General features: G+C 37.5%; 9 protein-coding genes and 1 long non-coding RNA gene across 11 annotated transcripts in view; 3 read left to right on the top strand and 7 right to left on the bottom strand.

Moving 5' to 3' along the window:
• The first annotated feature begins 29,321 nt into the window (after positions 1–29,321).
• Positions 29,322–35,966, top strand: LOC141907303 (degenerin-like protein del-10). Its single transcript, XM_074796908.1, has 10 exons — positions 29,322–29,461; positions 32,102–32,272; positions 32,374–32,604; positions 32,689–32,807; positions 32,895–33,076; positions 33,268–33,460; positions 33,604–34,043; positions 34,527–35,068; positions 35,192–35,283; positions 35,737–35,966. The coding sequence occupies exons 1-10, from the start codon at positions 29,322–29,324 to the stop codon at positions 35,964–35,966; spliced, it is 2,340 nt and encodes a 779-aa protein (XP_074653009.1).
• Positions 35,967–49,444: 13,478 nt separating this feature from the next.
• LOC141906655 (acid-sensing ion channel 4-A-like) lies at positions 49,445–50,216 on the bottom strand. Its single transcript, XM_074795933.1, has 3 exons — positions 50,113–50,216; positions 49,934–50,025; positions 49,445–49,672 (listed from the first exon to the last, which is right to left on the bottom strand). The coding sequence occupies exons 1-3, from the start codon at positions 50,190–50,192 to the stop codon at positions 49,542–49,544; spliced, it is 303 nt and encodes a 100-aa protein (XP_074652034.1). The 5' UTR covers positions 50,193–50,216; the 3' UTR covers positions 49,445–49,541.
• A 12,995-nt stretch (positions 50,217–63,211) lies between these two features.
• Positions 63,212–67,294, bottom strand: LOC141907430 (sperm microtubule associated protein 1-like). The gene is made up of 3 exons (XM_074797068.1): positions 66,795–67,294; positions 64,352–64,451; positions 63,212–64,274 (listed from the first exon to the last, which is right to left on the bottom strand). Exons 1-3 carry the CDS (start codon positions 67,086–67,088, stop codon positions 64,117–64,119), a joined length of 552 nt encoding a protein of 183 aa, XP_074653169.1. The 5' UTR covers positions 67,089–67,294; the 3' UTR covers positions 63,212–64,116.
• Positions 67,295–69,508: 2,214 nt separating this feature from the next.
• Positions 69,509–74,808, top strand: LOC141906913 (retinoic acid receptor RXR-alpha-B-like). The gene is made up of 7 exons (XM_074796391.1): positions 69,509–69,543; positions 70,623–71,220; positions 71,971–72,129; positions 72,608–72,718; positions 73,118–73,202; positions 73,335–73,522; positions 73,824–74,808. The coding sequence occupies exons 2-7, from the start codon at positions 70,632–70,634 to the stop codon at positions 74,057–74,059; spliced, it is 1,368 nt and encodes a 455-aa protein (XP_074652492.1). The 5' UTR covers positions 69,509–69,543; positions 70,623–70,631; the 3' UTR covers positions 74,060–74,808.
• A 302-nt stretch (positions 74,809–75,110) lies between these two features.
• Positions 75,111–80,808, bottom strand: LOC141907018 (histone H4 transcription factor-like). 2 transcript variants are annotated; one of them, XM_074796556.1, is made up of 11 exons: positions 80,703–80,808; positions 80,049–80,270; positions 79,212–79,435; positions 78,773–78,872; positions 78,188–78,340; positions 77,984–78,061; positions 77,542–77,662; positions 77,229–77,364; positions 77,021–77,145; positions 76,668–76,809; positions 75,111–76,300 (listed from the first exon to the last, which is right to left on the bottom strand). In XM_074796556.1, the coding sequence occupies exons 2-11, from the start codon at positions 80,212–80,214 to the stop codon at positions 75,476–75,478; spliced, it is 2,070 nt and encodes a 689-aa protein (XP_074652657.1). In that variant the 5' UTR covers positions 80,215–80,270; positions 80,703–80,808; the 3' UTR covers positions 75,111–75,475. The 2 variants fall into 2 exon arrangements, with proteins under 2 accessions (XP_074652657.1, XP_074652656.1); XM_074796555.1 differs by lacking the exon at positions 80,703–80,808 and having other exon boundaries at positions 80,049–80,604.
• A 704-nt stretch (positions 80,809–81,512) lies between these two features.
• On the top strand, positions 81,513–87,028 carry LOC141907011 (ammonium transporter Rh type B-B-like). Its single transcript, XM_074796548.1, has 9 exons — positions 81,513–81,748; positions 83,380–83,563; positions 83,936–84,086; positions 84,304–84,448; positions 84,705–84,865; positions 85,144–85,281; positions 85,394–85,527; positions 85,669–85,847; positions 86,242–87,028. Exons 1-9 carry the CDS (start codon positions 81,583–81,585, stop codon positions 86,493–86,495), a joined length of 1,512 nt encoding a protein of 503 aa, XP_074652649.1. The 5' UTR covers positions 81,513–81,582; the 3' UTR covers positions 86,496–87,028.
• A 432-nt stretch (positions 87,029–87,460) lies between these two features.
• Positions 87,461–93,512, bottom strand: LOC141907301 (neuronal acetylcholine receptor subunit alpha-10-like). Its single transcript, XM_074796906.1, has 7 exons — positions 93,434–93,512; positions 92,846–92,932; positions 91,690–91,841; positions 91,160–91,314; positions 89,288–89,826; positions 88,716–88,909; positions 87,461–88,463 (listed from the first exon to the last, which is right to left on the bottom strand). The coding sequence occupies exons 1-7, from the start codon at positions 93,510–93,512 to the stop codon at positions 87,843–87,845; spliced, it is 1,827 nt and encodes a 608-aa protein (XP_074653007.1). The 3' UTR covers positions 87,461–87,842.
• Positions 93,513–103,455: 9,943 nt separating this feature from the next.
• LOC141906742 (unconventional myosin-Ia-like) lies at positions 103,456–119,008 on the bottom strand. Its single transcript, XM_074796053.1, has 29 exons — positions 118,897–119,008; positions 118,090–118,349; positions 116,484–116,599; positions 116,036–116,130; positions 115,683–115,787; positions 115,541–115,587; positions 115,294–115,357; positions 114,348–114,361; positions 112,719–112,907; positions 112,136–112,289; positions 111,889–112,007; positions 111,362–111,514; positions 110,979–111,083; positions 110,792–110,854; positions 110,323–110,370; positions 109,660–109,854; positions 109,382–109,496; positions 109,096–109,214; positions 108,939–109,006; positions 108,363–108,579; positions 108,122–108,271; positions 107,878–107,946; positions 107,589–107,750; positions 107,292–107,423; positions 107,061–107,167; positions 106,840–106,978; positions 106,578–106,730; positions 106,339–106,481; positions 103,456–105,819 (listed from the first exon to the last, which is right to left on the bottom strand). Exons 2-29 carry the CDS (start codon positions 118,216–118,218, stop codon positions 105,690–105,692), a joined length of 3,300 nt encoding a protein of 1,099 aa, XP_074652154.1. The 5' UTR covers positions 118,219–118,349; positions 118,897–119,008; the 3' UTR covers positions 103,456–105,689.
• A 19,063-nt stretch (positions 119,009–138,071) lies between these two features.
• Positions 138,072–138,674, bottom strand: LOC141907700 (uncharacterized). The gene is made up of 3 exons (XR_012619541.1): positions 138,591–138,674; positions 138,216–138,501; positions 138,072–138,136 (listed from the first exon to the last, which is right to left on the bottom strand). It is a non-coding gene; the product is annotated as an uncharacterized LOC141907700 (long non-coding RNA).
• Positions 138,675–139,567: 893 nt separating this feature from the next.
• The window catches only part of LOC141907300 (IgGFc-binding protein-like), a 6,486-nt gene continuing 1,874 nt past the window's right edge, over positions 139,568–144,179 (bottom strand). The window contains exon 4 of the mRNA XM_074796905.1: positions 139,568–139,629. Coding sequence (XP_074653006.1) covers positions 139,568–139,629 — 62 coding nt within the window. The remainder of the gene's footprint in view (positions 139,630–144,179) is intronic.

Here is a 144,179-nt window from a genome sequence, read left to right as displayed (position 1 = left end):
TCTAGATATAAGAGATCGCTACTGGCTCAAATCAGAAGCGGCACCCTGGGTCTACAGATCGAAATTGGACGATACCGTTATATGAGGCTCGAGGATAGAATCTGTCCTTTTTGTAGTGAAAACAAGCTAGAAAGCGAATTTCATTTTGTCATGGATTGCCCTAAATTTGAATCCCATAGATCTGTTTTATTGAATGAATTTAAAGATATTGACTCTTGTTTTGAAAATCTGGACAAACAGTTTAAATTCATACAAATTATGTCTAGTCATCAAATTTTACTCTCCAACTTTCTCCTTGCTGCATGGTCAAAAAGAAATTTGCTTTTGAACCCAATTTTGTAACCATTTATTTTTTGTAGAAATATCTTTATACATGTGTGTGTATGTGTATGTGTATGTATGCATGTGTACGTATGTATATATGCATGTTTATATGCATATACATGTGCAGATGTGTATATTTGTAATATTATGTCATGCGTTAGTATAAAGTGACTTATAAGTCTAAATTAGGGCTGGGTACCAAACCTTTATATTCTGTTTATTTTCATATATAATGTACATGTACATGTACATGAAAAATAAAGTAAATTTAAAAAAATAGAAATAAAAGAAATAACAAAATAACTACACATTATTCCAATCCTGAAGTACGCATCGTTTTTATCATTATTACACATTTGCGTAATGTAGCTTAGAAAGTCTAAGAGCCAAATATGGGTAAAAATCCTGACCGTTCAAAAAACTATTGGAAACTGGGCAATAAATCACTGCAGCGGACATTGGACTCATGAGCCTTGTAGTAATACATTAATCATTGATTTCTTCTTAGTTAATTCTAAATTATTCCGGTCTTTATTTTTCCAGAAACAAAATTTTATGCACAGAATATTCATTTTACAACAGTCGGTATTGAGTACAAGTGCAAATACGACGAAGTACATCGTTTGTAAACATTTCAACTCTTACAAAATACGTCCGCACGTACATTGTCTATATATAGCTACATCAAATTTATTCCATACAGCCATCCGCAAGTAGACAACCTCGTGGTATACTATATACAAAGTCGAGAGCGGATGTGGACGCAGAATCCACTGCTCCCTGTTTTCTGGGGTTCTGGTTTCTTTTAGAGCGCGTTGAAAGTGAAATTCTTCCCCTTTACATTGATATCATAACTGTACACACACAGAAGAACATTTTTTCTTTTCAATTTGTTAAGGTTTCTTTTCAATCTACGTGTTTCATATGATTTATAGTTTCCACGACTGCCGGGGTGCGTAATATCCATAATATTGTACGCAAATGCATTGTTGGGTCATAGAACTGAAATCATCATTTTATTTGAGTTCTATGGTTGGGTATACTCGACTTCATGACGAGAGCTTCTCGCTCGCGAATGTGAAATGATGAAGTGTTTGATTCACATGAATGCGCATACTAAATTCCAATGTAGGCCCATATACAAATAAAAGCAGTAACAAGATGTAAAACGTTTATTGTTTTTTATTTTCATAATCAGTGTCTAGTTTATAGGAGATAATGAATAAATAAATAGTTTTTTTTTCTAAATCGGAGATGTACGGAAGCATCCTGGGGACGCAGGCAAAAATGTTTTTTTTCTGTCAAATTTATGAATTATAAGAAAAAAATTTCAGGCAATTTTTGCCAAAATTTGATAAGGTATATAACTCGCCAGAAAATCGGTTTAGTAATGAGAACAATTTTTTCCCATTAACTGACGAGATATGTCTCTAACACAAAATAAATCTAATTCTTTTTCATTAAAAATCATAAATACATCTCAAAGCATGAAAAACTGCCGTCCTGGGCCCATCTTTTCGAATTGGAAAAATTCTTTGAAAAATACCGGTTTAGTAATGAGAATAATTTTTTTCCCATTAACATACGAGATATGTCTCTAACACAAAATAAATCTTATTCTTTTTCATTAAAAATCATAAATACATCTCAAAGCATGAAAAACTGCCGTCCTGGGCCCATCTTTTCGAATTGGAAAAATTCTTTAAAAGATACCCGCGTGTTGGTACAAATAGTCCACTAACACGATATCGACCTAGAAACCTTCGTAGCCTTGAATCTAGTTTCGATGTTCGAAAGCTTCGAAAAGTAATTTCAACGGTCTATTTTCGAATTGTTTGGTAACCATGACAGTAAAAACCTGCAGCTGAAAAGAGTGTGTCAGTCAATCATCATTTTACCATAATCAATGGCAGCGCCTCTTTGTCACGGACTGTTGTGAGAAGTTGTTTAAATTTAAGTACGGATTTTAACGATGGCGGATTCGAAAAAGACATCGGTAAAAACCGAAGATAAGCAAACATTTAAAGAAGCGCTTTCCGACTTCTCCAATGATACGGCATTTCACGGAGTCAGACACATAGGACACTCTCCGACTATCACCATCAGGTAAGCGTAGCATATCCACTTAGAAGAAAATTCCACTTTTTTAGTTCAATTTTTCATGTACGTACATATTCTTCTATAACTTGTTTGGAAATTATGTTCAAATATATCATAATGGTATTTATATAAATAAGGAAATTACTCGAATTGTTTTATTTGATAAACTCAATAAATTGTGTTTCTAAATTCATAGTTTTGCTCGAAAACGAATATTCCACATGAACATTTCGAGAAGGATCCGTCTCATAAATCACTATACACTTATTCGTATTTCGACGAAACTTGGTGATTTTGTATATAAACGTTTTCTAAATTGATGATGATCAAAAGTAATCCCCAGAGGCGGTGCCAATAACGATTTAATAAACAAAGTCAACTCAAAATTGCAATATTAATGAATCTACCAGTAAACCACATTGGCCCTTGTGACACCGTGCGACAACTATTAATAACAGGGACGTCATAGCAGCAAAAATGATATGATATACCAGAAGAGCGTTTATTTGTCGATCTATCTAATCTAACATGTATAGAGTTCTGGTTCCAATTATATACAGATGTATTCGGATCGTGATATTAAGATCTATTTTACTTTTTTGTCGTCTTAAACTTAATAAAATAGAATGATAGAGGAAATGAGTGGAGATATGTTTTTTGCGTTTTAGATGCATTTGGTTGTTGTTGTTTTTGAGTATGACGAGCGCGTTTATCTACCAGGTGCACGACCGAGTCAAATATTACATTTCATGGCCGGTTACCGTGGATATATCTCTCGAAAACAATCGAGGTCAGATACCATTCCCGGCAGTTACCATCTGTAACACCAACACTTTCAGGTATTTCAGCGAAACACCGCCCATACCTAGATATACCATTTATACCCGGACACATACAACAAACAATTTTCCTCAGTCAAAATTAATTTTTCTACCGTTTAGATTATCTGATACATATGAAGACGGGTTGTATAAGTATATTGTTGATTTCTACCGTCAGAACGAGAGACCAATAACGCCGAAAACTGGAAATATGTCAACGACTCGAAATATTTCGATTACTGAAAATGTTTCGATGGAAGACGCTTTCGAAAGCATTGATATGCGGACATTGATATTGCAATATGGCCATCGTTTGAACGATACCGTGAAATCGTAAGTTAAAATCGATAGAGTTATTAAGAGCAACAAATCCATTGATACTGATGATAGATTTCGTGAAATTCCATATAATTTCATAAAGAGTGAATTTCCAATCCGAGAAACTGACAACTGCTAATCTGACAACTGTTTTGACCGACTACGGCAAATGCTTGGGGTTCAATCACGACAAGACAAAACTTCTCTACAGCCAAGGGACTGGTAAGAATGAATGAACCTCGTATCCAATGATGAATTAAGGAAAGTCTTACTTCTCTATCGATATCGATATCGATATCTATATCTGTATCTACAGGAGTAGCATATGGTTTGAACTTGTTGATCAACTTAGAACAGTATCAGAACATGGAAGGAGAACACAAATCTGCCGGACTAAAAGTTTTAGTTCACGATAAATATCAAGGAATTCGTATGCAAGATTTGTCGTTATCTGTACCACCGTCGATGAGTGCGCTTATCGATGTTCAAGCTAAAAAGGTAAAAGTGTTGAAAAGTTTTTTGCTAGATTTAGAATATCAGTGCTAAAGAAAAACAAAATCGAAAAATATCGATTATTGATTCGGGACTTCAACTGACACTAAATCCATTTCAAAAGAGTTTCAGAAGAAAAATGTGTTGCAATCAGTTTAATCTCAATACTTTCATTGCGATAGCTTTACTTTGCACCCGAGTGTACGAATGAACTAAGACTATTATCGAAAGCTATTTTGTCTATTTCGTCTAATTTCAGACGACAGAATTGCAAGATCCGTACGGAAACTGCATGAAATACGCCCAAAGACAAAGTATGTGTGAACATAACTGTTATATACGGGTGACGTCATCAATATGTAGATGCATGCCGTTTTATGCTGAAGATAGTCCCGCAGGTCTGCCGTATTGTACTTTAAAACAACACAGAGATTGCTACCAACTAGAACTCGGTAATGAAAATGGAGACGTGGTGTGCTGTGAGGGTGTAGTCTCAAGCCCAGCACGCTAGCGTTGTGTCAACGTTATGTGGCAATACGTCAGTCAATTCAATTTAATGCTATATCAATCAATTCAATTTAATGCTATTTTTTCTAGCGAAAATGCGACAAAATCAGACCGTTTGCGGCACTTATGAATGTCCACCGCAATGTCAACATTTGACGTACGATTCACGAATCAGTTACGCGGCTCTCTCGGAGAGTATGGCACGAAAAATGGCACGAAAAGAGAAAAACAACCTAGAAATGTTAACAGATTACAAAATGGCTAGAGAAGCTCTTTACAATACTGACCCTCGTCTGGTGGAAATGAATTTTGAGGCCGTTGCATTTTTCATCAAATCAATAAAAGAATTAGAAATTGCCGTGAAAAACGTAGGAGTGTTTGTGATGAATCAAGTTAGAATAACTTCGGATATGAAATACGTCGATGCAAATTTGCTAAATATTTCACATTCTGTACGAATGGTGAAGGAAATGTTTTTACGCCATACCAACATGGAAGAAATTTCCACGATAGTTATTCCAGGTTTGAAAAGATTCAAATTGGCACTGGATCGTACCATCGATTCTGATTTCAAAGTTATCAACGATTTCCTAGCGAACTCGTCGGTTGTATCACAAACGGATTTTCAAGTAGCGTCTTTAAAGATTGCTGGGATACTCCAAAATATGCTTGACACAGCGTTATTGACTCGGTCAGTTTTTCAGAATCTAATCATCAACCTGGTGCAAGATCAAACTGTCGCGAGGTATATGGTCGATTTGCCTAAAATCAAAGATAACCACAAATCGTTTCTCGAATCATGCGATACAATGATTACTGCCTGCAATGATTCCAAAACAAAGTTACATGATATTAGCATGAGCCAATCAAAGTATGATTGGGATGATTTCTACAATCGAACCGTTCGGTTTTACACCATTATCGGCGAATTCGAGAGGTCTGCGATTGGTCTGAAATCCGTACTGAAAGATATGGTTTATAAATTCGACGAGTTCGAGAATACTTTCAAAACTCACCAACTAGATATAAGTAACGCATATTTGAAATATTTTCTAATCATATACGAAAACGTCATCGATGCACCGACATTCTACGACGCAGCTGGGCGATGGATTTCCCCTATGCCAATTAATGTAGTAACTTTGAGCAAAAACGTTGACGACATAAACGCGAATGTCACTCGACGGCTTGAAGCAATGATTGCAAAGCCAACGATTTCCATGACGGAATGGAATTCTCTGATGCTTAACAATAAAGACCTACTGGAGCGGTTCAGGCGAAATCTTCAAGTGTTCATGGACTATTCGTTGACAGGGTTGTACGCAGTTGTTAAAGATATGGGACAAGTTTTCCAGCCTATCAAAGACCTTTTCGGCTACATCATTATCTCCAATTCAGCTGTCGATGGGAAAGCACTGACTGAAATTAATAAGAGACTGCAGTTCGTTATACAAGAAAAGGATGAATTTGCCAAAGTCATAAACAGTTATAGCGATGTACAAAGTAAATTGTCAGTTGTGAACTCATTCTTAGGTGATTATATGAAAAATTACCGGGATAGGATTGCCATTGATGAAGACTTCTTAGCGTTAGTATTCTTGATAATCAAAGTCGATGATGATTATTTTCTACGAAGGCGTTTTCCGATTTTTTTTCCGTTCGTTACGCTTCACCCCTGACTTTTATTTCCAGAAATAATTACGTATACGTTTCGGTTTACTTTCGAACGCTGAGTTTGGAGACGTTGAAAAAGTCTAAAGGATATTTGTGGTTTTCGTTAATTTGTAAGTACATTAAAGTTGATTAACAAGTGCAAATATCTTGTTACAATACCGATATAACATAAAATGTAAAAACATCGATACAGATTTAGATACTAAGAATTAAAATGGATTCATTAAAAGAATCTAAAAAAAGAATTAGAATGAATCTATTAATCGTCATTTTTATTCGATGGATAGCTTCAATTAGGATACGTTAGCTTATAGAACGAAATCTTGTTTCTGAATTCTCGTATTTTAGGTGATATAGGTGGCTCTGCCGGGCTTTATCTAGGCGCATCTTTATTGGCTATTGCCGAGGTTATCTGGTTTTTCGGATCTCAACTGATGTACCGCTTGAAGCGGCTGCGACGAGTGCACGCTGATAAGCAGGAACAACAAAATGAATTCAACGAGATGAGTGTGCGCCGATGAATTCGCAGGAACAAATCTTGACGACGCCACCAAGGTAGAGAATGGATCTTGAGTGAATCCTTTTTGAACAAAGCAGGACCATACTAGTGTCAGTTTATTATGAATCACTTATTTATGTAAAAATGTACTGATTAAGATACATGTCATCATCTCCCGTTAAATAAGCTACGATTTCCAATCACAATACGTATATCTCGATATACTTTGAAATTATCTTTGTGATTAAATTTTGCACTTCTTCGCTTTTGTGTACAACCGAATGAAAGAAGGGTGTTATGTCATTTATCAGATTCGTTACCGTTATCTATACTAGAATAGGACGCATTCTAGTAAGCTAATGATGATCAAGATGTCATCGCTTTTTGGAGGATTGATTAAAATGCTTGAGGAATGCACGTACCAGGCAAACAGCGTAAAGCCGGGCCGTGGCTAGGGGAACATTCATAATCTCTTGTCGGTTAATAAGCGGTCAGCGGGTTTCTGAAGGCGCTAATGGGAAAAGTGGGCTACGTATTACGATTTATATTTTATTCTGTTTAGGCGAATTAGAGGACCACGGCTCTCTGCGAAAAATATAATACAATTCAATTCAATCTTTATTCAGCGATAAACATTTTAAAAAACATTGTTTGCAACTGATACAGTTTCGGTAAAATCAAGTATATACATAATAGGAGATGAACAAGTAATAAAATGAGGCATAATTAACACTAATTACAGGTGAAGAAAAACAATATTGAAAATATAAAAAAATGTTAATCCAAGAAATATCAGGACAATGGCAAACCGAGTTTAATATATTTGGCTATGCTGAAAAATACTGGTTGTAGGATTTAGGTTGTCGAAAATGGAGATTTAACTATTTACGTCTAAGATAGATATATCTCAGGTTCCAGTTTTGTTAGGATTTGCGTGGTGTGAAAATATCTGAGTGTCGATTGAATTAAACAAATTAAGTAAATTGGTGTTGTTTGTAAGATGTACGCGCATACTACAGTGGGCGTACGATTCGTGTGAAATCTAAACCGTCAAGTGCTGCCTCTACACATATCGTTGACGTTGAATGTGTGAACTTGCCTATTACTTGCATGCCACAGTAGGAATTTGCGCAATTCAGTTAGTTAATGCTTTCGGCGCTTATGAAATATATAGCGGCAGCACATGGCGGTCAAAATCTTACATTCGTGTGGCGGGCCGGACCCTGCAGAAAAATGATGATAATCACGTAGGATTATGTAGTACATTCTTTCCGATTGTGAATTCTTCATCCATTGCTTATTATTTTGAATCAACCGTGGCAGCCGACGTCATCGGTGTCCAACAACTCTCCGTACCTACCGAAATCATCTTTGTAGTGTTTGATCTTCTTTGAGAGTAACCCGACAGCTTCTTGATGTAATAAGATGATGCCAGTCTATATGTACATCACTCTAAAACGCAGTGGAGAGCGGTGTAGAAATAAATGTTATTATCATTATTATTATTGTTATTATTAAATGATCTGAAACGGTTTCATATAACATGCATTTCGGATCGTTTGGTAACCATGACAGTATAGCCGGCTACATCGGAGAGGATGTGTCAGTCGATCATTGTTTTGGCATCATCTTTTGTTACGGATTTCAACGATGGCGGATTCGAACATGCAATCGGTCAGAGTTGAAAATAAACAAACATTTAAAGAAGCGCTTTCCGACTTTTCCAATGACACGGCATTTCATGGGGTTAGATACATAGGACACTCTCCAACTGTCACCATCAGGTAAGCTTAATATATTGCTATGACAATTTGTTTTTACGAATGAAAAATGTATCTTGTTTCCTTGTAATTTTTTGGTTGTGTATAACCTTGAGAACACGTTTAAGGCTTTTCTCGAAAATCAAAAGGCATTTCAGCTGAAAACTAAGCCTTTGCGCATGTCTCTCAAAAGAATTCACAATTATTTGATCTTGTGCCAAATGAACATTTAACAACTTAACTGATCTAGAACCTATCTAGATTTTGTTTCCACCAAAAAAACCTAGCATGGACGGCCCTTGTATAAAGTCAGCAAAGGGGTATTGCAAAAATATCTTAAAATCCGAAATTTGCAAAAAAACACAGATTGCATATGGTCCAATACGTGCTTACATAAAACGTCAATGCGTGAAATGTCAAATTGCCACCACAAGCATGGCCCCGTTATGCGGTTGATTTTGGTTGTGTTTTACAATCGCCAAAAGATTTTCAAGCTATTTCGATTTTATCACAACATTTCAATTGTAATAATCATTAGTAGAGCGTTTTGTTCGATATTGAATGTAGCGCATGAATATTTAACGCGTGATCTATCTCAGTAAATTATCACGACGAATTTTAGTTGCTGCTTTAATGAACGTTTTTCCATCATTAAATTCATGATGATTCATAATGAATCTGTACCGCAGAGATGATTGAAAGTGCTATTTGTTTTTATTCCAATTTCTACAATTTACTCAATTGATTTATCCGTAATTGCAATATGCGATGTTAATGAATTTGTTAGATTATGTACATATATATTCCATTACGCAGCAGGAGGGTATGAAGTCCCAGAAGAGAGACAAAACAATACATTTTCTATTCATCACGTGTACGAGTTGTCATTTGAAAATCATGGAAACGAATATTGAACGACCGGTTTTATAGATACATACTTAAACAGATATATAAATATGTTACAGAAGTTATAATATCAAGTTTGAGGGTGTGGACTTTACTTTCAATGAATATAAACCCTCTTGATTTGAAAGTCATACCAAAATACATGATAATCAAAGAATGAAATAGATTATAAATATGTAATTCTCTAAAAACCGCTTTTGGGGAGGATGATGGTCATTCTACTAATACTCCAGACATGTTTTATGAATAGCATGTATAAGTAGAAACTCTGCCTCATCTTTGCATCTTTGCTTCAAAGCAGCCGCATGAAACGATGAATAATATCTATTTCTTGTTCAATTCTAGATGTATTTGGTTGTTGTTATTTTTGAGTATGACGGGCGCCTTTATCTACCAGGTGCACGACCGAGTCAAATATTACATTTCATGGCCGGTTACGGTGGATGTATCTCTCGACGACAATCGAGATCAGATACCATTCCCGGCAGTTACCATCTGCAACACCAACACTTTCAGGTATTTTAGCCAAGCGACATTGAGAATAAAACTAACTCACGTCAAAACAAATTTTGATCAGCATGTATTTCTATCATATAGATTATCTGATACTTATGAAGACAGGTTGTACAAGCTTATTGTTGATTTCTACCGCCAGAACGAGAAACCAACAACGCAGATAACTGGAAATATGTCAACTACTCAAAACATTTCGATAACTGGGAATTCCACGGCTTTCGATGATATTGATATGCGGGCATTGATATTGAAATATGGCCATCGTTTGAACGATACCATGAAATCGTAAGTTAAATCGATGCAGTTTAAGATGAGTATCGATAGATTTCGTTTACATTCGTTGTCATTTCTTAAGTGCGAACTTCCAATCAGAGACACTGGCAACGACTAATCTGACAACTATTTTGACTGACTACGGAAAATGCCTGGGGTTTAATCACGACAAGAAAAAGCAAATGTACAGCCAAGGGACTGGTAAGAAAAGTAAAAAATCTACATCCCTAAATGAATGAACCTCGTGTTCTGTGGTTTAAGGAAACTCTCTAAACATAGGAGTGGCATTTGGCTTGAACCTGTTGATCAACTTAGAACAGTACCAGAATATGGAAGGAGAACACAAATCCGCCGGACTTAAGGTTTTAGTTCATGATAAACATCAAGGAATTCGTATGAAAGATTTGTCGTTATCTGTACCACCGTCGATGAGTGCATTTATCGATGTTCAAGCTAAAAAGGTAAAAGTGATGATCAGCATATTACTCGATTAAAAATATCAGTTAAGTAAGACGCGTTTTATCGAAGGTAAATATAGATTACGGATTTTATAAAAGATGGAGGTGCTTTATATTTCTCATTGAAATTGTATCCAGTGAATGTGTTCGATACAATAAATCGACCCGAGTTTACATGAATATAGATTAGATTTGATTTTATAAACTATTTTGTCTATGTGGTGTAATTTCAGACGACCGAATTGCAAGATCCGTACGGACTTTGCATGAAAGACGCCCAAAGACAAAGTATGTGTCAGCACTACTGTTATATAAGAGTTACGTCATCAATATGTAGATGCATGCCGTTTTATGCCGAAGATAGTCCCGCAGGTCTACCATATTGTACTTTAAAACAGCACAGAGATTGCTACCAACTAGAACTCGGTAAGGAAAAGCACAGATGGGGTGTCATCGTCGGTTCAAACTACCATGCAATGTTTATGCCTAAATCTATCGATTCAGTAAATCAGTATAAGTGGGTTTTTTTTCTAGCAAAAATGCGTCAAAATCCGAATGTGTGCGGCACTAATGAATGTCCACCACCGTGTGAACATCTGACGTACGATTCACGAATCAGTTACGCGGCTCTGTCGAAGAGTATGGCAAGGAAAATGGCACGAATAGAGAAAAATAACCTGAACATGCTAGCAGATTACAGAAAAGCCAGGGAAACACTATATATTACTGACCCTCATCTGGCGGCGACGAGCTTCAATACAGTTTCGAATTTTGTTACAACACTAGAAAAATGCGAAGTTGCCATAAAAAAAGTTAGAGGATTTCTAAAAAATCATGATAGGGTTATTCTATCGGATTTGAACTACAACAACAATAACCTTCAAAGCGTCGAACGTTCTGTGCGACAGGCGAAACAGATGTATTTACGCTATACCGACATGGAAAAAATCTCCACGATAGTTATTCCGGGTTTGACAAATTTTGAATCTGCACTTAACGATACCCTTGATTCAGATTTCAAAGTTATCAATGATTTTCTAGCGAACTCGTCGGTTGTATCGCAAATGGATTTCCAAGCATCGATTTCCAACGTTGGTGGCGTATTTCAAAATATGCTTAATACAGCAATATCGACACGGTCAGTTTTTCAAAATCTAGTTGTTAACCTGCGGGAAGATGCAACAGTCGCTAAGTCTTTCATCGATTTGCCCAAAAGCGCAGATCACCATAGAATATTTCTCGAATCATGTGATACAATGATTACTGCCTGCAATGAATCCAAAACAGAGTTACGCGATATTCGCAACAGTCAACTAAAACGGGATTGGGATATTTTCTACAATCGAACCGGTCAGTTTGACACCATCATCGGCGAATTCGAAATATCGGCGATTGATCTGCAAACGGAATTGAAAAATGTTGTTTATAAATTGGACCAGCTCGAGAGTTCCATCAAAACTAACAGATTAGATTTGACCAACGCGTATATGAAATATCTTCTGATCTTATACGAAAACCTCATCCGCGCACCTACATTCTATAAACCAGTTGGACGCTGGCTTTATCCGACACCAATTAACATCATAACCTTGAGTGAATTCATTGACGAAATTAACGCGAATGTCACTCGTCGGCTTAAAACAATGATCGCGCAGAAAAAGATTTCCATGGTGGAATTAAATTCACTGATGCTTGATAATAAAGACCTACTGGATAAGTTCACGCGAGACCTTCAAATGTTCGTGGATAATTCGTTAACGGGGATATACTCACTCATTAATGACTTGGACCAACTTTGCCAGCCTGCCATAGACTTCTTCGCATCCATGATCACATTACCTACCGTCGGTGGAAAAGCATTGGCGGAAATAAAGAAAAAACTGCAGTACATCGTCCATGAAAAGAATGAACTAGCTAAAGCCATCAAGAAATATCGCAATGCGCAAATTGAATTGATTGTTATAAATGCATTCGTAAACGAACATATGACAAAATATCGGAACAGCATTGTCATCGATGAAGACTTTTTAGCGTAAGTATTCTCGTTAGGAATTTCTGTATGGTGATTTCCGGTAGAGGCATATGTATTTATGTTGAACTGTTGTTTGATTTCAGAAATAATTACGTATACGTTTCTATCTACTTTCGAACGCTGAGTTTAGAGACGTTGAAAAAGTCTAAAGGATATTTGTGGTTTTCGTTAATTTGTGAGTAAATGTTATTAATGAAAACTCGCGTCTATAATTTGAAATGTAAAAATCAATTTCAATGAAAAAAGTCTAAAACAATTATTTGGTTGCCCTTCTTTTTTATGGATACGACCAGATTAAAAATAAGTAGTTTGTATATAATTGTAAATGAAAACGGTTTGTAAATAAATTAGAACGGGATTATCTGGAATGCAAACGGCATCGTAAGCATATCAACACATTTATTTTAGATTCCATGGTTTCATTTGATTTGATTTGATTTGAACACTTTATTTCCTAGAGTATCCATCTAAAAGAAACCTATTCCCAACTGTTCACAGCATTGTTGTACATCTATTCTCATTCTCATATTCTAGGTGATATAGGTGGCTCTGCCGGGCTTTATTTAGGCGCATCTTTATTGGCTATTGCCGAGGTCTTCTGGTTTTTCGGATCTCAACTCGTGTACCGCTTGAGGCGGCTGCGACGAGTGCGCGCTGATAAGGAGGAACAACATTATGACGTCACCGAGACAAAAGTTAACCAAAATGGTATCAATTTTAACACATCTCCAGTCTGAAAAGGAAAGCGAAACGCCACCAATTATTTTATATCAATCACCGAAATATGAAACAATTTACTCATTCAAATAACTCATTGTCTCGCTTATTATTAAACCCGATACCGAATTTTTAAACTCAAATCAAGAGAACTTTTTGTATTTTGTTATTGCACTTCTACTTGATAGTCAACCTTCGTAAAAATCCGAGGAACATTTTTATACATTTTATAAATACACGTAATCAAATTGTAATTTCATTTGTTTTATTCTGGAGAAGGGATGAAGTTTCGGATAAGGCCGGACTTAAGAGATAAAGTCTCGGATAAACTCGGATAAAGCCTCGATGAGAAGGGTTGGATTTCCTGGACAAAGCTATGAACTGCACTCAACACTTCATATGAAATGTTATGCATTATGCTTTAAAAAAGGAAAACAATTGTTACCTTTGCTGTTTAGAAATTAATGTAGTAATTTTTAAAGTGAAAAATGCCTTTCAAAATCCTGAGTACGGACATGTATGTGTTTGACGACCTATCGCTATCGCATTGTCGTTAAGGACAATATTTGGATACTGTAATGGGTTACATTCCCCGGTATATTAGATACATCGGCGCTATTGCAGTTATATTACGACATTGAAGAACGTGGGGTTACACTGCGTCTTCGGTCAGTATCATGGAAATGCCTGGTTTTAATAATCTCCATATCCAACAACAACTTGAACTATTTAATGCGTTAATTAAGCCTATACTTGTATATGGTTCAGAGGTCTGGGGTATATTTTCTCTCTTAGAAAGCACGAAAAAGGGTGTTAATCCGAACTACCTATGTGCTCATTACAATAAACTCATTTGTCAAAAAGTACAGTCAAGATTCTGTAGATTAATCCTTGGGTTACACAATAAATCACTTCTATTACCTGTTTTTGGTGATCTGGGGGTTTTCCCAGTCTTCAATGATGTACTTCTGTCAGCAATTAAATTCTGGATGTCTATTATGACGAATAATCCTAATAGTTTAGTCTATCAGAGTCTCCTTGATATGTATAGGGACGACAGCAATAATAACTGTAATTTTATAACGGGCATTAAGACTCTACTCACTCATTTGAACTTTAATAACCTGCTGGAAAATCTAGGTGCCCTTTATTTTTAATAGCATCAAATGCAAACTACAAGAAAATTTCGTCTATTCTTGGAGGGAACAATCTGCAAGTCATAACAAATTATCTTTTTATAATACGATTAAACAGTCCTACCAACTAGAAAACTACTTATTGGTTGTAAAGAATTTTAATATTAGGAGTGCAATTGCCAAACTACGTACCTCATCCAATCGACTGATGATAGAAAAAGGCAGACACCTGGGATTGAGTAGAGAAAACAGACTTTGTGATATATGTAACTGTGTGGAAGACGAGCAGCATTTCATCTTATCGTGTAGCAAATTCGACTGTCTCAGGACGAAATTTGATTTGGAAATTGGTGATGTAAATGATATAAATAGAATTTTTAATGATATAGGTAGTCAATCAGAATTGGTAAATTTGGGAAAGTATATCCAATCGGGATTTGAATATTATATTTAATTTTATGCTTGACTTATATTGTACAGTACGCTATGTCCTATGCACTCTTTCCTGTAAATATTTTTGTAATCCTAGTATTGTATATATGTATTATATTGTTTTCTTCTAATCCGCTGTTCATTGACGATCATGTCATGTGATTATAATGAATAAACAAACTTGAAACTTGAAACTTGAAACTTGGTATGTAGAATGCCTGGCATGGCCCAATCTCACAGAAAATACAATACTCATCAATCGATTTAGAAATTTGTGTGGACTCATTTCCATAGTTCTGAAATAAGATTTGATTCTAGTCAACTAACTAGCCATGTTTTCTTCTGAAACCCAAGTTTTATATTACAACATTATGTATTGATAGTCACATAGTACATACACAGTGTAGCGATTTATTTCTGAAATAAATAAATAAGTGAATAAATGAATAATTGAGTATGAACTAATCCTAGCTCGGAGTAAACTGCGGAACTGAATCCTGGTGTAGTGGTTTTTGTGTTAGACTTGCATAGTAACCATGGCATTAACCACCTGCAGCTAAGAGAATTTGCCAGCCAATCATTATTTACCATCATCTGTGGCAGCACCTCTTTGTCCGGGTCTGTAGTCAAAAATCGTTATCTTTCAATACGGATTTTGACAATGGCAGCGGTGAAAATCGAGGATAAACAAACATTTAAAGAAGCGCTTTCCGACTTCTCCAATGACACGGCATTTCACGGGGTAAGATACATAGGACACTCTCCAACTATGACCATCAGGTAAGCATAGTTTATCCCTTTGGATTATCAAATTACAAAAAAGATATTCACTGTTGTCAAACGACGGTAGTTCACAATGACTAATTCTTTCTATTCTAGTTTATTAAAGCTTTTATTTTAACCCGTTTTAGTTTTCTATGTTCTCTTTGTTTTCACTGATACGAAAATATATCCAAATGTTTCCTCGCACAACCTGCAAATAAGTTTTCGACCATTTGTCCGTGCGTTCGAAGATTTTGAGGGTTTATCTTGTCAAGAGCCAACTCTGCTTAACTCGTATCTTTGGTAACTGGTGGTGTTCATACGAATTAAGTGAAATACGAGTAAGGTGACTTTCAATTTCCCACATCCCCAAAGTCATCAAAACCAGTAAGCCAACTATTTTCGAGCCATAAAAGGTAGCTTAGAAACGAACTAAACACTTAGAAATCTGATATCATTTCGGCTCTGGATGGGTTTACAAATTCCTGGATTCTATCAAAACTACCAGTTATAAACTTGGGGCCGGTTGCATAGTCATGGCTTAGACTTAAGACCAGACTAAGACCAACTTAGTTCTATGACCAATATCTAAGATAACCAGTCTTAAGATTTAAGACCACTTTTGGTCTGAAGTCATGACTGTGCAACTGGCCCCCACCCTGAAAAATCCTGCAAACAAATCTCAAATTGACTAGTTAAAATTAAGCATGGCGTATACCTTCTCATTTCTACGTATCAGTGTTGTATCACAATTGCGTAAGGCACGAATGCTAACGTATCAACATCAAGTCATGAAATTGCGTCCGGGCAAATATCAAATATATACGTATCTCCGTTACATGAAACGTTTACAATGTTAAAAAGTGACTTATTCCGTTATATTCTAGATGTATCTGGTTGTTGTTGTTTTTGAGTATGACAGGGGCGCTAATCTACCAGGTACACGACCGAGTCAAATATTACATTTCATGGCCGGTTACCGTGGATATATCTCTCGAAAACAATCGAGGTCAGATACCATTCCCGGCAGTTACCATCTGCAACACAAACACTTTCAGGTATTTCAGTCAAGCAACATTGAAAATAAGCTAAAATAGTCTAAATATTAAGCAGGTATTCTATTTAGGATAACTTTCCGTTAAAATGATTTTGAGTCTAACCTTTTACTCTTTAGATTATCTGATGTATATAGAGATGGATTGTTCAAGTACATCGATGATTTCTACCACCAGAACGAGAGACCAACAACACAGACAACTGGAAATATGTCAACAAACACAAGTATCTCAACTCAGAACAATTCGATTACTGGAAATAATTCGATAGGAGACGCTTTCGAAAATATTGATATGCGGACACTGATATTGAAATATGGCCATCGTTTGAACGACACCGTGAAATCGTAAGTAAAATCGATGAAGTGTGAAATAGTTATATTGATAGATTTCGACTTGAAAATTCTATATCATTTCTCAAGCGCGGAGTTCCAATCCAAGGAACTTACATTGACTAACCTGACAACTGTGTTGACTGACTACGGACAATGCTTCGGGTTTAACCACGGCAAGACGGAACATCTATACAGCCAAGGGACTGGTAAAAGATGAAAAGTTGATTTTTTTCAAATGTCGATTCCTTGAATGCAACTCGTATTCAGTAATTCATCTTTACTTCAATAAAGGAGCAGCATATGGTTTAAACTTGTTGATTAACTTAGAAGAGTACCAAGACATGGAAGGAGAACACAAATCTGCCGGACTTAAAGTTCTAGTACATGATAAATATCAAGGAATATGCATACAAGAATTGGCATTATCTGTTCCTCCGTCGATGAGTGCGCGTATCGATGTTCAAGCTAAAAAGGTTAGAAATAGATAGAATCATGTTTCAAAAAGTTGTCGTTTATGAATGAGTGAATAACTCAAAAAGGAAATGCTAGCGATTTCTCATTTAAAAGCATTGGATCCCTTTCAAAATACGTTTATTTTTAAGACAAAGGTGTCGTTGCCAGTTTCCTGTAAATGTGTTCTTTCCACTCAAAGATTAAATTATGATATAATTTCAGACGACCGAATTGGAAGAACCGTACGGAAAATGCATAAAAAACGCCCAAAGACAAAGTATGTGTCAACACGACTGCTATGTACGCGTGACGTCATCAATATGTAAATGCCTGCCGTTTTATGCTGAAGAAAGTCCTGCAGGTCTGCCATATTGTACTTTAAAACAGCACAGGGATTGCTACCAATTACAACTCGGTAAGGGAAATTAACGAATGCTGTGCAGGGTAGTAACAAGAACTCACCAGATCTTATGTTCAAGCTCCGCACACTAGCGTCGTGTCCCTGGGGACATCAGCTTTAAAACTACTTATTCACTCGATATACGTATTTGATATTTTTTTTCGTAGCGAAAATGCGTCGAAATCGAACAGTTTGCGGCACTAGTGAATGTCCACCACCATGTAAACAACTGACGTACGATTCACGAATCAGTTACGCGGCTCTGTCGAAGAGTATGGCGAGGATAATGGCACGAAAAGAAAAAATCAACCTGGGAATGTTAGCAGATTACAAAATGGCCAGAGAAGCTCTATATAACGCTGACCCTCATCTGGCGGATGCGAGCTTTACGGCGGTTTTCAATTTTGTTTTATCACTGGATAAATCAGAAATGGCCATAAAAAACGTAAGCAAATTTCTTAAAAATCAAGATGAAAACATCTATTCGCATAAGCACTACGTCACGAAAAAGCTGGGAGAAATGTCACGTTCTGTACGAGTGGAGAAACAAAATTATCTACGCTATACCGACATGGGAAAAATCTCCACGCTAGTTATTCCAGGTTTGATGAATTTTAAAACGGCCCTTAACAAGACCCTTATTTCAGATTTCAAAGCGATAAATGATTTCCTAACAAACTCGTCGGTTGTATCACGAATGAATTTTCAAGCAGCGTTTTCAAACGTTGGTTTTGTATACAAAAATATACTCAACACAGCCATATCGATTCGGTTAGCTTTTAATGATCTATATGCCAACTTCATGGAATATACAACTTTCGTCAAGTCATTGATCGATTTTCCAACAATAATTAGTCACATTAAACGGTTTCAAGAATCATGTGACATGATGATCACTGCCTGCATTGATTCTAAGGCAAAGTTATACGATGTTGGCAATAATCAATCTAGATGGGATTGGCATCGTTTCTACAATCTAACCGGTCTGTTTCCTGGTATTATCGATGAATTCGAAAGATCTGCGATCAATCTGAAAACCAAATTGAATAATGTTGTTTACAAATTTTATGATTTTGAAAATTCATTTAAGACCTTCAGAATACAGTTGTCCGACTTATATTTGAAATATGTAACGATCTTATATGAAAACAGTATCAGCGCACCTATGAAATATGATGCAACTAAACGCATGATTTTTCCGACACCTATTAACATAGTATCATTGATCGAAGACATTGACGTAATAAATGCGAATGTTACTCGATGGCTTCAAACAATGATCGCGCAGAAACAGATTTCTATGGCGGAATTAAATTCTCTGATGCTGGAAAATAAAGACCTTTTTGAAAAGTTCCAGCTAGATCTACAAACGTTCATGGAAAACTCGTTGAAAGTGATATCCTCAGTCATAAAAGACATGGACCGGCGTAGCCAACCTGCAAGAGACTTCATCGGGAAGATGCTTAGTTATGATATTCCTGTTGAGGCTAGGAGATTATTGGCGAGAATTAAGAAAAAACTACATTATGTCGTCGAAGAGAATGATGAACTGACCGAAACTATGAAAAAATATCGCGATGCGCAAGCTGAATTGACTCTTGCAACCTCACTCTTAAACGATCATATGACAAAGTATCGGAACAGCATTGTCATTGGGGAAGAATTTATAATGTTAGTATTCTTGTTAGGAAATGCTACAATGTGTTTTCCGGTGGCGATCCCATACGCTTATTATGTTTAACCTCTGACTTTTTACTGTTTATTTCCAGAAATAATTACGTATACGTTTCAGTCTACTTTCGAACGCTGAGTTTGGAGACGTTGAAAAAGTCTAAAGGATATTTGTGGTTTTCCTTAGTTTGTAAGTTTCGCAATTAATTGAATATCAAATAATTTTGTAGCTTGCTCGCATTGCTTGGTATTTTACTGATTTTATCTAAGTACAACAACTAAGTACTCGATAATCGTTCATCTTTGTGATGAATAAGTTTCGATTATAATTCATAGTGGATATGCGGTATGCAAACGGCGTTGTGGGATTTTACAAGCATTAATTTCACACTTAGTTAAAACCCAGTATATACAAAGTTAAATATAAGATCAAAAGCGAATTTTATTCATTTTTTATTATTCATTATTATATTATCATTTCAATTTTATTCTATTCATCAAAAATTGAAATCAAAAGACACGACGTGGTACGAAACATTTGTTAAAATGTTGAAAAAACGTTGCTAATACAAATAATTTTCTATTACCCAAGGTACTCGTATTAGCGAGGTTCCACTCAAATCTAAACAGATTTACAACTGTTGATAACTGTCTAGATTGTAAAATTGTAAGACGATCAGATCGTAAATCCTGTGTGACTTTCGTTTCTCATTCTCATTATTTTCTCATTATTTTAGGTGATTTAGGTGGTTCTGCCGGGCTTTACCTAGGCGCATCTTTATTGGCTATTGCCGAGGTTTTCTGGTTTTTTGGATCTCAACTCGTGTACCGCTTGAAGCGGCTGCGACGAAAGCGCACTGATAAATTTGAAGAACAAGATGGCGTCACCGAGACGAGGAACGGATGTGAAGCGAATCGATGATTTGGTAAAAAAGAGAACTACATCAATGCCGTCACATCTCCGACTTAGAAAAAGTGCGAAACGCCGCCAATCTCTCATTCTTTCATATGTATCACTAAATAATCATACATTTTACTTTACTGATTCATTGTGTATGGTGGCTGATTCTAAAAAATTTTTCTGTACGGCTAAAGCCACAATAAGAAATTTTTCACATTAGCCCGTTTTTTGGTTTTCTCGCGCGAGAATTCAAAACATTTTGGTTTTCTCGCGCGGGAATTCAAAACATTTTGGTTTTCTCGCGCGAGAATTCAAAACTTTCGGTTTTCTCGCGCCAGAAAACTAAACATTTTGGTTTGAAAAATCTTTCTGACGGGCTAGAAGCTGGATAAAAGTTTTTTACAATGGCCCATTTTTTTTTGTTTTCTCGCGCGAGAATTCAAAACTTTTGAATTCTCGCACGAGAAAACCAAAAAAAGGCCACTGTAAAAATATTTTTATCGCTGCTCTAGCCGTACAGAAATTGTTTTAGTATGGCCCGAATCAGCCACCATAATTATCTCCTATAAACTAGACACGATACCGATTATAAAAATCCAGAACAAAAACCTGCTTACACTTCGTTATTGCTTTTATTTGTAAATAAACCTTCATTGGAATTTAATATCCACATTCATATACGTGTTGTGATTTTATTCATTTTGTTCGAGTGAGGGGATGAAGTTTCGGATAACGCCGGACGCAAGCAGACCGCGGTGAGGATTCTTTTATTTTCATTGGAATATATACTTACACAAATAATGTAGTTCTTCCAATTCTTACGGAGCACGATGTTTCGAAACGCATATTTCATTCACCTGTTCTCGACAATGGTTATGGTGGCTGATTCGTAATTTCCGATATGCAAATGAGGGAGCCAGAACACCAGAGTCAAGTTTTACGAAAAAGTTCAACTAGAATTTTTGTGGTTCCCTCATGTTTCATGGAAAGTTTCCAATTAACAGACGACATTTGGTGGCGGTCCCACAAGACCCGCATTGTTGGGCAAGTAATGTATCGTTAGAAAGGTGACAATTCATATCATTTTATGGCGTTTGTTTGATTTTTTCGACTGCAACAATCGGACGCATCAAAATGTAAGAATAGGGTGCCAGAAATATGACGACTGAGTTTCAAGTCGTCATAAATATTTCGGCGAGAAAAATGGTCGAGAAAACGAAATATGTCGTAAAAACGGCACGAAATGTCGACATATTCATGTCGACGTGATGGGATATGTCGACAATGATATGGCGACTCGAGTTGGAACACGACGGCAGGAGGCCATTTATCGCTTCCGTATTTCTAAAAATGTGTAACTGTATGAAATGTCTCCATGAAATGATATGTAATTATCAATACGTAGAATATATGACTATACATTATTCTTTATTTCATACACTGTTTTGTAATAAAATTGAATGAATTGTAATAAGTTATCCTTTATTTCTAAATCAGAGTGAAATATTATTCAAAACTTTGGAAATGAATTATGGGGTTGGTGGTTTTGTATTGGACTTGCTCGCTTGGTAACCATAACAGTAACCAACCGCAGCTGAGAGTATGTATCAGCCAATCATTATTCTACCATTATCGGAGGCAGCACCTCTTTTTCTCCTAGACTGCCGTAAAAATTGGAATCTTGCCATTCTGATAATGACAAGGGCAGATTCGAAAATGGCAGCGGTTAAATACGAAGATAAACAAACATTTAAACAAGCGCTTTCCGACTTCTCCAATGACACGGCATTTCACGGGGTTAGATACATAGGACACTCTCCAACTATCACCATCAGGTAAGCGTAGTCTATTTCCATGAGATTATCAAACTACGAAACAGATATTCACTCTTCAAAACTTCAAAATGGCTGACTATGTAAGAAAATATATTCTTCCTCTTACGACCAACATACTAACACGTTTAAGACAGTTTTTCTGAAATCCATAAGAAATATACATTTGGAGCTTGTTCTAAAAATGAGTGTCCAGGATAAAAAGATTAACTCCCACACTAAAGATTTACTAGAAATATGTATATTCTCTTGGATACTTTTCGAATTATACCAAAGACTTAATTTTTTTAGTCCGATTCAAATCATCATGCTCGATATGGTTGAAATATCTATGGGAGTCCGCTGCTCCCGTTTTGGCTGGTTTATTATTGTAGCACGTTGAAAGTCAAAGTCTCCCCCTTTACGCTAATATTATAGATATACACATATTATCAACACATTTCAAATTTGATAAAGTGTCTCTTCATCCCATACGTAATTCATAAATCGTTGTTCCTCTGACTCCCATGGTTAGTAATATCCATGAAACGTTAGCGCGTGCATTGTTTGGATCTACTCAAAACTGTGACGAGAGCTCCCCGCTCGCTACTGTGAAATGAATAAGTCATATCTACTGTATTTCCCAATATTTTGTCATCTAATTGATTGAGTAGAACTTGAATTTATTCTATTTACATGGAATAAGATCTTAAAATAGCTTGATACGAGGAAGTGAATATTCTAGCAAATTCTGCCAGGAGCACTCCTCTCCGTATTTTACCCTGAGATAAGGCCAAGAATAGATACCTTGTTTCTCATTTCAGGCCAGGTGTAGAAATCATAAGCTTAGAGACCCGGTAAAATAACAATAACAACCTTCGTTTATGAAAAATGAAATGAAAACCGTTCGGGTTGGTGTCGGAATGTCTTCTTGTCGTTCTTTTTTCATTTTATTGGGGTTCGAACTTACCGGTGCTAGGGGTCACGAGTTAAGTTACACAGTTGAAATGTTATCTCAGGGTCGTTGAGCAGTGACAACTTTTGACAAAATACATCAAATATGGTGTGGACACGCACCCAAGACCTGTCTGCCTTGGTCCCTCGTGTCAATCAAAATATTCAAAACATGTTGAAGACTGTAATAGATATCTTTGACAATGTTTTAATACAGTGGGGGTAAATGTAGTGATTTCCGGTTCTGGTGTGAGTGAAAAATACCCGCAATATGACATATTTCACATATTTTTTACATATTTGTCACGGGGGATCATTACGAAGAATGCCCTCGGTGTGCACGTACCCGAATCACTCGGCTCGAATTTATGACGACAGTATTCAAACCAATTCCAAATTTATTGCTTCCAAATAATAAAAAAACATACATAGTATATACTGTTGTGGAGTTGCCTTCAGTTCTCCAACAATGTTGTGGGGGCCACGTTGCCTTCTCCCCTCGTGTTGTCGTTGTTGGTTCCGATTAATCCGATAAGTGATATCCCTCTGACTCCGGAATAATAACAACTCTTCTCGTGGGTCTACGTTCTTTCTTTATTTTCCCGCACAATTCTTATTCCTTCCTACAGCTCGTATTTTTAGGCTTCTCCGCCACTCTAGCATCTCTCTCCCCCTTACTGTGCTGACCCTCCCTTTTTATCTTATTTCATGTTATTCGTGACGTATACTTCTACATATGTTATACGTCACGAGTTTATTATACTTGTTTACTTCCTAGCCATACCAGAGCTCAAGGCTGCCGCTATAACCAGCAACCCTACGCAGATACTCACGTCACTTTCACCTATCTTCTATTCAGTGTCTTATGTGCGACGTAAGCATCTACTAGGTTATTTACTAACTTCAGCCACTGCCCTGAACTCTGGCTTCCCTCCCTCTATGCAAACTACTAATTTATCACCCCAATAATACAAGGTAGGCTTAATACGAATCAACCAGCATACAATACAAAATACAAAAAGTCAAGAAGCGAGAGCAGAAGGTTGACTACTGATATAAACACCTGTACAAACGCGTTTAATGATCAAATATATGAAGCACGAATAAGTAAACACCACCTGAATGCAATAAATATTCAAACACATATGGGATACACTTTCTCCAGAGGCCAACGTGCATCATCGCTACTAATTACCTGCGATCAATTGGTTCTAACTGCTTATAAGTTAGAAGTCCTGCTATTTCCAAGCCAAATTAGTAATTTGACGTCCGGCAGAAATAGGATACGTATCATCGTCACACGAAGCGGTTAGTGACATCTTCTGTTATATTCTAGATGTATTTGGTTGATGTTGTTTTTGAGTATGACTGGGGCGTTTATCTACCAGGTGCACGACCGAGTCACATATTACATTTCATGGCCGGTTACCGTGGATATATCTCTGGACAACAATCGAGGACAATTACCATTCCCAGCAGTTACCATCTGTAACACCAACACGTTCAGGTATTTCAGCAGAGCAACATTTGGTAAAAGTCAAATTAAACATTAAGCAGGTATTTTGGTCAGCATGTCTTTCCGTTGAAATGATTTCGAGTCTACTCGATATTCTTCTCTATAATCTTTAGATTATCTGATGTATATAAAGACAGGTTGTACAAGTCAATCGATGATTTCTACGGCCATAACGAGATACCAATAACGCCGACAACTGGAAATATGTCGACAAACATAAGTATGTCAACTTCTCAAAACATTTCGATTACTGGAAATTATTCGATGGAAGACGCTGTAAAGAATATTGATATGCGGACACTGATATTGAAATATGGCCATCGTTTAAACGATACCGTGAAATCGTAAGTTAAACCGATGTAGTTTGAAATGATTATCTTATAGCAAAATATGATAGATTTTATGTGCAAGTATACTATCATTTCTCAAGCGCGAACTTCCAATCCGAGAATGTTATGATGGCTAACCTGACAACTGTTTTGACTGACTACGGAAAATGCCTGGGGTTTAATCACGACAAAACAAAGCATCTGTACAGCCAAGGGACTGGTAAGAGATGACAAGTTAATTGTCGTAAATTTCCATTTTTTTATGAAACTCGTGTTCAGTATTCTAAGGAAATCTCTAATTCAATATAGGAGCGGCATATGGATTGAACATGTTGATCAATTTAGAACAGTACCAGGACATGGAAGGAGAACACAAATCTGCCGGACTAAAAGTTTTAGTTCAGGATAAACATCAAGGAATTCGTATGACAGATTTGTCGTTATCTGTACCGCCGTCGATGAGTGCGCTTATCGATGTTCAAGCTAAAAAGGTAAAACGTTCATCTAGAAAGTTGGTGTACATTATAATCATTTTTGTTGAAGAATTATTTATTTTGAATGAACGAATGATTAAATAAGGAAATGCTAGCGAATTCTCACTTGCAAAAGATTGAATGCCTTTCAAAATACGTTTACTTTTAAGACAAAGTGTCGTTCCGAGTTTGCTGTAAATGTGTCCTCCCCGCCCAACGATAAAATTAGTTTAGATCTGTCTATTCAGTGGCGTCATTTCAGACGACTGAATTGGAAGATCCGTACGGAAAATGCATAAAAAACGCCCAAAGACAAAGTATGTGTGAACACTATTGCTATATACGGGTGACATCTTCGATATGTAAATGCGTGCCGTTTTATGCTGAAGATAGTCCCGCAGGTCTGCCATATTGTACTTTAAAACAACACAGAGATTGCTACCAACTACAACTCGGTAAGGAAAAGGCAGGCGTGGTGAGCGGTGCACTAGCAAGAACTCACAAAATCTAAGGTTCGAGCCCCGCACACAATGTCGCGAACTGAGTGACTCTTGCAACTACATTTTCATTCCGTATACGTAATTGTTTTTTTAGCGAAAATGCGTCGAAATGGAACAGTTTGCGGTATTGATGAATGTCCACCACCTTGTCAACAACTGACGTACAATTCACGAATCAGTTACGCGGCTCTGTCGAAGAGTATGGCCCGAAAAATGGCACAAAAAGAGAAAAATAATCTGGAAATGTTAGAAGATTACAAAATGGCCAGAGAAGCTCTATATAATGCGGACCCTCATCTGGCGGATGCGAGCTTTACTACGGCTTTCAATTTTGTTTCATCACTAGAAAAATCTGAAATGGCAATAAAAAACGTAAGCAAATTTCTGAAAAATCAAGACAAAGTCATCCATTCGGATAAGCTCTACATTGCAAAAAAGCTGAGCGAAATGTCTCGTTCTGTGCGAGTGCAGAAAGGAAATTATTTACGCTATACCGACATGGAAAAAATCTCCACGATAGTTATTCCGGGTTTGATAAACTTTAAAACGGCCCTTAACGAGACCCTTGTTTCAGATTTCAAAGTGATAAATGATTTCCTAACAAACTCGTCGGTTGTATCGCAGATGAATTTTCAAGCAGCGTTTTCAAACGTTGATTTCGTATACAAAAATGTGCTTAACACAGCGATATCAACTCGGCTAGCTTTTCAGGATCTATATGCCAGCTTCAAGGAATATACAACTTTCGTGAAGTCATTGATCGATTTTCCAATAATGATTGGTCACATTATAAAGTTTCAAGAATCATGTGACACATTGATTACTGCCTGCAATGATTCTAAGGCAAGATTACGCGATTTTGGCAATAGTCAATCAAGACGGGATTGGGCTAGTTTCTACAATCTAACCGGTCTGATTCCTGGTATCATCTATGAATTCGAAAAATCTGCGATTTATCTGAAAACCAAATTGAATAAAGTTGTTTATAAATTTGATGATCATGAGCATTCATTAAAGACATCCAAAAAAGAGCTATTCTTCTTATATTTGAAGTTTGATACGATCTTATATGAAAACAGTATCAGCGCACCTATGAAATATGGTGCAGCTAAACGAATTCTTTTCCCTACACCAATCAACATAGTAACATTGAGTGACGACATTGAAGAAATAAACGCGAATGTCACTCGACCGCTTAAAACAATGATCGCGCAGAAACAGATATCGATGGCGGAATTAGATTCTCTGATGCAGGAAAATAAAGACCTACTGGAGAAGTTCCCGCGAGATCTACAAACGTTCATGGATAATTCGTTGAAAGCGATATCCTCAGTCGTTAAAGATATAGACCGGCGTAGCCAACCCACAAGGGACTTCATCGGAAAGATGCTTAGTTATGATATTCCTGTTGAGGCTAGGAGATTATTGGCGAGAATTAAGAAAAAACTGCAGTACATTGTCGACGAAAATGGTGAACTGACCGAAACTATAAAAAAGTATCGCGATGCGCAAGCTGAATTGGCGCTTGCAACCTCACTCTTAAACGATCATATGACAAAGTATCGGAACAGCATTGTCATTGGTGAAGACTTTATTATGTAAGTATTCTTAAATGCTGCGATGTGTTTTCCGGTGGCGATCGATACGCTTATTATGCTTAACCCTTGACATATTTTCAGAAATAATTACGTATACGTGTCCGTGTACTTTCAAACGCTGAGTCTGGAAACGTTGAAAAAGTCTGAAGGATATTTGTGGTTTTCCCTAGTTTGTAAGTTATTTATTTGTACTGATTGACTATCAAATCATGTAATACAAGCTCAAATAGCTTGGTCTTTTGCTGATATAATCTAAGTACGGCAACTAAAAGAAAATCATTTGCTTATCGTTTATCTTTTTGATGAAGACCCGATAAGAATTCATCACTATGTAGATATTTCCCTTGGAATGTATGGAATACAAACGAGTTTTTGCAGACATTTTAAATGCCTTACTTTCATACGCCAACTTGAGTGGTTGGATCCTTTCGAATGTTGATTATATACTTAACATGATATCATGAATCGTATGTCACATTCCCTTCTCATCCTCGTATTCTAGGTGATATAGGTGGTTCTGCCGGGCTTTATTTAGGCGCATCTTTATTGGCTATCGCCGAGGTCGTCTGGTTTTTCGGATCTCAACTGCTGTACCGCTTGAAGCGGCTGCGACGGATGCGCGCTGAAATAGAAGCATAATTCCGCAAAATAAATCATATTAATCACTTAAATATTATACGATTTACTGATTCATTATCTCTCCCATTCAACTAGACACGTTGTCGAATTTACAAATTCAAAACAAAATACCTCTTGCACTTTGTTATAATTGTAAATATTTGTAATGTGTAATGTTTATTTTGAATCCATGCAATTATATTGTTAATCTACTTGTTTTGGGGAAGGGTGAAATATCGGATAAAGCCAGCAGCAAGCGGGCCTCGGTGAGAAGGGTTTTCGAATTCTCTGAACGGATCTAAATACACATTTCTAGAGTCGCGACGTTCTTATCTAAGAGGATATATACTAACACAAATAAAATAGCTCATCCAATTCTTACGGAACATGATCTTTCTAAACTCACCGCATTGAATTCGCCTGTAAATGGAATTAAAAGGTAATGCGGTAAAAACAATCTAAATGATTTCCGTTATATCCTATAGAAATGCATCTTGCCTGTATGATAAAGCAAGATGCTAATTCAATTTATTCAACGTTTATATTCATATATGTTTGGTTATGAGTACAAATGCATCGATAGATGTGGCTGATTCGGGCTAGAACGTAAAATTCCCTGATATTCAAATGCGGGCGCCAGTATTCATTTTGGTAGCTTTTTATCGAACGTCTAATACCTAATAAATCAATCAAATACATAGAATACGTAACAATGCATTAATCCTTATTTCACAGACAATATGCTACAAAATTATACTTTATTTTTAACTGAGATTTGAATCTATAATTCAAATCTCTGAACTTAAAACTGTAAAAATGAATCCTGGGTTGGTGGTTTTTGTATTGGACTTGCTTGGCAACCATGGCAGTAACCACCTGCAGCTGAGAGAATGTGCCAGCCAATCATTATTCTACCACCATCGGTGGCAGCGCTCTTTGTCTTGGGCTGCTGTCAGAAAAGTTTTCTTTTAATACGGATTATGACGAAGGCAGATTCGAAAATGGCAGCGGTTAAAACCGAAGATAAACAAACTTTCAAAGAAGCGCTTTCCGACTTTTCTAATGACACGGCATTTCACGGGGTTAGATACATAGGACACTCTCCAACTATCACCATCAGGTAAGCGTTTTTCATTTCCATCAGATGATTGAATTACAAAAACAATGATATTCACTATTGTCAACCAACGGCACTTCAAATTGAATAATTCTTGCCAGTAAAAACTTGTTTTCATCGATATGAAAACTTATTCAGTTGTTTCATCGCACAACCTTCAAAACGCCATTTTAAGACAATTTTTCCGAAATCCATTCTCACAAGTTCCCATCCTGGAGATTTACCATTAATTTTTGTATAAGTTTATTACACTTTCTAAGCTTTTTAGGTTGTTTTAAGAATGACTTTGCTGGATCAGAAAGTTTCTAATGTCCCTAAGAACCTATTTCACATTTCATCCGGAGGAAATTACTAACTGCGGATCTATATACACCCCTAATATTATAGGCCATAAGTTATCGTTTTATTTCGCCGGTCTTCCAGTCTCTTTTTTTACAATATCCACCTTCCGGATATTTTCTAGTTATGCCAAAACCTACTATTTCCAGTTCGATTATAATCATTGTGTCCGAGCATGTTGGCATGGATACAGGGAATCCACTGCTCCCTGCTTTCTGTTTTTTTTTTAGAGCAGGTTGAAAGAGAAATTTTTCCCCTTTACATTGATATCATAACCGTAAACATAGTAAAGAATATTTTGTTTTTCAATTCGATAGAGTTTCTTTTTATCTTACGTATATCCTTTTTCGTGATATCGTATTTCCTCTGACTGCCAGAGTGAATTATATCCATAGCCTAATATTGCACGCTTGTCCATTGTTGGATACACTCGACACCGTGATGAGAGCTCCCCGCTCGCGAATGTTAGATGAATAAGTTATCTACTATTTTGCTCCTTCATTTTCCCAATATTTTGTTATTTAATTGATTGAGTAGAACTTGAATTATTTCCTATGTACATGGGTTTTCATATAAATAAATGAATTATAATTACATTTCGACATGACTTACTCGCCCGTTATTTTACCTTTTGACACCTGAGATAAAATGGATGCTGAAATAAACCATACTCTGAGAGTTATATTCTGAAACGAAGAAGAGCAAGCAAATGTGCAAAACTTTTGAATCAAAATCAACATTATCAGATAATGTTGAAAGCTTGTGGTTGAAATACATGGCCGGTTTGATTTATATAAAAAATATGGGACACCCAGGCCACCAGGCCCAGGTTCTAACTGATTCTTTGGACAGAAAATGTCCATTCATCAAACGTGAAACCCAGATTCATTGACCATTTCACGGTTCAAGGCTTCATAAGAAAAAAGCACTCCCAGTCGTCAGGTTGGTTAAGCGTTCAACCTCACTTTAAGCGCAATATTTCAACCAAGATTTTATGCCTAGACGTTTAGACTCGTTGGCCAAAACGTCGTTGCTATCACAAAAAGTCAAAATAACCCCAGATAGCCTTATTATTTGTTCGTCTCTATGAATGATAATTCTACCGACGAAACACAATAGATATGTGTCGAGCTAAAGGAACCTTATTCAAATTGTGGTAATATATTTTGGGTATGTCCACGTGGTATAGCCACGCAAATGTAGACGTGTAAGTACCTAGGATCTGCATTGGTACCCACGATTCGTCACACGAATCGTGATTTGAACTTGATCATTCGAACGTTATGACATCATCGAATTCAAAAGAGAACAAGATGATTTAAAATGGATCCCTCCGCAGAGAGCACTATGTGGGTCTATGTCATTTTACAGACCTTATACTCGACTCAAAATAAGCATTATTCGTACACTGGAAAATTCGATAGTAGGCCTTATTAATTTGTTATGAGGTAAAACCAATACAGAAATTAATCATAGGGACGTACGCTCACACTTACCCGAAGTACTTGGCTTGAATTTATGATGACGACATATATTGACATCCGTTAATATTCAGACTAGGTCCAAATTTATTGTTTTCAAATAATTACAACATTACTACATTACGGAGCCCGGAGGTGACATGGTTATTTCGTTCGAACGAAAAAAATATATTTATTTCTCACCATGTCACCTCCGGGGCTCCGTACTATTTAGTGTATACAGGTAATACGAATCAGCCACCACGCAATACAGAATATAGGAAAAGTCAAAAAGAAAGAATGTAAGGACGCGACCTGGGGACATGAGATAAAGAAAATATTTTCAGAATTAATTTTGACATAACAACTCGGAATAAAGTCCCCAAAATTGTTTGATGTAATCGAAATTATTTTTCTCTGAGATAATCTACCCGTGGTCTACGGGACATTTCCATTGAATAAAACGTTTTCTGAATTTATCCCGAAATAATATCTCGGAATAGATTTCTTTTTTACATTGAATTAATAACTGGTCAATAAATACATCTTTTTAAATGTCAGGATATTTCCGTGTCGAATCCCTTTATCAGTTTTGAATAGCGGTGATGTAGACAAGTAATTTATTTTGGAAACAGAGTCGAATAAAAGCAACTATAAAGCAGGTCTATAAAGCAACTGAATAAAATCTAATTAGCTAACGGCTTCTTTTCTATCGATTAACCGTTTTTATTTAGTATAAAGTAATGGTCTGTAGCTATCTACATTTCGGCATGAAGCCTATTTGATTTTTGGCAATGGTGTCTTTTTTTACGTGACACGGTTGGCATCTTCTGTTATATTCTAGATGTATTTGGTTGATGTTGTTTTTCGGTATGACTGGGGCGTTAATCTACCAGGTGCACGACCGAGTCAAATATTACATTTCAAGGCCGGTTACCGTGGATATATCTCTGGACAACAATCGAGGTCAGATACCATTCCCGGCAGTTACCATCTGTAACACCAACACTTTCAGGTATATTTCAGCAGAGCAGCATTCAGTATAAGTCAAATTAAACATTAAGCATGTCTTTCCGTTCAAATGATTTTGAGTCTACTCATTATTCTTCTCTTTAGATTATCTGATGTATATAATGATGGATTGTTCAAGTCGATCGATAGGTTCTACCGCCAGAACGTGAGACCAATAACACCAAAAACTGAAAATATATCGACAAACACAAATTTGTCAACTACTGAAAACATTTCGATTACTGGAAATTATTCGACGGAAGACGCTCTAAAGAATGTTGATATGCGGTCACTGATATTGAAATACGGCCATCGTTTGAACGATACCGTGAAGTCGTAAGTTAAATCAATGTAGTTTGAGATCATTATCTCGTAGCCAAATGTGATGGATTACGTGTAAATTCTATTTAATTGCTAAAGCGCGAACTTCCAATCAGAGGCACTGACAATGGCTAACCTGACAACTATGTTGACTGACTACGGACAATGCTTCGGGTTTAATCACGACAAGAAAAAACATCTCTACAGCCAAGGGACCGGTAAAAATGAAGTTGATTTTCTTGTATATCCATTCCTTAAATGAAACTCGTGTTCAGTAATCTAAAGAAATCGTTACTTCAATACAGGAGCGGCATATGGCTTGAACCTGTTGATCAACTTAGAACAGTACCAGGATATGGAAGGAGACCACAAATCCGCCGGACTCAAGGTTCTAGTTCATGATAAACATCAAGGAATTCGTATGAAAGATTTGTCGTTATCTGTACCGCCCTCAATGAGTGCGCTTATCGATGTTCAAGCTAAAAAGGTAAACTGTAGAGTTAGAACGTTGGTGTACATAAGTGAATTGGCGAATGCAGTAAAATATGCTGGCAATTTATCATTTGCATTCATTGAATCCCTTTCAAGATACTTTTTTTAAGAAAGATGAGCTGTTATTAGTTTCCTGTATCATTCAACCCAAAAATAAAAACGTCTGTCTATTCGGTTTCATTTCAGACGACCGAATTGCAAGATCCGTACGGAAACTGCATGAAATACGCCCAAAGACAAAGTATGTGCGAACATAACTGTTATATACGGGTGACGTCATCAATATGTAAATGCCTGCCGTTTTATGCCGAAGACAGTACCGCAGGTCTGCCGTATTGTACTTTAGAACAGCACAGATATTGCTACCAACTAGAACTCGGTAAGGGAAAGGGAAGTGGTTATCGGTGCACTAGCACTCACTCACCAGATCTTAGATCGATGCCTCGCACATACCGGCAACCGTCTTGTCCCTTCACTTATTCTGTATACGTTATATAATTGTCATTTCTTTTAATTTTAAAGCGAGAATGCGTCGAAATCAAACAGTTTGCGGCACTAGGGAATGTCCACCACCTTGTCAACAACTGACGTACGATTCACGAATCAGTTACGCGGCTCTGTCGAAAAGCATGGCGCGGAAAATGGCACAAAAAGAGAAAAACAATCTGAACATGTTAGCAGATTACAAAATGGCAAGAGAAGCTCTATATAACGCTGACCCTCGTCTGGCGAATGCGAGCTTTTCTACGGTTTTCAATTTTGTTTCATCACTAGAAAAATCTGAAATGGTCATAAAAAACGTAAGCGATTTTCTGGAGGATCAAGATAAAATCATCTATTCCGATAAGCTCTACGTCGCAAAAAAACTTAGAGAAATGTCAATATCTGTACGAGCGGAGAAAGTGAATTATTTACGCTATACCGAATTGGAAAAAATCTCCACGATAGTTATTCCGGGCTTGGTAAACTTCAAAACAGCCCTTAACGAGACCCTTGTTTCAGATTTCAAAGTGATAAATGATTTCCTAACGAACTCGTCGGCTGTATCGCAAATAAATTTTCAAGAAGCGTTTTCAAATGTCGGTTTCGTAAACAAACATATGCTTAACACAGCGATATCGACTCGGCTAGCTTTTCAGGATCTATATACCAACTTCAGAGAATATACAACTTTCGTGAAGTCATTGATCAATTATCCAACAATTATTGGTAGTATTAAAAGCTTTCAAGAATCATGTGACGCATTGATTACTGCCTGTAATGATTCTAAGGTAAAGTTATACGATGTTGGTAAAAATCAATCAAGACGGTATTGGGACAATTTCTACAATCTAACCGGTCAGTTTCCTGGCATTATCGATGAATTCGAAAAATCTGCGATTGATCTGAAAACCAAATTGAATACTGTTGTTTATATATTTGATGATCTTGTGAATTCATTAAAGACCTCCAGAATAGATTTGTCCGACTTATATCTGAAATATGTTACAATCTTATATGAAAACAGTATCAGCGCACCTATGAAGTATGGCGCAGCTAAACGGATACTTTTCCCTACACCTATCAACATAGTAACATTGAGCGACGACATTGAAGTAATAAACGCGAATGTCACTCGACGGCTTAAAACAATGATCGCGCAGAAACAGATTTCCATGGTGGACTTAAATTCTTTGATGTTTGATAATAAAGAGCTACTGGAGAAGTTCCCGCTAGATCTACAAACGTTCATGGATAATTCGTTGAAAGTGATATCCTCGGTCGTTAAAGATATGGACCGGCGTAGCCAACCTGCAAGAGACTTCATCGGAAAGATGCTCAGTTATATGATTCCTGCTGATGCTAGAACATCATTGGCGAAAATGAAGAAAAAACTTCAGTACATCGTCGAAGAAAATAATGAATTAACAGAAACTATGAAAAAATATCTCGAGGCGCAAACTGAATTGACGCTTGCAAACTCGCTCTTAAACAATCATGTGACAAAGTATCGGAACAGCATTGTCATTGGTGAAAACTTTGTAGTGTTAGTATTCTTGTTAGGAAGTTCTACAAGCTGTTTCCGGTGGTAATTTAGTTATTACGTTCGATTTCTGACTTATATTTCCAGAAATAATTACGTATACGTCTCAGTCTACTTTCAAACGCTGAGTTTGGAGACGTTGAAAAAGTCTGAAGGATATTTGTGGTTTTCGTTGGTTTGTAAGTACACGAAATTGATAAAATGTTTAATCATTCAATAGAAACTTGGTGTTTTACTTATACAATCTAAATGAAAAAAAACTAAGAGAATTAAGAATTATCAGATTGTCGTATATTTTCTTTTATGAATAAGTCTCGATTAGAATTCATTAGTATATATGATATATGCTTGGTAGATCCGGAATGCAAACGGCGTTGTGGGTTTTTACAGTGACTTAAGTTACGCTTCAGAGACAATGCATTGATTCTCGATTCTATAATATCGGGCTGTAGAGTCCTTATTTGCTACCTGTAGAGTCCTTATTTTTACTACGGCAAAATGAGCATACATCGTTTAAGAATATCCATCCAAAGAGATTATGCCTGATGTTGATAAAATGTGTTACATACCTATAAGGAGATCGTTATATCGTGAATTCTGTGTTACATTCGTGTCTCATTCTCGTATTTTAGGTGATATAGGTGGTTCTGCCGGGCTTTATTTAGGCGGATCACTACTGGCGATTGCCGAGGTCGTCTGGTTTTTCGGATCTCAACTCGTGTACCTCTTGAAGCGGCTGCGACGAAAGCGCACTGATAAACAGGACGAACAAGATGGCGTCACCGAGACGAAGAACGGATGTGAAGCGAATCGATTTGGTAGAAATGAGAACCATATCAATGCGATCACGTCTCCGATTTAGAAACGGGACGAAACGCCGCCAGTCTTTCATTTTGATCACTTGATAATCATACATATTACTGATTCATTATCTCTCATTAAACTAGACACGATACCGAAATTCAGAACAAAAACCTGTTTACACTTTATTACTATCATTTGTAAATAAACCTACATTTGTAATAACCACATTCATATACGTTTAAATACATGCAATATGTGATTTTACTCATTTTATTCTGGAGAAAGGGATGCAGTTTCGGTAAAAGCCGGACGTAAAAGATAAAGCCTCAGATAAATTTTCGGATAAAGCCTCGACGAGATGGGTTTTAGGATACACTGGATGGAGCCACGTACGAGGTTAAGATTCGTGCCTTATTTAGTAGAATATATACTCATACACATAGTATAGTTCATTTAATTCTTACGGAGCATGATCTTTCTAAACTAACAATATAACTCACCTGTAAATTATATAGTAATGCAGTAAATACAATTTAGCTAAATGTAAAAAGTCCATTATCTGATATAGATAATACGTCTTGCCCGTAAGATAGAGAAAGATGCTGATTTAATTTGTCCAATGTTTATATACATGTATGTTCGATAATGGGTGCGGAAGCGATGATAAAAGGTTATTCTTCGGATACACACAATACCAGCACGAGGAAGATATCATCTCCGCCATGCTACCGATTCGTTTGATGCGTCTTTACGTGTTATTCTCAACCGCAGCTGCGGCTAAAGGTGAGTGAAAATCGTCGCCCGACTCTATCATAGATCTGCACAGAACGTGACATGAACATCAGCCAGCTTTTGACGTCTTGTTGTCTAATGTTATCTCTTTACATTTTTGGCTTTCTTCGGTTTTAAAATCTTATCATTCACTGCGATTCTCTCACATCTAATGTAACGCTCTACGATACTAAAAATCTCCGAAAAACGAGTTTTGTCGTTGTTGTTGCTTGTCATGGATTTTGCAAAAGAACTAAATGAATTTCAGTAACAGAAGTTTTTTCACGTTGATATCACAAAGGTATGCATGCGCAAAAATACTGGTGATTCGATTTGATACATTAAGACCGCTGTACAAGGATTATACATCTATTCAATTTTCTCGCGAGATTTTTCTTTTGGTGATAGCACTACGTGTGCACTGGGCCCAAGAAGGATAATGAGACCTCTCGTATGAAGACTTCTATAAATTCGTAAACTAAATCCAAAAATGAATTGCTATTTAACTTTGCTTTTCAGGAATGAGTGAAAATGATCATCAGCCAGCTTTTGACGTTGTGTTGTCTGATGTTATATCCTACATTTTCACCTTTCTTCGGCTCTTATCACTACTGCGATTCTCTCACATTATATGTTACGTATATAACGTTGTACGATTTTAACAATTGCCGAAAAACGTGTTTTGTCGTTGTTTTTGCTTGTTATGGATTTAGCAATAGAACTACTAAAATTTCAGTGATACAAGTTTTTTTACGTTGATTTCACAAGCTATGCATGCGTAAAATTCTATATACTGGTGACTCAGTTGAATACATGAAGCCCACTGTACCAAAGGCATTCATTCATCTTCAAGAGTGATATTTTCTCGCGATGTTCTTCTTATGGTGATAGCTATATGCGTGCACTGGGCCTAAAAATGATGATAAGGCCTCCCGTGTGAATGCTTCTATAAATACGTAATTTACCTTCGAAAATAAATTGCTATCATAATTTGCTTTTCAGGAATGAGTGAAAATCGCACAGCGATCACGAGTCCGCAGTGCGCGAGGTCCGACTGTGAATGTGGAAGAAAAACGACAGTTTGTTCGTGTGAAGAAACGTGCGTCATGATGGGAATTTGTTGCAAAAGTTATGCCACGAGTTGTGCCACTAACACGACCACGGCAACACCATTTCCGTCGTCCATCGTAAATTATGTCTTATGCAGCTCATTTCAAGTCTCCTATTTCAGTTACAATAATCTTGGGAACTATTGGTCAGTTTCGCGGTGTCCACCCGCAAGTAATCGGTTTGATTCATCGATCAAACGACGGTGTGAACACCCGATCGATATCGGCTGGAATTCATCGATCAACGATTTAGTCGAGTATACGCCAGTTTTCTACGACGATCTTCTCTTTCGTAATTATTTTTGCCTTCGCTGCCACGTGGAAGACATCGACTCTAGCGCCTTGACACCGGTCCATATACGCTTTCATTCTCCGGGCCCTAAAGCTAAGTCGGTGTCTTTTCGCGACGATGGTCGCCTTTTCGAGAGGTTACGCGCTGGTTACTACGTGCCACAGATTGAGTGGAAATACTCTCCGAACCACGAAATGCAATGTTTTGATTCTAAGAATAAGAAACAGATCGTAGAATGCCTCGATTCGAAGAACCCTTGGTACACGACGTGTCAAAGCTACGTGGAGCCCATTTACATTAAAAACAAAAATAATCTGGTCTTTAGAAACATACACTGCGCTATCTGTAACGGCTACGAACGAAGTGATTTCGAATGCGCCTTCCCGACGGATGTTATGAAAAATTATGAAAGGCCTGTTTTATCCGTTCTATTCGATTTATCCCGACCGATGTTGATAGAGACTCAACTGATTGATTCGAACACCAATCGTCTCGTTCAAAAGTTACCGAATTGCCAAACGCCGGGAACACTCTTTAATGCACTGAATGGCCAGTGTTCGGACGTTGAAGAATATAAAGAGCAATTTCCCTCGGTGGAGCCTAGACGCCTGATTCATGTCGAATCATCCGTTTCGTTTAATTGCGCATCTGATGTCACTGCAATCATTTCCTTGACGGACAAGATGAAGGATTTCTTTTTCGAGTCGTTTAAAGCGAATTTAAAAAACCTGTCGATATCATTTCGGATCGATGATAATTGCTGTTCATTTTCGATTGACCTGTCATCGGCCTTTTATACCGAAACGACTGAGAAAAATCTGCTCGACAGAATGACCGGTGCCGTCAATGCATCGAACGCTCGCTGTAAATTTGACGATTCAAAGTTTGAACTACGAGTTAGGAATCATCGTTACGCGGACCTGAAAGAATGTCTACCAGAGAAAATAATCGAGCTCGTTGATGATACTAGTTACACGATCTTAGATCAACAAGGCATCGAATACGTGTCATTCGTTTCAGCTACTAACGCCACCAAGCGGCGTACCCAGTGGCTACCCCTACGTAAAACATCGGGCGTATTTCTGGAATACGTCGTTCGACGTGGGGAAGTTCCGCAACGATACTTGACTATTTGTGACAATCGATGCGATTCGGAGGTTATTTTCAGTCGAGAATTCCTTCTTTCTACCGGGCAGAAACACCGACTGGTGACCGCTGATGGTTTAGACGTACTGTTGAGTCCTTTCCAGTTTCATTTAGCAGGAAACTCCGCCATCGTTTGTTTCGATACGATCAATTTGACGAAGGATCTCGATACAGACGTTGAAGAGATGATCACTGTTGTAACAAGTGCGTTATCGCTGATCGGACTTGCAGTTCTGCTCTTAACCTACACGGTATTTCGATCGCTCCGATCTTTACCGGGTATAAATCTCATGCACATGTCAGCATCGTTATTTTTGGTCATGCTTTTATTTAACACCGTCGTATTTCAGTCATCGGTACTATCCCGCCCAGTGCTCTGCGCAGTAATCGGTATGTTAGTTCACTATCTGTGGCTCGTCGTGTTCTTTTGGTCGAACGTAATTGGTTACGACACATACCGCACGTTCGCTACACCGGCCGGGATCGAGACAGGGACCCGCGCCGACCAGATGACACGTCTACGGGGTTACTGCGCGTATGCGTGGTTCATGCCAGCTGTTCTCGTCGGTAGCTGCATCGCGATCGCGTACACGCTTCCGCATATCGGTTTCATGTACGCTAACGCTCACGTATGTTGGATTTCTAACTATACGCAGCTTCTGTACACATTTCTCGTTCCTATCGCCGTCATATGCGCGGCTAATTTAACTTTCTTCGTTCTGACCATTCAATCGATCTGTCGCGCGAGAAAGGAGTCGGAAATGACAAGAAATACAAGACGACCCGATCGTAATTTTATCCTCGTAACAAAGTTGTCTTTGATTATGGGTTTGAATTGGTATTTTGGGCTGATCGCGAGTCGCGGTAATTACACATTCAAATTGATTTATACCGTTTTCAACGGTTCGCAAGGATTTTTGATTTTTGCTTGCTTTATTCTGAGGACTCGAATATTCAAATTGTACAAAAGTTATTTCACCAGACACTGATATGACTTTTTATTTCATCATAACAATGGAACACCGCCCGTGGAAATCAAGAATCCACCAGGTGTGTGAGGAGCCTTTAAAATGATCACAAACTACACGTATAAAAATAACACACAAAGATCAATTTTCTAGTTCATCTAAACGATTTGTCTAATTAACTTTGGGCGACTTCAGGTAATAAGTTTATTTTAACTTCACCTGTCGTCCAGCGTCTTATATAACATTATTTTGTATCTATTCTTGCTACTTCAAATTGTAATTCAAATCGCGAATAAAACATATATACGGTACATAATATAACTTAAAGCTACTATGCTGAACATGGTTAAGTTGTATAATGTTAAGGGTCCAATTAAGTTATGTTTAATATTTTATTGAATTGACTTTGCAATTGACTTTTATTGACTTTGCAATAATCAAAATAACTGATGAAGTATTTATTGAAATAAAGATAAATAGAATTGACCGGCAACCAGTCTAGCCCCGATACGGCGATGACGTATTGCATATCCTGTCGAAAATAATCCTAGAATTCATAAAATATGAAATAAGAGTAATGAAATATTTCTAATTTCAATAAAACAAACCCCAAAATACACGATTGCAATTGTTATTTGTTATTTTGAAACGCCAATATTGATAACGTAGTGCACATCGACTCGCACAACGGTTTTTACGGCGTTAAAAAAATCTAAATTATGTCGAAGCCACTGCTTCATAGATAGATAGATATGTTACGCATTATTTCACTTTATCATTAAAATGAAATGTTTGGACAAAATGCCACATAAGATTAACATTTTATTTTCACAAATCTACGGCGTAGCACGATCCCGATCCAAAGATGTGTCGTCAGAAAATATTCGAACAATGTTCACTTACACCTGGTACATTGACGTTTGCACCATTTTGTTTACCGATTCGCAGATTATCTATTCTCATTGGAACTCGCAGCTACTCAAACAGCCATCGCACAACATATGGGGTAAACAAGATAATGTCCATTAATTCAATAATTATCGATTCAGAATCCATCCAGTAACGTTGATAGCCACGTTCCGATAGGTTGTGTTGAAAATATCTAGAAAGTGCTATTTTCGTTTTCGGAGGCGTTTAGATAATTAGCGATCGAATTTTGCAGGACACGAGAGAAACATGGCGGCTATGTGGTCAACGGCTTTACAACACCGCAAGTTCTTCTGTCTTTGTTTTTTATCGTTTATGATAATTGTGATGTACGTTTTACATCAGTTTGAGATTTTTGCCGCTGCCTATTCGGCGTATTCCATCGACGAACGATTAAGAACGGTGAAGCTCGGTTTAAAGAAACACGTTCATGAGTATCCCCACTTTCCGGCGATCATGAAACTAACCAGGTTCAAACTCGGTCAAAATCCGCAGGATAAACGAGAATTCCTGGAGCTAATCAGGGATTTCGACGTACTAATGAAACAAAATAATCTCACTTACATGCTGCACGGAGGTTCGCTGATAGGCGCCTATAGGCACCATGGCCTCGTACCGTGGGACGACGATTACGATGTTTTGATACCGCAGTCAGATTTAGCCAAACTCAGGGACGATGTATTCGCCAAGGGTAATAAACCACCGATTAATTTAAAAATTCATTCGAGAAAGGACTTCAAAGGTCAGTGGAAATTATTTCGAATCGGCAAATCGAGCGCGTTTCACAAGTACCCGTGGAGATGGCCGTTCGTTGATATGTGGCCGTCGTATGAATCTAACGGTAGCGTTTACGACTCTCGGAACGATAAGCTTATTATATCTTCCGCTGACGTTCACCCATTGGTGAACGTACCGTTTAACGGTATGTGGCTACCGGCGCCCAGACATACCGAGAAAGTGGTCACGACGATGTACGGTGATGTTGACCGCGAATGTAAAGCCGGTTACTGGAATCACAGGAGGGAGTCGGGAACAACCCCGGATAAAACTGACTGCGCGAATCTTCGGCCGTATTTACCGTTCGTTGAGAGGCGCTGCGATGCGGGAATGATGAACGAACGTTTGATGGTTGGCGAACGTTTACTGCACGAATGGGTGTACGATATAAGACTAAAATCAAATCCTGTCGTCGATTCGATGTATCGAAATTGCTCAAAATGAAGTAAGAAAAATCAAATACAGACCTTAAATGGTTACACTTAAACATATCGTTAGTCGTTACTGCATCGTTATTCGATTTAGAGCAGCTATATGTTATTAATGCGGGTCTATTTGATTGTGTACAGATGGCAATAGCAGTAAAGACTTCAGCTACTTTTAAGTTTAATCTACCGAATCGTCAGACAAACTTATATAGAGGATCTGTTTTTTCCAGTCAAACGAAAATCCATTGATCAATCGAAAAGTAAGAACCGCTCATCGAAAGAATTATTGTCCCCGTAATCACAGATCTTTTTGACTGCTATCGCAGTACGTATACTTTCCAAGCGCGATTGAACTGCTTGATTATTCTTAGTCCGCTAAAATGGATTCCAGTACACACAGAGGAAACAAAATCTTTCTTATCTTGATTTATTTGAAACTTGCAGTGAATAAGTGACGTTTTCTTTATTTCGTAGTACAATAAAACAAGATACTGCGGAATTCAGTAACAAGGATATTTCAAAGATAAATCAAAAGCTATCCTAACTTGAACTCGTAACATATTAAACGGGAGATGACGATGTGCTTAATCTGAACATTAAAAGCATGAATCAGTGGTAAATGATGACAGAGATGAGATGGCATTGATATGGTTCTGATTTGTACGAAATAGTTTCACTCCAGGTCGACACTTTGCCACGGTGACGTCATATAATTACATTTCCATCAATATTTATTGTTGATTATTCACCAGCGTGTACTCGTCGCAGCCGCCTCAAACGGTACACGAGTTGAGATCCGAAAAACCAGAAGACCTCGGCAATAGCCAATAAAGATGCGCCTAAGTAAAGCCCGGCAGAGCCACCTATATCACCTAAAATATGAGAATGAGAAACGAATGTAACATGTCGGATTCATTATATATTTTATTTCAAACTCTCTTTCTGAATCTACTAAAATGTTCATTTTATCGTCCACGGTTACAATACTCAAGGGACTCAACAATCCACTAATAATAGTTTATCTAAGTCATTGCTTGGAATCTGGCTTAAGCCACCTAGCATAGGCAATTCATGTTAACACAAAATTCACTTGGCCTATTGGTCTGTAAAAACCAATGTATTGATCAATTCATTCAATTTTATTTTTGGAATTAAAATTTGTGTATCAAGGTACCTATATAAATTCTAAGTTATATCAGTATTACATCTAACTATGATAACCTGTTTGCATAATCAACTACTATTTACTTACAAATTAACGAAAACCACAAATATCCTTTAGACTTTTTCAACGTCTCCAAACTCAGCGTTCGAAAGTAGACAGAAACGTATACGTAATTATTCCTGTAATAAATGTCAGAGGTTAAATGTAAAACATATAACCGCGGAACAACTTGCAGAAACTCATATGAATACTAACACTACAAAGTCTTCGTTAATGACAATGCTATTCCTGTACTTCGTAATATGATCGTCTAAGACTGAGTTAGTAACTCTCATTCTATTTTGCGCATTGTGGAATTCATTCATGACTTTGCTTAGTTTAGCCTCGTCTTGGGTAGCAAACTGCAGTCTTTTCTTTATTCCCGCCAACGCTTGTACATTGAGAGTAGAATTGGTCTTACTGATGTAGTTGTAGAAGAAGTCTATAGCAGGCTGGCAAAGTTGAACTAGATCTTTAACGACTGCATCCATCTTTTTCAACGAATATTCCATGAACACTCGAAGATCTTCCGCGAACTTTTCCAGTAGGTCTTTATTTTTCAGCATCAGAGAATTCAATTCTGCTATAGAAATCTGTTTCTGTGCGATCATTGTTTTGAGCCATCCAGTGAAATTTTCATTCATTTGGATAATGTCTTCGGCCAAAGTTATAACGTTAATTGGTGTCGGGGAAATCCAGCGTCCAACTGGTTTGAAGAATGAAGGTTTGCTGATGATGTTTGCGTATGTGATTAGAAAATACTTCAAATATGCGTTTGTTATCTCTAATTTGTGAGTTTTAAAGGAATTCTCGAGTTGGTCTAATCCATAAACAACGTCTTTTAATACGGATTTCAGATCAATCGCTGATTTATGGAATTCGCTGATAATGGAGTAGAACTGACCGGTTCGATTGTAGAAATGGTCCCAATCCCGTTTTAGTTGACTGTTGCGAATGACGCGTAATTTAGTTTCGGAATCATGGCAGGCAGTAATCATTGTATCACATGATTCGAGAAATAATCTGTGGCGATGTGTGATTTTGGGCAAATCGATCATATACCTCGCTACAGTTTTATCTTGCACCAGGTTGATGACTAGATTCTGAAAAACTGACCTAGTCAATATCGCTGTAGTAAGCATATTTTGAAATACCACACCAACTTTTAAAGACGATGCTTGAAAATCCATTTGTGATGCAACCGACGAGTTCGCTAGGAAATCGTTAATAACTTCGAAATCTAAATCAAGAGTATCAGTAAGGGCCGTTTTAAATGTGTTCAAACCTGGAATAACTGTCGTGGAGATTGCTTCGCTGTTAGTATGGCGTAAAAACATTTCTTTCGCAATGCGTACTGAATTCGAAATGTTTTGAAGACTGCCCTGGACGTAGATCAAATCTGAAATTATTCTTTCTTGATCAACCATAATTTTGTGCGTGTTTAATACGGCGGATTTTGATTCCTCTTGCGATTTAATGAAAGATAGAACTGCAGCAAAGCCCATCGCTGCCAGATGCGGGTCGATAATATATAGTGCTTCTCTGGCCTTTCTGTAATCTGCTAACATGTTCAGGTCGTGTTTCTCTTTTCGTGCCATTTTCCTCGCCATACTCTTCGACAGAGCCGCGTAACTGATTCGTGAATCGTACGTCAGTTGTTGACATGGTGGTGGACATTCATCAATACCGCAAACATTTTGGTTTTGACGCATTTTCGCTACGAAAAGAAGGCATTATACTGAATTGATACATGTAGTTATAACATATTGTAGCTAGTGTGCGGGGTTTTAAAAGTACGACACTACCGCACATCACTTCTACATTTTCATTACCGAGTTGTACTTGGTAGCAATCCCTGTGCTGTTTTAAAGTACAATATGGCAGACCTGCAAGACTTTCTTCGGCATAAAACGGCATGCATTTACATATTGATGACGTCACCCGTATGTAGCAGTAGTGTTGACACATACTTTGTCTTTGGGCGTTTTTAATGCATTTTCCGTACGGTTCTTCCAATTCAGTCGTCTGAAATTATACCAAATAGACAAATAGCTTTTGATCGAAAAGACCGAATAGAATATAGCAACGGACATTTTTACGGTTAACTGATTACGAACATCTTTTTGACAAAAGTACTTTCAAATCGATCCAGTGTCTGTTATTAAGAAGTTGCAAGTCTATCAAAAAGATATGTTTTACTTAACTACTGATATTTAGGATCGAGCAATAAGCTGATCTACATGTTTACCATTTTAGCTCGAACATCGATAAATGCACTCATCGACGGTGGAACAGATAACGACAAATCTTTCATACGAATTCCTTGATATTTATCATGAACTAGAATTTTAAGTCCGGCAGATTTGTGTTCTCCTTGCATATTCTGGTACTGTTCTAGATTGATCAACAAGTTCAATCCATATCCTGCTCCTAAAGAAAAAGTTTTCATCAAATGACTGAACATGAGTTACGTTCATGAGTGTCAATTTCTTTCATCACTTACCAGTCCCTTGGCTGTGGAGATGCTTTGTTTTATCATAATTAAACCCCAAACATTGTCCGTAGTCAGTCAAAACAGTTGTCAGATTAGCAATTGTCAATTTCTTGGATTCGAAGTTCACTCTCATGAAATGACATGGAATTTACACGAAATTTATCATCGATACTAAGCGGATTTATTTTGATAATCTTACAAACTACATCGATTTAACTTACGATTTCACGGTATCGTTCAAACGATGGCCATATTTCAATATCAGTGTCCGCAAATCAATATTTTCGAAAGCGTCTCCCATCGAATTATTTCCAATAATCGAAACGTTTTGAGAAGTTGTCGGCGTTGTTGGTCTCACATTCCGGTGGTAAAACTCAAATATAGACTTGAACACCTCATCTTCGTATGTATCAGATAATCTAACAATAGAATAAGCCATTTTATCGGATAGACGAGCTGATCAGAAAATTGTATAATGTGCCTTTTTAAAATACCTGAAAGTGTTAGTGTTGCAAATGGTAACTGCCGGGAATGGTATCTGACCTCGATTGTTTTCGAGAGATATATCCACGGTTACCGGCCATGAAATGTAATATTTGACTCGGTCGTGCACCTGGTAGATAAACGCTCCAGTCATACCCAAAAACAACAACAACCAAATACATCTACAAAACATATCTCCGCTCATTTCCTCTATCATTCTACTTCACAAAGTTTAGTACGAGAAAAAAGTACAATTCATCTTCAATATTAAGGCGCATTTTTCTATAATTTTGAAATTTTGAAATGACAACTCATACAATTGATAGATAAGAATATCTCTCCTTTGGGACTCCTACCCTCCTGCCAACGGTTAATTGGTGTCGTTACGGCTTACCGCGTGATGTCTGGTTTATACTCTAACAAATTCATTAATATTGCAAATGGGTAAATTTTGTTTCAATCGAAATAGATTCAAATCGAAATTTCCATCGTCCCCGGGGCCTTTCTCAACATTTTAATCACCATCAATTCTGATTGTGTTGACATACAAATTACATAAGGTTCGGCATAAACTCAACAGCGTATACGAGGGATTAATGGGATCATACTTAAAATATTCACGTATAAAATTCGCTCTCGAAGCAGACTCCAAATTAATAAACATAAGTTGTTACTTTCGTTATATTGATGGTGCATCCAAATCTTTGTAGTAAATTCTACTTTTTTTAAAGTTATTATAAAGTTATTATTATATGTATATGGGTTCTTTGCAGGGAGTGGAGCAACATTACAATAGCAAGCGAGGATTCTTCAGCGATAAGCTGCCAAGATCGCTGGTGGCACTGGGCTACCACGCTTCTTTCTACATATCAATTAAATTTGATTCGACTTCCCTTATAAGTAAATCAATTTTCAGTTAAATCTGCATCACCGAGTGATTAAGTCGATCATTTATTCATTCGTTGAATTCTTTGACAACTTTCGTATTTGGAAGCCTGAAAATCAAGTTCTTTGAAAATGAAGTGATTTTCACTACGAATAAGATAATTTATCAATCTCCTACCATTTCCGTGGTATGTGGAGGGAAAAGATGATTTTGGTTACAAATATTTACACATATTTTATCAAGGGAAGAATAAAAACGTTTTAAAAACATAACAAGGTTCCCGGTGTTTTGTTGTGCCTCCCGGTGAGTGCGGGTATCTACGGAAGAGCATTGCGGCCACATGAACATTTTCTTTAAAGTCGAAATTTCTTCTTTTAATCTCGAAATTTCGACTGAGGTAATTGTTCGGTCACTTAGAATGACGTTATCGTGCTTGCTAAGGCAGTATCGTATTTCGGCATTATTTAAACCTAGCTTGAAGAGAAGAGGATAAAATTGATCTTGTTGTGTCATAGTGTGAATTTTACAACATAGCGTGCGCACATGTCACATGTGTTAAAAACTCGTTTATAAAGTCGAAATTTCGAGTTAAAAAAATCCCACGTGGCCGCAATGCTCTTCTCCGTAGGCATGCGTTTTTAAGTATAGTATGGATGATTGGTGCCGCTGTAGCAAGGGGAACATAGCTCGGGTGGCGATTAACTGACGGAAAACCGACATCGTAGAATTTATTCTTTTGTTAAGGCTGTATTCATTATACAAATTTTTCCCTCAATTCACACTTAACAAAATAATTGGATACATTTTTCTGAAGGTTAAAACAAGTTTTAAAACACAATAATTGATAAAAAGTTCAGCCTGCGTTAACAAATAGTGAATATCTTAATGGCATAATTTCTAGCGATCTTATGACGATATGCTAAGCTTACCTGATGGTGATAGTCGGAGAGTGTCCTATGTATCTAACCCCGTGAAATGCCGTGTCATTGGAGAAGTCGGAAAGCGCTTCTTTAAATGTTTGTTTATCTTCGATTTTAACAGATGCCATTTTTGAATCTGCCATCGTAAAATCGGTCTTATTCTGACAACAGTCCAAGACAAAGAGGCGCTGCCACCGATAATGGTAAAATAGTGATTGACTAGCACACACACTCCCTCTCCCTATACTTTACGAGGTTACTGCCATGGTTACCGAATGAAATACTTAAAAATTAGTTTTATATGCTTTCGAACACCCGAAAAACAAACCCAAGGCTACAAAAGGTTTCTAGATCGAGACAGCGATACCGCGTACTTACTGCAAGAGTAACATCGACTAGAGAGTAGATACATGGCGATAAAGTAAAAAATCGAACATTTCTTTTTATTGATTATCTTAAACGATATTTAAACGATACACAGACATTTTCTATAACGCAACCACACAACGAAGTCATAAGATCTAAGTCATACGTCGCTCTTGGCCAAAAGTCAATTTGATTTTTATCTACAAGGTTTGTTTTTGCGTGGTCAGATTTGTTTTGCGAGTTTTCGTGGAGAACGAAAAAAGAATTTCACATGTCCCGAATCAGCCACCATAGTATTATGAGTCAATTGCGATGAAGTTACGTAGATGACGTTAGGAATAGTTGTCATTTTTTGATGAAAATAGTGCAGTCCTGTTGTTGGTTTTATGCCCTTCATAAAGTGCGAAATTCCATCAATTGTCTCGTGGGAATGATACGTAGAATATGGTAACGTTTTTGGATAGGTCTGTTAGAGGAAAAACAACCTTTCCGATCCAGATTTATTCAAAATATACAACGAACACAAGCATATGCAACGTTTTCTTTTATTTCGCAGTACGCTAAAGTAGAATTGTGGAATACGATAACAAAGATATTTCAAAGATTAGTTAAAATGTATGATAACTTGAAATCGTAGCTCATTAAACGGGAGGTGCGATGCACCTGACTCCGTAAATTGTATCATGAATCAATGATTAATACAAACTAATCTCCTAGGACGGAGATGAGATGCAATGATACGGTTCTAACTTATAAAAAACAAATTCACTCCAGGTCGACAATTAGCATGAATCAATGATGAATAATCTCCACAGACGAGTCGCTTAGCCATCGTTGTATTTCCATCAATATGTATCTATTTTTATTCACTAGCGCGCAATCGTCGCAGCCGCTTCAAGCGGTACAAGAGTTGAGATCCGAAAAACCAGAAGACCTCGGCAATAGCCAATAAAGATGCCCCTAAGTAAAGCCCGGCAGAGCCACCTATATCACCTAAAATATGAGAATGAGAAACGAATGTAATGTGTAGGATTCGCTATTCATTTTATTAAGATCTCCTTCTGAATCTGCCAAACGTTAACTTTTCGTTTTATCAAAATATTCACAAGACCTATCTATCTGTAAAAAACAACGAATGGATCAATTGATTTAATTTTAAATTTTGGTTTGTATCAAAGGGGCTTTTTGCATATTAGGTCATATCAGTATTACAACTAACTATGAGGACCTTTTCGCATACTAACATTTACTTACAAATTAACGAAAACCACAAATATCCTTTAGACTTTTTCAACGTCTCTAAACTCAGCGTTCGAAAGTAGACCGAAACGTATACGTAATTATTCCTGAAAATAGACGTCAGAGGTTAAGTTAAGCACAATTCTTAGAATTCCCCCAGAATACAATTTGCGGAAACTCCTCAGAATACTAACCTTAGAAAGTCTTCATCAATAACAATGCTATTCCGGTACTTTGTCATATGATCCTTTAAGATTGAGTTCACAACTGACATTTTAGTTTGCGCATTGTGGTATTCATCAATAACTTTGGTTAGTTTGACATCTTCTTGGATGATCAACTGCAGTTGTTTCTTGATTTCCATCAATGGTTTTATATTAAGAGTAGAATTGGTCTTAGTGGTGTAGTAGAAGATGAAGTCTATAGCAGCCTGGCAAAGGTGAACTAGATCTTTATTGAGTATGTCCATCTTTTTCAACGAATAGTCCATGAACACTTGAAGATCTCGCGTGAACTTATCCAGTAGGTCTTTATTATCAAGCATCAGAGAATTTAATTCTGATATTGAAATCGTCTTTTGTACGATCATTGATTGAAGAAGCCGTCGAATGACATTCCTGTTCATTTCAACAAGGTCTTTGTTCAAAGTTATTACGTTAATTGGTGACGGGAAAATCCAACGTCCAACTGCTTTGAAGAATGAAGGTTTGCTGATCATGTTTGCGTATATGATTAGAAAATATTTCAAACCTGCGTTGAATAAATCTGATTCGTGAGTTTTGAATGAATTTTCTAAATCGTCCAATTTATAAACACCGTCTTTTAATACGGATTTCAGATCAATCGCCGATCTTTCGAATTCGCTGATAATGGAGTAAAACTGACCGGTTAGATTACAAAAACCATACCAATCCCGTGTTAGTTGACTGTTGCTAATGTCGCGCAACTTTGTTTTGGAATCATTGCAGGCAGTAATAATTTTATCACATGATTCGAGAAATAATCTGTGGTGAACTGTGATTTTAGTCAAATCGATCAAATACCTGGCGTCAGTTTTATCTTGCACCAGGTTCGTAACTAGATTCTGAAAAACTGACCTAGTCAATAACGCCGTATAAAGCATATTTTGAAATATGCCACCAACGTTTAAAGACGCTGCTTGAAAATCCATTTGTGATACAACCGACGAGTTCGCTAAGAAATTGTTGATTACTTTGAAATCTGAATCAATGGCATCATTCAGTGCAGTTCTAAATCGTTTTAAACCTGGAATAACTATCGTGGAGATTTCCTCCACGTTGGTATGGCGTAAAAACATTTCTTTTGCCATGCGTACAGAATGTGAAATGTTTTGAAGACTGTCCCTGACGGAGAGCGTATCAAAAATGATCGTCGTTTGATTAAGCAGAAATTCGTACGCGTTTTTTACGGCGAATTTTGATTCTTTAAGTGATTCAACGAAAGATAGAACTGCGACAATGCTCGTCGCCTCCAGCTGAGGGTCAGTATTGTATAGTGCTTCTCTGGCCTTTCTGTAATCTGCTAACATGTTCAGGTCGTGTTTCTCTTTTCGTGCCATTTTCCTCGCCATACTCTTCGACAGAGCCGCGTAACTGATTCGTGAATCGTACGTCAGATGTTGACATGATGGTGGACATTCATCATTACCGCAAACTTTTTGATTTTGATGCATTTTAGCTACGAAAAAAAGGCATTATACTGAATTGATACGTGTAGTTATAACATATTGTTTCTAGTGTGCGGGGTTTTAAAATACGACCAACCGCACACCACTTCTCCAATTTTTCATTACCGAGTTGTAGATGGTAGCAATCCCTGTGCTGTTTTAAAGTACAATATGGCAGACCTGCGGGACTATCTTCGGAATAAAACGGCAGGCATTTACAAATCGCTGATGTCATTCGTATATAACAGTGGTGTTGACACATACTTTGTCTTTGGGCGTCTTTTATGCATTTTCCGTAAGGATCTTTCAATTCAGTCGTCTGAAATTATACCAAATAGCCAAATTGCTTTAGATCACATTCAATCTAAATCATTCATACGATGTATAATTAAATGATTTAGATTCTGGTACAAAGTAAAACTATAGCAACGAACGCGTTTGCGGTAAACTGATTACAAACACTTTTCATCTGACCAAAGTATACTTTTAAATGGACTCAGCGTCCGTTAATGAGAAGTTACAAATATATCGAAAAGAAATGTTTTACTTAACTACTGATATTTAGGATCGAGCTGATCTACATGTTTACCATTTTAGCTTGAACATCGATAAGCGCACTCATCGACGGTGGTACAGATAACGACAAATCTGTCATACGAATTCCTTGATTCTTGTCATGAACTAAAACTTTAAGTCCGGCAGATTTGTGTTCTCCTTGCATATTCTGGTACTGTTCTAGATTGATCAACAAGTTCAACCCATATGTTGCTCCTAAAGAAAAAGCTTTCATTAAATGACTGAACATAAGTTACGTTCATGAGCGTCAATTTCTTTCATCACTTACCAGTCCCTTGGCTGTAGAGATGCTTCGTTTTATCATGATTAAACCCCAAACATTGTCCGTAGTCAGTCAAAACAGTTGTCAGATTAGCAATTGTCAATTTCTTGGATTCGAAGTTCACTCTCATGAAATTAGAAGGAATTTACACGAAATTTATCATCGATATTGAGCGGATTTATCTTGATAATCTTACAAACTACATCGATTTAACTTACGATTTCACGGTATTGTTCAAACGATGGCCATATTTCAATATCAATGTCCGCATATCAATATTTTCGAAAGCGTCTCCCATCGAAACATTTCCAGTAATTGAAGCATTTTGAGAAGTTTTAGGCGTTGTTCGTCTCTCGTTCTGACGGTAAAATTCAGAAATTGACTCGTACAATCCGTCTTCATAAGTATCAGATAATCTAAACAGTAGAATAAGCCATTTCAACGGAAAGAAATGCTGATCAGAAAAAATTTGTAATGTGGCTTGTTCACTGAAATACCTGAAAGTGTTAGTGTTACAAATGGTTACTGCTGGGAATGGTATCTGACCTCGATTGTTTTCGACAGTTGTCCACTGTAACCGGCCATGAAATGTAATATTTGACTCGGTCGTGCACCTGGTAGATAAACGCCCCAGTCATACCCAAAAACAACAACAACCAGATACATCTACAAAAAGACGTCTCCGCTCATGCAATTTATCATTCTACTTCATAAAGTTTAGTACGAGAAAAGAAAGTACAATTTATCTTCAATATTGAGATACTGGTACGAATTTTTCTATAATTATGAAATTACAACTCGTTTAGGGTGATATATACGAATATTTCTCTTTTAGGACCTCGAATCCTTCTGCTGTGACGCCCCTATAGTTAATTGATATCGCCATGGTTAAATACGTGATGTCTGTGTCGGTTTTTATACTCTAACAAATTCATTAATATTGCAATTGGGCTAATTTCGTTTCAATTGGAATAAATTCAAATCGCAATTTCCAGCGTCTCTGGGGGACCTTTCTAAACATTTTAATCACCATTAATTCGGATAGTGTTGGCATACAAATTACATAGTTTCGTCTATGCTTAAACAGCGATTTATGCGACAAACCCTATTTGAAATATATATCAATGTATAAAATTCACTCTTGAGGCAGACTCAAAATTTATGAACATAACTTATAGCTTTCGTTATCTTGATCCAAACCATTGTAGTAAATTCTACTTTTTTGAAAATTATCTACATGGGTTCTTTGGGGTTCTTTGCAGTTGGATACCGGCAACGCTACAGTAGCAAGCGAGGATTCAGCGATGAGCTGCCAGGGTCGCTATTGGCACTGGGTTACCAATCAATTAAATTTGAATCGACTTCCCTCATAAGAAAATAATTTTCAGTTAAATCTATAAAACTGAGTGATAAAGTCGATCTTATATCTATTCGTTGAATTGTTTGATAATGTTCGTATTTGGAAGCCTAAAATCAAGTTCAAATTTTATTGAAAATGATGTGATTTATACGGAAGCGTCCTGCAGACATAATTAATTTTTCTATTTTTTGCTGATTGAAAGATCATAAAATTAGATAAAAATTCGACTTTTTATTTAAATTTCATGTTTTTTTTCGATCGGCGTTGGTTTAATTCCGACTTTTTTCACCGAATTAAATCATTTTTTATTTAATTTTATGTTTTTTTTCGACCAGCGGCGATTTAATTCCGACGTTTTTTTCACAGAATTAAATCATTTTTTATCTAATTTTATCTTTTTTCGACCGGCGTTGATTTAATTCCGACTTTTTCACGGGATTAGATCATTTTTTATTTAATTTTATCTTTTTTCGACTTGCGTTGATTTAATTCGGACTTTTTTCACGGAATTAAATCATTTTTTTTAAATTTAACTTTTTTCGACCGACATACTATGGAATTCCTCAAGGGCCATACGTCTTACGAGTTACGTTTTACGAATTACGACTTCGAATTACACGTTTTTCACTATTGGCTTCAGAGTATCCGACGGGCACGTGATTCAAAGAACGGACTTCGTAATTCCGAACGGAATAGTAATCAAGAGTATTCATTGTAAAAGTATTCATTTTACATAGTGAGATCAATCCCGGCTACGGCTACTACAGGGCAGGAAACCTGCGCGGTGACCAGCCGGTGTGCGATACCGTCAAAATCTATTAAAATGTTGACAATAATTTACACACTGACACTGCCCCGGTTACGTGCCCGATGATTCTAATACATTCTAAAAGATCTTTATTTCAATAGACTATCTTAGCTGGAAAAGATTTTTTAAACATTTTTCGAGGACCCCGGGGCGGAGAGCTTTTTGACCATGATCCCGATTCCTAGAACAGGTTTTTTAAACGTTTTCAACAATTTAGAAATGTATTTATTTTTTGGAAACACATCGTTTGGGCTGCATAGAGCCATCCATCATCGTTACAAAAAATTAGTTGAAAAATTCAGCTAAAATTACACCCATCACATACAGTGCTCGTTTGAAAGCTCACGTGGCAATAGACTGGTTGCCGGTCTCTACCTTCAGATTGATTACATTAGATAAGATGTCTGACTGCGAACGCAGGTGGCGCAGAATTGGACAGGCGACCAGTCTAACGTGCCACTGTTGAGTTTCATAATTCGCTTCTCCTTGACCTCTCGCGATAAATTGAACTGAAACGCCCAACGGCTGATCTCGTAATTCGTAAAACGTTAACTCGTAAGTCGTATGGCCTTGTGAGGAATTCCACAGTATGTCGAAAAAACATAACATTCAATAAAAAAATGCTTTAATTCCGTGAAAAAAGTCGGAATTAAATCGACGCCGGTCGAAAAAAAACATAGCATTTAATTAAAAAAAAGGATTTAATTCCGTGAAAAAAGTCGGAATTAAATCGCCACCAGTCGAAAAAAAGATAAATTAAATAAAAAATGATTTAACTCCGTGAAAAAGATCGGAATTAAGTCAACACCGGTCGAAAAAACATAACATTTAATAAAAAATGATTTAGTTTCGTGAAAAAAGTCGGGATTAAATCGCCACCAGTCGAAAAAGATAAAATTAAATAAAAAATGATTTAATTCTGTGAAAAAAGTCGGATTTAAATCGACGCCGGTCAAAAAAACATAACATTTAATAAAAAATCGAATCTTTATATAATTCTATGATTTTTCAGACAGCAGAAAAAAAAAATCAATTATGTCCCCAGGACGCTTCCGTAGATTTCCACTTATACGAATGAGATAATAATTTGATACATTTTCTGAAGGTGGAATCGAGTTTTAAAACACAATAATTGATAAAAAGTTCAGTTTGCGATAACAAATAGTGATATCTTAATAGCATAATTTCTAGCGGATCTTATGACGATATGCTAAGCTTACCTGATGGTGATAGTTGGAGAGTGTCCTATGTATCTAACCCCGTGAAATGCCGTGTCATTGGAGAAGTCGGAAAGCGCTTCTTTAAAAGTTTGTTTGTCTTCGATTTTAACCGATGCCATTTTCGAATCTGCCTATGATTATAGTAAAATAGTGATTGACTGCACACTCTCTGTTTCTCTCTCCCTCTCTCCCTCTCTCCCTCTCTCCCTCTCTCCCTCTCTCCCTCTCCCCTCTCTCCTCTCTCCTCTCTTCCTCTACTTCACGAGGTTACTGTCATGGTTACCAAACAATTCGAATGTAAAACCATGAAAATTAATTTCATAAACTTTTGAACACCCAAAAAACAAATCCAAGGCTTCAAGGTTTCTAGATCGAGACAGCGATACCGCGTACTTTTAACGCAAGTTTGACACTTTGACATCGACTAGAGGGTAGGTCCATGATGATAAAGTTAAGAACAGGACATTTCTTTTTATTCAGATATACTTATATATTAACGGAACCCCGGAGGGGACATACGTAAAAATCTTTTACATTAATCCGTGCGCACGGATGTTATTTCAATCAACCCGTGCGCACGGACGTTATTTCGATTAATCCGTGCGAACGGACGTTATTTCTGTATTTAATAGAAAATGTAGGCCTATCGGCCAGTTCGCTTACGTATATGAAACCCAGACGTACCCGCAGCCAGGGATGTTTCTGTGAAATCCATATCGCCCGTGGTATCCTATTATTGGTTTAACGCCCTTCATAAAGTGCGAAATTCCATCAATTGTCTCGTGGATATGGTAACGTCTCTGGATAGGTTCGTTAGAAGAAAAACAACTTTTCCGATCCAGATGTATTCAAAATTTACAACGAACGCAAGCATATGAAACGTTTTCTTTTATTTCGTAGAACGCTAAAGCAAAAATTTTGAAATTCGATAACAAAGATATTTCAGAGATTGTGTTCTAACAAGAAATCGTAGCTCAATAAACGGGAGGTGCGATGCACCTGACTCAGTAAATTGTATCATGAATCAATGATGAATACAGAACAATCTCCGAAGATGTATACAAAATAGTTTTACTCCAGGTCGACAATTAGCATGAATCAATGATGAATAATCTCCAAAGACGAGTCTCTTAGCCATCGTTGTATTTCCATGTTTTCATATTTATTCACCAGCGCGCACTCGTCGCAGCCGCATAAAGCGATACACGAGTTGAGATCCGAAAAACCAGAGGACCTCGGCGATAGCTAATAGAGATGCGCCTAAATAAAGCCCGGCAGAACCACCTATATCACCTAAAATATGAGAATGAGAATCGAATGTAATAACAGTAGGATTCGTTGTTCACATTAAGATCTACTTCTGAATCAGCCAAACGATGGCTGTTCGTTTTAACTGAATATTCAATAGACCTATCTATCTGTAAAAAATCAATGAATTGATCAATTGCGTAATTCAACTTTAGTTTTAAGTATTTAATTTTGTATCAAAGTGCTTTTTTACATCTTAAGTCATATCATTATTACGTCACACTATGAGAACCTGTTTGCATAATCAACTACTATTTACTTACAAATTAACGAAAACCACAAATATCCTTTAGACTTTTTCAACGTCTCCAAACTCAGCGTTCGAAAGTAGACTGAAACGTATACGTAATTATTTCTGGAAATAAATGTCAGAGGTTAAGTTAAGCACAATACATAGAATTCCTCCAGAATACAATTTGCGGAAACTCCTCAGAATACTAACCTTAGAAAATCTTCATCAATAACAATGCTATTCCGGTACTTTGTCATATGATCGTTTAAGATCGAGTTCACAACTGACATTTTAGTTTGTGCATTATGGTATTCATCAATGACTTTGGTTAGTTTAACATCTTCTTGGATGATAAACTGCAGTTTTTTCTTGATTTCCATCAACTGTCGTACATTGAGAGTAGAATTGGTATTACTGATGTAGTTGTAGAAGAAGTCCATAGCAGGTTGGCAAAGTTGAACCAGATTTTTTTCGAGTATGTCCATCTTTTTCAACGAAGAGTCCATGAACACTTGAAGGTCTCGCGTGAACTTATCCAGTAGGTCTTTATTATCAAGCATCAGGGAATTCAGTTCTGCGTTGGAAATTATTTTGTGTGCGATCATTGATCTAAGCCGTCGAGCGACATTCGCATTTATTTCGCCCATATCTTTACCTAAAGTTATTACGTTTATTGGTGACGGGGAAATCCACCGTCCAGCTGGTTTAAAGAATAAAGGTTTGCTGATAGTGTTTGCGTATAAGATGAGAGCATATTTCAAATATGCGTAGCTTAAGTCTGATTTTTGACTTTTGAAGGAATTCTCGAGTTGGTCCAATCTATAAACAACGTCTTTTAATGCGGATTTCAGATCAATCGCCGATCTTTTGAATTCGCTGATAATGGAGTAAAACTGACCGGTTAGATTAGAAAAACCATACCAATCCCGTGTTAGTTGACTGTTGCGAATGTCGCGCAACTTTGTTTTGGAATCATTGCAGGCAGTAATCATTTTATCACATGATTCGAGAAATATTCTATGGCGATGTGTGATTTTGGGCAAATCGATCATATACCTCGCTACAGTTTTATCTTGCACCAGGTTGATAATTAGATTCTGAAAAATTGACCGAGTCAATAACGCCGTATTAAGCATATTTTGAAATACACCAACAACGTTTAAAGACGCTGCTTGAAAGTCCATTTGTGAAACAACCGACGAGTTCGCTAGGAAATCGTTGATAACTTTAAAATCTGACTCAAGGATGTCGGTAATGGCCGTTTTGAATCTTTTCAAACCTGAAATAACTATCGTGGAAATTTCTTCCATCTCGGTATAGCGTAGAAACATTTCTTTTGCCATGCGCACAGAACGTGAAATGTGTTGGAGACTGTTCCCGACGTAGATCAAATCTGAAAAGAGTTCTTTTTGATTTACCAAAAAGTTAACGGCGTTAGTAACGGCGATCAATGATTCTTTTTGTGTTTCAATGAAAGATTGAACTACATTGAAGCTCATCGCCGCCAGATGAGGGTCAGTAATATACAGTGTTTCTCTGGCCTTTCTGTAATCTGCTAACATGTTCAGGTCGTGTTTCTCTTTTCGTGCCATTTTCCTCGCCATACTCTTCGACAGAGCCGCGTAACTGATTCGTGAATCGTACGTCAGATGTTGGCATGGTGGTGGGCATTCACTAGTGCCGCAAACTGTTTCATTTTGTCGCATTCTCGCTACAAAAAAAAAACATTATACTGAATTGATACATGTTATTTATAACATATTGTCAGATCACGTGGGGCGCAATGCTAGGTGCTAGACGTATCGGCCCCACTCCGCGCGGTTGCGCCACCGTGCGAAGCAGCAGAACACAAACACGGCCATTCTCAGTTTTCAATGATATAAATCGTGTGTGCATTTCAATTATTTCGGCTGTTAGGGTTTTAAGGCACAATATAAGTTGATGATGTGATATGGGGATGTTTATCAATGATAATTCCGCAGTGAAGCTAGTCACGAACGGTGCCGATTGAGTGTAGCTGCCAAAAACACTGAAATGTGCGTAGTTGCGTAACTATTTTCAGTGAATTGCAGACGAAACATGAAGCCTTAACGGCCGTTTAAAAAAAGTTATACCAATCGCAATTGTAAAATAAAAATGAGATCTAACGTAAGTTAAAATTCTGGCAATTTCTGAATTTTTTAAGACGTCTATTTTACTAATTTGTTGTCGGTGCAAACGTTTGGTTTAATAAGCATAATGAGGGGTGGTAGGTTGTCCTGGTTCAATTCAATATTTACTTGACCGAAAAGCAGAACGATAAAATCATTAAACTTTAATGTCTACGCAAGTTATTTAAGGCTATCTGTATACATCTATTACAAACTACGCATTATTCAACGAAGTACTCACACGACACATGACAACACAATGGATGTGCGTCCATCAGGTGCTGCAGTTCATTTCTGTCATAAGAGCAATTATTTGCTATGAGTGTCCGTGGTCTACTGGTTAGGCGCAACGCTAGCAAATTTCTGGCCCGGGTTCGAATACCACCGTATTTGTACCATTTTACCTTGAAGTCACGCGCCTCCTCAGCACGTATGCGTTGTGTAAATTCGCCAATCAGAACGGGCCATTGGCAAAATATAGTAAACAGGAATAATGCCGCATTGGCAAAATATCGCTGAATATTTTTAATTGACTGACAAATGATCGTTGTGATCTGTGTGCTGGCCAAAAATGCACACAGATCACACTATTACTCATCTGACCCCTAGACTAACTGTTTTGTTATATATAACCTTCCAATTATTTAGTGGTCTCTCCCTGGGTTTAGAAACGACCTCACTGCACACCACTTCTCCATTTTCATTACCGAGTTGTAGATGGTAGCAATCCCTGTGCTGTTTTAAAGTACAATATGGTAGACCTGCAGGATTATCTTCAGCATAAAACGGCATGCATTTACATATTGATGACGTCACCCGTACGTAGCAGTCGTGTAGACACATACTTTGTCTTTGCGCGTTTTTTCTGCATTTTCCGTACGGTTCTTCCAATTCAGTCGTCTGAAATTATACCAAATAGACCAAATATGTAGCTTTTTGATCAAATATAATCTAAGTTATTCATACGTGGAATGTATGAATAATTAAGATTCTGCTCAACTATTGCAACGAACATTTTACGGTTAACTTATTACGAACATTTTTCGTTTTTCGTTTTTCTTAAAAAGGGATTCAAAGGGATTCAGCGTCTGTTAATGAGAAGTTTCAAGTATATTCACGAATCTATCTTCGATAATTTTTCCGATTAAATGTGTGTGCTTAACCGCTGATATTTAGGATCGAGCAATATGCTGATCTACATGTTTACCATTTTAGCTTGAACATCGATAAATGCACTCATCGATGGTGGTACAGATAACGACAAATCTTTCATAAGAATTCCTTCATATTTATCATGAACTAGAACTTTTAGTCCGGCAGATTTGTGTTCTCCTTCCATGTTCTGGTACTGTTCTAAGTTGATCAACAAGTTCAATCCATATGCTACTCCTGTAGAAAAGGCTTTTTATTGAATAATTGAAGATGAGTTTCGTTCAGAAGCGTAATTTAATTTTCTTTCATCACTTACCAGTCCCTTGGCTGTGGAGATGCTTTTTTTTATCAAGATTAAACCCCAAACATTGTCCGTAGTCAGTCAAAACACTCGTCAGATTAGCAATTGTCAATTTCTCGGATTCGAAATTTGCGCTTTTTGAAATAAATATGGAATGTACAGTTATCGACATCAAACGGGTGTATTTTAAATTACTAATTAATTTTCATTTACGGATTAGCTTTAACTTACGATTTCACGGTATCGTTCAAACGATGGCCATATTTCAATATCAATGCCCGCATATCCATATTATCGAAAGCCGTCGAATTTCTTCGAGTTATTGAAATGTTTTGAGTAGTTGACATATTTCCAGTTATCTGCGTTATTGGTCTCTCATTCTGGCGGTGAAACTCAAAAATTGACTCGTACACCTCGTCTTCATATGTATCAGATAATCTAACAATAGAATAAGCCCTTTTATCGGAAAGACAAGCTAATCAGAAAAATTGTACAATGCGGCTTGTTTTGTGTAGCTCATTGAAATACCTGAAAGTGTTTGTGTTGCAGATGGTAACTGCCGGGAATGGTATCTGACCTCGATTGTTTTCGAGAGATATATCCACGGTAACCGGCCATGAAATGTAATATTTGACTCGGTTGTGCACCTGGTAGATAAACACCCCAGTCATACTCAAAAACAACATCAACCAAATACATCTACAAAAAGTATCGCAAACTACCAGTAGTCAGGTCGTTTTATCAATACACCACGACGGTGAATGAAATGTTATCAATGTGACAGTGATCGTAGCGGTGATGAATTTCATATTTGAGAACTTAAGTTTTATATTTGAGTTTGACGCCGTTATTTACCAGATTTTTTGCATACGATGACCGAGTGTATTTGCAATACAAACTATCTGCTAGAATAAAGATCTCATCTCCAAACTTTCCTTGTTAATTCAACATGCAAATATCGCATGAAAGCATACTAATTTTAAAGCTATTTTGTTCATGTACTGTTGTAATGGAAATGATTATCTGTGCTCATTGTATACGTATGCTTGGAGCAATAAATATCTATTTCATTATATATTCCAACAAACAATTCATAATAATTGCAATTTGCAATTGGATAAATTTTGTTTCAATTGAAATAAATCCTAATTGCGATTTCCATCGTCTCTGGGGGTCTTTTTCAATATTTTTAATCATCATGTATAAAATTCGCTCTTGAGGCAGACTAAATTCATGAACACAATTTTTTACATTGATGATGCATCCGACCCCTTGTACGCAAAATTGATAAGTTGTAAATTATTGTGGTCTTTTGGTTCTTATTTGCAATTGCGTTTACACATAATTGTTGCATTTTCTAAGTAAAGTATGGGTGATTGGTGCCGCTGTAGCAAGGGAAACTTAGCCTGGTGGCGATTTACTAACGTAAAAACAGATGTCGTACAATATCTTATATAAAAACATTATTCTTTATCCAAATTTTTCATTCAACTCGCCCGACAAGCGTACCATTTCTATTTTATGTTTAATACTACCAACATGCAGGACACCAGGAAAATAATTGGATATATGTTCTGCTGGTGGAAACAAGTTTTAATACACAGGAATGCATGAATACTTCAATCTGAGATGACAAAAAGTGAATATTATTGGTGTATTTCCTAACGATCCTATACTATGATATGCTAAGCTTACCTGATGGTGATAGTTGGAGAGTGTCCTATGTATCTAACCCCGTGAAATGCCGTGTCATTGGAGAAGTCGGAAAGCGCTTCTTTAAATGTTTGTTTATCCTCGATTTTTACTTTTTTCGAATCTGTCATCGTAAAAATCTGTGTTAACGATTTCTGACAACAGTCCAAAACAAGAACCACTGAGCCACTGCCACAGATAATAGTAAAAAAATAATTGACTATCACACTCTACCTCTTTCTACTCCACGAGGTTACTGCCATGGTTACCAGTCAATTTGAATATATAAACAATTTAGATTAATTTCATAAGCTATCGGAGCTCCAGAAAAAAAAATTCATGGCTACAACGATTTCTAGATCGGGACAGCGATATCGCGTACTTACTGCAAGAGCTTTATTATGGGTTTTATTGTGTAGTGGTCACTCTAGCATCGACTGGAGAGTAGATCCAAGGCAATATAGCAAAGAATAATGAATTGATATTCATACAATTCTTTTTATTGTTTATCTTAAAAGATATATATTCATATATACGTATCACAGACATTTTCTATAACATAACCATGTGACGAAGAATCAATTGCTGAGATCCAAGTCATACGTCGGTAATGGCCAATAGTTAATTTGATTAGTATGCTTCAATTTGAAACACTTCGTCTAATCATACTTATTATATCGTTCAATAATGTAACATCGTAATGAAAATAAATTTCAATTTCACTTGCAAAAAGTCCATTCCATATTGGTCCGTTCCATGTTAGACCGGTTCAATTTAGACCGACCTAAGCCGCGTTCACACTACCGCTAGTTGAATCGATCCAGGCAAATGAGTCTGTATCTGGAACGGGTTAAATTTAGAATGGACCAAAGTGTGCGTTGCTAATTTGGCTACAGATATCATGACTTGCCCCGCGAGATGTCACCATTAGTATATTACCTCGAAATTACATCTAGTCCCGGTCTATCTCTTATTTTTGAAAATTTGATCATTGCAGTTTGTCATATATCTGGACACACCGACCAATGATTAATTCCAGGAGATTTTCGAAACAATTGAAACGGATATATACCGCGCGAGTAACACACGCTCAAATTAATTTGATTTCTATCTACAAGGTAAGTGAACTATCGCAATGTGAATTGCAGAAGGATTTCACTGGCTCATATAATCCTATTGGTCTATAAAACCAGCCGCAGCGGCAGCTTGTAGGCTGGCAAAATATTTGAACCAACGCGGAGCAAAATTTTAGAGGTTAATTATAAACTCTGTGTCAACTGAAGGAACTGACTCCAATGGATGTTTACAAAAGCCAGTATTTTACCCAATAATTATTGCTATACATCAATCACCACACTAGAAAAACATCGAATGACTAACTGTAGTATAAGTGAATCGCGATGAAGTTAGGAATAGTTTTCATTTTTACAAATAGTGCAGTCGAGATCATTTAGTGCGTAGGTGATCTGCTCGCCGTGCCAAAAGGTGAAGGCATAGCCCGCAACCAGGGGGTGTTTCTGCGGAATCCATATGGCCCGTGATATCCTATTGTTGGTTTTATGCCCTTCATAAACTGCGAATGCCCATCAATTGTCTCGTGGGAATGGCCTGCAAAAGGTGAAATATATAACGTGTAAGAAGTGGGGACATTTTCCCTCGGCAGGTTCTCCAGTTTCGACACTCACCAGCTCCACTTTGATTACGTAGCGTCAGATAAACATGCCCGGCTCCATCTGATTCAAATCGATCCAAAACAGGACCGTCAATAGAGCAACCTGGTTTCTCCTGTAAATATAAGAAGATTAACGTAACGAAGATCGCCAAAAACCTTTTTCTTTTTAAAAAAGAAGAATTGTTTTCAACATTTTCATCCATCAAATACATACGGTTTATTTCTTCAAAATGTATATTTTTGTTTTTACAAACTTTGTTTGCTAGATGCGAAAATGCAGCGGGAAATTTGAAATGCATGATCTCTATGGATAAATGTATCGCTAATGGTTCGCTAGACACCAGTCTGGGCCCGTTTCACCGAACGACTTAAAATGCCATTAATCCTGATAACCCAATACTAATGTAACATTTGTGAAACTTTAAATCATCTGTGAAACAACTGCATATTTTCCAATATGAAATACCAGTTGACCAAACGAAATGTTAGAACATTCATTAACCGACAATAAAAGAAAAGAATTTAGGAAAAACTTAATCCCGTAAGTGAATATTGACGAGATCGCAACCATGGCGATAAGTCGCCGAACGATTATCAGGTATTTATAGCTGTAAGAGGTTTCTGCGCCGCGGTTTCGCTTCGATTCGCGTGTAAATTTTGCATGAATTTAGTTCCGCTAGCAAGATCCGCACTCTTAAATTACAATTATATTGTTTCCGTAGTCACGGATCTTTTTTACATGGTTGCACGGTACTTGCATTTTGTTAATTAAGCATATTAATCTTCGACCAAGCACGAGCGACTTGAATACTATTAGCCCAGTACAATATGGTCTTACATGACCTAACGCAGTTGAACTGCTTGAATTAGCTATTAAAACGGTATTAATCGTCGTGACAACATCGAAGTAACATCGTGTATGCACATACGTACATTCTAGTGTAAGATTATCATTAAAACCACATTAGCGACATACGAAAGAAATTTAAAGAACTGTCAAAGGCAAAACAAATTAATTCGCAACATAGTTATCTAGGTTGTGAGCTTTCATTAGAATATCTCATCGATGTTAAGAAGATTGGAAAACCAAAACACATAAAATACAAGCTAACGTGAAAAAAAAATGGAATGGAAAGGGGGCAGGATGACTTGTGCTTCTACGATTCACTAGTTTGAATATCTACCCTCAGGGGATACCTTAATGATATCAGTTCTAATATCAGGTCAGGAATTAACAAAAGAATCGGTATTCAAGTACCGGGTAATGATTTCGATGTTGAATGTATGTGTATGAATGAATAGTTTCTATTGAAAAAGTTCTTTGTTCCGTACGCCATTATCTATCAGGTTTTTCCTACTGTTCTGGTCGGCTATAACGGAATCGAGTACGGTTTCTTATAGTTTGTCGTTTTTTATGATTGCACCATAAAGCGTGCATTGTAACGGATCCCCGACTTCGAATAAAACCAGATCCCGGGGCTCCTAATACAGAATAGACTTCTAATGAAATTCAAATCTCCGATTAATAATGCTACAATCTAGAAATATGTAATTCTTGAGCGAGCAAATTGCTGATCCATTAAAGGGGAATACGGTGACATGAAACGGAAACTGATATATGTAGACTCGTGATGATTTCGATAGAAACGACATGTACATCGCTGAATCGCCATTTTCAGTTTGAATTATTCATTACATCGCTGCACGATATATCAATATTCCTATTAGCAAACGACTTGTTGCGCAATTGAACTACAGATATCCTCAACGTAAATTGAGAAATAGGCATCAACTTTGTACAAATTGTAACCTCGGTGTTTTGGGGGACGAGCGTCACACTATATTAGAATGTAGTTTTTTCCAGATACAACGCGAAAAACTTATCCCTAGAAGATTTTGGTCAACTCCAAATTTTGAAAATATGAACTCCCTTTTCTGTACAAAAAATCAAAGAATTCTGATAAATCTTTCTAGATTTATTCGAATATGCTCAAATTAAGTTGTAAACATGTATAATAGAGATGTGAACTCCCCGCGCTGTTATACCGTCATTCTGTATTTATTTATCCTTAATGTATGTTTTGTTCAACGCGAATTGCAAAATTCGTGAACAATAAAAATTGAATCTGAATCTGAATCTGAATTACGAAATTATACGCGGTAAATTCTGATCAATATCCCTTCTCCTAATTTTCAGCAACCCATATGGAGACCGTAAGCCTACTTAGGACGAAACCAAACTACGATCATTTGGATTGAGTCATCATGATGATTTCTCTTGACTTTTCGATGCCTAGTTTTGTAAAACAGATCATCCCATGTTGCTCTTATAACGACGGAATCGAAATTGTTAGAATAACGTTTTGTGAAACTGGACCCGTGGAAGTATCTCTAAATTGAACCCGTTTACAAAAAGACAAACGAATAATCTAATATTTGTGCTAATAAAATCTCACCTGTCCTGTTTTCGAGAGAGTTTCATCTACACCGTGAAACACGAAATATCCATTAGCATGGCGATCCTTTTGCGAGTTATACGGTTTGATGACTGGTCCCAATTTCGGGTTGGTTCGAGAGTAATCAGTCGAGATGGACGAGCACGCGTTTGAGTCGAGGACGAACGTTTTCTCCTTCTCCAGCAAGATCTCCGGCGGCGGAGTGGGTGGGGTGCGGTAGATTTTGTTGGATCTCTTGCTTCGAGGGGATCGATGCGAAGTCGCCGATCCCGCGATGCTATTTGCTTTGCTCATTTTTCGTTAACGTCAATGGGAAAAGCACCAAAAATACCTCCGACAAACGCACTCGACGCGACAGTCTACAAAAATCCACTAGTTGAAAATCAATCTAATGAACCAACAGATGCCTGGACTGGTTTGAACGAGAATTTGTCACGCAATATTTGATTAAACAGAAATTATATCCCACCGCTCGGTTGGTATAATAAACACTGCCACAGTCTTTAGTTTAAAGTTTATGCTGTTGCTAGGACGTTGTCGATGTCGTTTGTTTACTGCACGTCTTCGGGGACCCCGCCATGTTATTATGTACAAGTATATATACATATATATTATGCATACCAGCGCTCGATTTATCTGTATATCTTAATGTCGTTATCAAAACCGGACGGTCTGCGAAGAGCGTGTATATACAGAGGACGGGCTAGTGTAATGAATAAATAAGTAGTTGGCCTGTTGTTCTGGTCGATTTCTAAGTAATCGAGAAGTAGAATTTACAATGCTCTTATTCAGCAGCATGAAGGTGCTTTTGCGATGATTCAGGGTCCAACGATGGGTAGGGTCACCCTGCGTATATCAAATGATTCATTAATTGTCTATTAGGGAGTGAAGGTTGGTCATTGGTTTTTTATTCCTTCTTTCATTTCAGAGCGAATTAAGTTCTATTTCATAAAATATTACCAAAAAAAACTTGAACATCATATATAAGAATACGCGAATTGTTCGATTACATGTATGTTCATTGACCAAGTCATCAACATGCGACAAAACATTCGGTTAGATTCGCTGCTTGCGGCAGGATTCGGTGAAGTTGTTGCAATGTATTGATAAAAATACTTTTTGTTCTAGCGGTGCGATTTTGATTTCACTGAATTGAAAATAGAGGTCGGAAACGTCTAGAGCGTATTTCCAGGTATGAAATTTCAAACGGTGCGCTCGCGCGTTTTCAACATTCCTTGGAACAAATATAAGCCCGCTGATTACGCTCGCCGACGTTATGAATGTATAAAGATAAAAATTTCATAAACTCAATATCTGCTATTCATGCAATACTTAATTACTTTGGATACTCTGAACTATGGCACAATAATGGGTCCCAGAATATTGTAAAAGCTACCAAATCAATTAAACTATCTTTACAGGCTGACTTCAGAAATTATTGGAAAAATGAAATATCAGATCCAAAACATAGTAGATACCAATTTTATAACAAATATAAGACTGACTTTAAACTAGAAAAATATCTCTACATCTCTAATGATTTTTACCAAAAGTCAGCAATGGCTAAGTTAAGGACTAGTTCTCATAACCTCATGATTGAAAAAGGGCGGCACCTATCAATAACTACTGAAAACCGTCTGTGTATAGTATGTAACGCTATAGAGGATGAGGAACATTTCCTATTCAACTGCACTAAATTTGATGAATATAGAAAGACATACTGACTTGAAAGTCTTGATACACAAACTTTGACGGAAATTTTCAATTCAAATAATAACCCGAACATCCAAAAACTACTAAAATTTACCAGTCTGTATGTCCCTGCTGTAAGGTCCATTGTTTAAAGTTGCCATAGCTATCTTTTTCTGTTAAATCTATATTAATATGTGTATATATGTATCATCTAAACATAACTGCCGATATAGTATTTTTTTGTTGAAACTTTCGAGCCATGCATATAGTCTATCGTATTACATGTATATCTGTTTTTATATCAGTGCTTGTTTATAAGATGTTAATGATTTCTATTATTTTTTTATTTCTCACTCTGTAACATGTATGTATGTATAAATGTCAGTCACAAACAGTGCAATTGTTTATACTGAATAAATATTTGAATTTGAATTTGACGTTCCGGCCTCTTCAACTCTTTAGAAATGCATCATTCACAATGTACCATGGCATATTGTGATTCTGGTTGCATGACTGATGTATGCTGTGAAATAGAAACTATAGCTATTTGTGTAACTAATACAATGTTTCGAACTTGAACCAACTTGTAGATATTTGAGGCTTGAACTTAATTGGAGCCACCCACCATCTGGATTCAGTTCAATTCCGTTTCGCATTCCGTACCTTAATCAAGTATATTGAATTGAATTGATTTGATTTACGATCGATTAGAAAAGAGTAAGCTACAATTCTCTTTTTGATGTAAACGTCAAGATTTGAAAGGTAAGTAGTCCATTGAAGTAATCATTCTGACATTAGTGTGTCTATTTCAACTTTGTTAAGGCCTTAAGGAAGTCGGGTTTCCCAATAGTCCAGTCAATAATTTTGAATAGGCCTAGCTACTGAGCCTGTTGTCGTTGACTGTTTTCACTGTCAGTGTGTGACAGTGTCAGGTTGTTGTATGTAATGGTTTGTAATTCCTACGATACCTGCTGATAGTGATACAAGCATTGCAGCAAAAGAGGGTCAGAATCTATAGAGAGACAGTGGTAGTAAGGTCCCTCATAAACCTGTTGTGGTGGGTATCCAATCTTTTTCAATTTGCGATACCAATGTATGTACTAGTTAGTTACCTAATCGTTGGTGGTAAGCTTTTTTATAATCGGATGGGCTTATACCAACGTTAGGGATGACAAGGACCAAAACACGGTTGAAAAAAGTAACACTTCAAAAATATACTTTCTATTCACTTCAGTCCACAATTAATGGCTTAATTCACAAACTAACACAGGTACCTTTCGAAATAATTCAATTTTATGTATGTTTCGAGTGGTTAATCAACATTATTTTGAGAAATTAATTAATTTCTCCACCAATTTCGCCATTGGCCACCATTTCTCTGTATTGCACATGTGGCATGATAAGACAAGGGGACCTACAAGGATTTATATAAAACTTCCAAGACGAAACGACAATTTTTATTTTTGATGGTTTTCCAACTTATATTTCAAATCTTCGTGTTTTCCATAATAAATAATGAAATAATAAATTCTGGTAAAAGAAAAATGTGAATAAGTGGTGATTTCTTAATTTTTTTCAATTTCGTCGTTTCGCTTCGTTAGTTTGTGCTGTTGTCCTCGCCTCAGTCCACAGGTGCCAGCACCTCCAGTAATTTTCAAAATGGCAGCTGTTGACCCGACGGAAATTTACTCTCACTTTACGGCCAATTTGCACATGGATTAAGATCGTCAGGTGAGGTGTTATAGGTATCAGACAAACTACGAATCTGTTGTGCGTCGATTACAACAAAAAATAGACGGATATCTTAAGAGACAATGAAATGCCAGGCAAATTACTCGTCAGTCAAATTGGCTGACGAAGATTTCATACAAAAATGACCTTCCCATTCCTGACTGTGGTTTGTGAAAATATCCGATTGTGAAACTAAACCACAGACAGGTTACTGACTATGTATGTACCCGATTGCACATGCTCACACTTTAAAAGCGAAATGGCGGCTTTTTCAATCAGATTTAGGGTCTATAGGGCCCAGAGGGTTAGGGTTAGGATTGAAAAGATCGTCTAACGTTGTGGAGAACAACAAGATACTAGTAGACTTCTAGGCTATCGATCATTTATATTTCATTCCGTTTCTAGGTATTTACTATGAATAGAGAACCGAGCGATTCTAATGACAGCATTCCTCGAGGAGACGATCGTTTACTACACCCCGATTACGACATCGGTCACCACCACGCGGTCGGGGATGAGGGCGTTACCTCGACCACGTCGTTAGACACGTCGTCCGTCGAACTAGTCGTCGAAGCGTCCGCGCATCCCGATGTTTACACCTCCGTCGCGGACGGCCTCGTCGATCATCACCATCGTCACCGCGCCGCGAGCGACGGTTCCGATCTGCTCGAGCAGCGCCCTCTGCAAATAATGGAAGGTCGCAACGCGGCGGCGATCGCGACCGATGAAATACCGAGCAATCGACAGTCGTTGTTCGGCGCGTCGGGAGGCGGCGGCGACGGGGTCGTCGGAGTTTGTCTCGTTTGTTGCGACCGTGGCTCCGGGTTTCATTACGGCGTGTTCTCGTGCGAAGGTTGTAAGGGATTTTTTAAACGTACAGTGCAGAAGAATTTGAACTACGCCTGCAAGGAGAAACAGAACTGCATCGTCGACAAGTACACGCGAAACAATTGTCAGTATTGCCGATTCCAGAAGTGTTGTGATGTCGGCATGAAAAGAGAAGGTATGAAGTAAAAAATTCTCATTCAAAGTATTTTCATCATATTGTCGTTTATCAGACAGTCAATTGTCTAAGGAAGCCAAGAGAAGGTATGTCAAGAAAAAGGCGGTCATTCTTAACGCTTCATGATAAGTATAGCCATCATTGAAAGTTTTTTTTAGTTTTTCTAAGATTTTGGCTTGAGTCTGAAGTTGAAAATAAATGAATTCGATTGGATCATAGTGATGACTACCACTGTGAAGTCATTTACTTCAAAATATTTTAAAAATGAAAAATAAGTTCAGATATCATTTTCAATTAAATAACTTATAATTCTTGAAGTCAAATTGCTCTTCTTAATTTATTTTGAAAATGAAAACATTTTCAGTTTTCATTTTCAATTGAATAACTTCCATTTCTTGAAGTCAAATTGCTCTTCTTAATTTGTGTGGTGAAAACTACTATAAATGGAAGTACTATCTTACTTATGTACTACCATAACTTTTTAACCAACTTTTGATATTTCAACAAATTCTGGACCAGTTACACTACTAGCTGCACCCCTAAACTGAGTAGCGTATAACGTTCGCGAATGCGTTAAGTCGCTAAAAGTTGATATTACATCTGTAATATTGATCTCGAGTCCTGGGTTCTGAGTACTGGGTATCAAATAACATTAATTCAAAGCTAAGAGTACTTCGTACATAGTATTAAACAATGTGTATGAACAGTTACAGAACCAACACCTGCTCAATATATGCAGATGATTTTCAGCTGTACGTGAGGATCGAACTCCAGGTGGGAAACATCGTGTAAAGCGGAGTCGTTATGATGAGGATATGTCGTCTCTGCTTGTCGACCCAGAGCCGCTGGATAGCGCGCTTATAAACAGCATTATCAACGCTAAAGCCGAATCTATACCTACCATTGATAGTAAGTTATATTCAATTCATATCTGTGTTATGATTTACAATACTATTACAGTCGAACCCACTAAATTTAGACCAGTTTCACCCAGTTTTTGATCTACCATAATCCATTCATGGTCCATCTGTTCATGAATTCAAAATATGATATGTTATTTAATTCAGATTTCTCCATAAACCGGAGAATTTAAACTGGTCCAGGATGACCTGAATTAAGCGGGTTCTTCTGTACTGTAGCCAGTCCGAATAACCTACATAAGTTTGTTTTAAATTTTCAAATGATATTGATAGAGATCTCTGTATTTGGATCCTCAGATCTATTCCTGATTTTCTACTTCTTGACGTGATCTGAATGTTGTAGGGAACCTAATCTAATCTGTAATTCAGCAGCCCATTGGCTTCCTCTTCATTGCCCACAGGTCTAACATGTATTTGCATCATTTGCGTAATGTGAAATTGTATTGTATTTGGGTTCGTTTTTATAGATAAGCTTTTCGAAGGGAACGAGGATGGATCTGCGAACACTCTCAGTGAACTAATGCAGTACGGATACGCCGAGTTGAAGCTCATTATAATGTGGGCCAAGAAAGTACCAGGTACTAATGAACAATTTTCATCATACAGCGCAAAGTCACAATGCCATCGGGTACAAATCCCTGGTAGGGTTGATGGATTATCCATATATTTTCTAACTCGGTACTAATGTATTTGTTCATATACTAGAACCCTCTGAATTCAGGTCAATTTGGATGAATGAAATCGATCCATTTTATGAGCAATCCAGATTAAATAGAATGTTTTACATGCATTTTATATACACGTATATGAAATATGATGTTAATAATGTCCAAATTAGAACTAAATCTCGAGTAAAATTTTTCGAAATTAAGGGATTTTGACAGTATTTTCATTTCTTAATCAGGCATCGCAAAATATTTCTGTCATATTTTCTAATTCTTGGTTTATTTTAACACCCTGGTAGTTGCTTTTTACAGGATTCCTCGACCTTAGTTTAGAAGATCAAATGGCTTTATTGAAAAGTTCTTTCATGGAATTAAATGTGCTTCGACTGGCGTTCAGGTAAGAGTTCATACTTCACACTAATGAAGTTTTATTTAGGATTAATCAGTTTCTAAAAAAAAACTTTGGGGACAAGTCTCATCTTCTGTTGTATATGAAGCACAATTTATTCACTGATATTTCCATTTCCAGGTCGCTGGAGACTCCAGGTCGCGTACGCTTCAGTACGAACGTTATTCTCTCACCGAGGGACGGCGTCGATGTCGGTTGGGGTAAAGATTTGATCAACGCTACACTCGAGTTCGTCAGTCGTATGAAAGACGTCTACATGGATACGACAGAGTTTAACTTACTGAATGTGCTCGTCTTAACTTACCCGGGTAAGGAAAACTCTTACAAAAATATTACTCTTATTGGCTGCACCAATATTCACCAAAGGCCAATTTGTTCCTGTAAAAAATCCTCATAAATTGGTCTGAACCACTCTGTACGCTGTGAGAAAATGAGCATGTCACAAACCCCTGCAGTATTTGATATTGTAGAATTTGTCAATACTACTAGATAAGTTAGCCCATTCTATTAATTGTCCGCTCAGTATTTTACCACGACCGTTGAAGATTTGTTTCGAGATCCTTTCGGCGTTTTAAAGGCATATAATATGCCCGAACTCGCGTTTTTCAGATGCGTCTGGCATTAAAGAGAAAAGTAAAGTGACGAATTTACAGAATCGATTCCTGAACAGTCTACGGGCATACACGGCGCTCACGTATCCGAACGACGCTCGGCACTACGGCAAACTGCTGCTACGATTACCGGCGCTGCGTTCGGTCAGCACGAAGGCGATGGAAAAATTTTTGTCGTTGAGTTTATCCGGCTCGATAAAAATGACGGCTCTAGTCCAGGAGATGATCAGTTAATCATCGAGACACTCAATGTTGTTAGAAACAGCAAGTTTTCTTTGAACTCTGCCAATATTCCGATTTCTATTACTGCATAGGATATGTAACATCGATCCACCTCCTACAGACTTTCACCATTGTCGTGTGACGTCTGCATGATGCGCTTTGTGTAGTTTGTGGACATCTAATGGCTGATATATAATAACTTTTATTTCGTTTTCAAATTAGAATGTCGCGAACACAGACCTGGGTGGGACTGCTATTAAAGGGCCGTGTCGAGCTCAACTACTCCTAAGAATATCAACACACTCAAATTAAGAGTAATTTCTTGTTCATTTTCAACTAAACTACTATTTTTGATCTCAAATTACTCTCAATTTTGGCGCAAACTACTGCAATTAACGATATCAGGTGCCCAGGTCAGCGAACACATGAAATCTGGACAATCAAAAATATACCTCATTGTTTGTACCGGTTTCGTGCTAAACGAAAATCATATAATAACTCTGGCTCCAACAAATCAGAGTTAAGCTGTAAGATTGTGCAGTGTATACAGTGAATATTTTAAGTTTCGTATGTAATACGCTCAAAAATATCTTTGTCGTCATTGGGAGTGGGAGAATCTGAATAAAATTCAGAATTTATACTTTCCCAGATTTGTCTGTGCCAAGTAGATACTGTAAAAGTGGGATTTATTTCGACACAGGTCTAGCATTTGTTGTACTATAAATACAAATTAAATTATGATTATAAATAAACCAGTAATTGCTAATTGTATAACAATTTTCGAGTTGAATTATTTCACTTTTCTTCCAACTTCAACTAAGGAAATTTTCAATGCGCTTGTTGATGCTTAGGAGTTCAAGTGTAGTAGTCGAGTTCATAGCAGTCAGTGAGTCACAAGTCCAGTAAAAGCCTTTGAATTGAGATGGGTACAGTGAGTGAAAGCCTTTAAAAAGGTTTTTAAATGCATGGCGGGTTTCAAGACAGGTCCTTTCGTGGAAAGATCGCAACCGAAAAGACATGCAATAAAAATCTGAACAAAATTTATTAAAAGTCAAAGCACATGCAAATACTGTAAAACAATAGTCCAGAATAGCAGAAATTACTGATTCCATCTAAATGCTTCATAATTTTGTAAATTACACGATCAACATATGATACAGTTGATTAACAATTAACGTTGAATTATTGTAACATTTTCAACAAATGATGAAAAACTAAACCTAAGAACGAAATAATTAAGGAATGTTTTCAAAACACCGATTAAACGACAACTGAACACTCGTTTAGTAAAACTCCAGTGAGCCCATCGTAAAAAAGTCTTTGCCCTTCTCAGGAGACGGATGCTGCGGATTTAGAATCGTTTCTATATCTCGTTTCCGCGACGTCGTCGTCGAGTCCAACTCGTCGTTGAATTTCGTCAGGAAATCTTCAACGACGGCCGACGACGAATCTGAATCCGACTGCGGCGCCAACGTGGCGCTGTTCGTGACGCGGACGCATTTCTGAGGAGATAACGCTTTCCGACGCGATTTTCGAGGCGAAGCGGCCTCGATAGAGGATAGAGATTGAACCGACACCTTCTTTAGTTTTTGGAGCAAATACCACCGCGTTCGTTCGAGGCGTTAACTGAGTTTCAGTCGTAGATAACATTCCAGAGTTTACGATGTAATCGTCGACCGTTTGCAGTTCTGATTTGTGCGAAATTGCTAGATTGGAATCGAGTATCGATTTTCGTTTGCGTTTCTTAGACTTATTCGTCGACGCAGCGGTCTCGCGATGAATCGTTTCATCGTCTGCCTGACTCGTAACTTGCGGAATGTCGTTCGGCCGATTTTGAGTCGATTCGACGGCAATCGGACTGTAATTATCACCAACGCTGGTTGAGCGACAGTAATCATCGCCCATCGATTGTTCGTGCGGAACTGGAAATATGATTTCGTTGCCGAATATTCGAACTTTCTTGCACGGGAAAGGATCGACGTTTTGCCGGTGGATTGTTTCGCTTCCATATTCCGCGCAATTCGTATTGTCGAACTGGTTTTCAGGTAAAGGAGTAACTATTTGCATAGGTAGTGTCATCGGTTGATATTGTTCGGCAGTGGTCGTGTACTGCGGAGGTTTTATATTGCATGAAAGTGCAACGTCTCCTAACATTTCGAGATTATAAGACAGATCACCAGCACCTGTCTGCTGCTGCTGCTGCAGTAGTTGCTGCTCATTGTCCGGTAAAGCTGCATTCTTTTCAGTGTCGACCTATAAAATCATAACGTCGTTTAATGAAGTAGAATTTTAATCCATGAAGCAGATCATCCAGCGACAGTGGAGCTAATACACATTACACACACGCGCCATTCTACATTATTGACCAATTAGCATTGAGGAGGATATATCTAAATTTGTTTATGTCGACAGCCAATGAGGATTAGGGAACCGTGCCAATCGAAGCCAATGAGGATAAGGGAACCGGGCCAATCGAATTGCTAGTGTTGAAATATGATCGAACACTTAACAAGAAGGATCAACTAGGAACGAGATAAACCAAGGAGGCAAAAGGTAGCAGAAATACAGTACGAGATATTGAGGCAATAAACATGTTAACATCTAGTCTTTCACAGTTTACCTGTTTAGCCATTGATACATGTTGTTGTTGTTGTTGTTGTTGCTGTTGTTGTTGACCTGTTTTATCAGCTGTCGGCGTTAAAATGATACTCTCGTATCGAACCAGTTGAAGACGTGAGTATCCATCTTCATGTAATTTATACCTGTCACAAAAAATTATCTCACAATAACAGGAGTACAGCTTTTGATATAGCTTCATCTATCAGTTATGAACACATTACCGAGTCAGTTAAGACTTTAAGAGGTGATTCTTCTAAGGCAGGTTTATCAAGAGAAAATTTGGAATATGGTTAACGGTCTTCAAGATTTTCAGCGTACTATCAAGCTTGTTTATTATAGTGATTTCCTAGCTACCTGAATCGTTTATGTCCAGACGGCCATTTGAAATTGTGTTTCGCTTTCAGGTGTTTCGTCAACATGTGTCCTTCTTTAAAAACCATGTCGCAAACATGACACAAATAACGCGCGTTTTCAGAAGTCTGAAATACAATTTTCTGAGTAATGGTATCGTAAAGTTCAGGTCTCTCCCATACATCTTCGAAACGAACCCTCAATGCTGTACCTGATGTTTTACGAAATGTTTTGCCATTGCACTGTATGTCTTAGCGACGAACTCGCAGCCTTCTACGTGGCACTCGAAGGCCGGATCTTTATTGTGTGTTTCGCAATGTCTTTTCAAGTCGCCTACAGCTTTGAACCTGGATAGATAGCAGTACATTAGACCCCTGAATATTAAGATGTGTGGAAAATTATGCCGTTTGATTAGAATTCATCATAAACAGGATGAATTAAACATTCCTAAATAATCCCAATCTGCGCAAGTTTAGCTGGTTTTCAGATTGGTGAAGCTAGAGAATAGAATATCAAATACTCACGTTTTTTGGCAAGTTTCACAAATATACGGCCGATTGTTACTATGGCGATATTGAATGTGATGTTGAACAGTCGACTGATTTGGACATGTCATGTCGCAGTAGGGACATTTGAACTGATTAACTGAAATATAAACATAATGTTACATCATTGATATTTTTTCAACAATTTGTTCAATTTTCCTTTGATGACCTACAGAGGTATGTTGCAGCATAAAGAAGTTAATCTAAAATTCGCGCTGGTTACGTCATTACTCGTAAAATCAAAATTACAAAGTCTGTATATAGGCCTAAAGCCTTTTTTGATGTTAAATAATGATATAACATAATATGATTTTAACACCGGTTGTAGGGGCCAGCATATTCATCGGAACAATTTTTAGAAGTGATACAATTTATCTAAAAACGTCTGCCATGGCAGCTACGATGACTGACATTAACTCACCGTGATGGCGAAGATGATCTCGTAATAACCGATAAGCCGGGAACTTTTTATCGCAGTACGAGCACTGAAAACATTCAGCTGAAATCATGCAAAAAGAGAAACATCTGTCATGAACTACTGAGCCTGCAATTTCTATTCAGTAAAACCGACAATCTACATGTTTCTTTCCAACCAATAAAATGATGTTTGTTACATTATACTAACTGAGATTGTCTAACTGTCTGGTGAAATGATCCAACAATTTCGTTTTGTTCGAAAACAAAGCGCCACAAGTTGGACAAGCGACTAGCTTCTCCTGCGTATGCGTCCTTAAATGGTCTTTTAGTTTGAACTTGGTCGGCAGTATGGCTTCGCAACCTTGAAAATATGTAAACAAAACATATTCGGCCGTCTTCCTCACAAATGCACCTTAAAGAACTCAACTTTGGCAATTGACGAATATACTTGGTGTAGTAGAGCCTCCAGACAACACTTAACTGCTCTATAAACTGTTCTAGGTGACGACATGCAGACAACAATTTTGATAAATGCCAAAATGAAAAGAAGTCTCATTTTCTAAGACTTCAAAAATCACTGTCTTCATTAAAGAGGAACAGCCGCGAATTTCCTTAAATATCCATATGTTCGAAACCTTGTATGATATACATTTTCCCAAAAGCGGAAAAAAATATTTTTTATACTTTTTCTAAAAAAGAGTGCTCTACTAAAAATTGTTAAGTACAGAGGAACTACTCTTGGTTTGTAATAACTGATAAATCATTATATCATAACAAGTAATGACCAACCTACCTTCCCATTCACATTTAACTGGTTCACCCTTGACATATGTGAAGTTAACGGCATGAAGTTCAACGTGTCGATAAAACGTTTCTGGACAGTTCTCCGTTATCTTAAAAAACGAGATGAATGAAGGTCATGAAGGTTTTTTATCTCTGTTACGAATGACACAAATTGATCGCGAAATCCAAGGTGGCCAAGGTGGACCTAGAAATCAGGGAAAAGCCAGGGAAATTTCTCTTGTGGGAATAGTCAGAGAAATTTTGTAAAAAAAAGCTAAAAATAAGGGAAAACTCAAGGAAATTTGATGAGATTGCTAGATCATGCGACATGAAATCGGACAGTTTCCATCTTCTATGTCTCAGATCGAGTCAAGAAAAACAACGAACATGCCAAGGAATAGTCAGGGAAAAAGTCGAATAAAAGTGGCCACCCTGAATTCACAACTTACACCGCAGTATGTCCAACCGCATATCAGTTGCTCAGGTAATTCCGGAATCAAACTACGACATTGATTGTCCATTTTACACGGCTGCACCTGAGCTTTCAGAATCATATTCGCGCCTCGACATTTGATTTTCACGTGAAACGCGTGGAACGATATATGCCGAATGATGTCATCGACTGTCCTCACCGAGTGGTACTCACATTCTCTCCATAAACACTTCGACGTTTCTGAAATGTCAGTCGTGAAATGAACAGTTTAAACAGAGTTTTTCGGATCAGGATTTTACCAAATAATTTTTCCTCACAGGGAAAATCAGGAAATTCTTACTGTTTTCTTGAAACTGGTGATTAGTGGCGCAAGGAACTTCTTGAGAGGAAAGAGCCTCCACTGAGGATATCTCAATTTAATCAGGTAGTTTTTGCTGAAGGGTCAAGGATATGATCAGGATTTCAGATTTTGTAAGAAGCCTCGGTCTGAATACCAGATCTAAGCGGCCTCAGTAGCTCAGTGAGATAAGGCGTGATGCCGTTGCATCTACTATCAGTGCTGAGTGACAAGTGGGTTCGAGTCCTGCTGGCTACTTACAGCGTGCGGGCAACACTTCAAGGGCTGTTCCCATCATGAGGTTAAAGAATAATCTAATAGGGTTAGTCTTGGGAAACCAAGATCCAAGCGACGTAAAGCCAAAAAACAAAAACAAAGATGGATTCCTACCAATCGAGAAATAATGGCTAGGTGCTAGACTATAAGAACAGGTCCCTGGATCATCCAAGAAGACCTTACCGGTACAGCAATCAAAACCTCACATGATCTTTCCTCTATTCATAGCGGTAGCCCTACCTTCTTCTCCGAGATGTCGTCTAGTTACAACTTCCCCGATGTGAATTTTCATGTGTTGTAAAAATTCGGACATTTTATAATATATTTCGCCGCAGTCATCCCACTCACAAGGCAACATCAGATATTCTTCGCAGTTCTTCTTATTCAAGCAATACTTTCGGGACATCGCGCTTTGTTTCTGCTCTTAGTCTTTCTATTGACCTTCAGGCTTCACAACTTCGGCTACAAGAACAATTCGGTTGAAAGTGGAAATATGTATGATTTCCCTCAAAATTTAATCACTTTTCATATTATGTCGGTTGTCAAACAGGGACTTATCCGATAATAGATCCTAGCCACAACCCACAGAGCTTGTCACGGATAGGCGCTGGAGCGGAGGGCCTTCCTCACAGGCCTACATACAGTACAGTACACAGAGCAGTGACGCAACACTTCTTCTTTGGGTGGTACCTTTTGTTTGGACACTGTGATCGATCTATCTACTCATCTACTTGAAGTTTAACTTCAGTTAGTAAGTAGCCTAACTAGACCTTGCCCGTCGTCACCCCCCCCCCCCCCCAAAGAATTTTTAACCTTCATTCATCACGGCCCACATGGCCACAAGTAAAAAACAAGAATACTGGTCTGGGGGATTTTCTAGAAATCTACAAAAACCTTTATTGGTATTTGTATTTCGCATTGAGCACTGCTTAATGTTTAACTCTAAATCTCTAAAACTAAAATATTGAGATTTCGGATTTCGTACATATTCCAGAACATACTGGAGCACCGCCTACCTGGCGTGCTGTTTATCGCACAAAACAATTCCATTCATATTACGCGCACCGTTACGTTTCCTAGTAGAGATAGTTGCATCGCGGCCGTTCATGCTAACGAAGCTTCTAGACCCCTGGAAATATTTTTTAGCATGGCAATTCTATCTGATTCCACTTTCTTAATGCAATATCTTATATTCAATGACTAGGTTTGGCCAATTTAAGATATTCCAGAGCCATAAAATCAAAAATTTTAAAAGGTGGGGACCGGCTGGAATAAGTACTGCAAAAAAGGATAACCATTTTAAAACAGTTCCATAATCATTTGAATTAAGAAGTAGATAAGTAGCGGCTTGACTCGTGAATTTGAACCCTGATCAAAGAAACAACGTGGAAATTCAAGCTAAACCCTTTTTTGTTTTGATAGACGTCTACCTCATAAATATTTTCTGGGAATAATGGAATTTGACTAAGGAATTCTGCCTCGTAATTTGTACATTTTTGACATATTTCGGGTACTGTAAAGTGTTGTACTTAAAATTCTTTAAATTCTCTTACAAAGGCGAGAAAAAAACATCTTATAATGAATAATAACCGGGGTAACGTAGGTATAAACACCCGTCGTGGTTCACGTTCATTGAAAGGCGCGCTCGGAACACGACCCCATATATTTGATTCACAGTAGGGTGTCGATCTGAGACCACCTCATGTGAGCGCGCACAGTGCACAATTCGATCCACCACAGTCAGAACTAACAGTACTGTTACTCCTCTTACATCATGGCTTGGAGACGAGGAAAATTGTCGCTGATTTTGATCGCCATCGAGATTTTATTCATCGTGTTGTTTGCCATTTTTGTCGACTACGATAAAGAAGCAAATGCCAAGGATCCGTCGAACAACAATGATACTGGAACACCGACTGAAAAAGTGCAGTATTATCCAAGTAAGCAATAGCAATGATTTTTATCAAAACAGTTCAATGAATATTACTATAAACAGGTTTCCTAAACGAGAAAATTCACATAGAGATTTTTTATTTAGATGAAAGATATTCTTCGTTTCGAACTTTATCAAACAAATATTTTTCTAAGGAAAGAAAATTACGTTTTTTGTATACATGTCACCGTTCGTTACCAATCCAGACAGAAATCATTGGTGCGCCGATTGTATATGTAATGGGTGGCGACACATGTTAAATTCGTCTACAAACCTGTAGCAAAAACATGATTAGAAGCACATGTTAATAATCATCATTGATATTGCTACGGCAGTTATTTTACATAAGCTTAGCTAATCGATGAATGGTATCCACGTTCGATGAACGATATATGTTGTCCGGATAATGATTTTTAACGACATCCTATATAGACGCAACATAAGTTAATTACGTACATATGCGATACATGGACGTTGATGATAATCAATTCGTGGTCAAATAGAATATCCGTCTGCCGACTGTATAACTGAATAAACAAATACAAAGCAGTCGATAATTCGAATCGATAACACGTAGATGATGTCAGAGTTCAATTTGACCCAAACAATCCATTCTTCCTTCCAGCGGTTCCCTCCCTTGACGACCAATGTTTAATTTATGATTTTGCTGCGATTCAAAAATGTCCTCGTATTGCCCGACAGAATTTCTCTATGCCTGTGTGCAGTTTTATAACGTGGCCGAAACTTTAAGAAAAATAGCTTTAAGATGTGAAAATTACATTATGAATAAAGTCCCTGAATCAAAAATCATTCTTGAGAAATATGATATGAAATTTGACAAGTAAAGTACTTCAGAGTTTCCCAATTAATACTATGTCACTACATCGCAATTAGAATACGATCGTTCTTTTTTCTAGATTAACGTTGCAAACAAATATTACTATATCATTAATATACTGATTGACATTAATTCCTTCATTTCTTCCACGGTCATTGTGCGACAAGGTGCTTAATGCTTCACCCAAGAGAAAATTGAATTAAGAGATAAGTCATGCGTGAGAAGATCCGTAAAAATTTTCGGCTTTATAACTTTATACGAACAATGTCCGTCAATCTTGATAAGCTAAGTCGCACGTTGACAGGGAATTGGCCCGAAAAAGTGCTTTATTTTACTTTATCAGAATTATTGTCTCGGAATATTCACCACTTGGTCTCACATCAAATAACTTCTTAATGCACACACGAGTGCCAACATTGAATTGAAAAGTAACTAGTATATGAGTTACAGTTGTATTTGTTCCACTTCAAACATTCAAATTTCAAATTTTTCTGCAATGATAAATTACATAGTACAATTTGTGAAAGACAACATTGCATTTCGTGGAAGAACCGACTACGAATACAAGAGATTTCCCTTGACATTAGTGTCATCTTCGAAGGACTAGTAAATCAAAGTAGAATAAAAGACTGACGGATTAAAGAACTCGTACAAAGCTTTATCGAATGAGTATTGTTGAATATGACGTGTGTTTGAGAAATAAATCCTGATGCCCTCATAAGACAGGTTTTAAATAGAATCTTTTCATTAAGTTATGGATTTTGTACGCATTGAAAGTGTGTAACATTTCTTATTTTCAGTGTTCCAAGACGTACACGTCATGATCTTTGTCGGTTTCGGATTTCTGATGACGTTTTTGAAGAAATACGGTTTCAGCAGTATGGGTTATAATTTCCTCATCAGCGCCATCTGTATTCAGTGGTTTATGCTTATCCATGGTTTCTTTCATTTACACGACGGGAAGATTCTTATCGGTCAAACATCGTACGTTTTGCCAGACTTCTCTAAGTGTATATGGTTTTACTCAGCTTGCTCTGCAAATCTTTTGAAAATATAGATATATAGATAAACAAATAAGAATACAAAAAACAATGCTATACTTCTTGCTCCAACATATGGTATTTTGCACTAAACACATAAGAATATTTTAGATTCCATTGAACAAAAATTCGTTTCTTAAGACCAACTAGGTTCTGGAGTCTTCTCTAGAGACGACCGGCAAGTTGAAACGTGTTCCGAGGTTAATACGTATCAAATACTAATACACTGAATGTAGAAATTCTAAATAATCATACGTTATGATGTTTATGGAAAAAGGGATCAAGATACCATTGAGTTTTTACGTGTCGTTTTTAGGTTGATTACGGCAGATTTCTCAGCAGCAGCCGTTTTGATATCGTTTGGAGCTGTTTTAGGTAAAACAAGCCCGCTACAACTGGTAATTATGTGCATGCTTGAAATACCGATATTTGCTGTCAATGAGTGGGTAGCTGTAAATTATCTGATGGTAAGTAGTTTCATCTTTCAAGAGCAATATTTCATAGTTAATCGTTGGCGTCGTTGAGTCACCTTGTTGACAATATTATTGGCTCAGGATAATGTTGAAAACTTTTAGAAATAGAATATGCATATAAACTCTTACTTAATACACATTTCATGATAAAAATCTCGTTAAGCGGTCTCTAGTGTGAGAAATATGAATAATCTATCTAATTGCTTTACAGCCAGTAGATATCGGAGGTTCAATGATTGTCCACACGTTCGGAGCATACTTTGGTTTGGCAGTTGCCAGAGTGTTGTATACAGATGACATTGTATCATCTAGAAAGGAAGGATCGGTTTACCACTCCGATCTTTTTGCAATGATAGGTAAGACTGATCAACCACATTTTGTTCTTATGCAAAAGGTTTATCTTTTGTATGATGGTACAATATACAAATATGATGTACAATACTGAGGTCCTGCTTGGACATAATCAGCATTTAACCAGATTAACCACATTTAAGTTGACTAGTATTATATATTATAAATCTATGTTAAGATGAACAGAAATTAACGGGCATTATTCAATCCTGCACTTTTACACGGATTCGAAAAGCAAATATGAATTTCAAACTGTTTTAGGATCGATCTTCCTGTGGATGTTCTGGCCCAGTTTCAACGCAGCCTTGGCTACTGGCGACGAAAGAACGCGTGCTATCATCAACACGTACATATCACTGGCGGCTTGTTGCGTGGTCACATTTGCTGTCTCCAACGCGTCAAATAAAGAAAAATTTGATATGGTGAGCGTCGACTTTCCACTCTTCTTTGCGGGGATTCGTATCTTGATGTCTTCATCGGTTGAATGCTTGCAATGGAGCGACGTATTCACTTTATCTCTATTTCGTTTTTTCTCTTTTTTTCTTAAGAAAGCAACACATTTTCCTTGATGCGCCGTTGTTGGCCGTTACGATTTTTCTAAATCAATTTTGTATCTATCATAATGGATTGTATAATTTGTAAATGATATATAATTCAGCTAGAATGACAGATGAACTAATACTTTGACACTGAATCCTAGGTACATATACAGAATGCCACGTTGGCCGGTGGCGTCGCTATTGGTACTAGTGCCGATCTCATGATCACTCCGTTCGGAGCTCTTATTGTCGGTTCCGGGGCCGCAGTCCTGTCCGTCCTTGGCTATAGATTTTTAACGGTAAGAATTTGGAATTAAAAGAAGAAAACGAGGTTATCAAATATTTTTCTGTTTATACAATATGCATAAATAAATATATCCGATAACATGGATTTTGAAAAACTATTTTTAGCCTTGTATGACCAAAAAGATCAAAGTACACGACACATGTGGAGTGAACAATTTACATGGAATGCCGGGTATTCTAGCTGGAATTGTCGGCATCATCGTGACTTCACAGGCTACTGAAACACAATATGGAAAGAGGTATTGCGATTTTATCCCAGGGCAGGCGTTTAGTACTCTTGTCTTACAGTTTTTATTGCAATACTCGAAATTAAGAATATTTATCAAAATTCATTTCGTTCGCATCAATCTCAAAGGCAGTATTAACTTTTGATATTCCAGTTTATATCAAATATTCCCGGCAATGGCACCCGTTAAAAATTCCACCGAATTGGCTGAGCTACAGAAAACATTATCAGTTGATCCAGGACTTGGTCGAACTGCCGCCCAGCAGGCTTTATTCCAGCTGGCTACTCTGGGCATGACATTGGGCATGGCGCTGGTTGGAGGGGCAATTACAGGTAAATATTTGGAACACGTAGAATCCTTATCTTAAAGACTGGTGATAACTTGAGGCCCAGGGACTGGTTTTATAGGCCGGTATTATATTTAACCCGGGGCTAACATTATCAATTGAGTTAGCCCCCGGGTAAAAGGTAATACCAGTCTATAAAACCGGGCCCAGGGAATAGGTTAACAGCAAGGTCAGTTATTGAAAGAATGTAAGAAATAACTGGAAAGATACACTGTTCTGCCTGGCGTAGTCGTCCAGCTGTTTGGGAATCGATGCTCGAAATATTCATAACAGCGATTAATCACGATTCCTTCATGCGTGTTCTATTAAAAACAAGAACTCAACCACTACGTGCAGTAGTGTTACTAGAGATGTAACGTTGAACCGTGTTTTTCTTTCAGGATTCATTTTGAAGATATCAATCTGGGACGCACCGAAGTCGCACGATCTGTTTGACGATGATAACTACTGGGAAGTTCCCGAAGAGGAAGCCTTACCTTACATCGTCGAGGATAAAGACGAGTCAGCGCAAACCGTCATCGAAAACCTGTACGCAAAGAAATCCAACTTGGCAGATAGCAACAACCTTGACCAATCTGTTGGTATTGTCAACATGGCAATGGCAGATACGAGCACAACATCATTCACTTCTTAAAGTTGTATCGGGAATTTCCTTTGAACGACGCAACACGGTCACAGTATTACGCGTGTTTTACTGATATTTGTGAGTGTATTTTGTCGATGCAATAGTTTTTTTTCAATTTTTCACTACACGTATATTCGATTGCTGCCTTATAACTTTTTGTTCATTTTGTATTTTTTAACTTGTTTAATATGGAAACGATTATCCTAATGAAACTTGTTATTTATTGTGCTATTAATGTTTTGCTACACTGTGATATTCATGAATAGTTTGTGATTATCGGATAAATATTACTAACGATCAGTGATAGAGGGGTTGAAACGAATAATTTCTTAACTATGTGGATGGGGTGGAGAAGGCAGCTTTGAGAGAAATTAACTTTATATGACAGAGATACCAAGATACCAGTCTATATATAGTCGGTAATATTTATGTTTTAAGAGGTATCATAACACTATATATGATAATAAAATCTTATTTGTTTTTAACTAAGATACGTTTTATATCCTCTGAATTCTTTAGAGCCATGTTATATACATATATATAGGAACAAAACCAATTCAACAAGCCATCTTTTAGCTACCATGACGAAAAATAACGACGATATAGATTTTGAATTACTTTATTTCTTTTTACCTTTGCCTATCTAAATAGATTGTACCGGTATCATTTGGTCAGAACACTATTAAATATTTTACAAATATGTTAGTAGCGTGTTGTTCGTGAGCTTTTAAGTGAATTGAAACTCAGATTTCTTGTCCTCCAAGATTTCATATTGCACTTCTGTCTTAGAAAGGTCAAATAAGGATGTGTACTAGAGACAAAGCTTTGTAGATATGTGACGAGGACAAGATAGCTGCGAGGATCCATGTAGAGACTATAGGAGAACGACGTACTAACCTGGTAGCTACTTATAACGCGAGAGAAACTTCAATTGCGGACAATAGAATGCATCTCGTGTTCGCGGGGTGCTCTTGACCATGATATGATATATCTAGAAACATTCCATGTTAACCGACCGTCTTAATAATTACGAGCAATCGTGAACATCTCTACCAACAAAATCAAATAATACAACACGAAACAGGGAGACCATCCTTCACTCTTATAGGGCAGTTTAATTTTCCGGTTCGACGGTCTAATATTTAAGGTACCCACAAAACAGGCTTTTCGCGTAGAGTTGAATTTAGGCCTTCGGATCGAACTTAAAACGTGAAAATCTAGAACCGTGCAACCGGATTTTTCAAATATGATTCGACTTAACTTCCAAATCTAGCTTATATGATGATATTCGAATGGGGGTGATTACAGTTAACAGTATACAGTTCCTGAGTCCTGGCCTCTTTCGTGCTATGGGTGTCATTGGTAATGGTGAACGGGTACATTCATAGCTCTGCGCTGATTGTTGGGGTTTTGGTCGTTAAGACCGGGTTTCGAACCAGGAATTATGAACAAAATCACCACATACGACACGATCGTACCCACGAAATATGCCCAAAATAAAAGTCTATCGATTACGGCAGCGATTCGTTGCCATTCGGCTATTACAACCTTCTGTTTCATCAGTTCGTTTTGTCTTTGGCACATCTCTTCCGAGTTTTCGTTGATGGACATTTTGTCGCATTCGCAGGAGAAATGCACCCGCCTGTCCGGATCCTGCAAGTACGCCGTGTTATTCGTCAGTTCGTCCGATATTGAACTTCGCTGCGAGTCGCAATCTTCAATCAGCGAGGTTTCCTGTTCGTAGGCGCCCAAATTCGGTGAATCCGATAAGTTGTCGTAGACGGAATTCGCTTTGCGACGCGTCAACAACTGTTCGCGGCCGTTCAGATTGACATCGACATGATCCATGACGACGGTGCGCGAATCATTTTCGCCCGACGGATGCACGTGATCGCCGCGTTTCAAGATTTTCTGCAACGGCCACTCGTCCGGGTTGGAATGTATGTCACATCGTAATCCATCGCCATCTTCTTCTGGCTACAATGATTTAGTACAAAAATGTGTTGAGATTTAAAAGTGACACGGCATTGACAATTACTTGACTGTAAATAAAATGGATATGCTTGGATCGTATCTCAAGAGCGATATGCTAAATCGGTACTTGACGCTAAGGCCAATCGATCATTCATGTCAAATTAAAGTTACACCATCAAGATTTTTGGGACAACTCCATTATTGACCTTCACCACCTTTGCGAATGATGGATTAGGTCTCATTCTATCAACTTACCAATCTGATTAGATGAGCCAGCCGCGGTATGTCATGTTTCATACACATTATAGCTGACAGATATTTCAGTATGATTGTACGTAGCCACGGAGGCACCTCTCTGAATTTATAACCTTTGTTATACACGTTAATGACGAGCACGGCTAATATGACAGAAACCGATGTCATAGTCATTACTGTCGTTAGGTAAATGCCTGCAAAGAGAAAATACACGGTTTTAGTTGCGGGCTAAATCTCTCTATAATCGTCGTTATACTGGTTAGCAAACTTTTTACAATCGGCGCCAACATGCCGATGACATTTAATGTTCGGAGACAACGTTGCGTGAACCAATATTCGATGTTGTCCTCTACACGCATGCCATAACTGATGGAATATGATACCCTTAACAATTTGGTCACGAAATGTCACCAAGGAAAAACAGTCGAATATAGTCGATAATCGAATACAGAAGGAAAAGCAGCTTTATCCGTATTGAAATCTAACGTGGATATTATTAGAATTTCGTGTGGTATGAAATATGATATTTTACAGGGCGTGACGGATCCAAATTGCAGTCGGTGATTGATTACCTATTAAGGGAACTGACTCCGACGTAGCAGGTACCTCTTCAGCGATAAGCAACATGAACATGGAGAAGGCTAAAAATACCGATAAACCGAGCGTCACTTTTTCCCCGCTCGTCGTCGGCAACCAAAACGTCAGCAATGTCAATACGGATAACATAATGCACGGAACGATTATGTTGAATATGTAATAAAAAGTTCGTCTGCGAATGTGTAAAGTGTAAGTCAAATCGCTACGCCGTTCGTTCGATGCGCCTGCGCGTTCGACGCGTTTTTCGAACGTGACTGATATGAGATCCCATTCGCTGTTATCGACGTAGTTTTCAAGGTCGACGTTCTGATGCGTGCTGACGAAATCCATCCAATTGATGCTGTAGATCCACGACCCGAACCTCAATATACACGTTTGATCGTCGAACGGAAAGTACGTGATGTCCACCTTGCACGAGCTTTTCAATTTGACGGGCACCGGCCACAGCACGGATCCGTTTTCATTCACCAGCACGTGAATTCCCGCCATAAATCCAGTCGAACCGTCGTCAGCGCTTGAATCATGAAAGTAAAAGATATATCGGTAAGCATTAGATCGAAATTTCGTTCATGATTACCCGTAAAAGCCCTAAGTGATATTTTTTCATCTTTATTTTATTATTGGACACTCAAATTAGATACTCATTAGCAAGCTCCATTGGTGCCAATCACCCACCGGTATCAAAGTGAAGGGCTGAATCGGTTGTTTTTTTAAAAGAATTAACTTTAAAATCGATTGTGCTTTTATAAAGTTTACCCGACAGCGTAGTAGTACCACTATCGGGTGAAGATTTCTTGTTCATATCTACACAATTCACTACATAGAAAAGATGTAGAGATCAGCTGGTTTTCTGTGAAAGTTCTCCGTGAGTCGGTATGACTGAATGATGCAATTGGGACTTCATTCTCACGAATGGTATAGGATCGTTTTGACGAAGAAATTAGCGATAATAATAGGAACAGTAATGGTCGACTACCTCAAGAGTAGTTATCACACCTCAGGCACCTATTAGCCCGCCATCTCACCTCGGCAGAAGCTAATATTTGCAATTAAACGAAAACGGATCACCACCGAGGGACCCATAAACACATGACGTCACATATATGATTTTGGTAGTATACCCTGCATCGCGTTTTATCGGGGGTATATATTGACACGAATCGATCGGTGTTAATAACCTGTATGTCCAATAAATCATTTGCTTCTCCGGGTATCAAATTGCTCGGTGCGTAATGAAATCCCGTAGATAATACATCATATTTCTATCATTCGCTGTCGATATACGATATTCGATATACGTTTGATCAATCGCGTGGAAACCTTCCGGTTTATAAACCCTAAGCGCGCGGGTTCATCCAGCATCTTGTCCGATGTAAAGATATCGTACGCAAAATACCGATAACCATGCTAGTCGTTTTTATGAATGCGCATCTACAGCTGTTTTAGTTTGTGGAATATGCTAAAATACTTTTAATCGAAATCGTAATCTCAGGGCATTGAATGTACTTGATCATCTTATTTATGTAAAACTTTTAACTGAGATATCTATATAGATATTTAATCAAATTTTCTTTTTCCTTATTAAAACTGCGCCTAGTGTAATCATTGCTACTATCATTAGCTGCAGAATTCTAAATCCGTTTCTCGCCATTTTCGAGCAATCATCTTTTGAGCGAATCAATATTCGATTGCATCCGCGATCTATCAAAATAATATTGGTATTAAATCGATTTGATTCCCCCTGCGATGGAATTGTTTTCATAATTTCGTCTCGATCGCGCGCCATATGACATCACGCGATATCACCGCGCATTCCGCTACTAAAATAACACCGCGAGAATACGTACTTGTTGAAGACGAATGTATCTGGAAGCCATACTCGATGAGCGGGAATACGTAAATGTTTAATGCCGTTGTACTCGGTTGAATTCCATTTCAGATTTTCGTCTACCCAGTCTTGATCTATGAATACGTTGGTGGTTAAAACCTGGTGTCTCTCGTCCTGAAAGTTGCAGATGAGCCGCGATAACAACCCGATTTCGAATCGGTAAAACGCACAGAGATGAATGATACTTTGAAGGTTAACTAGATTTATTTGGAGTACAAGCTTTCGCTATCAGTGCATAGTAGCTTCATCAGGCAAATGATGAAGGCACTAAAGTAGCGAAAGCCCTCACTCTAAATAAATCCAGCCAACCTTCAAAGTAATATCTGTCTTCCATGTTTTACTGGTCCTGAACGTTATATAATGTATCGATCTCTGAATACTTTTGTAAATGAAATATTCTACTTCATTATTTGATAATCTTTATTGAAAATGTCCTCATCTTTTAGCTACGTTACGCTTTGGAAGTTGGATGGTCTATGTGCTCCTTACCAGCCCGATGATCTGATTAAGCCTCAGGCTGAATCTTATTACCAGCGTTTCCGAAGCGTTCATTACTGGACGGACGGAATTCTCATATCCTTCCATTAGGTCGTGATATAGTCGCTGCTCATCGGGAACGATACCGGTGTAGCCTTTATTACCTAAAAAGACAAATAATAAATCGTGCAATGAAATATACATAATGGTTTTTAAGTAATGAAAAAATATCCGCCAGATTCTCTTTTCTATAACAATGTAATATGCATTTCAGACAACTAGGGGGAATGATGCGAACAGCGTCGCAGCGTCTAACTCGCTCGCCGCTCTTCGTTATATTTCCATCCATTAATCAAGCCAATCTCTCGAGCGCTCAATGTCGCCGCGCTTATCGGCTGAAAATACCAAATGGCTCTCTCCACTGAAGGGTTTCATCTTGTCATTGATCGTATTGTCCGAAACGTGTCGGGATAAGCGTAGATAACGCGCGGATTTCTGACAGACGAGATCCAACCGACGGAAACGAACGGGGGATTTTCTAAAACACCTATATGAAAGAATATCTGCGACGACGATGAGATCGCGGTCTAACGGAGAGTTTCCGAGAGCAACGGCAGGTTATCGTCGACGAGCACGAGCGGCAAGCTCAGAAACCGCGCCGTGACATGTACGTTGTCATGGAAACTGTTCGTTCAAGGTGGAAGAATATCTCGGTCTAGGAATGCTTTGGAAAAATAGTGCAAATTAACGGTGCCAATCATCTCATGCGACAGGCTGCAAATTGGAAATATAAAGACATCGATTACTGCGCCGTCGACTAGGTCGCTTTGAACACACGCAGAAGACAAGCATGTACTGATTTCGACGAATATGACGAATTCGTTTCGATAATTGTCCCATAAAACTGTCCTGATTCTGATAAATTGCCACCAATGATAATATGATCTTTCACAGAAATTCGTGGTAAAAGTCACGCAAATTCATTTTCTTATATATGCAACCAATCGGTTGTGAATATATTTCGAATTTCAGACGTTTCTTTCATTCGTTTTAACAACCTTTCGGCAGCATAAGATAGAATCAGTAATATACATTGGGTTTATTCAAATCGGAAATTTCTCATTCATAGAGTCACATCGAATGGCAACAGTCGATTATAATGTCGCACCTGTTATTCCTTGATAATCGTCGTCATCTTCTTCGTCTTCGTCGTAGTACAGACCTTTATTCCTGTTTCTGTTTGCACGACGCTGCCCTGCAAGCAAATTTTACATATATATATGCAACACGGGAGTTTCACGAACGAAAGGAGGAAAAACAATCTGAAATAAGCTACGCGTATACCCGTGCTAACACTTATCACTTAGAGCTATGATAAGTCATAATTTGAGGTAATTCGCATACGCTTATCTATTAATGAATTGAAATAAAAGATGCTTCATATTTTTACAAAAATATAATATATAATACGTAACATTACAACATAACAGGATAAAAAATATCCCGTAAAAAGTTTAAAATGTTTTAAACGTAGGTAAACGGTAAAGGCAATGAATTATGATAGCACGTAATATAATAGTGTTGCTCATAATCTAGAAAACATACAAGATAACTTATAAAAACAACGAAATCTAGTATTTTTGGAGTAGTGATTCACATGTAACAGATGTAACAGAACTCGGGATGGATCCATGCAATATACGCCAATAGTTCTGTTTACCTATTGATGAACTTTTTTGATGACTTTTCTGTTTACCTTGATAAATTAGGGCTGTCACGCACGCGGCGCTCAACACGACAAAAAACAGAACCAGCCAATGCCGATATCCTGCCATTCTGAAAAATACAAGTATTGGCTTTCGGGAATTAATTAAAGGAAGCGCGAAGAACGGTAAAATGCCATTAGAACTGTGGAGGGGATGTCTCGCTAAATGGAGGCATCGGTTCTGTCGTGTAACCCACAGCATATAGCGGTATGCGTGTGTATCATCGGCGCTAATAATTAATTTCACCGATTGCAGAGGTCACTTGACGGTCAGCCGCATCGGTCAACGTAATTTTCGTAATAACTCGTATGACGAAAGCATATTCTCCGTTTTATGCTGAAAACCGTGAATAAAAAACTTCGGAATACAAAATATTCTCTCGTAGTTAGACCTTTGATATTTATTCGCATTTTAGACTGTTTTCATATGAATTTCTGTTGCGCATTATGAGTAACGATATGATTAGATAGCTCGAACCCATCAACAACGCATTGCGGAGGACGGTCCGCTAAATGCGTAATTTCTTATAATGATGTGTTGTTCAGCATTCCATCAACAGCGACGGTCAATAGAGAAGGTGCCCAATTGTCTGGTCTCCAGTCGAAGAGGCGTTAGAGTACTTAACTTTGCAGAGTCTCCTATCTAATGATCGGGAGAATATTCCGTCTGCGTTAATAAGCATGGTTCTTGACTCTCAGATATGAAGCAATCATACTGGTAAACGACGGGGGGAAATGTGTAAATACTGATGCAGTTAATATCAATTTGATCTCAATCTATATCTGCCATTACTATTTATTTGATTTGAGTATTTGTGTTTAATTCTAAATATTGGAAGACTATTTACGAGTTGAAGTAAGTTAATCTTTGCTTTACAAGTCGCATTTTTATCTAAAAAAATAAGCCACAAAAACAGATCTGGATAATGCATTCATAGTACGGTCTGTGATAATCGCCACAGCGGCGGATCGTGGACTAAACGTTTCGTCAAAACATGAAAGATGCCTTCAAGCAGTGAAAATCACGAGGGGAAAACTGATCGACTGGAAATGACAGCATCTCTTGGCTCCCCTGCAATTTCTGCGATGAATATGAAAATGTCCCCTAAACGAAGAAGCTGTGAGAGGAGAATTACTCACTCATGATAATGAAATTAACGACGGCGCTTCACACACACAAAAAATATCTGCTCAAGATTAATACATGAGATAACTTCATCTTCATTAAGATTAGAACCAATTTAACAAGGTATTGATCTTAGAATAGGGATTGATCCTGTTATTCATTTGATTGGTATATTTCGTTTGACTTTTTGATTTGATGTCCCTTACGAACCCACCACATCTGCCGGGAGCGAGACAGGGGGTTTAGGGGGATGTGGTAAACATCAACAGAAAATGTGCTGTAATCATTGAAATGGCTCTAAATCTTTTACGCACGAGATGTGATTTTAATCCGCTGTTTCACGCCCTCAGGCTTACGGGCTTCTTGAATTTTGGTTTATCCGGGTAAGTCTCCCAGACCTCCGACTGCTGCCGGAAAAAATTCCAAGCTCCGCGCCATCGAGTATAACAAGGTCGCACATAACGTGTTTTTCAAAATGAATGGTTTTTGCGCGACTAGTGCCGGCAGAGTCAATAATAGATAGTTGAAGGTTTTTATTTCGACCGTTCCTCCGCTGCACTTATATCGTGTGCTAGCAGGTAAATTAATCAAGATTGATGCCAGCTTTATATCCGAAAGGTTTATGCAATCGCACGATCCAAACCGATGGGTTGCCGATCGTTTACCACCGGTCGACTGCGCGCGTACAAAAACAAACCGCCCTATATACGAAACAGGATCGTATATACATCTCCAGTGATTGACTGTGGTAAAATCATCCGCTACAGGGTATCGAAAAACAACATCGTTCCAATGGCGATTTCATCCTATCCGGTAAATACTTCATATCGATGTAACGCGATTATTGAACGGAACATCCAGTGTGATGTAAAAGATATCTTCGCTTTAGGCATCTAGTTTTCGATTTGACCCCAAAAGCAAGCATATACATATAGTTGTCCAAATCGATGGACGCTCATTACTAGAGATAAGCGAGTGTTAACTATCGATATGAACGTTCGCATTAGAGGATCTGGGATATTTTGACGTTATCAATTCAGAATTAGTTGCATTACTCGATTTTGATTATTCTTTCCATCGAATATTCGCAATGGGAGTTTATGGCGGCGTACTATTTCCATATGCGTTGATCTTATGATACGTAGAATGGAAACGGTGACATGCTGAATTACGGATACTTGATACAACCATAAATCCAGTTTACATGCGTAGCCCAAGCAATTAAGGAAAATCCATTTCGTAATTTTTTCCCGAAATATATGTTCGTATCATAGACCTAATGGTACAGGGGACTAAATTGAATCACGGTCGACATAACGCAGCTACAGCTGTCCCGATACATGCGAATTGGATTACGCGCTGGTCAAAGAGCCAACTAGCTAATGGCACCGTGCGAGGTTATCGACGGAGCCGAGTTCTAGATCAATATAATGCCAGCTTATCGAAGGCGAAATGACCGCTGCTGTCCGATAGTGATCGATGGTCTCTGAACCAGCTACCTGCGCCGAGGCGTATACAGTTATGGGTGTCAATAAACAACCCCCACTGTTAAATCAAGCGTGGATTACCCGCGATAAAAGCCAATCATTTCTGTCGGCCGTAAACCAAGCACCCGCATTTTGATGATGCTCCGATTCATTTGCTGTAAGCTTTCGGCTTAGTTTCGGTTAAATAGCTGCCTGTCAGCCATATTAAATCAGCTTGGCATCAGGTTTCTCCGCCTTAACAAATCTATTGTTAGATTTGCTAAGCGACATAATGCATTGAGGCGTAAATCGATGTTTAAAAAGCAAAAATGACGGTTAAATCTAGATATTTACATATATAGATATGGGTATATTAGCATCATCTTTAAAAAATGACTTCTTCTAAAAACGAATCCACCAGGTGACAGGTGCGTTTTTACGCTTGATCGACCAAATAAATAAACAACTCCGAACGCAAACGAAAACGGAGATAATCACTAGCGTTCTATTACCATTCCAACTCGCGCTAAACAAAGTTTTCCTGTAAATATGATGACATATTGCAAGCAGCAAAATGTAAATTCGCTGTAGCAACATTTGAAATTGCGATAAGATTGAATTTCTGCGCGGAATTTGCAATAGGCGTCTACAGACTGTAACACGCAGTTTTATAGACTTTTATAGATACGGCCACTTATCTGCGGCCACTTTCAAGGAACGACTGACTGTAACTTTGAGGTTTTAACTCAATTAACTAATTGAAGTAACTGAAGTGCTGAAGTCAAGGGTAGATCGTGTAACCGTTCGATGTATAGTCGTTTGATTAAACATCCTGCAGGACGTAACAACTTGGAATGAATTCTACAATATTTAGCTACCATCTGTTGCATTAGATTAATGATTAAATTGTCCCTTCAAATACGGTATTATTTGTTTAACAGCGCAAAATCGACGGATTTCAATGTAGTAGTCCGCGCAGATTCTGCGGGTGTACGGGGAATCCGAAAATGCACGTATCACCAACGAAGCGCAAAGAAATTAACTTGAAGAATTGAGCAAGTTTTTACAAAGATTCTCCGTTAAACGAAGAAAACATCGCCTGCGTTGAGCGATTGAAAATACATACAATCAAACTCAATCGAGCGATGATTGTTTCGTCATCTGGTGCATGTAAATGCAAATTAATTCAGATATCCTTCAGCGCTCGCTACTGAACGGAAGGAAATACTGGTCATATCATTTTGGAGGCACAACTTCGTGGATTCGTAGTCTCTGGGCGATGAATAGAGAAATTGCTGATTACCGAAGATAAATAATTATCAACTCATTTTGTTTGGTCGAGATGCGCAAATATTCTGCGCTGCGATGCGAGAAATTCGATGAAAGAGGTCAATGCTTCGAGGCATAAGAAGAAATTATTAAATGTGTTCAAGGTATGTTTGTTTACCTGTTGGTGCACGCAGAAGCAACGGCACAAGTGAAAACAAGAAAACTAGCTTGGAACTTTATTGACGCCTCGAAAGATAAGATGCGCACATACTGCTTGATATTGTCGACAATGATACCATTAAGGTTCAGTAAAGTCATATTTGAATTTTGAATATATCGACAATGGAAATGACCGGCAACCAGTCTAACCCGATGTTGATGACGTGCTGCGCATCAACCCGCACAATCGCCAAAATGCTACTAAAATTCATCCTAGAAAATACATGAAAATTCACGAACTAGAAAATAAGAGTCATTAGATTTAATCAAGTACAAAATAAACGCCGAAATACATATAGTTGCATATAATTGATATTTTGAAACGGAAATTAATGACATCGTTGTGCTCATCGAATCACCACACTCTACGCAAAAGTTTGCAATGTATAAATACATTTTTTTAATGGATTTCATACGGCGTCGAAAAATGAATAACGTCAGGATGAAGTAGTGATGGAAAGTCCTCATCATACACCAAAACATCAGTAGTATGAGTCGAGCGAAAGAACCATGCTGATCTGATCTCGCGCACAGTTGACGCCGCCGCACAACGATCCAGTTTTTCGTTTCGTTCGGGTGTTTGGGAAGATTCTATACGATGTCATAAACTGCAAACGCAGCAATATCTTTCATAGATAAATATTTGGTCTTCCTTCGTTTGGCAGATTACCAACTGACAAAATTAGATCTCATCAGCTACCGAACTGAACGCTCTGTTTGAATTTATGATGCGACGCGTCTTTTGAACCTAATACCGACCGTTTTACCCGATACGCTCATATGTCGCATATCTAATCTATTTATGCGGCTACCAATTAATCTCGTATGTATTTGTGTGTACGATTCTTGTCGGCTTGTCAGCTTCAGAATATATGATTTTAATCGCGTATTAGTTCGACGTTCATAGTTGATAATTATTCGACTTCCTAGTGTGCCTAAGGTCTGCTACTCCAAATAGACGACGACGAATTGGCACATGAAAAAAGAATGCCCTTTAATAAATGTGGTAGCTAATACTTCTAGCGAATTTCACCTGCTCAGGATCTGCTGGCGGTGGGAGAAGACTCCTCCGTGGTACAGCTAAGTGCGCTCTCTTGGGGCTTTGGGCAGATTACATATAAATATATGGGCAATCACTCGAAAACGAAGGTGGGTAAACGTAGAAAGGTGTCGTCAGCATCTGCTCCTACAGCATGATCGATCGATTGATTGACTGATGGATTGATTACCGTGTTCCCAACAAACTATGCGAGATCTCTTATACGGTTTTACATCACATCATCTCATACATCCGCAGAGAATATATCGATATTGACAACTAATTTTTTTTTGCAATATTAGATCGGTCATAAGGGGTTCCCTGATCATATCACGGCTGCGAAACTAACATTATTTATCAAATGTGAGAGTCAAATGGGAAATTATTTCGTTTTCGAATATATGTCGATTCTTTTCATCTCTATCTCAAAGGGACACGTAGAATAAAACTAATTTGATGGATTTTCGTCGTTAGTTTGTTTATCCACGCTTACTGCGATGAATTTTAATATTTTGCCTTCAGGAACGTGAGGGCAACGTCTTCTTGAAGATTGTTACATTTTACGCGAGCAGCAACAGAGCTTCTTCGCTACTGAATTGAAAAATTGATTCCCAGAAAATAAGTAATTAAAATGGAAACTCGAAGGCGGTCTGCAGGTTGCGACCATCGATTAAGTGACAATCAGTTAACCAACGCCTCAAATATTCTGCATATACAAAGAAGCGATTTAAAACTGTAATAATGACATATTGTCTGAGTAGAGGGTTCAGATATTTCGCGTTGTCACATCGCATGGTAATTCCACGGTTAAAATAATATTTGACGTGGTTGAAATATGAACAAATTCAACTATTCCAAAATCAATATCCAGAAACCAGATGTTCCGTCTAATTCTAAGCCCAGCTTTATTTGAATTCATAACTACCAGTCACCACACTGTGCAACTAAACACAGTTTATTATACTGACCCAAGGCTCGCATCGCGTTCCATCAGTCGACCTTTCCGAAATGAAATCTTGATAATCAACCATTATCCAACCATAGATATAACCCATTTTAAAGATTTACAGATTTAACGTATCTTCGATCTATCTACTCGTGCCGGAATTGTCATCGCGCTAAATTAATCGTGTATTGCTAATTTCATCACGTTTTACTGAAAAAGAGATGACAACTACTGCGCACGCACGCGATATTAAATCCACAGATATACACGGCAAATATCAACTTCGATCGTGAATATAGTTGAATGCGCTAAAAGGAAATCACCGCAGTGGTTATCAGTTTTTCATCTCTTTTCATTAATGATAGTAGCGCGAGACAAAGATACAGATGTTACAGTCCGCTTGCCACGGTCGCTATGTAATAGACGTGTATTAGTATGTCGTATATAGGCCTACATATTATTGGTGAATTTATTGGTAATTTTGTAACGTCGAGCATAAATATGGAGAAACTCCGGTGAAGTGAAAGTGAATCACGAGAGTCAATGCTCGCAGTGTATCAGCAATAATCGCCTGGGACATTTTCAACGTGAAAACGTAATCAATTCCTTGTTTCAAAACGCCACTATAGATTCCTAACATAGCCAGTCATCAAAATTATTTCGTTTTCCAATCGTAAAACAGTAACTGCCAGTTTAACGATTGGAAACGAATTATTTTTGAGTAAGCTACATGAAAATGAATCCCCTGGCTAAAACAGTTACGTATGCCTATCTGTATTTCGATTTCACATTTCAAAATCAAACCCCCTTCTTTCGTTTCCGACAAGTGTGTTGGGTTTGTAAGGCACAAAGAATTCAAATAGAAATTGATTGATCAATCAAATAAATAAGAGGGATTCCTCTTTCGATAAGAACAGTTACGTATATGAATCGAGGAAGTATTTCATTATTCCACTTATGAACAACATCTTTGAGATGGCATAGAGTAGGAATAGGTAGCTGAACAAGCGACTTCACATGCCAGAAAGTGGGAATCGTATAGAATCCATAATGCGATAGTTCATGTATATTGTATTGTATTGCGTACTGAGATTTTCTTACAAGTACTTACGAGATGCTGTTGAACGTTTGCACGTCAATACACTTCACATATTCCACTCTGTTATAGAGACAGCACGGGCAGATTCCCAATGATAATTGTAGCGCCAACAGGCCTCGGCTTTCCGAGAAACTGGAACCTTATGAGCGCACGGAACGCATTTAAATCCACGCCATCGAATTCACCGTCACGATTAGCCAGAGGTCTATCATGTGTGTATTGCGACTCGCGCGAGTGTCGTCGCATCTGTCTCTCTCAGTACTGATTTAACGCGGCTGATATTCACTTTCGTCGGTGAGTAAGTACCACACTACTGGTGATGAAATTCTACACATTACCTAGTGCAGTTGCGCAGATTTGGTGTTAATATGTTTCTCAACATGAAATTGAGCTCTTCTTCTTGTGTGTGTGTGTTATACGGTCATTATAAGATTGAACGGAAGACGTTTTCCCTCATTTCAAAAACATGAGTATACATACCACACATATATATATATGCAAAACTTCTTTTAGAGGATAAAGAACGCCATTTTGGAAATATAGGGCCAGATGCTGAAAAAAATTGGTCAAACATAACCGGCGGATAAATACCACTTTAACAATGCACCTTTGATTGTCATTTTTCCACTAGTTAACTCTTAACCAACTTTTGAGCAACTGGCCCATGGATGTTACATGATATGTTTTTGAAATTTAACGAACATATTGGATCACAGACAAGTGCTTTATATTTCTCAGTTTAAGAGAAATTATATTGACATTGGCAACGTTTACGAAACGATTAGAAAGACATACGATCTTAGTGCTTCTCGTCAAACTCGTAACAAGTAAACAGTCGAGCTGTGCCTTTTCAGGATAATTCTGAAATTGAAGTGCTACTTTCGACAGCTTCACTGAGATTACATTTTTACTACATAAAAATATAAACATACTAACATTCCTATGCTTTGGATATTTGATATAATGTGTGAATTAGGCAAATTTCTTCGACATATTCCTTCTTTCATTACCTAGCCCGTTGCCAGGGAGGGGTGGGAACGCATCCCCTCGCCCGATGAAAGAAAAGGTCCGCAATTTGCCAATGAAAGAAATTTCTGTTAAGATATGTTTTATTCAAAAGTGTCTAATTCACATCTAGATAATGTATGTATTTCTTGTTACAAAAAAAGTCGAAATTAAATCTAGGGGCCGCACCGTAGGCTAGAAATGCTGATTTGGTTTAGGCCCACATGTGGTTTATGTCCATTTGTAGTTTATATCGCATCCCCTTTGAAGGGGCTTGACTACATAGAAATTCACACCTGATCATATTCTCGTCGATATAATGTAAAATGGACTACGTTTAAGTCTGGAAGAAATTTGAATCATGTAATATGTTGAATAGAGCTTGTTATAGTGCGGTATGCAAGTCAGGGATTTTTCATAGAACTCAATTTATGGATGAAATAAATCTTTTTCTCAGTGATATCAAATTTAAATATGAAAATGGAATGGTGCAAATATTGAAAGATATTACTTTTCCATTATCTCGTATTATTAAATGATTTAACATGGAGCTGCTGTTATTAAGCTTTCGATGCGCTATCTCTCGTCTATGGACCGCCGTGAGTTGAAGCACTCGGCGCTTATATCTGATTTATGAGACACGGTTGATTATTAGAACGCTTGCATTTTGTTTGAAAATAAATCAAACCTGGGCAAAATGCATTAAATACGTAATGAAAGTTCGACGATTAATGAACGAAACGAATTGAATGATCTACCGCGTTTAATATTCATCGTAACTGCACTTTCGTATCGTTGTCGGCATACTGAGGTTCAGATCGTGATTTCTCCAGACGATTCCGCTAAAGACGACACGTCACGCGGTCGGTCCCAAATGAAGACATGTTATTCCGATAAGAACATCGCGAGTAACAGTTAAAAATGTCGTCACCGCAATAGGATTTGATTTCCAACGGCGAATCTGCGGTGAATGTCTTTAAATGAGATCCCCCGGCGATAACGGGGCTGGGAAGTTGTTTCAATCACAAATTCTGAGCAAATCACTCGAGGAATGTTTTGGTTTCCGTCGACGAGTAAAATCATCTTGATTGGATTTCGGCGGCAAAAAACTAGGTCTGAATACAAGGAAGTGGGCTGCGCTCATGCGAATGTCTTCACTGTCTGATATTTCTGTCGTTATTAAACTAGGGGTCCAAAGACACCATACCCACTTGGTGAAATACTTGACAATCTGATAATTTAAATTTTCAATACCCCTTTAATGAACGAATGCAGTAATCACTGAGCTTGACACGATCATACGGAAAAAAACTGGGTACCCCAATTCGCTGATAGGAGAAACATATATGTCCTCTAACATATCAAATATCAGACTATTCGTTAAAACTTGCAGATGTCTAGGATAGATACGTATAAGCTAAAATATCAAGGCAATCCATTGAAGCGTCTTCAAATGCTCCCAAAATAGTTTCGGCACAGTGTTTTACGAGAGAACGCGAACGTATGACGTGTGTATGGCCTTTTGACGTGACGTCAGTACACTGCAGTACTTTCCGTGACGCGTAGAAGCAGTTTCACAAGTAACTGCATGCCTCTGCACGTAGTGGACGTCCTGAGTATGTGAACCCGGGGATTAAGACGTTAGTATACATGTACTCGTAAAACCTGGTGCCGAAACTCATTAACTGGAGGATTCCGAACGCTATGACAGACGACAAGAGCGAACGCAATAGCACGCTGGGGTAGTTAGGTCCCTAGAAGCTAAAAACACGAATAAAAAAGATACATATTTGAAAGGAAGGTAGAGTTTATTCGATACACAGAAAACATTCTAAATCGTACACTAATCAAAAACCTCGTTTTCTTACTTCTCCAAAAATCGATGAAAAAATTACTCGACAGAAATTCCTGACAACCCGATATTCAAGTATATATATGAGCAAAAATATGAGTACGATTTTCAAGGGAGAGAAAATTTCAATTTGCAATTATCGTAGAATTATATATATGTACATAATGTAGATCGATCATTTGCACGAAAGAATATCACCACCGAGTCGCAATATAACTCCGGTAGGCAAAATACCTAGCTCTAGATCTACAAGCACCAATATTCTATCAGTTCGTCAAAAACATTTTTTTTTCTGTAAGAAATTATTATCCCTAAACCGAAAATACGAAGGCAAGTTAATAGGCATACAAAAAACATTTCTTTAAAGATCTACTTCGAAATGCAATTTTCAAACATGATTCTAGCAAATCGTTTAAAACCCAATCCATACCAGGCAGTAAATACACTACAATTGATAAGTACACTTAATTAGCATGACACGCGGGTACGTTTCAAGTGGTTAATCTATAATGTTGTCATGGTTGGCACGTATGATTAAATTGAATACATATACATTTATATCATATATTATATATTATATGCCATACAAGTATGTATATAGAATATAATGCCATGTGTGTGTGTCGAGGAAAAGTGCATAGAATAACGGGTGAAACGCTTATAAAAACCTGACAAAAATATTTTCCCCTAGAATACTTCATTTTCTGTTTTGCTACTTCTAGTTCCGTAGCCTTAAGTAGAAAGGCAAAATCAAGTCAATTCCATTATTTTTAAGTACCTTATACACAATCGTTTTAAAAAATTGGGAGATTAGATACGTACTATGTACTATTTTTAGGCAGGTTTCGATTGGTTTTTACCGATTCTTTTCCGGCGCGTTCGTTTCGACCACAACACGCTCTACCTATTCTGGAATAGCATAATCTGTGAACCTGCTAGAGGCGACCGGGAGAGTTTGTAATCCGGAATATGTATTGTTAAGCCGGTATATGTTCAATCGAAACCCGCCTGAGCAAACTACCAGAAACCAGAAGCTTCAAATTTGGTTAAAAGGTTTACCAACTTTTGAGTTCTGGCCCCAGTGGGATAATATAGGGCAGACTCTACCAACCACGAGTGATCTGATCAACTAGTATATGAGATATATTGTTGAAGAGATATATTGTCCAAACTCTAGGTGTGTACATCACCGAACTCTGGTATCATTTAAAACAACAGAGTTTCACGGTCCAAAAATACCCGAATGCAAAAAATGCAAAAATATATCCGATCGTCTACCTGCAAAACGCTAGCTACTTAACAATTTCTAAGGCAAATTTTCACTCACACAAAAGGAAAACAAAGGAATGTTTACAATAATAATATAATCATAATAAAGCAATTTTACGTATCATATGTTTTGTAATAGCTACAATAACATAAATAAACAAATCAATACACCATCAACTAAAATAGCACATCATTAGGTAAATACATCGATAGACTGACGATTAATAAACATATCGAATTAAATTGGCAAACTTCAATCAAGCTATCTTTTTCATTTTAGTGGCTATATTTTCATAGTTGTGTATCCATTACACCCATCATATCGGTGATACATACTATTATAGGTTTTATCAAAATGTCTTGTAAACTGGGTCCCGATCAGTACTGCGTATGAAATTACCCTGTTTCATCGTGATTTTACTACAATTATTACAAGCATTTTACCAATATCATGATCAATAAAATAAGCGTTGCGACGTTAAAGTAGTTAAAGCTCTACCGCTGATTTTCGGCTTCTTCGAAAACTATGCAAACGAAAAATCGACGCTTCTAAATCTAAATCGATTTCCGATCTATTTCTCTTTTCTCAATCTCAATCTTTTGTCGATTTTTGCTCTATACTATTTTCAATTAAGCGATCGTCAGCTAAACCGTAAACTGAATCAGTATAATCTAACTAAGAGATCATCTATTCAAAATCAATGTCAGCTAAATAATCTTCATACATCGCTATTCTTATTAAGCACTTCTCACGATCTATCCTAATCAACCTTAAGTAGCAATCGGTTACAATATCAAGATCACAATCTTCTTAGCTTGCTGCTCTTCGATCAAAATACATGTGAATACATAATAGTAGTAGTAGCACCTGGAGACAGACAAGGTAAGACACGAATACCACGCTGAACCACACGAAAAAACATCTCTGCCACCGAGTGCGGGAGCCGGCAAAAAATCTCAGGGCTCCATGATTTCAAAACGGTGGCTTTTGCGTACGAGTTTGTAGAATCCCGGCTGCAGGTTCAGTTCCTTCATCCCCGATTGGAACGATATCTCGACCAGTGAACCGCGGAACTCGGCATGAAACCTAAAATGAAAATTAACAGCAGGTACCGTAATACAAAGCATCAATAATCTGATTACACACATTAAACGTACAGCAGTGATTATGACAAACTCAGATATAACGGATTTTAGCGCTTCGACCTAGGTACGACAACTTCTTACAGGATACAGCGAACAAGCAGTTGTAACAAACAGATTTTCTGGTCCCCTGGAGCCAGTTGCTCAAAAATTGGTTAAAGATAACCATCATCAGGGGCCAGTTGCTCAGTGGTTGGTTGAAGATAACCGGCATATAAATACCATAGTAACAATGAACTTTTAATTGTCACTATATCAACTAACTATCCACTGGTTAACTCTAAACAACTTTTGAGCAACTGGCCCCAGATAAATGCCATAGTAACGAGGAACTTTTAATTGTCACTATGTCAACTAACTATCCACTGGTTAACTGTAACCAACTTTTGAGCAACTGGTGCCTGAAGTTCATTGTAACAGGGTTTAGCTGTATTTCCCATTCGAATACTATCTTAAAACTTACTTGCTCGCAATTTGAACCTCGGGAGGTTTGTTAACCATATTTTGCACGGTCAAATAGATTTTCGAAACGATTTCCATCACGTGGTCGCTGTCCATGAATATGTCGCCTTTCTTACTCGATTGTACATTCTGATTCTGATCGGGCTGCAAATAAAAACAGAAACAAAACATTCAACATTTACAAAATGCGAGGATAAACCGGTGATTATGGCACAATTTGTGAGAAGTAGCTTACGGCACCTTTTTCATGTGAATAACCAATAAACGATCGTTGTAAGGACTCGTCGATAGTTTATCGATCTGTTCAACGGGTATATTATACTTAATATTCATTGTTCTCTGTTCGACCAGCAGTAGAGTAGTAGTTGTTAGCACCATTAATCTTGACACAACCTATACCATACAAAAATACCACAAAACATTTAGTGAGAATGATTATCTCTATGCTTTACAATTTCGACATTTTTACAACATCACTATTTTTCTACGGTTTGAAAAATACCTTTGCATTTTTTCGATTAATTTTGTTGACAATATCCGCGAAGACGACGTGACAGTTTCCCTCCAGACTTTCGGACAATTTCTGCCATTTCAAGTGCTGTCGAATTCTGATGTAGTCGCCTTTAAACTCGTGGCTAACACTGGAATGGTAAAGAAATGTATACATACTGCTTTTTCTTTGTTGCCTCCATAATAAATGGGGGGTTTGTGTGTAAACTGTACCTTGCCGCGTAGCCATCTTTCTTATTTTTGAACAGATCACTCGTGGTCACTTTCTCTCTCATCGCGTATCGTTGCCCTTGATCGAATTTACCGCGATATTTTTCACACTACAAATAAAACAATGACAGCACGATATAGTAGCAATCACAGTCGAGGTAAGTAGAAATTGTTAAAGTTATGACTTTCCAAATTATGCAAAAACTAATACATGAAACAATTAAGATTACTTACCCGCCAGCGATGGTAGATAATTTGAAGTTCATTAGAAACGATCTGGAATCGCGGAGAAGGCATGGGCCATGATTTACTCAATGGAGACATGCTCGGTAGATTATCCCGCAATTTCAGCAGATAGTTCTTTTTCTAAAAGACAAAGAAGCGATTGCCCACTAACTCCTCCAGTAGAAACAAGCAAAACTGAAAATTTTCTTCTGACAAATTTATGAACTGTAACATGTTAACATAAACGTCATAAGCTTAAACGAGATATCAGGGCCTGAAAAAAGCTTGAAGTATGCCCGTACTTACAATAGCATTCACTAAGAATCGTCCGATGATCGGACCGGCGTGTTTGCGGAAAAATTTCGAGTACAATCGTCGAACAAGCCAGCCGCGACAGAAACGGTTAATCACACCCGCCGCCCACTGACACTGACGCTCGTATCGTAACTGTTTCAACAGCTTACGAGCCTGTAAAGTAAATAAACAAACGTGATCATCATGAACAGACTGTGAAATAGCTTTTTGGAGTTAAAAGGGATGCAAAGTCAGCAAATTAAATATATCTGAATCCATTTAGATTTATCTAGACTCTTACCATCCATCCTCGACAACACGAAGCAACTACCGTCACGGCTTTCCGTTGGTTTTTGTATTTCGTTCGAGCCTGAAACAAATCAAAAACAGAAATATATACTCGAGGACACCCATTAAATATTCGATTACCAATGTTTGAGTACTACAGATCCTTCAGTGTACCTAAAGTATGCATTTCTCAGTATAATGTACTAGCTACGCAAATTTCTGAAGGTTTAACCCGCGCGAAAGAAGTGATTACTTACAATCCATCCTTTCACACCAGCAGCTATAAGTATTTGGCACTTTCGAACGTGTTGATAGCGTTTCCAGTTGACGTACCCCCGCCAGTTTTTCTGCAATATGGTCGCCAGGAAATGCATGCGTTCTCGTCGCTTTTCTTCCAACGAAAACAACTGTAAATCAACGAACGAACAATCCGGTCAAAGCGTGTGTGCCCGACAACGACGACAAAAAAACAAGAATACTCCGTCAAAAATGATTTACCGTTTTTGGGTTTCGAATGAATAGTTTCGTTTGTCCGAATGTATAATCCTCCTTACTGATGCCTTGATAGTTGAGGATTTCACCGACGCCGTCTTTCGCTGTCGATGTCCAGTTGGGCCACGTGGCGCGCGCTAACATTTTATACCGACACAAGAACTGATTGTAATCTTGTCGGTACGCATAACCAGCACGACGAACTCTGATATTCTCAACTAGTCTGTATAAGTAAATAAAGAACGAAAATCTTATTTAGTAAACAAAGCCATTCTGTACCCAATTCCACCATAGCTCTAGCGTCAAATTTGACTCGGCATCAGTTTTAACTTAAAACTTAAAACCTGGATCCGGTTCAACAGTTGTGAGTTAGCGTTAACTCATAGTTAAAATGAGTTCATTTTCAATCGATTTACTCACTGTGGAACTAGATTCCAGGTGGAGGGGCCTGTCACCTATAGTTTATTAAGTCAAAACTAGTCTCAACTAAACTGAGCCCAAGAGTTAAACATTTGAGTCAAACCTAACCCGCAACGATGGAACTGAATCTGGGATCACTGATAATTTGTGGGCGTAACCAACCCTAAGTATCGAACTTGATGACGAAGCAATGGCTCTTCTACGAATCCGGCACGTTTACTTTCATTCGGCTGAAAAACATTACAGTTTCAAGGTATTTATTTATACAGTTCTGTACGCGAACTGTTCTTCGCGGACTGGTTTTATATACGCAACTTACCTTAACACAACGTATATAGTTAGGGTTCTTAGAGAACAAATTCAACATCAGTTCATCGATTGATGCTTTCAACTGCTGCGCTAACGTCGGCGGACGTTTTCGCAAACCTTTCGTTCGGCCTACAATAACAACATTTCCGTAACATCAGAACTACTCACAAATACATGTAGCCCACGTATTGGGCAATATCTTTAGGCAAAAAGATCACCAGTTTTTGGCCAATAACCATCTAGGAATGGATTTGTTCGTTTGGTGAACTGGCTTAGTCCTGCAGCCACATACGTACCTTCGGGAAAGAGAAATTTCAGCAACGGATGATCACAACTGTACATGGCTCGGCTTAAATCTTTAAACAGCAAATCATTGTTTTTATCGATGAATCCCGACGCGTGATAGGTTACCTACAATATGAATATTCAATACAGAAATCAATTACTAGGCGAAGCAAATGGCATTGTCTTGTCTAAAAAAGTTTTTATTTTGTTATAGCTACATAATCATAATTGGAACGGATGCAAATCCTCCCCTTTTAACGCACACAGTGATGACAATGTATTTACTCACAGCTCCGGCGTAGTGCTGTAATCTGAAGGCATCGTGCGGCAGGGACTTGTCCGACTGGGTCTTGCGACATTTCCTGCTTTCGTAATGCGGATGAAATTCGCAATGATGATTCAACTTATCGAGGAACGTCATATCACAAACTTTACCCGGCCGCATGCATTCCTCGTCTAATATGCACAATATTCCTACGGGGTGCTGCAAAAATCATACAGTACCACAATCTATTATAGTCTACTACAGCGCAATGAGGTAAACATTGTATACAGCAGCCACCAAATCTGATTTTTGCCCTTAAAACAATGCGCAAGCCAATCAAAATATGTTGTTAATATCTATTCATCGTCTTTGAATATTTCATAGAAAACAATTCATTAACGCAGGATAAAATCTAAAGCATTTGAGTTCTTGATATTTGGTGAGGAGCCACAGGACAGGCTGTTTAGAAAGTATGGCGGTGATGGGTTGATATTAGCACAAAAACCTATGAAGTGATTTTTTTCTGCAGCAGTGATAAAACACAATTCAATGACTTACAACTATTCGGGGTCCGATGAATTGAGGTTAGAGGGCCGATACAGAATGAAATTCGTTATTTCTTAAACAATTTGATGAGAGATTTAGAATATGCAGGGGTCATGTCCACGTATGATCAGTTCTACCTACTTTACTTAAATTTTCATCCACAACGCATCTAGTTTTCTGAAACGGTCCCTGCGAATGTTAAGACAATGAAAAAGACATTCGTGTGAGAAACTAACAACAGAACGGCGGAACAAGTGAAATGAGTTACACACGACGCAGCTACCAGACCGGCAGAACGAATAAATCACGACCACAATCGCTTTCCATACAGTGAAAAAGCTTAAGACTGATAGTAAACAATTTACAATCGGGCGATTAACACTGATTTAGTATTTCGAAAGCAGAGTCCGTCAGCATTCTCAATATTTCTTATCAGTGTCGATGAATTAGTAGCCGGTGTCTAGATACAATTGTCAGGTGTTACAGAGTTAGACGATGCCAGTTGTTGTTACATAATTTCATGAATCCATCCATGCTCGAAGAACACTTAAATATCGATAAAAATACCATGCTCTTTTTTCAATTATCGAATCATTTTATTTGCGCTTACCTTCTCGATGAGATCGCAAATAACAGCGTTGTTGAAATAGTCCACGTGCACCCATTCGATACCCTGCAATTGACGCATGAGCAAGGGTAGATTCATATCATCACTCTCTCATTACATTTGACCTGGGCTAACGCTAAAAAAAACTGGGCTAAAAAAACTCACTCCTACTTGGGTATCGCACTCTTACCTCTTTCACATATTCTTCTTGTTCTTCTTTCAGCACCAACTCGATGAATATTTGCTGTAACTTTTCATTACAATAGTTTATAATGAACTGTTCAAAGCTGTTGTGCTGAAAAAATTCACAAACAGTATGTTTAAAACAGTATATATGCTTATCAGTGTTCTATGAAAATTTAAGTAGAGAAATTTAGCTTAATCCGTATGATTTTGATAACTTAAACTTTGCTATACTGGGCCCAAGTTCATAGACTGGCATTGACTTTAACCCTTGGGTTAACTTTATTGATAACGAGTTAGCCACTGGGTTTAAGATAGCACCGTCTATAAACCGGTCCGAAGTGTAATCAACATCAATCCTGTAAAATGCTGCATTCGACGGTAACATACTTCGAATATTTCGAAACCGTAGATATCGAGGACGCCCATCACTTTGCGCTTGTCTTTTGTTTTAACTCGGATGCTCTCATTGATTTTGTTGACGATCCAAGAGAATAGACGCGAATACAGCGCCTTGCACAACGCATCGCGAGCATAACTTCCCTGAAAGACAATGATATGAAAATTTACAGTGATGATATTTTGAATTCCAAGTGAAATCTCCATTCAACTGTTGAAACAGGATCATGAACCTAAACGGGTGTCATCGATCAGAAAATTCTCATACAAGAAAGCGAAAACTATGGGATTTTATTGATCGCATTCAACTATGGCCGCGAATTTCACTCAAAATGGGGTTCTGCATATTATTCTTGATCAAGATAACTAAGTTAATACCCAGTGATACAGGCAGTAAGATAACAAAATAAACACCCATTTATCACAAACTGTAAAAGGAACTGTTTTAGTTGAAAAGGCAATAAATAATTGATAAGTACTACTTCATGAATTTATCCTAAACATGTCTATATACTTACATCCGAGGCATTCAGATCAACTTCGACTTTATCGTCATTTGTTTCAACTGACTTCCTCGTTAAAGCTTGGTACAATATCTGATCGTCGGCTTTCAACAGTTCGCATACGTCATCAAGCTCTGAAATACGTCAAGTAACGTCAAGCAATAAGAAGTCAGTGATAATGTCATAAGTAAGCCTATTATATATTCGATAGCAAAACTGCACTTCTAAAAATCCTTTTTAAGTAAACTTCGTTTAAACAAACCTTTCTGGTTGATGATAGAACAGCTTTCCATTCCGTGATGAGCTTTGTTGACTTTCTCTTCGAAATCGAGATTTCCTAGTTTCAGAATACTTGCCAGCAGAGTGAAAATGCCCATGATTTCCACCTCGGAAAATCCGATTATCTCCATAGCTTTCTAAATCAATGCAGAAACAAACAAACCATAGCGGAATCGATTTAGGAAATGATGCTATCAATGAATGATGATATGTAGGCCTGATTTCCCAATGCAGGTAATCAATCGTAGCCCTGCAAAAACTGATGTATGATTTCTAGTTTGCTATTAATTAGGTAATATTTGGTGCAGGGTTTCGTACTGTAGCAATTTTGCAAGGCCATGAAGATTGAACCTCCAAGGGAGGATGGATTGATGGGAGGGAAAACTTTGTGAAGATTTTGGTTTTCCATGAATACAAGTGGTAAGTACTGGTACAGGCCTTGCGCCTCGCTTTAGTAGTTTGAAAAACAAAGTCAGAAGCTTCCACAATGGAGGATAAGATAAAACCAGTCACCTTCATTGAGCTGCCTTCATTGAATAGAAGCATGAAATCCAAAATATCTATACCTTAGTGATGAGGAAATCATGGCTGTCATTAATTCCGTTGTTCTGACAGCTACCGGCGAGGTAACGATGATTGTTCAGGGAATCGTTTGGTAATTTCAATTTCTCCAACAGCGACGGATCGGCGCCGTTCAACAACTGGTAGAATATGTGAAAACTTCTTTCACCTTCGCTTTGATGAACAACCCTCGACTGAAATTGATAAGCGATGACAGTAAAGATGATGAACTTTGAAATAGGTTCAATCATAGAGAATATACATACCGGTATGCCCGTGGATACACCAAAAAGACAGTAACCTTTTTACTCGCAATCTTATGGACTTAACATCGATATGTTTCCCCTGGCCTTGATTATTAAGAGATAGGGACCTTACCCCAAAGACGGGCTAGTTTTATGGACAGATTTTGCTCCATGAAAATTTTGGGAAATTTTTTCTTCGAAGTTACAGACTCGAATTATATATCAAGCAGCCTCGGTAGCTCAGTTGGATAAGGTGTAATGCTATTTCATTTACAATCAGTGCTGAGTGACAAGCGGGTTCTGCTGGCCGCTTAACACATTGTGCAGGCAACACTTCAAAGGCCGTCCTGCCGTGAGGTTAAATGAATAACCCAATAGGGTTAGTCTTGAGAAACCAAGATCCAAACGACGTGAAGCGAGATTTCTGCCATCTCAGAGGGATCGATTCATCGGGACATTGCTTTGTCCTTTGAATGAAGGCTCTGTTTTTTATGTAGTATAACCATAGCCCTATTATAATTATTCAATGTTGTGCAGGATACGTTGACAACAGGCGTAATACATGATATATATACGTATATGATATTTATATAACTGTTGTGCAGATACTGCAAATGCGATGTCTTATATACAATATGAAGTTATATATTCAACATGACGTGACGTATTCAATATATCGAACAAACGGTGAAGTTAACTTGAACATGAAATCAATCATAAGTGGGAATTCAGAATATCTATTTAGGACTGGATGCCCCAATAGAACCAGTCGAATTGTTTCATATGCAATATATGATCTTTGATCCAGATATATCTAGGTTTGTAAACACGTGGTTCTAAGATTCTGAGCATTTGTAATGAAACGTATACTAGATGTACAATTCAAACCGGACACTTTCAAGTATGTATAAATCTCATGATTTTATTAGCTCAAGTAGCTACGACACGAGACATGAACACAATGCGGGTCGAACAGATATTTTCACCCACACAGAAATATCGATACACCAGAGTTACGAAACAAACCACACTCATGCAAATATAATTTAAAAAATCACTACAAATCATTTTTTACAATCGGTTTGCGATAGATTTTGCGTGGAGTCGAATAATTAACAAAATCAATGTTCAAGAGATGAAATGAATTTTATCGTACAATGTACATCTAATTGGAACTCAAGACAAGAAAGAAGATTTAAAGAATTTAATCGATTTTGTTAGTTTTAACGAGTCATGCAGATCTTGCTAAGTATTCAGTGACTATTTGAGCTGCAAATAGTTCTTACTTTATCCATTCGGATTAGAACACAAGTGAGATTAGTCATTAAAGTGCAAACTAGTCATCAAACAGACCATGCAGCACAGCATGCAAACCAACCTACTACATACCTTCTCTAGTAAATCTGTTCATAACGACAATAGAGAGCGACAAAAAGATGATTAAAGTAGATCGCAGTTAAAAGTAGACAGTTACATGTATCCGTACTTCTGCGCAATACAGAGGTTGAGAGGAAGAGGAGAAATGAAATACAGCGTGAATGGAGCATATCCAGTGCAATCAAATAATCTGTCTACAGCGCCGGCTAGATGAAACACTTTACTATCCGTATCATATTGACGACCTCCTCCCAAAGCAGAGATTCAAACTGAAGGCATCGGGATGTACCCCAATTCAGTCATTTTCTAACCAAAGGGGCTTGTCACATAAAGATGGGGGTCCTAATCTTTGATTCAAACAGCATCCAAGTAACACCTATATATAGGTCGTACCGGTACCCGAAATATCGTTGTAAATTAAAGATTTGGACCCCCCAGCTTCATGTGACAAAGCCCTAGTACATCTCAGCCTCAGGTCATCACGTTTGAATCCCTACAAGGAATGATTTTTCAATAAATGATAAGAAAGCCCGTCAATGTTTGAGTTTATTCAAAGACTCTTAATTGAAAGAAACTTTGTATTTTTTGAATTTTTTTTGCAGTATCGCACATCTGCCAACACCAGACATCGGCTTTTAGCACCAATACTGCCAAAATGGTGCCGTTTCAATAAAAAGTCTTTAAATATAAATCTCAAATGGTATAATACCCTACCCTAATACATCTTTGATTAATAATGATCAGCAAAAATTGTGTATTGTGTGCCACACCACTCTCTATCTCACAGGTAGTGAATTTCAGGGTATCTTATACAGTCATGCAGAATAGTTTCCTGATTTTTATCAACACGTATTGTATGTGCAAATCTTCGGTTTTAATGATTCGTTTTGGCGAATTCCAGACACATGCTATCACCTGCGTAAGAGAAGCCCGAACTCTTCGGTAAAAAAATACTTACAATTCGTGATCAGTCCACCGATAGGATCACCTTTGAAATCAAATTCGATATCCATGTATTTACCCTGCAAAAGAATTTGACCCATACTAATATGAAATGTTCACCAGAATTTCAAGACTTTCGTCATTTTGCGGAAGTTATTTTAGTACTATCAGCGAGACGTGAATTTATAACATTTCGGAAATTCATTTTCTAAGATAACTGATTCTGATATAGCGAAGACTACAGATTCGATATGTCTACTCACGAATCTGGACGAGTTGTCATTCCTGTTTGTCTTCGCATTCCCGAAAGCTACAACGAAAATGAAAGGATACAATATACGTGTATACAAACTTGAGATGAACTCTCGAGATCAGAAGCAGCTAGAATCATTAGACAGAACAGACCTTCCAAAACTGGATTCGATTGCAGTAGTTGTTCTTTCACTTTGTCGATGTCTTGCCCTTTTCCCGATACAGCAGCCACGTATTGCATGATAATTTTACTCGCCTCTGTATCAAAAAAGAAACATACCGAAATGACTCTCTGCCAGCATTCAAAGCACAGCTCAAGACATTTCTGTTCAAGTCAACATCTTCGTCTGGAGAGCGCCTTTGATAATAGCCCTGCTATTTACAAGGCGCTATAGAAATTTACAATCCTATCCTATCCTATCCTATTAGGCCTACCGCTGACGATATCAATCTCTTCACAATTCGGTTAACAATCCCTATACACCATAGTTGCATGACGCACGTACCTGTTTTACCTGATCCACTTTCGCCCGTCACGATCACGCACTGGTCGAGATTTTGGTCCCTCATTGACCGATACGCCTGGTCGGCTAGTGCATATCTACAAAAACAAAACGAATGCATCGACTTATTCGCTGGGCATTTGCGGATCCCGGAATATAGAACAGAGGGACCCTAGGTCTGATCAAGGTACATGAACAGTGAGTGCTGTAGGAAGGAATCCTTGAAGGTGGGGCCCTCCCGAGAAAAGTGGAAAAAACTATCACTTTTTGAGTATCTAGAGTGATTCTAAGACGAAATTACCACGTAATGATGTTATCTCGGCAGAAAGTAGGGGAAGGGGTCCACCTAAATCCACCCCTGCTGGGACTATAAGTTAAAACAAAGAGTGAGCATCTGTACTGGTATCAAAATTAAAGTAATTTTGTGAATGTGAATAATGCTATGACTTACATGTGAGGAGGCAACTCGTAAATATTGCGCCCTCGATATTCGTTTATGAGTTCAGGTGTGTAGAGATTCAACTTCTTGTACGGATTCAGTGACACGACTACATTCCCGATATACGTCTGAAATAAACAAAGAAACAACAGTAAAAAACTAAATACAAATATAGGTAACTAGAACAAAATTCACCACTTAATTCAGCCTGCACAATCACCTCATTGAACAGCTTTCAATTGTTAAAATATGAAAATGCATCTGAAATTCTTGTTTGGCAGATATACTTTTCCACTAGAAAGGCAACAGGTTTACACATGAATTATTTTCAGGCAGTTTTCCTCATCAATTATTGTCAGTCGTTACAAAATCTCTATTATGAGTACGAATTTCTATATTTTCAATTCAATGTTATAAGCATTTAAGCCATCATTTGGATAAGTCATCGTATAATAGTTAAGTCATCTCTGCTTTTGATCGCGGAATTATTAATTCACTGAAAGTGGGACTGCATTGATACAATACATAGGCCCAGAGTACGTCGATATATTTCATACATGTATTTATCAGAACACTATATGAGAAGGTCAATTTGTTTTTAACATCCGGCAGGTTGGTAAACACACCAAGTTTTTTTTTAGATAGGCCTACGTAATGCTGTCATGAGTCCCTCATCAATAAACTATCTGTCAACAGTCAATCGCAGTGTTACCATAGTAATCATCAACCACACCCATAATACCAAATATCATAATCAACGGATATAAACTATAAACACGGTTTGAAAGAGGGTACACAGGGTCGTTATTATTTCTATTTCGACCATTGTTATAAACAAAAATGAATACGACAGTACGGAATTAGTCGAGTCTGATTTGTAGTAGGGATATAACCTAGGAACCGGTTTTATAGATTGGTAACTCAGTTCAATTTCAATTGAGTTAGCTCCCAGGTTAAGTTAATTCCAATCTAGAAAACTGGGCCTAAAATTCAAAATATATCAGAAGCTAGTTAGAACCTGAAAGTGGGACTGCATTGATACAATACATAGGCCATTCATCATACAATACCGAGGCCGGGTCATAAATAAAGTCATAAATATCTTGTACGAAAAATCAAATTTCACTTGGCACAAAAATGTTGGTGTTTCTTTATCCAATTCTGATGAATTATTATAATATAGGCCTACAAATTTGCTTAAGATAGCATAACCCATAATTTCACAAAAACCTTGGCAACTCATTCTAACTGTTTTAGTTTAGCTTGTCTTCTGAAAATATGACGACAGCCTCTAAGAAAATATGACCATTGTGATAGGGCCTATATTGCATGGGCATTTCCAGGGGCTTTATGAGACTTATTCAAAATCTTGGGTGCTCCATTTATTCAACTTTCTATTAAACAAAGAAAAAAAGGTATTTCTCCTGATTGACTTTTCTCATTAATTAGGTAAGACCCTCAGATCTTGCTTTGAATCCTTCCCTGCATTGAATTTTGAAATAATATATACCAGTCTATTCTATACGCCTATCATAAAAGAAATTGAACAGATTCAGATATACGCTAGTTACCACAGACATAACGACAAAATTTGAGAAAATAGACACAAACTACTCACATAAATTTGGTCACTGTAGAATCGTTTCTTCAAGTTGTCGATGACCGCTAACTCTGTTAGTGGATCCAGTAATATCATATCACTCACTCCGACAATATTGTCCAATATGTCTACGCGATGGAGAGCCATATTTGTAGCCTAGCTAGAACAGGTGCGTCTATAGGCTGTGTAGGTTTGTAGACCGTTGTAAATCTACCGGGTATGCCTTTTCGTTTCGATTCAATCCAGGGCGATAGAAACGCTCGTACAAAAATCTAACGCTGAAATAGCGAGAAAAACTCATACATGAACGAACACCGAAATTCAAATAGGCCTCGTTAAAAATCAATTACAACGGTAGAAAACGGAATAACCTAAAAATGATGCTAGAACATTTTGTCAAAATTAAGTAGGCCTACATAACCACTAGGTCTAACGGATCTAGGGGGTCTAATTAAAACCCTGCTTAGGGCCTATTTGATTTCTACGAGATTCGGGAAATCCCATTTGTATTCTTTCAGAAATCTTCGAAAAAATGCATCCAAACAGAAATTTCCAAGTATATATAGTGTCGATTTTGCGAACTAACAAAAGACGCAGCAAATTTTAGTCGAAGCTTATATATGTACCAGTATATAGTTTGAAGTGTAGTGAAATCACGAAGCCCCTCATCAGGAGAGTATAATTTCATTGGATTTGGAATGGAGAAAGCTCAAGAAGAAGGATTGTCCTAAAAAGTTCACGCTTCTTGAACTTGTTGAAGAAGCCTTATTAGACTCATTTGGGGAGCTCCGATAATTACTACCTCTATAGGCCTATAGGGCCTACCTGCCGCTGCGCTGCCCTTCTTCCAACTAGGTCCAAATAGAAATCAATTCTTATTAAAAACGAGTAGCTATCTTAATGACAAAGCATCATAAATTTTCCTGTTAAACTGAGAGTATGCGTAAATAAAGTTTATTGAATTGAGCATCTAATCTCTACAACTAAAATAACAATCGTTCAAGTTTGAACGAAAGTACGATGGTTTCAAATGTAAAAAATAGCACCATGGAGATAGATCAACTCTTCTATATCATACAAAAGCTGATGTTCAAGAGATAATATGATACCTACACTGATACCATCCATCATTTATTTTGTTCGGTGATTCATTCTTTCTCTACTGCATCCAGTCACTGACAAGTGACGTTTGAAATATGGGACTCGACCCTGAAAGTCTTGCGTCAAGAATCCTGATAGACTGGTTACCGGTCTCAGGCAACCAGTCTATACCGAAATCCTACGTGCTATCGAACTACACAACTTCAAAACGTACAGAAACAAACTTAACTCAATCATTAGACTTTCCAAAAACTTCACCACCAAAAATCCTTAAAAATGGCAAACGGCAACATAAAAGACACCTAGAAAATCCTGAGGGAAGTAATCGGGAAAACTAATAATAAACAAGACATTACACACTCATTCAAAATTAACCATTATGAGAATGCCGGTTTGCTAGCGTATCTATTTAACACCCGTATTGCTCGGGTTAGTTTTACTACCAACGGGTGGCGCTGTGTGTAAATTTCACATAAATCAACGACTTTCGGCTATTAGCGGTACTTAAGACCACTTGAAAACATCATAGTCAATTACGGTAGTAGTGAAAATAAAAAGTTACAGTTCGGTGTACAGCACCATAGCACCCATATAATACCACATACATTTTATTCAGACTAAGGACTTAGTTAACACTGATCTTCATTTCCATTAATTAATGATCTGTTGAATTCATTAGTAATTCAGTCTTTCGGTGGTTCGAGATAAAATGCCCGCAAAATAAGAACTAACGAACCAGGGCTGACCACAAATTGCCCAACAGATAAATTTTCCGAAACGACACAATAATGTTTAGTATCAAATAACTCGTGGCGTGGACCTTGGTCTATCAACTGACCAATGCATGACCAGTACTGGCTATATAGTAAATTATCTGTTTTGCAAACAATTAAGTTATTTGGTGTCAAATAACTAGATATAAAGTGGACATTAAACTAAAAATTGTTTAACTGACCAATGCTTGACCAGTACTGACCAGTTACCACTAACTAGAACCCACCATATGTAATTTATATGTTTAGTAACGCAATAAAATCGTGTTTGGGCGTCGAGCTACTAGATACGGTGCGGGCTATGATCTAACAACTATTTAACTGACCAATGTTTTACCAATACTGACCTTAAAGTAATTTGTTTATTCTAGAAGCAACACAGTCGTGTTTGGTGTCAAATAATTAGAAATGGTGTGGGCTTTCATCTAACAACTATTCAAGTGACCAAATCTTGACCAATACTGACCACATAGCTATATTTATCTGTTTCGGACACAACTTAGTCGTGTCTCGTATCAAATAATTTCATTCGGTCTGAACGTAAATATAATAACTCTTTTACCTGTACAAGCTACACCAGTACTGTCTAATTACCGGTTAAATGTTTTTAGAATTAACACGGGGTATTGCCTGAATCCTTCCTCAGTACTACTCTTATTAAATGTGTCGTTTTAAAAGTCTTGTCCAATTTTTATTGTAGGAAGCAAGCTAACTTTGAAATTTCCCACTAAATGCAAAAGATTTTCACATCGGGTTTTGAACGAACAACGTTTCGATTTGTAATTGTAACGTGCGCATTTGAGCCTGTAACGTGCACATTTCACTCGCGTGAACGTGCGTATCGGTACCATTATGCGAAACTTGTCAAACTTTTGCGTTCAAGACGTTTAAACTGAACTAAAGGAGATATTATATCATATCATATCATATCATATCATATCATATCATATCATATCATATCATATATATGAATAATGAATAGATGGAAGATAATGTAGTAGTTTTGAATGTTTCGTAACTGCTGTCCACTGACCGCAGATCATCAAAGTTAATCGCCTCATATGAAATATATATTTGTTATAAGGGATGTAGTAGTTCAGTGAGAATTCAAACTTATGGGTAATTTTAAGTGATCACAACGCTGACCAATAGAGAAAGCTGTATCACAACAAAAGTGCGACTTACGTATCTTATTGAAACATTGTAAAATACCGGAGAGTAAATGGGAGAACCCTGAATTCGAAACAATTCCACACTCGGATCGTTTACTTTGAAAACACAATTTGCAATTTGTGGACATCCATTATTTCTGCACCAAAAGCATGAAGTATATTATCTTTGCTCGTAAAAATTTGAAATTTTGAGGAAGATTTTTGGCCTCGTTAACCTGTGAACACGTCCTTCATATATTTTCTAAGACCGATCTTGATATAATGCTGAGAGTTTAGAGAAAATTATGGTAGGATGTTAACTTAGGCCGCTTCGTATCCGTGGAAGGTTGCTAATTATTGATCTTATACACAATAATCATAAGTACCATGAGATTCGATAGAATATCGTTTTTCAATCATACGTACACGAATTATCGCGATATACAGATAAATAGTACTCTAATATACTTTTTACTTCTTATACTGAATATTTCGTTAGAAGTATTAATAAAGAGTGGATCAGCAGGCTACCTGAGCCCATTCCAAGATTTGAGGTCAGTTGCCAAAAGTTAGTAAGTTTACATACCAGTGGATAGTTAACATTTAAAATGACAATTAAAACTTCATTGCTAAAAATAACTTTGTATTCGTAGAATAGTCACACTCAAATGCGGAGAATTGATAATACCATAATACGATACGAAAATTCGCTGTGTACAAATTCAAAAAGATGATCTCTAGTGAACGATCGAACGTTGTGTCGTTATTTTCTAATGATAAAACTTGGTTTGAGATTTGAAATGTGTACATATTGGATCTTTTTCATATCAAGAGTGTATTTGGTCATGTATCATATTGTATAATGGTTAATTTAAACTAACTGGTTTTAGAGTTGTATCCTTAAATCCTGTAATAGAGGATGCAATCTTTTTGCGGCAAACAGTACAAATAGCTAGAAAAAGCAACGATAGTGCATTGGTAAACTTCAAGCAAGCGTACATTGGTTGTTTAGGTTTTTCGTTGGGAAAATTAATGTTTAATCATTATTGAAATATCCGAGGCGAGCTTTTCCAGGAATTTACAAAGTTGAGCTTTACACAAGGAATTTTTTTGTAGTCCGATATCCGTGATTACCTCTGGCTTGGAGAGATACAATCTTAAAGCAACCGTCGAGTCAAATATTTCACCACAATTTTCTATGATTAGTAAAAAGATTAAGTAATAGCGTGGCTTGAATTATTACGATAACTAAAATCAGGGACCACGATACTTGCTCATCTACACTGGCTTCCAATTTAACAAAGGATTGAATTTGAGTGTTTGATGTTGTAACAATAGGCCTACCATACTGAATTACGGATTCACTTTCTACTTTTTGATTGAACATTTATATCACATATTGGGTCATTTAATTTTTACCAGTATAGGCCTAATTGGAAGAACCTATCCGCATATCATGTTTAATTTTATATAATCTGACTTTTGAGATGTCATTCAATCAATGCATTCATATGCGGTCGTCGTTTTCAAAAGCCACCACGGACTGACTCCTTAGCGATACCTTGGCGGACGATCCCGCACGTTTCTTGCTCCAGCCCTAGAATGCTCAATTATAAGGCGCTTTTACGAAATTGAATCTGATTCGGTTTAGCTAAATCCGATTCGATGTTGGAAAACGTAAGGATTAGTAAATCGAATCGTTTTTCGTAAATGAGTCGAATCAATTTATCAATCTAAAGGTCGCGATTCGAAAGAAAATGGGCGTCAATGGTGACCGAATTATTGATAGATGATGGTCTGCAATAGATGTCTTTAGCCCGCGGTCGAAGAGGACGCCATGTTGGATTTCACTGACTAAATCGCCACTAACTTGCTCGCCGAGCAAGTTAGTCGATTTAATAAATCAATTTACTAAACCGCGTCCATAAACGAGTTGATTTATCATATCGGATTCACTAAACCGCGTGCCGTAAACGTGAAACTTAAATCGATTTACAAAGATTCAGTTTCGTAAAAGCGCCTATAGTCGTCATGAACACCCGATTTGAATTCAAATTCAAAAGACTCCTAAAAATGCACCTGTTTACTCGATTACTGTAAAGCGCCTTTGAGCATTTATATGCAAGAATCAGTGAAATTGGCGCTTTATGAGTTGTATTCATCATTCAAACCATTATTCTCCTTATCCTATGAATTTGGAGACCCATCCTCGCATGAGAATGAATATAATGTGATTTCAATTAAAGATGACACATGGCCTCATATCATTACGTTATGTTTTTAACGGGTGGGCGAGATTATATTCTTATGTTTTTGTTTCGCTATTTAAGAGTTCAATAATAATTTCAGTCAACCAAACAAAGGATTTTTCTGTATGTTTCATGTCCTGTTTTTCCATAACCCTAGGACTGCATTTTAGGTATTTTTTGTGGATGACCGAACGCTGCTGTCCCTTCCTAGTAATTTGATGATATCTGTCGAAATCTAAATTTTAAAAAGGAATCAGGCATATCTCCTTGTTTGACTAAGTAAGAACTCAACTTTAAGGGACACTCCCTTAAAGGCGCCGAAGTAAAATCATGTGTCGAGTGGAGATGATATTGTGTCAGAATTTCTTCAAAAGCAGAGAAAATTGAATATTTTGAAAATAATGATTTCACATGTATGTTTGAATCCGCTATAACTGGAGCAATTTTCATAAAAACATATCTATGGAATCAACGAAATGTAATTAAGAAGAATACTATGTTTAAGATGTTATCAAAGGCATTTGAAAAAAGTTTTCTGATTTCGTCAACTGTGAAACTAGTGTCAACCAGATGTGTTCCCATGAAACGAACCGACTGCGAGCCGAGTCGATGTGAGATGTGACCTACACTGAAAATCTCAAGCGCTACCACTGGTTTTTATGTGCTTCTGAATGTCGGCCGTTAAAAAACTAAACAATTGCCATTTGGAAAGGGCCTAGTTAGAGAAAATGCTAGATGTGTATATTGTGTGATATTTCATGTGCGTTTGGAATTTAACCTTGTTTATAACGAAACACAGATGTTCTTTTCTATTTTAGAAGAGCGCATGATAGTGCAATAAAGAACTGACAATGAAAAAGGGGTAACAGGTGACTGATATCACACCGAATTTCAATTCCTATGAACACTTTTCATATAGTGAATTCTGTACAAGAGTTAAAAAAAACTTGAAATATTAACGAAATAGTTTTTTGACGGACAAATCGTTACCATCGAATTTTCAAAACTTTTTTAATGCCTTGGTGACCACTGGTCTAGTACGCGGTTTTCTGAAACAAAAGTGGCCAAGTTTAAAGAACGACAAATGATTACAAATATTAGGAGCCTAATGCGTTAAAAAAATAAATAAAAAATAAATTTATTTCCACAATAAAATTACAACATGTCATAAAGAGATATACAAATATGAAATGTTTTAATATAATGTGGAGGAGATTAGATGAAGCCAATGAAGGCTTATAAAATCTCTAATCCCCTAGCATACACCGATTCACTCAACTCATACACACATGCAGTCATACACCTTCACCCAACATGCACCCACACACGTAGTCACTCAGGCGGTCAATCACACTATCTTTCATTCACTCTTACAATCTGGTAATAGATGGCAGATACAGACGGATTAATTACAAATTCATTAGATACAATTTAAGTTTTCTTTTGAAAGTATCTATACACGACAGTTGTTTTAAACTTTTTGGCAAATTATTCCAGACAACAGGACCAGAAATTTTTACTGTGAATTGTGTTTTGTTAGTCCGAAATCTGGCAACACGAAAAGAATTCATATTTCTGGTTGAATACGAGTGTATATCAACATTCTTTTTGAAATACCGATTAAAGGAATTTGGCAATTTTGAATTATTGAATTTGAACATAAATAGACTTAATTGAAATTTTGTAATATGTCTAAATTTTAGGATATTCAATTTTTTGAAGATAGGGTCAGTGTGTTCTAGGAAATGAGACTTATTAACTATTCTTACTGCTCTTTTTTGTAGTAGAATTAGTGGATTAAGCTTGTTTGCATAATTACTTCCCCAGATTAAATTACAATATTGTAAATGAGGATAAACAAAACTATAATAAAGGGTAATAAGGATATTTGATGGGAAATGCTTTTTTAATCTGGTTAAAATTCCAATGGAGCGTGACACTTTACTGCAGACATATTTGATATGGACATCCCAATTTAATTTGTCATCTATAAAAAGACCAAGAAAATTCGTACTATGTACACGTTTGATTAATTCTCCATTTAACCAAATGGAAGAATTAAAGTGATCTACACGACCAAAAATCATAAAGTGGCATTTCGCAATATTTATTGAAAGTTTGTTTACTTGATACCAGATGCCAAGTTTCGCCAGTTCAGAATTTACTATGGAAACCAATTCTTTGATATTAGAGTTACTATAAAAACAATTCGTGTCATCGGCAAAGAGGATAAAATGGAGTAATTTGGACGCATTTATGCAATCGTTAACGTATAATAAAAATAACAAAGGGCCTAGAATAGAACCCTGGGGTACACCAATTGATACATTTAATGGAGACGATAAGGTATTGTTGAAACTTAAAACTTGACTCCTGTCAGTCAGGTAGCTTTTAAACCAATCATGAGGAACACCTCGGATTCCGTAATAATCAAGCTTCATTAACAAAATGTCATGGTTAACGGTGTCGAATGCCTTAGACAGGTCCAAGAATAATCCAATAGTAATATTCTTATTTTCCAAGGCTTCAGAAAGATTATCAACAACCTTGGTTAATGCCAAATCTGTTGAATGTTTTGAACGAAAGCCAAACTGGTCGGGGGTTACAATATCCTGTTTGTTACAAAAGGAAACCAATCTGTTGTAAACTAGTTTTTCCAGAATTTTTTAGAAGCTAGGAAGCAAAGATATGGGTCGATAATTATTTAAAGAATTAGGGGCTCCGGATTTAAACAAAGGACAAACTTTCGCAATTTTGAGTTCATTGGGAAATATTCCAGTCTGAAGACTACGGTTAAAGATATGGGATAAAGGGAACTTAATGATGTCAATCACCTGTTTTATAACAAAAATACTCAAACCATCGACACCGGCACTCTTCTTTAGGGGAAACCCGAGACCACATCACTTATTTCATGAGGTGAAGTCGGAAAGAGAAATAGACTTTCATTGACACGTTTATTCATATATTGATGAAAGGATTGCCCTGTATCAGGGATTTGAGTAGCAAGCCTTTCACCAATATTTGCAAAAAAATTTTTAAACTCGTTGGCGATGTTTATATTACCAGAAATAACACGTTGATCAGAAGTAAAAGAATTAGGCATTTTAGAATAAATGTTTCTACCTAAAACTGTGTTCAACAGTTTCCACTTTTCTTTCATATCATTTCCAGCAGCGAGCAATTTTTCAGAATAATAATTAGATTCGGCTTTGTTAATAAGCTTTGAAATGAGATTTTTGTACGAGTTGTATTTTGATTTTATTTTTTCTGAACGTGTTCTAATAAATTTCCTATAAAGGTTGTTTTTTGTTCTAATTGCTGCGATAATACCAGGAGTTATCCATGGTTTATGGAATGTGGGATTAATATGATTAACTGGTACCAGAGGGAAAACTTGATTGAAAACTAAAGAAACTTTTTCAATGAAAGTAGTGTAAGCAACTGAGGGATTATCAGATGAATACACTTCATTCCAGTTAATATTCATAAGTAATCTGTTGAAATTAGAAATATTGCGCTGCGAGAAAATTCTAGTTTTAAAAGGTTGTCTGTCAGACAGAGGCTGATCACCACTGCAGATAGTAAATATTGGGTAATGATCCGAAAGGTCGGTCATAAAAATCCCAGATTTGTGAACATGTCGCAAATCGTTACAAAAAATATTGTCAATTAAGGATGTCGAGTCACAAGTTACTCGAGTTGGCTTGTCAATCAAAGGTGAAAAAGAATGAGAAAATAAAGATTCGAGAAATATTTCAGTATCTTTGTGCGTATCATATTTCATAAGATCTATATTAAAGTCCCCCACCAGGTAGCAAAGTTTGTTCTCGCGAGTAATTTCTGCCGTTAAAACTTCAAATTCATCTTGAAAAGTTGGTAATTTTCCTCCTGGAGGTCTATATATTACTCCAATAATAATATTGGATTTTTTATCTAAAACAATTTCGATGAATAAAGATTCGAAAGTATGATTCCTAGTTGATAAGTCTGTCCGTACTTTGAAATTGAAATTTTCCTTTAGGAAGAGAGCTACGCCGCCACCAAGTTGACCATTGGCGCGGGATTTAAAAATACTCGTGTAACCGTTAATTCTATACAAATTGGAGTTAGAATTATTTGAATTAGTCCAAGTCTCGGTCAAACCAATGACCGAAAATTGACCATTACAACAATTCAAAAAATCAGTTAAACTGTCAAAATTTTTGTTGACACTTCTGATGTTATGAGAAATGATGGATAGACTTCCCCGTTCAAGAGGAGAATCCTCGTCAACATTAAAGTACAAACAACTGTTGTTTGTACAAGGTATATCAGTTACTGAGCTTTTCATACAAATAACAAGTCATGGTGTTTGACTAATATTCAACGTATTGTTTTTTCCTGGTTTTTTCTATTGAAGGTGGTGTTCCGGATAGTGATCTCTCCTTTCGTTTTGCCGAGGTCGGTGTGCAGAAAGCATCACTAGTGACGCCATCTATTGCCTCGCAAAAGTGTTTAAGCAATGCAAGCTTGCCGGTTTCACTGAGGTGAATACCACTTTTATCGGTCGGCGAATAAAAGTGGTCCAAAGCTTTACCAGACGGTTTAAGTTTCAATATAGTGTCATTATCAATAAACATGATATTCTGTTCCGCGCATAGTTTCCCGATATGGTTGTTAACTGCTATTGCAAGGCTGTTGTACTCTTTTACGTTGTTGGAGTTACCTTTTCTTGGAATGATACTAGAGAAGTGAATCTGGGCTTCATTGAAATGTTCCGTCGTTTTAGCCATGGCTAAGGACAGATTCACCACTACAGTGTCACTGTCATTTTTGTTGTTACTTATATCGTTTGTACCTAAGTGGAGAATAACGTCAGTGATCGACGATCGATCTAGAATCTGATTGTCAGCTTTATTCAGAAGCGATGAAATCTTTTCACCGCTAGCACCAGGCTGGCAAATAACCGTGCCATTCGGAAACTCGAAGTCACGGAGGTTGGAATCACCGATTACTAATACATTATTTGTAATAGTATTGGACAGCGGTTCGCTTGACGTTTTCTCGCAATAGTCACGCGCTTCGTTGGATATCGTGTCGCTCAGAGTCACGGTACAATCACGAGCTTTATGCTCTGCGGCGCCACATTTGAAACACTTAAATCGTGACGGACAGTCAGCTGAGCGATGATCGCCAAGGCAATGTTGACACCCTATACCCTCACAGTACACTCTAACGCGGAATCCATCGATTGATGTGAAGTTTGGAATAACTTTATTGACTTGTTTCAATTTCAAATATCTGGTCCCAGTATATATTTGAGTGTCCCTTATCACGCCTTTTTTTACCGATCCTTCAACATAATCACCATAATTTTTAATAAAGTTGACAATGGTCAGATCCGACATCTCATACGGAGCATCGACTATTTTCACAGACAAAAAGGTTAAATCTACATCATCCGGAGTGATTTTATTCCCTCGAAAGATTAATCCGGATTGTTTCAGAAGATCTTTACTCGTTTCATCTACTGCAGTAATTATGCAAAATTTTGACGTTATTTGAATCGCTGCTATTTTACTCACGTCACCGTCGGCACTGTCCTTTATAGCGTTAATTACATCTTGATGAAGAATTTTTCCGTTTACCTCATTCAGAGGAAACTTGATAGAACACTTCCTATCCAATGAACCCATTACTCGTTATAAATCCACAGTGAAAAACACTTGATAAATAATTTTTGTCAGGACATATACGAATGCGTGATCGCACTAGTCCGCCATCTTGAATCAATCAATCAGCGTTTAATGATTTAATTAATTGGCATCGCGCTGATTGGTTGAAACGGTTGTTAGTCATCTTGCCTGTGATTTAATTGTTTTTTTAAGCATCGATTAACCATAGATTTAATCTTATCATAACTTATTTGCAGGTGCTTCTCGCAAACATTTTCTATTCGTTTTCAAACGCAGTACTGTTCAGATGATTCGCGTCAAGCTTTGAGTCAAGTAGTAAAAAAGTTTATGTATTAGCATTACTATGCAGTCAAAATTACGCACTGCGGCAAGTGAGGTGCTGTGATCCAGATGTGTAACCTATTTAGGAGTAATATATTTCCATCATGTCAACGCCATTCAGAAACAGTAGCAAACTGCTGGTCTCTAGAAATAACAATACGACGACAACCACTTTCGAATTCGACGATATTCGAGAAGTTTCACTTGGGCAGTGGTGGTCAGTGATGGTCAATTTATGAATTCTAATGGGGAATGCTTTCTAGTTTCACACCAAATGCGGTACCGGTATATCTTTCTTACATTCGAGAAGTTTCAATTGGTCAGTGGTGGTCAGTGATGGTCAATTCATGAATTTTCAATGGCGAATCCTTTCTAGTTTGACACCATAACGCGGTATATTGTTCTCATATTCGAGAAGTTTGAATTGGTCAGTGGTGGTCAGTGATGGTCAATTTATGAATTCTCAATATTTATGGCGAATCCTTTCTAGTTTGACACCATAACGCGGTATATCGAACTCATATTCGAGAAGTTTGAATTGGTCAGTGGTGGTCAGTGATGGTCAATTTATGAATTTGCAATGATGATACCTCGGTAGTTTGAAAACAAACATGACTTGATAAATTTCCGAAATTCGCAGTCAGGTGTTCAGACTCGGGAATATCTCAATTGGTCAGTTTCTGACCATCATGGTGTCACCATGTGGTCTATAGCTCAAATGAAACACGTGGGACCGACGAAAGGGCCCAAAAGCGTAAGTCATTTCCTGAGTGATGTGATCCAAAAATGCCCTAACTGGAAAAGGCAGTCTTTCAATTGGACGAAACCAAATCGGACAGAACAATTAAAATTTGGGAAGGCCACAGGCAGTGGTCTTTCTACGAAGCCCACGCGGTAGGCCTATACTTTGAGCGTATCATTATGAAATCTTTTTTTAAACCACCATGTACCACATTAAGTAATAAGCATCGTTGTAAGCACTTGAAACACCCATTAACCACTTGAAACTGTCAGATCAAACATCGTACCGCATCCCCGAAAAGAAGGGTAGTTCAGCAAACCGGAGCTTTCATTTGCCTATCTAGACTACCCCGCCAGTACGGGTAGCCGAGCAAACCGGAAAACTCATAATGAACATTAAGACTACCGACCCAATCAAAATTGCCACATCTTTTAACAATCACTTCAATCAAATGGGTGAACATCTAGCGAATGAACTTCCCTTGTCTCAAATGCCATCTCAACACTACCTGAACAATTTACCTAGATCCGACTCTAACTTCTTCCTCGTGCCAGTGTGCGAAAGAGAAGTCATAGAAACTATAAATAATCTCAAAACAAAACACTCAAGTGGTCATGACAACATTTCCACATACACCCTACAGAGAATCATCAACCACATATCATACCCTCTAACTTGCCTTTTAAATCAATCCTTCTCAACAGGCAAATTCCCCGATTTACTTAAAATAGCTAAAATAACACCTTTACATAAAAAAGGTGACATAAACCTGATCGAAAATTATCGACCCATTTCACTACTAAATTCACTTTCCAAAATCTACGAAAAACTTGTACATAGACGACTATCTAAATTCATTGACAAACACCTTTTTCCTAACCAATATGGTTTCCGACACAGCCATTCAACCGAACATGCAATACTCGAACTCATAGACAGAATTTCTAACTCACTAATTAACCATGACTGGACAATAGGCATTTTCCTGGACCTTTCGAAGGCTTTTGACACTCTTAACCACGATATACTACTAGATAAACTTGAACATTACGGCATCCGAGGAATAGCAAGAGATTGGTTTTCCTCATATCTTTCTAATCGTCAACAATACGTTTCGTACAAATCCTACAACTCCTCTACACTATCCTCAAACATCGGTGTACCCCAGGGTTCCATCCTAGGTCCACTTCTCTTTCTAATTTACATCAATGATATCTATGCCTCCACGGTAAACATGAAGTACATATTATTCGCTGGCGATACAAATTGCATTGCTTCTCATACACACCTCAACACACTCATACAGTATATTAATTATGACCTAAACATATTGAATGACTGGCTTATCGCTAATAAACTAACCCCTAATCTGAACAAAACTAAATATATCATATTTCATAATTATCAGAGAAGACCATTCATAAACCACATACAACAAATCAAAATAGGCAACTTTGAACTTGAAAGAGTAAAACAAATAGATTTCCTCGGCTTGACAATACATGAAAATCTGAACTGGAAACCACATATCGACAAGATACACAAGAAAATTTCACAAATTACTGGTATCATAAACAAAACTAAAAACATCCTAGACACACAAAATTTACTTTCTCTTTACTACACCTTAGTCTTTCCTCATTTGAACTATGGCTTGTTGGCTTGGGGCCACTCGCCTTATAATAAAAAATGCCTCCTAATCCAAAAGAAGATTGTTCGAATAATCACCAACTCTAAGTACACTGCACACACAGACCCACTTTTTAAAAATCTCGAAATCCTCAAAATCAATGATGTCCTCATCCTTAAAACTGCACTTTTTATTCAAAACACCATCAAATCTTCACCCCATTACTTTTCTAATTACTTCACCGCGGAAAACTTATCTCCTTTAGTCAACATCAGAAAAAGCATATATTTAGACCACGCATATTCTTTATTTTCAAAACAAACACCGCCAACCCCGCATCAAAATTCACCTCAAAACATTCTTTCAAACATCTGGCAAAAACTACCTTTTTCCAATGACATCCTACAAACAAGCAAACAAAATTTAAAACGTAAACTCAGACCATATCTCACCTCCGCCTACAATGATATCCATCAATGTAATAACCCTAATTGTTATAATTGCTCACTCTCCTGAACCCTCTAGCTTACTCATATAAACTCTCCTGTAATTATCAAAAATCATCAACTTTCATTTCCTTCTCCTTTATTTCTTCATTTACCTTTCGTTTTTTTCCCTGGGTGCTTGCGACAGCGGCCTAAAGGCTTTGCTTGGCCCACACTGAAAGCTACTGTTCTCTCTCTCTTTTTATAATTGTGCTTTGTTTAAAAAAATTGTAAATTTTATTGTTTGTTTTCTCTCAACCTGTGTACATAGCCTGTCATGCTTTCTGTGAAATAAATTTGAACTTGAACTTGAACTTGAACCGTGGCAATCTCGATGCCATCGGGTTCGAATCCCTCCCTGAGGGAGGATGGGCAAAAATCCTCTCCCTTTCAACTTCAAGTGAAGAGCTCGTGGTGATTTCAGCGTCTAAATCCAACAAACGATACATCAATGAAGCACAACATCTTATATTTTGTTCATAACCAGATTCATCAAATGAACGTATTCTGCACTTAGGAGAGCAAAATTTGCAGGTCAGGGGCGACTGGCAGGGTCGGGCTATGGGGTGATTAACTGAAAGGTCGGGATCATGGGTGATTTACTACTGAATAGAGGATGTACAGGGGTGTCCCGGGTTTGAAACCTAGTAATTACTGACACTGATTCAGAGTGGTCCTGATGCTGAATAGAGGATGTACAGGGTTGTCCCGGGTTTTTTGCAGGTCAGGGGCGACAGGCAGGGTCGGGCTATGCGTAATTTACTGGTAGGGTCGGGCTATGGGGTGCCGGATTAACTGGAAGGTCGGGATCATGGGTGATTTACTGCTAAATAGAGGATGTACACTAGGGGTGTCCCGGGTTTGAAACCTAGTAATTACTGACGCTGGTCGGGCTATGGGGTGATTAACTGGAAGGTCGGGATCATGGGTGATTTACTGCTGAATAGAGGATGTACAGGGTTGTCCCGGGTTCGAACCCAGTAATTACTGATACTGGTTCAGAGTGGTCCTGATGCTGAATAGAGGATGTACAGGGGTGTCCCGGGTTTGAAACCCAGTAATTACTGACACTGATTCAGAGTGGTCCTGATGCTGAATAGATGATGTACAGGGTTGTCCCGGGTTCGAACCCAGTAATTACTGATACTGATTCAGAGTGGTCCAGATGCTGAATAAAGGATGTACCGTGGATTAGCGGATTTTTCATACACTAATGTGAATTGTCTCAGGCAACCAAGAGTCTACTGCCAGAGTCAGTTTGAATCTTAAGAATCGGCAGAACATAGCATCACAACCACTGACTGGTGAACTAATTTAGTTCAGAGTAGCTAATTAACTAAACAAACAAAGAGTTTCTAACAATTATATTTACTCTCATACAACAATTATACAAAATGCCAGGTGTGCTCAAAGAATTATAACTTAAGTTCCTCAAACACGTGGACTGTATTTCAAAAACAGTCCAACCATGGACGTATAAACTATAAACTAGAGTTTATACGTCCATGGTCCAAGCATAGACTCTAAAAGAGAAAAGTCTATAGCACACAACCATGGACTCTAAACTGTGAGAGTGCATGGCTCCCCGCACTAAAACCAGAGATAAACCGGGCCGAATACCCTGGAAAGCGTAAGATTTAATGAATCGTTTACCTGGCCAGTCGCCTATTTACCTTAGACCTTACATTACTTTTTTAAAAATCATGATCAAGCTAACCATAACAGACGCGGCAGATAGAAATTAACTGATTACAAATTTCATTGATTTATGAAATGACCCGGCCAATCAAGAAAAACAAGGTATTATCATTAGCCTTTTAATGACTTAGATTATCCAAAATATAAGATTACTAGCTTTTAATATCACATATGCTACATCATGGAAGGTATTTCAAGGTTTTATTCGCCAAAAACATTTCCACTGCAACTGATTCATACAATTTGAATCAATAGGAAAATAACAAAATTACACACATAATTGTAAACCTTGATCCATAAAAGACCAACAATTAGGACTAGTCTGAATGTCTAAGACTATTAATTTGACATTCATGAAGTCACTGGGCATAAGTGACACTTGGTTATTTCATGAAATATGAAGCATTCAATCATATCAACTATTCAAATGACAATGTAAGAGAGATTTAAGATATTCTGTTTATAAAAAAAAAACTGCATAACATATCACCAACATATAAACATTAAAACTGGAAATAAAACAAATTCACTCTCTCAAATAATCAATCTCTGATATCATTTCATTAACATTATTTTTACAAGAAAACTGAAAGCTCAAGCAAAAAAAGAAAACTCAAGCAAACTTAGCTTTGTATTCAAGGAATTATCATGTAAGTTCTTCATTAACAAATGGGTGAACTGTATTCGAAAAACATAAAAGCATTAAAACCATAGATAAAACCAACAGATTCACTGTGGAAAGCTTGAGATTAACTAATCAACTAATCAATCTTTATTTTCATTAACATTATTTTACAAGATAACTAGAGTTTTGCCAACTTTGCCTGAGATTTCCAAACATTATCAACGTTATTTTCTCCACATTGTTTCGTTTAATGAAAAGTATTTTGAAGGTTTTTTAATTAAGATATATTGAGTATCATCGTATAGATATTGTTCCATTATCCATTTGAATATAGCTAGGTAAATTACAAATAACTGATTGCTAAAGTATCTACAATTATCTACAACTTTTTTCGATATTTGAAATGGTCTAGTGCCTTAATTGTAAGCACTGCCAGCTGGCAAGCACTGGATCCTCTATAACCATATAGCGCACATAAAACCTGTCCAACATTGTATGCATGAGTTATGAAAAATAAATATACTATACATAGCCATTGTAAAACTGACAATCAAAACAGGACAATTTACTAATCAACACTGTTCATATATCCTCATTTATAAAAACTACTGCTCCACTTTATTTGATAGGACATCAGTTTGATGGTTGCTATAAACTGAACTGACCAATCGAAACGTTTTAAGATGAATAATGAACACGTATGTGTCGTTTTATTCTCATGACAAAATAACACCTTGCTAAATGACAGGTATTTAATCGAGGAATTATCTTGTAAGTTCCTAGTAAACAAATGAACTGCACTTTAAAAACAGCTCGACATAAAAGAGACAAATCCTACTAAGTCATCCTGGAAAGCTTAGTATTTATTAACTTAACGTTCTAAATTTCATTTTCATTAACATCATTTTTACTAGACAACTAGAATTTTCGCTGCACCTTGTCTTAACTAAAGATTTTCAAACATTATTATCAGTTCACTCATTTAATTCAATGTTATTTCAGGGAAAACATGACAACAATTTTACTATCGATAACTAATCATGTTTATAGCTGTTTAACATTCTTTCTAAAAAAGAGTAAAATGTATCTCCCAGATATTATCCCTAAAACAATTAACAGTTACAGCAGTGATAGGGTGTGATATATAGGTAAAAGGACGCATGATCTTTCATCAGCTATTCGAAGCATTCTATCGAATCAGTTATTTTTTAGTGTGTTTGATTTAGTTAAGGTTTATGGTTATTTGTTTTGTTTATTACTAACTGATCCAATAGAACACTTCAAACAACAACAGAAAAGATCTCAAGAGGTTGGGAAACACAGAGAAGGTTGTTCTATGAAAGAAGAACCTTTAATAATTAGATTAAGGTGATAGGAAAAAATTCCTGATGACGGAGCCCTATAATAACTTATTGTTTGTTGGTTTTGTTTATTTTTTTATTACTTATAGTTTTATTTGTTTTTTTTATATTATTTATTTTGTTATGTAGTTTTGTTAATTTTTTTAATTATGTTCTCTGTATTTTGTACTATTTATTACTATTTACATCAGGAATTTTTTTCCGGTGAGATTATGGGCTCACTTAAAAAAGTGCTAAAAATTCACTGCTGCACCTAAATAATAGTTTCCTTATTGAACACCCCGATTTGAAGTTAAGTGATCATTAGTATGAAAGCCACTCAACCTAATAATATGAATGACGATGAAACAGCTATAAACAAAATTAAAACGATCAAAATTATTGCTGGCCATTATTATTTATTCCTTTATATTACATTATTCCTAGTATTACCTCTCATACCTCTGTGGATACAATGTACTACGACATACCTAGCTAGGATCACCCACATGGAAGCACAATTCTAAACTCTATGAAAATAAAGATTTTCTACTGATTAGTCAAATCGCTTTAACGGGCCTTAAATTTATGGCATCAAAAATACATCAACACTTTGGTATATAAACTTATTATTTGTACACAGAACACTGCCTAATATTATATGGTTTCCTTAACTATACGTGATGATATTCGGGGAGCGTAGCCAGTTTGTACTGAAGGCCCGGCCCTTCACTTTTTGGCCAAGGAATCATTTTCAAAAAATCTTTATTCAAAACCCATTAACTTGCTGGGTGAGTTTAGGAGTCCAAAGTCATTATGTACCAACTTCCTTTATTGCGTTTAAAAGTTGCAACTGGTTAACTGACTACGCTCTCCTTTTTGAACATTTAGGCTATGCAAATCATTAAATTATTTTCACTCTCAGGAAATATAAAATGAATCACTATTTCTAAGATTAATCGAATAAAGACCAATGGACTATGTCAATATTACAAATCATTAAAAGCTATGTTTAACTAAGTATGAAGATTATCTGAATTATCCCATTGATTCTATATATATATATATCTTTATTTACGTGTCATCTCGATAGACAAGCCAGCCAATAATATGGCTTACAAGACACATTGACATTTACAAGTACAACAAACATGTGACAAACTGGTACAACTAATTCAGATTGGATATAATTGGATTAAAGTGAATTAGGAATTGCGAAGTTTCATTGCGGTTCTATATCTCAGTTTAGGTGTATTTCAACTGACCTACGAGTCGAGACGTTGAAAGCTATCAACAATATGAATTAATGGAGCGTAGATTTTATGAGACTCCCAGAAGGAACTTTCTGTCAAATTACAAAGGACATGACTCATCTGTTTACAAACTGAAAACGTTTTGCCTAATCAATATATGAATAGTTCCTTCTGAGGCCCAGAGCCCTAATTAACTAACTTCAATTTTCATTAATCAACATTAAAACTATTTCTTTTTTTCCGCCTCTTCAAATAGACAGTGAATTTTAAGACGCATTTTGGAAGCCATGTTACACATCAGACTGGTTTGTAAAAAGGTAATGCTCAAAATAAATCAATACTTTACATATTCTACTGACGTTGCCTCTCCTGAATAAGTGTTTATAAGATACGCATTGTCTGTGCTGCTCCTGAGTAAGTGTTTATAAGATACGCATTGTCTCTCCTGCTCCTGAATAAGTGTTTATAAGACACGCATTGTCTGTGCTGCTCCTGAATAAGTGTTTATAAGATACGCATTGTCTCTGCTGCTCCTGAATAAGTGTTTATAAGACACGTATTGCCTGTGCTCCACCTACTGTAGAAGAAATCCATCATTGGGCGATAAACCGCTGCTGGCTGAATTTCTCATCTGGACTACTAGGCCTATGTAGTTCAATTCAAGTCGGAATCTTCTGTTGGCTGCTTTAATCATTCGATTCTAGATGGTTAGTTGATCTTAGTATGAGCTATTTCTTATAGATGTGATTTTATGGCTAAAATGAGTAAAAGAAGATATCCAATTATCATACAATATCTTACAAAAGTCACAAATCTTCATATAGCATTAATTATAATAAATTTCCATGTAAATCAATTTACCTTTCAAGATAACTGGGTTTAGTATCGGCTAGGAGTTCTCAGTTGGTGTATGAGTTCGATTCGAGTTGGACTCATTCTGTTGACTGTTCTAATCGGTAGATTCTAGATGGTTAGTTGATCTTAGTATGAGCTTTTTTCTAATCGATGTGATTTTTTGGCTGAAAGGAGTGAAAAAAAATATCCGGTAATCACACAATTCTTTATTAATCATAATACTTTCAATGTCAATCAACCTACCTTTCAATGCTGAGTTTAGTATCGGCTAGGATTGTCTAAGTTGGTTCATGAGTTAAATTTGTTGTGGTAGTTGATGATTTCAATTCAAGTTGGACTTCTGTGATAGTTGATGATTTCAATTCAAGTTGGACTTCTGTGATAGTTGATGATTTCAATTCAAGTTAGACTTCTGTGGTAGTTGATGATTTCAATTCAAGTTGGAATCGTCTGTTCCCTATTCTACTCAAAACATTTTTGACTAGTTAATCTTAGGCTGAGCTTTTTTTTTATAGATGTGATTTTTTAGCTGAAACGAGTAAAAAAAGAAAATATCCTGTATTCACACAACTCTTTATATAGCATTGACCATAATACTTTCAATGTCAATCAGCCTACCTTTCAATGCTGAGTTTAGTATCGGCTAGGATTGTCTAAGTTGGTTCATGAGTCAAATTTGTTGTTCATTGCTTTTTCATTTTCTATCATCTGCTACATTTGAAAAACTGTTTCATGACCCGGCTCAGCAGTAATTCGTACTGTATCAACTGTGACAACAGTGGCTGTCTCAGTCAGTGGCTATGCCAGCAGACCCATGCGCCCTCTGTGAACAGTAGGAGAGACTACAAAAATTTGGTAAATGGCCCACCACATAAATTCAAAAATACATTTTCGATGGAAACCAAGCGATAAAAGACTAGATCTACCACCGGGCATATTTTCAGGGCTATACATCCAGTAATGACGGAGCAGTCGGTACAACAATTCAGTATCATTATATAAGATTATATAACATAATTTCATGTATATCAAGTTACCTTCTATGATTGCTGGGTTCATTATCGGTGAGGATCTCGTAAGTTGGTCGGTTGGAATTGGATTCAAATTGGCCTTTTCTGTGCGCTGTTCTCCAATCGGCAGATTTTAAACGAGTTGTTGATCTCAAGCGCGGCAGTTTCATATAGGATTGACAGTAGCTGAAATGAGAAAACAAAGATATCCTGTAAATACAAATATTTCATCCAGAATTAATGGTAATAATTTCATGTTACCTTTTACGATTGCTGGGTTCATTATGTTTGTTTGGGTTGGTTGTTTGAGTTTGATTTGAATCGGCCCCGTCGAGATTTTGGCAATAACTATATCACAAGGTTGAAGGTAATTTTACAATATTTGGTCTTCTTCATGTAAATTAGTCCAAAAATTTACAAGGTTGAATAATTTTGTCTAATTTATACAATTCTTTGGTTTTTTTTCATGTAGTCCGAAAGTTTACAAGGTAAAAGAGAATTTTGTCTAAGTTTTTAAATCGGAAATCGAAGTACAGATATAGTTGTGTGATCAGCGGTCGAGTTTACAGAATCTTCTTTCAAAATCTAAGTACATAATTGGAAATTCGGCGGTGCCTTGATGTCGGGTTGACGGAGTTCGAGCAGACCTGGAAATAGAAAAATCAGAGACGACAGAAGTATGATGATTATTGGGGGTTAAAGGAGAGAGGACTCAGGGGGAGGCCTTAGGAGATCTTAAACACTCCAGTGTTTGGTGTAGATAGTTACTACAAACCCATTACACCTGCCGAGAGTGAAATGGTTTGATTTTGAATTCGGAAATCGAAGTACAGATATAGTTGTGTGATCGGTGATCAAATTTACAGAATTTGTTGGAAAAATCGAAGTACACAATTGGAAATTTTGGAACCAATGATGTCATTTGCTGTTAGATATTGGATGGAGATGCCGAACTTCACTGGCACCCGTCGTCAGATCCCGGTGGCGGTTGAATCTCTGGAATCTCTTCTTCGTCGTCTTCCTGGTATCTTCGTCATCGCCTTCTTATGGGTAACCTGAAATCAGAGAAAAGAGAGAACGGAGATGAAAACCTGGTACGGAACAAAACTAATGTCCGAAAGCTTTTCAGCTCTCCTTCGCAGGTCACGTGCCTAGAACGACAGTTGATGAGTCAGCCAGGAAAACTCATCCCTACGTGCCTTCGCGTGGGGAACGCAAACCAGGGCTCCAACACCTCAAATTCATCACCTACCTACAGGATGTGCCAGGCGGCATCAATAACTGACAAATCTGCCTCTGCTAAAGACAAAAGAGAGTAGAGCTAACTGAGTCGAACTAGAGTTAACTAGTTGCCGATCGAGAACAAATAGAAGTGCCCGGAAAACCAAAGGTCAACAATGGCCAGAACTAAAGTTAACTAGTTGCCGGAGAACAACTCAGGAGAGAAGTTCTGCCGGAAAACCAAAGCGACCAATGGCCAGAACTAGAGTCACACTAGTTGCCGGAGAACAACTCAGGAGAGAAATTCTGCCGGAAAACCAAAGGTCAACAATGGCCAGAACTAGAGTTAACTAGTTGCCGGACGGAACAACTCAGAAGAGAAGTTCTGCCGGAAAACCAAAGCTACCAATGGCCAGAACTAGTGTTAACTAGTTGCCGGAACACAACTACAGTCCTGCCGGAAGGGTGACCAGTATCACACCACTCAATCTTTTACCCCTAGTAATCCGATAGATTCGAGAGTCATTGACGTCACTCAGTACACTCTGTAGGCAGATAATGATGTGAGGCATTGTCGTCCTAGTTTGCATTCCCTGTGTGAGGGCACGTAGGGACATCATTTCCTGGCCGACTCTTACCTGCCATTCTTGACACGTGACCGGTGAAGGAGAGCCGACGCTTTCGGATATTAGTTTTGTTCCATAAAATATTAAAAATCGAGAGAGAAATCGGCCCTGAAATATAGAACGGATTAATTGCTGAAAAATAGAACGAGTTAATAGCTGAAAAATAAAACGGATTAATTAACACAGAACAGTACAGGACAGTACGGAGACGAACAGTAACACATAAAACATAAAGACGTCGTTCCTCAGGAAGCAGGAATAGGAGCGCAGCGAAGATCGCCAGGGATCGCCAGGAGAATCCACGGAAGCATGTCTGCACAGTGTGAGAGAGCGGAGGTGATTGAATGGTTTCCTATGCTTAATACATACTGTGGTCAGCCGGTGACGTATTCAATAGGGCGTGTGAATATACCGCAATTGTGTCTCTTGACTCTTTGACTCTATTGTTGAATGGGTTTACACTGTCATTGTCATTGATTGAGCGAGAGCTTTATAATACTAATAGGGCCGACGAGTAGAACACGCGCCAGTAGCCAGCTGAACAATATCGTAGAACTTTAATAAGGCCACTGGAGATAAATTACTTGATTCTCCTCAACAACTCCTCTCCGAATTTCGCGCCGCCTGTTTTTAGACGTTTTTTGTGGCCGATAGATCGAGGGTAGATAAGCAGTGATAGGTCATCGCGCTTAGTGAATTATATGGAAGACCTGGAGGGACATGCCAGTTGCTAGTTACTAGTTGCTAGTTGCCAAATACCATTTGATAATCGTTCTCCGCCCGCTAGCGCCACCTCGGTATATACCTGTTATTCATTGCCGCGAAATTGCATGATCAAAAGTATGATCATGAACCCTATAAAACCAAAGTTGGCATAATACATCGATAAAATGCAAAAATATCTTATTCAATCAGAATCATATTTTAATGATTATTTATGGATGACACCTGGACCGGATCAGGCCAAGAGCACTGCTGATCGACCAGACCTGAGGCGCGTCGTACCCTAAAGGCTTTGCTTGGCCCACACTGAAAACTATTGTTCTCTCTCTCTTTTTTTATAATTGTGCTTTGTTTAAAAAAAATTGTAAATTTTATTGTTTGTTTTCTCTCGACCTGTGTACATAGCCCAATTTGAATTTGAACTTGAACTTGAACTTGAACTTGACGACTCGGAGCTGTCGCCCGCCCAGCGGCAGTGCTCGTTTCAATTTCATTGATTTCTTAAACTGAAGAAAATGTTGAAATTTGGCCGATACGTCGGTCTCACACGTTCACTGAAGTCACACTCGAGCTGCAGTTTTCGTATAACTAGTGCGCTTGCCGCGTTTCGGCGACCGCCCGGTCCATATTTGACTTAAATCATCGTTCCTGTTTTGAAAAAAGGGGTCAGTCACTTAATACATTGAATGACTAAAACGTAATTTGCGACTGCGCCCGAGTGACGCGTGTGTGCCCGAGTAAAATTCCATGACTATTTAATCAATGATTATGGGTGCTACCATGAGTGCAATGGTGTTAGATGTCTAAAATCATAGTCTTAACCATTCCCCACTTTCATCTCTGAGTCAGGGGTCCGCCTATAAAAAATTTCTTCAAAAATCTTCTTCAAAATCATTTTAGCATCATATGTCGCGGCACCCGGCCCGCACCCGGGTCGGCTCATCGTGGGTCTTTCGGTCGTTATTACACGGTGTACTAATAGAAGGGAACAGGCCCTTACGGGGCGGGGGCGTTCGAGGGGTTCGGACGAACCCCCCTTTGGGGAAAATGCCCTTTGTAGTCGAGCAAATTCCTGGCTTTAGAAATTAAGGCATTATCCAACAACTGCAACTTTTCAACAGTCTCACCAAACCTATTATTACATATGGTAGCGAAGTTTGGGGAGTCACACCTTTGATTAAAACTCTAAATAAAGGAGATGATCGTTCTATAAAAGACAATATAGGTGATATCTTCAAACTTTGCTCAATGCATAAAACAGTTAACCGTTTCCTTCGTCATATCCTTGGACTCCATAACAGATCACCTATTCTACCTCTCCTTGGAGATCTTGGCCAATTTCCCATACTCATTGAAATAATTTTATCTTCTGTGAATGGTTAAATTGCATGAAAATTAATCAAAACTCCCTGCTCTATCTTTGTTTGTTAGATATGCATGAATCCTCGTCCCGAGACTCTCGTTTTAATTTTGTTTCTTGTATAAAAAAATTTAGGGCACAATCCAAATATAACCAGATCAACTAGAATTGTATGTAAATATATGCAGCAGGGTTTTCTTATTTTTTGGAATTCAGAGATAAATGATCCAACTCACAGCCGGTATAACTTTTATAGAACTATGAAATCTAAATTTCAGCTAGAACCATATTTATTATTCTTAAAAGACCACTCTCTAAAATCAGCAGTAGCAAAACTTCGAATGTCATGTCATAACCTTATAATTGAAAAAGGAAGGAGACTCGGCATCGCTCAACCAAATCGTATTTGCCCTCACTGTAACGCTGTCGGCGATGAATCCCATTTTCTTTTTTATTGTAAACTGCAGGATAATTTAAGAACTAAATATGATATTGTAAATCTAAACCTAGACACTTTTCTTTCGGCCTTTACTAATCCCAATAAACCAATCTTCTTAAATATTGCGAAATTCATATATCATGGGCTTGTAAATATCACTTAAATAATATTGTATACATATATATGTTAGACATTGTATTACTTCTCTCTCCTTTTATTATTTTTCTGTTAGTGCACATCTTTGTGTCACACATTTTTGTTTTTGTCTGTTTGTTGTTATTGTTGTTTTCTTCATTCACAATCTTATACTTTGGATTTATGATGAATAAATTGAAATTGAAATTGAAATTGTAGTCGTCCCTGTCAATCAAAAGTAGAAAAATGCACAAGACAAGGCAGATAATTTTAAAGAAAAAAGCACAGTTTTCGTTCGTCAATCAATTCAGAAAAAAACAAGAACGGGTACGAAGTCGTTTTTATCGATCCAAAAAGCAGAAAGGGCACAAAGAGGTAGATAATTTCAACAAAAAAGCACACGATTCTTCAAGAATTTATCTTTATTGCAGAGCCGTCGTGGCAAGGCTTGTTTCTGAAGGGAGTGTGGGGGCCCTCCCCTAGAAAAATTTTGAAAATTCAATCGCCGGAGATGCGTTTTGGGGCCATTTCACGGCCTCATTTACAGAAGCATGAGAAGTCGTGGGCCAACCACCTAGTACAGAGAAGGACGAGCTGTACGCGGTACAGCGTGCTTTTGAGGAAAATTTTGCTAAGCAAAAAAGTGGGGCGGCTTTGGCCGCCCCTGCCGCCCCTGTTCCGACGGCCTTGTAT

This window comes from Tubulanus polymorphus, chromosome 6 (assembly GCF_964204645.1).
Source record: "Tubulanus polymorphus chromosome 6, tnTubPoly1.2, whole genome shotgun sequence".
In the NCBI taxonomy this organism is placed as follows: Eukaryota; Metazoa; Nemertea; class Palaeonemertea; order Tubulaniformes; family Tubulanidae; genus Tubulanus; species Tubulanus polymorphus.
The sequence above is the reverse complement of the archived record's forward strand: the minus strand, read 5'-3'. Positions and strand labels throughout refer to the sequence as shown.

Coding starts and splice junctions, on each gene's coding strand:
- LOC141906655 (XM_074795933.1), bottom strand. CDS start 50,192: ATGTCAGTTGTGAACTCAATCTTAAAGGATCATATGACAAAGTACCGG. Junction 50,026..50,112: donor ATTGATGAAGACTTTCTAAG/GTTAGTATTCTG, acceptor GTCTATTTTCAG/GAATAATTACGTATACGTTT. Junction 49,673..49,933: donor TTTGTGGTTTTCGTTAATTT/GTAAGTAAATGT, acceptor CTCATATTTTAG/GTGATATAGGTGGCTCTGCC.
- LOC141906913 (XM_074796391.1), top strand. CDS start 70,632: ATGAATAGAGAACCGAGCGATTCTAATGACAGCATTCCTCGAGGAGAC. Junction 73,203..73,334: donor GTGCTTCGACTGGCGTTCAG/GTAAGAGTTCAT, acceptor TTCCATTTCCAG/GTCGCTGGAGACTCCAGGTC. Junction 73,523..73,823: donor GCTCGTCTTAACTTACCCGG/GTAAGGAAAACT, acceptor CGCGTTTTTCAG/ATGCGTCTGGCATTAAAGAG.
- LOC141907303 (XM_074796908.1), top strand. CDS start 29,322: ATGACGAAGGCAGATTCGAAAATGGCAGCGGTTAAAACCGAAGATAAA. Junction 32,605..32,688: donor TTGAACGATACCGTGAAGTC/GTAAGTTAAATC, acceptor TAATTGCTAAAG/CGCGAACTTCCAATCAGAGG. Junction 33,077..33,267: donor TCGATGTTCAAGCTAAAAAG/GTAAACTGTAGA, acceptor GTTTCATTTCAG/ACGACCGAATTGCAAGATCC.
- LOC141907018 (XM_074796556.1), bottom strand. CDS start 80,214: ATGTCCCGAAAGTATTGCTTGAATAAGAAGAACTGCGAAGAATATCTG. Junction 78,062..78,187: donor CAGACAGTTAGACAATCTCA/GTTAGTATAATG, acceptor GCATGATTTCAG/CTGAATGTTTTCAGTGCTCG. Junction 77,365..77,541: donor TGTGAAACTTGCCAAAAAAC/GTGAGTATTTGA, acceptor CTATCTATCCAG/GTTCAAAGCTGTAGGCGACT.
- LOC141907301 (XM_074796906.1), bottom strand. CDS start 93,512: ATGGCAGGATATCGGCATTGGCTGGTTCTGTTTTTTGTCGTGTTGAGC. Junction 91,842..92,845: donor CGATTATCAAGGAATAACAG/GTGCGACATTAT, acceptor TTGTCTTTTTAG/GTAATAAAGGCTACACCGGT. Junction 91,315..91,689: donor TTAATCAGATCATCGGGCTG/GTAAGGAGCACA, acceptor TGCAACTTTCAG/GACGAGAGACACCAGGTTTT.
- LOC141907011 (XM_074796548.1), top strand. CDS start 81,583: ATGGCTTGGAGACGAGGAAAATTGTCGCTGATTTTGATCGCCATCGAG. Junction 81,749..83,379: donor AAAAGTGCAGTATTATCCAA/GTAAGCAATAGC, acceptor TCTTATTTTCAG/TGTTCCAAGACGTACACGTC. Junction 85,528..85,668: donor GAAACACAATATGGAAAGAG/GTATTGCGATTT, acceptor TTGATATTCCAG/TTTATATCAAATATTCCCGG.
- LOC141907430 (XM_074797068.1), bottom strand. CDS start 67,088: ATGAGCAAAGCAAATAGCATCGCGGGATCGGCGACTTCGCATCGATCC. Junction 64,452..66,794: donor CTCTCTCGAAAACAGGACAG/GTGAGATTTTAT, acceptor TTATATTTACAG/GAGAAACCAGGTTGCTCTAT. Junction 64,275..64,351: donor ACGTAATCAAAGTGGAGCTG/GTGAGTGTCGAA, acceptor CACCTTTTGCAG/GCCATTCCCACGAGACAATT.
- LOC141906742 (XM_074796053.1), bottom strand. CDS start 118,218: ATGGCTCTCCATCGCGTAGACATATTGGACAATATTGTCGGAGTGAGT. Junction 109,215..109,381: donor GAAATTTCTCTTTCCCGAAG/GTACGTATGTGG, acceptor TTGTTATTGTAG/GCCGAACGAAAGGTTTGCGA. Junction 107,947..108,121: donor CTGGTGTGAAAGGATGGATT/GTAAGTAATCAC, acceptor GATTTGTTTCAG/GCTCGAACGAAATACAAAAA.